Source organism: Buteo buteo, chromosome 20 (genome assembly GCF_964188355.1).
Source record: "Buteo buteo chromosome 20, bButBut1.hap1.1, whole genome shotgun sequence".
NCBI classification, from domain to species: domain Eukaryota; kingdom Metazoa; phylum Chordata; class Aves; order Accipitriformes; family Accipitridae; genus Buteo; species Buteo buteo.
Window position 1 is genome coordinate 28,528,810 of NC_134190.1, and position 142,526 is coordinate 28,671,335.

The 142,526-nt window shown below is 46.2% G+C and overlaps 2 protein-coding genes and 1 long non-coding RNA gene across 10 annotated transcripts; 2 read left to right on the plus strand and 1 right to left on the minus strand.

Moving 5' to 3' along the window:
* Window positions 1–23,459: 23,459 nt before the first annotated feature.
* On the minus strand, window positions 23,460–41,317 carry UBE2QL1 (ubiquitin conjugating enzyme E2 QL1). 2 transcript variants are annotated; one of them, XM_075052281.1, is made up of 2 exons: window positions 39,844–41,291; window positions 23,460–24,788 (listed from the first exon to the last, which is right to left on the minus strand). In XM_075052281.1, the coding sequence occupies exons 1-2, from the start codon at window positions 40,660–40,662 to the stop codon at window positions 24,657–24,659; spliced, it is 951 nt and encodes a 316-aa protein (XP_074908382.1). In that variant the 5' UTR covers window positions 40,663–41,291; the 3' UTR covers window positions 23,460–24,656. The 2 variants fall into 2 exon arrangements, with proteins under 2 accessions (XP_074908382.1, XP_074908383.1); XM_075052282.1 differs by lacking the exon at window positions 23,460–24,788 and adding an exon at window positions 38,820–39,009 and having other exon boundaries at window positions 39,844–41,317.
* An 18,170-nt stretch (window positions 41,318–59,487) lies between these two features.
* On the plus strand, window positions 59,488–86,158 carry MED10 (mediator complex subunit 10). 7 transcript variants are annotated; one of them, XR_012653676.1, is made up of 11 exons: window positions 59,491–59,652; window positions 59,941–60,024; window positions 61,240–61,342; window positions 62,530–62,846; window positions 63,084–63,243; window positions 64,351–64,420; window positions 78,933–79,208; window positions 80,659–80,717; window positions 83,192–83,290; window positions 83,669–83,809; window positions 84,772–86,158. XR_012653676.1 is itself a non-coding variant. In XM_075052023.1 (4 exons), exons 1-4 carry the CDS (start codon window positions 59,525–59,527, stop codon window positions 62,623–62,625), a joined length of 411 nt encoding a protein of 136 aa, XP_074908124.1. In that variant the 5' UTR covers window positions 59,488–59,524; the 3' UTR covers window positions 62,626–63,531. The 7 variants fall into 7 exon arrangements, 1 of the variants encoding a protein (XP_074908124.1); XR_012653677.1 differs by lacking the exon at window positions 63,084–63,243; XR_012653673.1 differs by having other exon boundaries at window positions 62,530–63,243; window positions 84,753–86,156.
* Window positions 86,159–90,407: 4,249 nt separating this feature from the next.
* LOC142042398 (uncharacterized) lies at window positions 90,408–116,171 on the plus strand. The gene is made up of 3 exons (XR_012653746.1): window positions 90,408–90,801; window positions 112,574–112,760; window positions 114,942–116,171. It is a non-coding gene; the product is annotated as an uncharacterized LOC142042398 (long non-coding RNA).
* The last annotated feature ends 26,355 nt before the right edge of the window (window positions 116,172–142,526 follow it).

Sequence of the window (142,526 nt, forward strand, 5' to 3'; positions counted from 1 at the left end):
CTTCAGAGTGATGAATTGCCTGACAGGCACAGCTAGTAAATGTCATTAACTAGATCTTCAGGTATGCTGACCATGCCTCAAACTCGTATCTTGAAATGTGCCTGTGTGAGAGTCTGTGGCTGTCCCTCAGATCTACTGTGGTCATCTGTTTCTCTGTCATTTCTTCAAGTGGGAGTCATCTCTAATTTCTGCAAAATACTTGTTTCTAGCTGAAATAATAGTTTAAAAAAAAGTGGTGATATATATATATATTGTTGTTTAGTAGATGTTTAAAAGAGGTTATTTAGGTCCAAAAGGGTAACTTAATCTGACTTAATTTAAAAAAAAATAAATTAGTTGGCTACCTCAGAAACTTATAAGTTCCATCCTTTGTGGCTTAGTTTCAGCAGTACTCTTTGTACTTGTATCAAGTTGACCTGTAAGGGAAGTGACCAGTGGTACAAGATATTGTAGGACCACGGTGATGCAAATATTTGTGTTGCTTGTCAAACTGAATTTTACCATGTGTATTTTACTGATGAAGTCCTAATGTGGCTTGGATCCGTTTGCTGTACCTTGCTACAACAGACTTTTTGATGCCTGCCCTTGAACTACTTCATCAGAGGGAGTATTCTTGAGGGAGAGACGTAAAAGTGAAATAATGCCATGTCCTCTGTTGAGATATTAGTCTCATGCGGTGAAGAACCATTGACAGGACTCATTTTCCTCTTGAGAGTCCATAAAATAGGTTAATAAAAAATCAGTTCTTGCCCTTGTATTTTGCTAAGGTTTGAGTTTGTTCTTTGAATTAGGAGCTGCAATCGGACAGGTGCTTTTTTGGCAGCTCCTTGGGCTGAAAAGCAGCATAGCAGAATTGTCTTTTGAATGGAGGTGTATGCAAAGTAAAATTTTTAATGATTTAAGTATATGAGGAAAAAAATTTTAGCAACTTGAAACTTCAAGCATGAAACTTAACATTGGTTCTCATATCTTTGCATTTATTCTGATATATTGGGCATTTGAAATGGAAGAAGGGTGGAAGACCAGTGTCATTTTTAAGTCCTCATCACTATCGCAGTCTGTGGGACTCAACCCTGAGGATGACTGATTTTAATCCATCTAATCTTTTTATGCTCTGATCATCTCCATCAGTTATCAGAAGGTCAAGTGTTAAAACTTAGGTGAAGAAACCAGAATTTGTTTTGAGTTATGCCTGCTGTTACTGTATCTACTGATGTCCCCGAGCAACAGTTCAAGCTTCGTTTCAGTCAAAGTCCCAGTTACTCTTGCCTTGATTGCCAGAAGGGAAGATGCCTAAAACTAGGTAGTGGCTGAAAACAGTGTCCTAGCTTCCCAGGCTGGGGACCTGATGAAATTGGGGTGTGTTTTGTTTGTGTGTCTCTGCTGAGCTATGTGCTGCTGCAGCTCTGATGGTCAGGTGGCTGAACCTCTGCTTGGGTGGTTTTGAACGTGGATTGCTGCAAGTAATTTAAAAGAAAGATGAAAGAGAACTGGTATGCAATTGTGTTAAGTTTGAAAATGTGAAAGTCTTAAAAATCACTAGGTTTGAAGTTCATGACTTAGTAAGTCCATCCTTGTAAGCAGTCCCTGTTAAATGTGAGAATTCTCTGGTTAACATTGCTGTGTTTTAGAAACACAGGGCTGTAGATGTTTGCACTGATGGCAGGGGGTTTTATATGTGATAGAGGGGAAACAAGAAAGAATTTCCTGCATCTAAATGAATAGTCTGTTTATGTTCTGCTTAGAGATGCCCTCAGGAGAAGCTGCTGGAGCCTTCAGAAAATAATCTGTTGACTGAGAAACCTAGAAAGAAGAGGAGGGAAAACACCACATGAGATATTCCTTTGTAGCTGCTTCTTCAGTATTTACCTAATATTAGTCATTGCTTTGGAAGCTTGTAAGGATTTTCATACTTTAGTTCACTGCAAAATTAGTATACTGTAATCTAGTGCCACCAGGCTGATTTATTTTTCTTAAATGTCCGAATCCTATTAAAAGTCAATGAGACTTCTCGAAGTATACAGACCCCTTGAAAAATTCCTGCCTATAAACTTCAAATTCAGACTTAGCTGTAAAAGAAAGCAATTTAGCTCCTGTAACAACCCCTATCCGAGGCTGCAGCAAAGGGAAATCAGTGTGTTTCTTTCTTCCAGTGGGAAAGCCACCCTGGAAAACAAGCTCGTGTGCTTGTGCTGTGTTGCTGCCAGAGCCGAGCCAGGCACACCGTCCTGCCCTGCTATCTCTCCGGTTCAAGTCTTGTCAACAACTCCAGGCGAAGCGGCGTGGATACAACAGCAGTTCTGTTATTCCCAACAAACGTCCCGATGAAGTCGGCTGGTGTGCTGGCAGCACTGCGTGTTTTTGCCGCTCAGCCTTGCAGCCAGCGCTGGGGAAGGTCAGTTGGCGATCCTCGTGGGGGGACCCATGGCCTGCAGCGGGGTGCAAGGCACCTCGACGCCTGCGCTGAGCACCGGCAAGGGCCTGCTCCAGGAGAGCCGGGGCAGCACGGGGATGCGCCTACCCTCCAGGTGCAGCCCTGCTCCTCTGTCACTTTGGGTGGGTTTTCCGCACCTACTGCTGATCCAAGGATCAAGCATGCGGTTGTGTTTAATTATTATTTAATTTGTTGCTCTGTGTTTCTTAAAGAAACCTGAGTATTGGGTTTTGACTAAAATTTGGTTTTCTTCTTATGGTGTGGCTGCTTGTGTTAGGAATTTAAGTTTCTTACTTCTGCACTTGATATTCCTATTCAGTGAACTTTAAGCAGGCTGTCGGCTACATAAGTATTTGCCTACAATCCTGCTTTTTGCCGTGAACGAGTTACCCATGCGTGGCTTTGGCAGGATGGGTAACTCCGGGCGCTCTGTCACCAAACCATCCCTCAGGAACATGGTGTACACTCCTGCCTCACCTGTATGCCTCTTTGTATTTCTGATGCTTTGCATCTTCCACTCCCATTTTCCATTTGTCATCCCTTGAAATTATTGAGTCCACCCCAGTTTTCTTTTTGTGTGGCTTAAAGGCTTTCAGGTGTGTTAGCAATGGACTTTTGTCTGTTCCTAAAGGGAAAACCGATATGAACAGTCACCAAAACAATTCTTACAATTTATGTAAGAACAGGGCAAATGTACAATGATGCTTGCCCAGAATATTCTCTTAGACTCCTGGGGTTTCTTGGACCAGATATCTTGTCTTTGGGTTTAATGGTCCTTTGTATGTTTCTCCTCCATTAATTTGCAATCGCTCCCTGAGACCATGTGAAATTTTAGCGCTCATAAACATCCTGGGGCACAGAGCCCCAAGATCCTGCCTGTTGTGTGAAGTATTACCTCCTTTTGGTTATTTTGGCTCTTAATATTTTGTTTGATGATCCCCACTTCTTGCGTTGGAAGAGACAATGAGCAACTGATCACTGACTAGTTTCTTCAGGACACTTGTGATTTTATTGTCTTCTTGTCATATCCCTTACCAGTCATCTTTTTTCCAAGCTGAAGAGTCCTAGCTTACTTGTTTGTTCCCAGCGTGGAGACTACAGCAAACCTTTCATCATCTTTATCAAATGTTTCTGAACTTTTCTCAGTTTTTATGTGCTTCTCCAGGTGGGGGAACCAGAACTGCTCATGATGCTTAGGATGTGGCGTTTGTGCAAGTGTGTGCTCTCTGTTCTGTCCTCCAGTTGTCTGGTTGGCATTTTTTAATGCTACTAAATATCAACCTCATTATCATGTTCTGAGTGGCAGTTGAGAACCTGTTGTTTTACATATGATGTTAGCATTATTTTTCCCCACATAAATCACTTTTATCTATATTAAGTTTCATTTGCTGTTTTATCACCCAGTTGCTCAGTCTTCTGCAATTTTTTGTAGCTGCACCTAAAGCAATAGCTACTGATTGGTTTGTATCCCACCCAGAATAGTCTTCTGGAAATCTGCAGGCCCTTGGCAGCTCTGAAGGGATCCTCAGCTAGTTGACAAGATCATAGGAGAGGAATTTCATATCAAAATGCTGATGAGCAGGATGGCTGAGCACCAAAGAGAATATAGTATTTTCTTTCTAATATTTAAAGAAAATTAAATATCTGTCCACAAGATACACTCATAGAATGCTTTTCGTCTGGAAAATACCAGCTTACTGGAGGAAAAAAGGGTCCTTAGGAACACAGCGGTCAGACTTCTGGCAGCCTCCCCTGAATCTTTTCCGGGGCTCCTCAACCTAGAAATCTATCTGGGAGGCTCTTGAGAACCACCCCCTGTGCTCCCGTTTCCTATGGCTTCTCAGCTTCCAATTCACCAACTAACTTGTTGTGCAACAAGGTGATGCCCTGAAGATTGTGTTATGAGGATTTCTTGTCCCCATAGGTCTGAATGTCTCCCTGGCCAGCTGTCCGTCTGGTACACTGGCCAGCTGTCTGTCCATATCTTCAGCTGACGCTGTAGGGCAGTGAAAAGAGAGTTGGGGAAACAGCCTGAAATACTAAAACTGTGGATTTCCATGCCTTGTAACTTCATTTTCATATTCTAATTTTTCAAATTGTTTTTCTCTTGACGACAGGAAAAATCTGTGCAGCTGTGCAAAATCTGCTGATTTACTGAACAACAAGAAGATATTTGTGCTTTGCACAAAGTTCTCTTGAATACGAAAAGAAAATAAAACGAAATGCAAAGATTTTTCAGTAATCATTGCTTAAGGGCTTTTTATGTGGTGACATTCATGATGATAATGTAAATTATTCTGAATGATGATTTTTTAAAAATATCATATTTAATGTGTGGATCATCTTTAATGCAAAGGTACATACCTTTTCTGACCCAAAATACGTACCTCTCAATGCCTGATCTCCACTCAGTGGACCAATAACTTGTTCTAGAAACACAGGCTATGCAGGCAGAAAACATGTTTCTCTGCTCTGCCTGTGGTACAGAATGGAGCCCAAGGGCATGACTACATAATGGTCAAAAAAGGAACAGCCAGAAGCTCCCAGCTTCATCAATGGCTTATGTACACAATGTCCTGCAGGCAAAGAGTGTGTGAGGGCTTCCAGTCTTGCTGTCTGGGCTGGGATCTGCTCTTGGGGACAGTCCCAAAGTACTAGTGAAAGAGCAATGCAAATTGCTTCTCATCCCCTCATCTGAGGTCCTGTCTGGATTTCTGAGGGAGCCTCTCCACATTAGCTTGAAAACTCTTAAACCTGCAGGTTAGGATTTTAGGTAACAGAGCTCCTGATCCTGAGGAGGGTTGAATCCAACCAACTTCTTCCCCCTCCTAGAAAAAAAAAAAAAAAAAAAAAAAACAAACAAAAAACTGAAAGGATAACTATGATAGAGGGAGGGATGGATGGATGGATGGATGGATGGAAGACAGTGTGTTTTCTTAGGTTTTGTCTGTGGCTAAGAGGCCTCTAGATAGTCAGGATGGCCACAGTAGGTGCACAATTTGGTGTAAGGCCCTCACAATGCTAACGGGTCTCTGCAACAGGTCTCTGTCTGCCGCAGGTTACCCACCACACTGATGAAAAAACTCTCCAAACTGTGGAGAAAGAGGAGACCTTAGTTCTTTGAGCTTTCACCTTCTCCCACAGATAATGGGTGGAGCTGGGTCTTAGTGGCCCATAATCAGATATCCACCTTTTCTGAAGAAGCCTCCCTCTGTCTTCTGTAATGTAATTTCTTAGTGCCTGTAGGATCTTCAGCATGAATCTACAGAAATAATGAGATGACACCGTCTTTCTGAATAGCTGTTTACAAGGACAAAAAGAAAACAACCCCCTACTTTCCAAAATGGTTGAACGTTGCTGCTTCTCTTGTGCCATTTTAATTGTTCCTACAGACATTTTAACACCACCTCAAGTTTTGCAGTCTCAGTCACTATATTCTTAAACCTGTCATTTGCATAGGCACAGACCTTATGGTGTTTACAGTGAACTTATTTTTTATATATGTTTCTGTATCCTATCATTTTCTAGTTTGAATCTGAGGGGTTTTTTAAAGTTATAGAGAGACAAGTGCACTCAGCTGATCTGAGGTGGTCTGCATCTTAGAAATATGTGTTCTTTTCCACAGGGGGGGTGTGGGTGGGGGGGTGTTAAATTGGTTGCTACAAAATCATCTTAGGTTATCTAGATTTAGATTTTTTTATTGTTATGGTAAAAATGATTTAGAGCTTGTGAAAGGTGTCAGATTGACAGCCTTGAAGTTAAACTGATTGTTCCATTATATCCCAGCTCCTCTCTTTCAGCCTTTCAAAGACATCTGCTCTTTTCTAATCTCCCATAACTCAGTTTTTCAGATAACTGCTAAGGCTTCTGAGACAGTGAGAGCCGCTTCTCTAGGTATCCTTAGATGATGCTTATCAGGCTTGTCTAATTTGAAGATGTCTAATTTATTTCATTAGGTCTAACTTATTTCATTACTCTATCTTGTTCTTTCTGTAGTCCTTAAGACCTTTTCATTGATATTGTGTGTATGAACGGCCTCATCTTTTTAAAGGGCTACTTCATCTTTTTAGATACATTAATTATTATTTAGAGAGAAGAGGTTCAAAAGAAGCAATAAGCAATCCAGCTTGAAATCATCTGCTGATTCCTTTCCCTTGAATATACTTATCAGTGTTCTCTTTGGGCTATTCAACAAGGTAAGAACAAACTGCAGAGGATGACTTCTTGATATCCCTTAATTCTGTTGCTAAATTGAATCTCATTTTGCACATATTTCTTCCTTATATGTGTGTATTCCTTTACATTCACTTTAGCAAACAGAAGTTTCTACTCTTTTTATGAGTCCTTTTTCTACTTAAAAGTCCACCAGTGAAGGACCGCCAACGTGGTTAGGAGGCTGGAGCCCATGCCCTGTGAGGAGAGGCTGGGAGAAATGGCCTTGTTCAGCCTGGAGAAGAAATGGTAGGTGAGATCTAATTGCTATCTTCCAGTAAATAACAGGTGGCTGTAGAAAAGACAAAGCCACTTCTCAGGGCAAAGTGACAGGACTCACAGCACAGGATACAAGATGCAGCAAGGGAGACTCCAGTTGGACATGAGGAAAAAATTATTCCCCACAAGAGGAGTTGAGCACCGGGGCAGGTTGTCCAGAGAGGTGGTGGATCTCCATCCTTGGAGATCTTCAGAACTTGGCTGAGTGAGGCCCTGAGCAAGCTGATCTAGCCAGGGAGCTAGCCCTGCTTTGAGCAGGGGGTTGGACCAGCCGACCTCCAGAGCTGATTCAAACCTTAGACTTTTTCTGGTTCTAGGCTCGCTCCCCAGGTGAATGCCTTCAGCGATACACAGACACTCACAGCCCTGCGAGACTCTTCTTCCCAATACACCTTCAGCCACCCTCTAGCTATTCAGACATTGAAGTATTGCATTTGGCCGTCGGGGAAGCACGTGCACATGTTTAACTCAAGTTAAACCAGAGTGCAATGGTATATCAACAGTCACTGGATCCCCTACTGACTATGTACAGTAGTTTAGTATTGCTAGTGCTTTTCATTTACTGTAATTCAAGTTAATTCAGTGGAATCTGCCAAAATGTAGTAGGAATAACTTTATTGTTAATTTAGCTATACCGCAAATCAGAGGATAAAAGAGGACTGAGTCGAAACTGTTGATGAAATTGCGAATGTTAGATTGCTATGGTAGAAACCAGCCTCCGCTGTGGCTTTTTGCATCACCTTGCCACACCGTTACTTCAGTAACACTACTGAAGGTACAAGGCTGATGAATTGTGTCCTGTGTTTCAAAATGCTGCATTCCTGGCTGAAGGAAGCTGCAGTACATGAGTAATGTGAGGCATCTCCAGATCTGAATTGTTCCCGTTTTCATTAAGTCTTATGTTCAGCTGTAAATATTACATTGTCTCTAAAGGCAGAGGATGAGTTGCACGTAACGACTATGAATTTCAGATAGAAAGGACAGATCTGAGCAATTTTAGAACATTTTCATTTCCTGCAAAAAAAACCCAACCCTGAAATGAGGGCAGGATTATCTGGTTACTAGACAGCACAGGGAAGCCCATGTTCCCTTCGACTTTAGCCAAGAGATGGCCTTCCACCCAAACAAGCGTCACCCCAGTACCGTGCCCAGGCCCGAAACTTGATCAGAGGGGATGTACCACATTGCCCGTTGGTGTGTGGTAAAACCGGGGCGCACAGGAGACTCAGTTTCTCAGTTATTTCAGAAAGGAAGTGTCAGTACGAAAGGAATGACAGCCTGTGAGGCACTAATCCTGGTGGGACTACAGTGTGTTTCAGGGAGGTCGGGAAGTTCCTCTCTAGGGAAGAAACACTGGTGGAAAGTGTTGATAGCAAGCAAGTTGTTTGCTTTGTTCTAGCTGGCCCATGAGACCATCTCAAAAACAAATGGTCTGTGGAGAGAATACATGCGTGTGCTGATGGACCTCCAGCAGTCCATGTGATGTCAGCTAGTCCCGTGGAGATGTTTCTAATGCTCTAGAATATCTTAAAGACAGTCAAAGACGATGTTAAGGCAACTGAATCTTATTTCCCTGTGGGTGGGACTTCAGCATCTGGCTAATACCAGAAGCAATTCAGTTAATCTGGGTTTTCTTTCTGAAAGAAAAAGTTGTTTGGTGGCTTTTTTTTAGCAAAGCCTTTTCAAGCAACACTGGTATGCCTTGCACTGGAAAAAAAGGTGAGCTACAGAAAAACCTAGAATAAGTGTGTCAAATAACAAAAGCAGTCATCACAGGTAACAAACAATTTATTTGCTTCCTCTGGAGAATCCAGTTATTTTGCTTTTCACATCCAAATAGGATTTGAATCCACATCCAGTGTTCAGGAAAACTCACATAATACCTCACTCAAACCCCTCAAATAAGAGCTACGTCTATAATGTTTCCTGTGACAAATCGCAACAGGTCATGGAAGCAACATGTTTTGTTAAGAACTGATGTCGTACAAAAGGGTTTGCAGGGTTAAAATAATATGAAATCTCTGATTTCTGTTACGCTATTACAGAGACTGTGCTGTTCCCTGTGAGAAGAAATAGGAGGGATAATGTAATACTAATAGTGAAAAATATTTTTTTTCTGAGGAGCCTAAGCACAGGGCAGAACATTAACATTTTGTACTCCAGTCTGTCTTGGTACAGTGCTGCAATAACAGGGTAATGCTGTTGACCTCTGTGAACTACATTGAAAGGAGAGCCGAACTCAGCCCAATTCTTTCCTGAGGTTCATAGAAAAGCATGTTAAATCAGGTTTAATCTGAAAAGGTAAACATCGTGAAACACGGTATTTTCCCTGATACGTTCTTTGTAGCATGCCAGCAGTCTCCGAAAAGCTGATGTAGTTTTCCATCTCTCTAGATTGATTTACAGGCTATGCTCTGAGGCAAACGAGGCTGTGTTTCAAATTGACTGTCCACTAAACCAAGAATGCAGGACCCTGGAAATGGTAGAACAAGTTGGAAGGGAGTTGGGGAGGTTGTACAGTGTAGCCCCCGCACCGCGAAGGGCCAGCATCAAGGCTGGAGCTGGCTGCTCAGGGTCCAGGTGGGTCTCGGGAATGTCCTGGGGCAGAGGGTCCACTGCCTCTCTGGGCAACTGCTCCAGCGCTTACCCACTCCTGCAGGGAAGGCATTCAGCAAAACATAGCTAAACAAAAGTCAGCTGGCCCCTTCACACAGCTGTAGTGAAATAATGCATTTTCTTGAAATACAATATACGTGTTTAACACACACACACACACATACACAAAAAAAAAAGGACAGTGTATGGGAAAACAGAGAAGTCTCAGTAGGAAATGAGTGATTACCAACAAACTACTGTTGATTTACAGAGAGAATGTACAGAGATTTATAGGAAGGATACCTTTTGTCGGGCTAGCTGCTAAAACTGCCAATGGAAGGGCCTTACTGTGCAAAAATGAACAGCAGATGCTGATCATAAAAGGAAGTTAAACGTGTCAAACAGCTGCTAAGGACAACACTTGAATTTATGGCTGGCAGCACCAAGCAAAGCTGTCAGCTCTTGTTTCCAAGCAAGGTCTGGGGACAGGAGTCTTAAAAATGAATCGTGATGACTAGAAATCCACTGTATTTGCCTCCAGACCCTGACTGAGCTTGAAGGTCACAGATAGATTGGCTCTAGCTCGAGAGCTGCTCAACCCCTTAGGTGTGGAAGACATGTGCTAGCAGCAGCAAATTGCTCTCGCGTATGGCACATATAGAACAGCCTGTCAAAAGAAGCCGAAGCATATGCAGCCCGTGAGAACAGCTCTGCAAACTCTTATTGTATAAACGTTCTTTGGAGGGGAGTGACCTTGTCCCACAAACTGTTTGAAAACACTGTCTCCCTACACCCTGGAGGATGTGGGATGGGTCTGCAGGAGCCCAGGACACTGAAGAAGTGGAGCAGTGTGCGTGAGCGATGCTTCCTCAGAGGTGGGCAAGCAGAACCATTGCAAACACCCCAAAAAAGCCACCACCTCCGCCCCTGCAGCACTTTCCTGGCTTAGGGGAAAAGTGAGTTTGGCTGGACTATGAACATGCTCTTAAATGCTGTGCCTGCTTCTTCTCACACAGATGTGTCCATTCACAAACCGCTCTGTGCTTCCTAGCAGGAAAGTGGAATGAGCCTTGAGCCCCTGGGGAGGCTGCAAGGGAGAGCGAGCTTCATGGAGAAGTGATGAACTGGATGGGAAGTGGGAGGGCAAAGGGTAAGCACCGGGAGAAACTTGGGAAGCTGGGGAAGATTGCTGGAGAAACAGGAATCCTGCAACATTTGCAATAATAAGCAAATGAAGAAATTGCAGCTGGCTGTGGATGAGAGGAATGTGAGAAGGACTTTGAAGATCAAATATGCAATGTTAAAAGGAAAAGCTGACCTGGGGCATCGTGTGTTGTATATGCACAGCACTAAAGCAGCGGCTTTCCAGGAGCGAACACCACATTTAAGCACTGGTGCACTTGCTGGTTCCAGCCCCGAGGGGAATGTGTCCACTCAAGAGCTGATCTCTTGCATGCTTAAAGGGAGCAACGAAGGGCATCGCTAGCAAGGCACATCACTCCTTGTTGGCAACTGCCTCTGCAGGCAGTGTTGAAGACAGTTCTGAGCTTGGGAGTAATGATGAAGTCTTATGAGGACAGGCAGTACCAGAACAAACTGGTGAACAAAATAGTAGGTACCAAACCGAAATGGCACGTAAAGAGTAGCCTGTTCCAACAGGCCCAGTTGGTGTGTGTTCAAGAGCTTGGAAAGGACATAAGCCTGACACTGAAGAGCTGCAAATGAAATTAAGTTATAGTATATATCATAAATATTAATGCATATTCTATATTAAATGTTTATTAAATAGATATACTAAAATTAATTTTGTCAAGTTTATGTTAAATGCTTATGTTTCACTTATACTTTAAATCTATTATTTTTAAAATTTACATATGGTTTATAAATAATAATATAAATATATATTTTAAATTATATTACATGCACTATATACTCTATATGTATATTGTTATATATTTACATAACTCACAGCATATAATATATGCCTATGTTAATATAATTATCTATTCATAGATTATATACTATTACATAATAACAAAATAACATTTAATATTATTATGTTTTATATATTATATAATATAATGTAAACAGTTTTCCCAGACACATTTACATATATTGCAGTATGTATTCTATCTATATAAATATGTATTACACAATGTATAAAATAATATTTATTACATATTTTAAAAAATTAATATATCACCAAAACCTGATTTTGTGCTAGAGGGTTAAAGACACACAAAATGCTGAGTGTCTGTTTCGTTCTGGGTTTTTTTTTCAGATTAAAAAAAAAAAAAGCTTTCTGGGTGATCCAGAGAATCACAAGAAACCTTGTGCCTATAGCTTGCAAATAGGTTCAATTGATCATTTGAAATTAAAAAAAAAATTAACAGATGAAGGACAACATAATGTAACTAATAATTCAAAAACCTCTGAGGAAGTCCTTTCTTAGCAGCTATGCAGAATCTTCTTATGGCTACAAATCTGGCCATGATACAGAAAACAGAGTAGGACTGAGAAATCAATTTTCAGGATGGCAAAAGATTGGGAACATCAAAATGTTTAAAAACATTAGGCTTCAACAGTTGATCTGCATAACATATTAAATACTTGGAAATTTGGAAAGAGGATGTGAACAGTGAATTAGCAAAATCTGCGGAGGCCAAATGGCTATTTATTTTAGTTAAAAACCTGAGAATATTAAAAGGCAAGTTGAATGAAGAAGAACCCAATGAAAGACAAATAAATGGAGGATACCATGACAAACAGCCCTCCACAGTGAATACAAAGGAAAGAGCACTGGAGGGAAAAGATATGTCTTTAGACACTTTTTTGAATTTTAGATGGAGAACACCAACATGGTTGTGAGATCGATCTGGGCGATGCTGTACACAGCTCAGGGGAGACCTCTGCTCGATGGGGGATTCCAGGCCAACAAAACACCAAGATGCCACGTTGAGACACAAACTGGGAAAATGTAACAATTCTTTTCTCTTTCTGAAATGGTTTTATGCGCTTCTCCCAAATGCTTATGAAAGAAGACAAGAGCCAGCAGTCACAAGATGAGTCAGACAGGAGGAGAAGGTGACTCTCCCAGAGGGTGGCCAAGCACTGGCACAGGCTACCCAGGGAGGTGGTGGGATGTCCACCTTGTGAGCTGTCTGGGGGTCAAGCGGACAATGCCCTAAGCGACCTGATCTAACCTTGAAGTTGGCCTTTTTTGGAGCAAGGGGGTTGAATGAGATCATCTCCATTCCAGCCTGAATCATTCTGATCCCCAGGACAAGAGTCTGATGCTCCTCTCTGAGCCATCAGGGTACAGACTTAGACTACTGTCCCATCCAGCTGGACAACTCATTTGTACTGATCTCAACTTTTCTGTATTATTTAAAAAATACAAACCAGATACCTTTTTCAAATCTTGCCTAGCACAAGGTAAACTAGTTGTTTTTATTGCATGTCATGAACACAGAATGGAATTTGCAAGTAATATTGAAAGATTAGGAGATACAATATGCAAATATTGTCAGGCATTCTTTAGGAAAAGCCTGTGTGTTTGTATAGCATGTTCAGAGTCTTTAAATGCTCTGGCAGTAAAGTTACCCACTAGCCAAAGCTGCCCCACATGTAACAATATGAAAACTAAGATTCCTTTTTGATCAGCTTTCAGCATGTTGAAGTTTCCAGTGGGATCAGACAAAATCAGTGCTTACTGCAAACTAGGAAGGTCTGGTGGATGAAAAGCTGGACGTGACCCGGCAATGTGCGCTCGCAGCCCAGAAAGCCAACCCTATCCTGGGCCATATCCCAAGCCGCATGGGCAGCAGGTTGAGGGAGGGGATTCTGCCCCTCTGCTCCACTCTGGTGAGACCCACGTGCAGTTCTGCGTCCAGCTCTGGGGTCCTCAGCACGGGGGAGACATGGACCTATTGGAGCGGGTCCAGAGGAGGGACACAAACATGATCAGGGGGCTGGACCCCCTCTCCTATGAGGAAAGGCTGAGAGAGTTGGGGTTGTTCAGCCTGGAGAAGAGAAGGCTCCGGGGAGACCTTATAGCAGCCTTTTAGTACTTAAAGGGGGCTTGTAAGAAAGACGGGGACAGGCTTTTTAGTAGGGCCTGTAGCGATAGGACAAAGGGCAATGGTTTTAAACTAAAGGAGGGCAGATTTAGGCTAGATATAAGGAATAAATTTTTTACGATGTGGGTGGGGAAACACTGGCACAGGTTGCCCAGAGAGGTGGTAGATGCCCCATCCCTGGAAACTTTCAAGGCCAGGTTGGACAGGGCTCTGAGCAACCTGATCTAGTTGAAGATGTCCCAGGGGGGCTGGACTAGGTGACCTTTAAAGGTCCTTTCCAACCCAAACCATTCTATGATTCTATGATACTATGCTTACTATGATACTATGCCCTTTTCAGTTGCTGCCTGAGGGTATGCACAGCTTTGAGGCAGTGTGAGTGCCTTCTGGCACCCTTCAGTCCAACACCCAGCACTGTGGCATTCAGAGCACTCTGGAGAAGCCATCATATCCTCTGAATGATATACGAGTCCCATTGAAGTCTCCAATTAACTCTTACTGATTTCCACAAGGCCACTTTACACAAAGTAAAAAGTTCTTTTTATTTGAGTAAAAAGCATGCTTCTGAATAGTGCTGATAAAATGGATTTTTCTTTTTAAAATTACTTTTGTTTCTGAAAATGGACGACAAGGTGAAACTTTCTTTCAAGTAATTTTTCAGGTTCAATCCAAAATGTTACATTGCTCAGGAAGGAGACTGGTGTATGAAGGGAGGTATTTCCTCTGAGCTGAGATTTAATTGTGTGATGCTCTTTTATGGATTTTTGCCTTACTGATAGAAGGTGGCAAACAGGGAGAGTAGAGAAGGAGTGACATGAAGGTGGTTGTCTGCCTCAGCTGAGTTCATTTTCTTGTCAGCTGATCTTGTGAATTTGCTCCCTTTGGCTAGATAGGTAACACCCTTGCTGGTTGCTCAGTGTTAACTTTGCTTTCCTTTCCTCTCCCCTTACCCTACCCTGCTCCTCTCCCTTCGTTTCTACCCCATCACAAGGAATCTGGAAGGTTTATCTATTAGGCAGCAGCAGATGATTCAGCTGGAGAAGTCAAGGAAAAAACTGGGAGGAAAAAAATCATTCTTTTCAATATGTAGTCCATAGACAGAGATCTCTCTCTGGTCAAGGAGCTGTGAAATAAAAAATAGTTTCGTATTGCTTATTGCCTCCCAAGGTCAAGAAGGTAAGACTGCATATTTTCTTACAAATGGGTAGATTCCATTGAAGATGACTAAATGCTTCTCTTCCAGATTGAATGAATTTAATTTAATTGAAATAATGCCTACAAAGAATTTTGACTAGTTGCTTGACTCAAAGAGGATAGTCTCTTATGTTACTGATGTTGATTAAACTTTGCCAGTGTTGCCATCCACTGAGCAATGGCATTCCTGGTTTGGCTGAGTCTATCAGGGAACCAGGGGCTGGACAGGTCTGTGGGAGCTGGAAGCAATGCACAGTGGCATTAAAAAAGTGTTTAAAGTGTTTAAAAAAGACTGTTTGCCCTGAGTGTAAACCTAGCCTCCCTAAGAAGATAAGGACATTCCTAAGGATCGTTTGAAGACATTTTTCAACTGGAAACAGGGAGGTCCTATCCTTTTACTAGTTTTTTTCTTATATAGAGAAAAATCTGGTCAAAACTTTAAAAAACATTTGGTGCTTTGCCCTATTCAGTTGAAGCTGGATATGCCAGCTGTTTAACTTCATGAATTAATGAGTATACTTAAGCTTCCATCATTTGTTTTACAGCATCAGTATTAGAGGACGAAGGGATGTAGGCATTGGGAAATAAAATGATGCTTCAGTTTCTCTATTACATTAGAGCTATTGTTACATGTCATATGACAAAATCTCAGATCACTTGAAAAAGTGTCCTGAAGAAAGAATTTATTTCTTGAAATTAATTCCAATGACAAGAGATGGCATGACCATGTTATGAACCAGGGCTGTCTACTCTTGGATTCATACATTAGCTCTAACAGGAGATAGCTGTCACTATTACCCTGAGCCAGCAGATATAACTTTAAACCACACAAAGGCAGCAGCAATATTTATTTGAGGTGATTAAGCTAAGCACACACTTCAATTTACTTGCTACACTGGCAACTTCCCACTTTCTTTCCAGCTGGTGGTATGCTGCACAAAACTTACCTAAAAACATAACAAATCAGGTATAGCTCTGCAAAGCAGATAAGTCATGCAAATTACAGATGCCCATTAGCTGAGGATGGAGGGAATACACAAACGTTTGTGAGTACTTTCCCTCCTACTAGCGCTTGCACCTTTTCATTTAAAAGGAGTCCACGCTGGCTCACGATGGTGTCAGTGACAAGGCCCCTTGGGTATGATCCATATGTACTCCAGATCTCTTGGGGAAAATACTGGGAAGGTGGAAAGGTGTATTTAACTGAATGGCTGCTCCAGGCATGTGAAGTAATGTAGGAGAAAAAGGAATAAAGAATTTTCTGGTAGCCTTTCAAACTTCTGGGCACCCCCTGACTTCTCATCCTTCCCAGTCTGGCTTTCTTTACCAACAGAAATTTATCTGTCAAAAGATGATTTAAAGAGAAATCAACAGCATAAACTGAAGCTTCTTCTTCAGGAGGCTGCAATAACTTCTGTTTCTTTTCCTTCCAAAGAGCTCATAAGTTCTTCCAGGAATATGGTTACCTACAATAATTTATGCTCACCAGGTGTACTGGTGGAGACTGTTTCTGACAACTCCTTTGCCACCTTCACCATGATGGATCCTCACCACTCATACGCCGGTTTGCCCAGTTACATTTATGCTTTTTCCGTAAAGAATTTACGCCAGGTATTGTGGGCAGTGTCCAGCCATCTCTTTCTGAGAGCTGGTGCGTGACTTGTAGATAGCTCCAACTCGCAAGTGGATCGTGTCATCTGTCAGTGAAATTCATGTCAAGAATTACATTTTCTCTTCAGGTCACTTCCAATGGGCAGGAACCTTTGAATTTATTACTGCCAGTACAGAAAGAAGAGTAGAAATGGCCTTCAGATGAAGTTGTCATTTATACCCCCAGTGCTGCAGAAGATGGATATGTAGTATATAGGTAGCTCCAGGTTTGAAATTCTTATGGGTGTTACAGTGGAAAGAACCAGAACAGTCTGTTTCAGCTTTGGTCTTGATTTGGGTCCAAATTTCCCCTGTATATATATTATGTATATATATTATATATCTATATATACACGTGTGTATATGTATACACACACACATATATATGTACACATTAAATAAAATACATGTAAAAATTAAAAATACACCAAGAATAACTGAGTGCCTGTAGAGTAACTGTCCAAAAGATGAGGCGAAGAGTCAGATATTTTCCTGCTTGGTGATAGGCAACTCAACATAGGTACCCCTTCTTCGCCAGAGACCCTGTAAAGGCTGGGAACCACTTGTGCTCATTGAAAGCAGCAAAACTGTTCTTGCAATGCTGAACATCCAAGCCAAGTGCACGTCCAGTATTACTCCCTTTTGCGCCTGCAGAGGATAAAGATGCTGAATCACACCACTATTCACTGTTGCAATGTTAACAGCTGGGCTCTAGAGCTAGTCACTTGGAATAGATTACTCCTTTGTTCCATCCCTTTGTTTTTCCAAGTGCTCTGACTGCACTTGTGTGGGAGGGGTACTTGACAACACAACTCTATCTCAGAAATGGGGGCAAAATAAGCTCAATCAGAGAAGGCTTTCCTATCCAGTAACAGTGATGCAAAGGATACCGGGGAGTAGGGAACGAAAGACAAATCCAGGTCCTTACACTGGCTGTCTTTGACTCTACCAGGTGGACAGGGGAAATTTGTGTATTGACCAGATTGGGATCTGTTGTGCAGCAGAATGGGGACATCAAATGCAAGCAGATGAACTGTACTGTGATATATTCCAGCTGAAAATCCCTGTCAGAAATGCCACCAAAATCCTTTTCGCCTCGGACGATAATTTGCAGAATGTTTAGAGGATGCAGGTAAAAACAGGGTGAGCTTGAGAACAGGGGCTTTGGCCCTAGGAATTCAATAGCTCACCTTAGCAATTATGAAAGCCTTGCAATGTTTGATAACTTCAATTACAGTAACTTGCTTTCCAGAATTCAGAGAATTTTCCTGCAGAAGATCCCATCAGTAAGCTCCAGGCTTGCTTTACATGGTTCCCTTCCTGTTCTCTCTACTGAGAGAAGTATTCTTCAATCTTGCATTGTAGGGAAACAGACAACATGAAAAACCTGTTAAGCTTAAAGTTCTTCAGGGAAACAGAATTAAAAGTTCTCTCAAAATACCTATTTACATGGAAAATATTTATAACAGTGGACTGGTAGCTGGTGTATGTATGCAAAAATTTTAGTGTGGATATGCTAGTTAGTGACACCTTCAGCGGGTGTTTGCACAACTTTATACTACATCCATGCAGTTAAGTTAGAGCATAGGGTGCTTGGAAGGGAGTACTTTAGACTAAGTACAGAGTCATGATCAGCTGGCCCTTCCTGGAGGCTAGCAGCTTTATTAATCAGGTAGAGCTTCACAGGCATATTTTTGGCCATTAAATTTGTTTCACCGGTACCTCTGAATAACGAAATTTATAATATAAATAATAGAATAGAATCACAGAAACTTTTAATTTGGAAGAGACCTATGGAGATCTCTAGTCCAAACTCATGCTTCAAGCAGGGCTAACTTCAAAGCTGGATCAGGTTAGAGCATTACCTGTGTTTGTATTGTTATCATACATTCTCAGAAATAAACGGTGCTGACATAAATGAAGAAATGGTTTGAATTTCTCTTAAGGATGGTCTGCTTTCACTCCCAAGTTGCATGCTAATCCATGTCAGCATGGATTTTGTGCTGAATTTGAAGTCAATTTTGTTGAGGAACTTCAGAAGGGGAATCTTTAGTAAAAGTCTACAGGTCTTGTTCATGCAAATGGCAAGTGAAGAACTCTAAATCACACAAACAATGAGATTTGGTTCAGTTACATTTCACTGATTTTGCCAAGAGGACCTGCAACATACTTCAGATATTTCTGTTAGTAAACCACAAATAATTTAAAACACATGAGGTCACTGAATAAGAAAACACAAGAGTATTTGACAGCAAAAGATAATGAATGCTAAAAGTGTGGTAGCAAACCCTAAGTATAAAATGCAAAGTTTTCAGACTGTGAGGAGTTATCTCTGAAGTCCCATTTGGTGAAACACAACTGCAATGAATATTTATTGCCACCTTATTTAGCAGCATGAACAAAAGGAACTGTTATAAATAAACAACACTATGACAGTTTCACTGCTGTTAGCTTGACGTTCTCAGCTGAAGTCAATCAAACTGAAAGACAAAGCAATCAGGGAAAAGACTAAGTCAAACATCCAAATTACACAGTTTCTATTTTTGTGTTAACTACCGTCATCACTGATTTGTCCAAGACTTACTAGTGTGAGGAAGCTGTTGGTGAAATTTGACAGGTGTCAGCATGGCATTTGCATGCTTCTAGATTGAAATGCAGGCTTTAAATGTAAATTTACATAATTTGTTTTAAGGTTTCCATAGCATATCAGTAAAACTTTGAAATGATATAAAGGGGGGTAAAATTAACAAAGCAGAGCAATGTACATTTAAAAGGATGCAATTAAGTAGTCAATAATATGGGGGGTGGGGAACAGAGAGGCAAGTTCTGTCTTTATAACTTATTGCAATGTCCTACTGGCTGCTCCTGCTGCAGTACCTCATCTCTACCCTCTGATGTACAGATGAAACCACCTCTCCCGTGCAGCTGTGCTGATAATAGCAGGTGACTCGCAACCTATTTGTCCTCAGACCTAGTTTGACAGCCACTTCATTCTTCAGAGCAAGCAAAGCAAAACTTTAAATGTGCCACTAACTTACATGAAAACCTCCAGTGCATGTTTAGTAACCCATCTGCTCTGCAAATCTGAACTCAGGTCAGAGATGTACTGAATGCTTTGACTTAATCCAAGTAACATATACATTTGTAAAGTATTGCAAGATTGGTATGCACATTGCCTAGGTGAGCTCAGAGGCTTGTTGCCCCCAGGTGGCACTTTGCAGGGCAGTGCATGCCCTTAGTCCATGTACACAGCCCTCTCGGTCTCTGGTTCACTTGGATCAGGGCTGCATCCTCCCCCGGGAGTGCACCGACCAGCAAGGCTGGAGGAGATACATACCCAGGAGTTTTTCTTCAACATCTCCACTGACTGTCATCTTCTGAAATGTGATGTCTGTAGCAGACTATTTAATATAGGTTGGTGCTTGTCAGGGAGGGGATACGTAACTAGAAAATTATATTGTACCAGCAGGTTGGCCTGCTTAATTCTGTTCATGTAGTTCATCATAGTTCAGCAGAAGTTACCTATTGCATGGAAGAGACAAACCTTTCACACTGACTCTGTGCAAATGCTTCCCCATGTAATTTCAGCTAAGCTTTCAGATGCCTAAGCATGCATCGCATCTGCCCATCTAATGCTAAAAAGTATGTCCTCAGTACATCAGCCACACTCCACACCCAGGCATTCATCTGGAAGACAGTTATCCTCTAGAAACTTCATCAACAAGAAGTGTGTTCATCATCAACCACCTCACTGGAGTCATGTAAATAACCACGCTGGCCATAACGCTAGTGTAAAATGAAGACACTATGGCTCCATGCCTGTGCCTGAAAATCCTGACAAAATAAAAGAGTAAAATGTGGCAAAGAAAACCCTGAGATTTAAATCCCAAATGCCAGTTAGTCCTACAGTATTTTCTCTGTATAGTCAGCCTATCAGGAAGAGAATTCTCTTTACTCCAAGTTCCTGTGGAATGGCAAGTACACACACCTCAGAGCACTGGCCATCACAGCAATCACTGCTTGTCAGCTGCCACTCTGAATGTCTTTCTAAATGAGTTTTCTAAAAGTATATATATTACAATCACATCATGTGCATTTGTTATACTAGGCAGGCTTTGTCCCAACCTTGCTATTTATGCAAAAAGCTCCATTTTAGGATCTTATGTACTGCTTTGGACAAGGAGAATGAAGTGAGTCTTTTTTTATATAATACAGTGTCACGGCACCAAATAAACAGACCATAACTTTTATCTTTCTTTGGACATGGTACTGAAGTTTAGGCTGGAATGAAGGAGACGCACTGCCTTTGGGAAACAAAAGAAGGCAAGTTCAAGAGGTCTTTGACTGCGGAGTTTTTGATTGTTGAACTTTTAGGACCAATTTCTAATGACACAGAAATACATTCCCATATAAATCATCAGCTCTGTTCTTTGTAGAGACCTTTCAGTGTTTAGGTATTCAGAGACAGCTTTCTTCCTTTATCATAAGCTTTCTTCATTCAAGGCCCACGTTCAGTCAAGTAGCTTTTTCAGTCTTGGAGAAGGACCTCCAAAGGGGCATCTAAAAAAGCCAGGAATTAACTTTCTAATACAACTTCACACCTCCCCAGATGCTAGTTTCAAATTAATCATCTGTTCTGGGGAAAGCAGATGGAAAATAATATCCCTGATAAAAGGGGTCTAATGAGAGCTGGAGGACCTGTGCTGACTGCTAATTTTACAAGAAGTCCTGAGGAGATTTTTGACTGGATAAAGGGGGAATATTGATGTTTACTGTCTGCAAAAAAAAATAATCCTCCCACTTCTTTGATATGGAGGAACTTTGACAAAGAAGACAACTGGCCAATCTATTTTGATTTTGGCCTCCTCAAGTTCAGGATCTGGGAATGACTCTTGGCTTTATTTCTCAGTCAGAGAAGTGAGGGGACGGCCTGATTTGAGTTCCACACCACAGCTCCGAATCTTCACACCCTTCTCAGCTGCCAGGAGGACAGAACAAGGAGGAAGCACATACCACTTTCTAGGATACAAACAAAAAGGACATTATAGGATCTTTTTCACTGAAGCTCCCTCAACAGACAGGCCCCTGGAGCAGCTCTGCAATCAGCTCCTGCAGTAGGTCCTACCAAAACTGCTGTCCCTCAGCCCTCCTTGTTGCTTTTTCTGGTACTGTGCTGTGCTGTTTTCCCTTCAGCCCTCATTTTACACCCTTCCAGCATCAGGCTTTTTTTATCCCGTGTTTTAGCTGCCCAGTTATATCCTCCTCAGCCCATACTTCTCTCTCTCAGGTCTTGCTCTCTTTCTTCCTCTCGCACACCTTTCCTTTCCCAATTTATCTGTTGCAGAGAAAGTGGAACCTGCCTAGCTAGACAAAACCCATGAACTAATTTTCCCTAAAATAGATCAACCCTCTTTCTAAACCTCTTAATTAACTACATTCCTAGCCATCTCCCCTCCTCCCTGGTCAGAAGCATAATGCTTCTGCGTTCCCTGCTGTCCCCTTTTTCCTGCATCTCCCCCAGCACAGGCTGCTCCTGCTATAAGCCATCCTCTCTTCAATAGGAGCAGTCTTATTTTTGGTGCGGCAGGAATGCCATCCTGCCCTAGTTCATGCAGTGTACTTTTCCTTCTTTCTTCCTTGCACAATTTGTTGCTGCAGCTCATCACATGCACTCTGCTTGCCTTCTGCTACAGCTTCAAAGCACTCCACAGTTTTTGATTTGCCTCTCCTACTGCTCCAAGACTCTGAGTGATACAGAGAACCTCCTACAGCCAGAAAGTAACTGTGATTTTTAGCAATGATGTTTGCTCTAACTATTTAAAGCACACTTAAGAAGACACATAATAAGCAGGTTTGAGGGAAGTGGTAACAATCCACCCACTACATTCCTTTTAGCTAACCCTTTAATTAAATATTAAAGATATGGTTCTCGGGAAGATTTAAAATAACCCACTGACAGAAAAAAGAGACAGGTTAAAAAAACAGCAGAAAATGAAATAATCCCCCCAAAAGACTTACCACACCTTCACACTGCTTTTAACGTAATTTTACTGTGCTGATGAGGGAAGAGCTTTTCTGAAGGGAAATAACAAACCTCACGCTTTCCAGTGCTAGATACCTCTATCTGTTCTCAGGGAGTCCCAGTAGGGATTGCAAATTATTTGATGCCTAACTAAACATACTAGTTTCCTCTTTCATAATGGATAGCAAAAAAATGTTTATAAAACTGAGTAAATAAATTACTTGAAATGTTATTCCTCAATCAAAAGACACATTCTGCTGCTGGATGCACAGAACTGATACACAGTTTTAGGGGTAAAGTGTGTATAGATAGATAGATAGATAGATAGATTATAGCACGGTCTCCAAGTATAAAGCAGGGTGAGATAAATCACACCAAGGTCTGTGCAGATTTGTGGTATGAAGCATTGCCCTTTATAACTGAGATAAGGCACACCAGGCATATACCACAAATGGTCAGAGCACAAAGAGAAGAGAAAACTGAGTGGTTCTGGCCTGCATAACCATTTTGGTGAAGGCTTTGATTATTCTTCTCTCTGTCTAACTGGAAAACTGCTGCACTGGCAAAGCATCTGTAGATAAACTGAGCAGTGTTTTTGCATCAGTACTGCAAGAACATTTGATCTGCTGCTTCTTCGCTTGTGTTTGAACTCCATTGTCCTTCGTTACTCTTTTGTTCTTCTCTGCTGTGTGTAGTTTTAAATCAAACTCCAAACCCCCAAACTCTCTGTATAGTTTCCACTGTTGCTGTAATACAAACAGAAACTGGTCAACCATTTCAATTTGGTCTTGTGTTAGCCGTATAATGGAAAGTGTTTTCAAACACACACCATTTTCCCCCTCCAAATTAGTCTTAAAATCAATACTGTCCTGCTTTCAATTAAAATATCACCACAACAGATGTATCTATAAGGTGCCTAGAATTTCACAATAGAAAACCTATTACTTGGAATACAACAGCTGGCCAAAATGATTGAATTCCTGACACAAGAGAAATGATACTGGTGATTTTATTCAGCATGTGTCCAATATGATTTTCTATTCGGAATCCACATTTTTTAATGCTTTTCTTATACCATTCTAAACATTACCTTCAGCTTTTATGGAGTCCCTTAGAAAGTTTTTTTCAATTTTTTTACCAGAAAACTTAAACCTTAATGGTTAAATAATAGGACATTTATATACATCAGCGGGTTTTCTCAGATACTGGGCTCTAAGTACATACAATGTCTATTGAGTGAAAATAAAAAAGAAAATTCCAGTCATGCAAATCATCTTACAAACCAAGTTCCATTTGACTTGAAAATTTTTACTCTGTCACTGGCATATCATTTTAAAATTAAGCAGATAATTTTTAAGGTTGCTTTGTCCATTTCCATTTGTTTGTTTTGCCATGTTGAAGAACTGACAGGCCACATGCTACTGCAGAAGGTACCGGCAGGCTAATAATGGTTCTGCTACCACCAACCAACCACTCCAAGCCCTGGCGTGGATGTGTTTAAAAAAACCACCTAACCTTCAGCTAACTGCACTGGTTTATTTCTGAACAGCACATCACAATATCAGCATAGATAGCACATTGTAACCGGTTGGGTGATTCCACTTAATAATTTTTCAACATTAGGACCTTTCAGCATTTTAATTCTGGTTTCATTTATGAATTAAAGGTCATATATAGAGCACAAATGAGGTCTAAATTTAGTCACAGCAGACCACAGTTCCACATAAAGACAAATCTTCAAGTTATGTTGACCTGCTAGGAGACAAAGATAAACAGCACAGCAAACATGTACCTGCAATGCACTGCTTCCCTATTAAATATTAACTGTTTCATTTACATTTAAATGAACTGAGCAGTAATGGATAGACTTTCCAGTACTGCTGTTTGGTGCTGCTGTCATGGAAAGAAGCTGAAGACAATGTGGGCTGTATGGGGGCAAATGACGCAATCTCAGCATCCGCTCAAGTGACTTCAATGATGACCATTCTCCAGTCTTGAAATATAATCCTACACAGCATTTTGTTTTTTCTCTTCCTCTGTAAACACATCTGTTCATAAATAACTTAGATATCTCCTTGACATTCATGGTATGTAACTGAAGCTGAAGTAGAAAAGGATGGGCGGTGTACAGCACTGAGGAGATGTCACAGTACTTTTGTTCAGCATTTTTGTCAAGTGCAGGTTGGTAACATCAGCCATCAGAGACGGGCGGGGTGACCCACCCATATTTTTCATGGGTCTTCACCAAACTCTTAAACGTTGCTTCAGCTTCCTTTCGACTGAATGACTTTTTTGATTTGCCAGCTTTTCTGCAGATACGGCCCTGCACCAAACAAAAAAGAAAACCTTCATTAATCATGTGAACACGCCGCTGGAAACCACAGCTTAACTTTTCAACGTGTCAGGCCAAAAGGCATCCACTTACAGGTACCAGAAAGCAGAGTTCCCAAACTGGGGCAGACAAAGGCATTATTAGAGAGGGTTAGAAATGCTATGCAGTAAAGAAAAAAAAAAACAAAAAAACCCAGACATCTGCGGGGCTATTACTTCCCAGCGAGCCCCTGCGCTGGCAGGCTGCCCCGCGTGCAGCCGCCGTGCCGCAGGACTCGCCGCCCTCCCTGCTGCGCCAGGACCCCTGCAAACGAGCGAAGGGACCTCCGCCATGGCGCGCCTGGCGTGCAGACACTCATGCCCACCCCGCCAGGTCAGGGGCTCAGCCCGAAGCTGGCCAGGACGGCGAGGACCACGACAACGTGCCCCAGAAACGGCGCCTCGGCACGGCGGGACGCTGCTTCCCACCGGCTCCCGGGGCTCTGTGGGCATCCCCTGCACCCCTTCCAGACCCAGGAAAGGAAGGGGGACCCCAGCATCACCCCCAGCCCCACAGGGCCAGCAGCTGGGGGTGGAGAAGGAGGCAGGCTGCTGCAAGGGGTACCAGCTCAGGGCTGCAGGCAGAAAGAGTTTTCACACCAATTCTGATGCCAGACTTGTACTGTAGTCCCAGGCGTGAGTATCGCGGAGTCAACAACCCTGGAGAACCATTGTAAAAGCAGAGCGTTTCTGCGTGCTACCCATATCCCCCCCCCCACCGCCAACGCAGTACGTCACTAAAAATTACATCCATCCCACAGAACACGCTCCATTCTTCTTTTTCTAATCTGACCTGTGAGAAATGAACAGCTCTGGCATCGCTTAAAGGCAGGAGCACCTTAAAACCAACTTGCTTCCAACCTACATAAAAAATTCTAATTCATTTATTACCCCTTCATGACAAGTTTGATAATCAACGAAAATATACACATTTAAACATACTGCATCTTTATTACTTTGTAATTAAATATTGCTTCTAAATGCACAGCAGTATAGAATTTCAAATCCTCGTTCGGCAACAGAGACATTTACTGAGTTATTAATAGCTCTCCTTATTTTTCACATTGGTCCATGACAACTACCGACTAACAGAGACACAAGAAAGAAATACAGCTGCAGATTTACTCCACTCTACAGCAATAACACCCTTTAAAGTATTTAAGCCTATTGGATTTGTCACAAAATAGATGTTTATTAAAGTCACAAGTCTAAATTTTAATAACTGTTTGATAGACTGCACTGAAAGCCTTTTATTAGAATAAATGGTATTTGATAAGCAGATACCATATTCCAGTGTTACAGTCATTAAGAACCAAGTTAGTGTGCTCTCATTTTTTCTATTCTTTTGCTCAAAATGATGCATCAGGCTGCATCTTTTGCCTCCCATATTTTACTGTCAATGTGTGCAACAAAAAATACTGAGAAAAAAATCACGTATATGGAGGGGAAAAAGAAGAAAAAAAAAAAAGGTGAAAAAAGAAAATAAACTCTGTCCTCAGACCATCAAAGTTATTTTTACAGACTAAAATGAGTAAGATTAGTCTGCAGTGTGGACAAATAATTTCAGTCTAGAAAGCTGTCACAATATTGCACAGATAACACTTCTGTGTTCAGCGCCACTCCTATTATAACAAAACTATGGACACATGAGATAAAAAAGCTGTTTCCTACTCCTGTTTTAGTAAGTGATTTTTCTGTGCAGTTTGACTTCTCTTTCAGAGCCTACCTTAACTAAAGATTAGGAACAGCCTCTAAATCCCACCTCAATTTATTCACAGACAGTTTATACCCACTTGGTTTTCAGAAAAATAGCTATTTTATCTTTCGATGCTTTTCCTCGCCTTTCTCCCTGGTCACCATTTACAGACTAGCAATGTATTTCTTCTTTAAACACCTCTTGATAGACTAAACAGCAAGACACCTTCCCCATCCTGATACTAATTTGGCAATTAATAGTTCCCAAATAAGGATGATCTGAATGGTACTCAATTTAACCCCACCAATAAATTCTCTTAGAAAATGTTCCTTTTTAGTTGTGACAAAAGGAATAATTAAATAAAACTGGGTAATGTATTTTTAAAATCTCATTGACTAATTACCTTACACATCCTGCAGAAGTATTTTTGTTGTTACAAAACATGTTCTGTATTTTCTTCCTAATCTGAGCTTTTGTTGGAAGCATACTTAGAGAAACATAGGAAAGGATAAAGCAAAGTCCAACAGAAGATGAAATCAGCACAGAAAATGCTGTCCTCAAAATCTCACCAATCAAATACTTTTGAAAGTAATATATAAACTTACTCTAGTACTTAATTTCTGGATTAGGTCCATTTGCCATCTCTTGTCTTATACATATTATTTTGTATCATTTAATGCTTCGATACTTTTCTGAATGGTGTGCATAGCACCTAGCACAGTACGATCCATGTCTTTCCCAGCTTCATCAAAGTATTAATACTAATCTGTACCTAGAAATAGGATCTTTGCATTGAGAACAGCTATTGCTCATGTTCAGTGTCAGCTGCATACTGCTTTCAAACAAGGAAAGTAAGAATTCGTTGGTGTTGCAGTAATGCAGCGAATATCATCACATCATCTAAAATGTTACTGGAGCCACAGCAGATGAAATGAGCATCGTTCCATGAGTTTATTCTCATACTTCTTTGTTATTAATGTAACAGATCATTAAATCCACTTCTAAAACACATTCTGGTACCATCTGCAGGTTGTATATAAACTGCATCATCAAAGACCAGCGAATTCTATCCCGCTGTAGTCCGTGCATTTCTATGTTTATACAGAAACTATGGGTGGCATGGTTAGCACTGTCTCTTATTAACCAATATCCTGCCAGGTGTTTATAATTTGGATAAAATTTAACCTTGTGGACTGAAATTTTCCCTTGTTGGTGCCTCAAGTAAACCTGAGGTAAAAAGAAAGAAGGGTGGAATTTCAGTCGACACAGTTCAGATGCTTTGGGGTCTATACTTGGGTGGTATCTACTGTCTTAATGATTTTTAGCCTTTTGCCATTCCCACAAAACTCTTCCCAAGTTTAACTAAAAAAAATGGCATTTTGGAGGCAATTATAAAAGAAAGTGCCAAACATTGTAACAGGCACTGTTACCAGATGTGACTACGGTTTATTTTCAGACTGCGACTTAAACATGCAGTCATTTTAACTCTGGTCAGGAGACTATGAGCTGCTGCGTTCTGTAAATATGATAAATATGGTAAATACAGTACGTAAATACAGTGCTGGCCATAGCTCAATTGTGCACAACTGCATTTTGACCAATCTCTAAACCAGCCACATCACTACTGCCACGTAAGGAATACAGATCATTTGCAACGCCAATGATTTGATGTGTCCAGTACCAAATCAAGAAAAGATATCAAACCGATAGCTGAACAAGATCAAAACATTCCACAGAAGATTAAAACCAACAGAGAAAACCCAAGAAAGCCTTTCATAAAGATACTAATGTCGACTTTCGCTCTGAGAAGTCACACCAGGAGCTTATTTAAATACTTGCAATACTTTCAGACACTCACAGAGTGCTTTTCATAAAGGGATAATTGAAAACCTAATTAAAATAAAGAGTTGGAGAGAACATTTCAGATTTTGCCATCTGCTGTGACTTCATGTACTTATCCAGATACAATTTTAACAAGCTAGAAACATATGAAAGGTGAAAGTAATGCCGCAGCATCCAACTGGTTTACACAGCCGTGCCGAAACACAGGGGAACGTGTGCTGCGCTCAGCCTCCTCTCTTGCTTGTGCTCTCACTGCACCCAGTTTGTGTGGCACAGTGAGCAATTGCATGCCACTCACCTCTTTGCCCAAACTAATAAGTTGGAACAAACAGCTGATAAGGATCCAGTCTATAGCCCTGGGAACTGCGAGGAGGAAGACCTCCTCCAGCAGAGTCTGCTGTGAGTAGCCTTCTCGGGACCCTGGCCATACCTAGGGATGGCTCCCTCCCCCCATATTCAGCAAAAGACCCAACGTAAACCTCGCACGTGATTTGGCACCCACATTTACAGACCACTGTGGGCAAATCTGGGAGCTTTTCTACTTCTCGGTGATGCCACAGTAGCCTCCACGTTTCTTCACAATGATGAATGCATCAGCGCGTGCTCCCCTTGAGAACACTGTGTGACGCTGAAGCACATCCTCAAAAGTATTCAACTCAACATCTAGTAGCTCTTTAAAAGTCCTTCAGTATCATTGTCAGCAATGCGCCATACCTCTTCTTCCCCAACAACACCGCGTCACGAAGTGGTCCGAAGACAGAGCTAAGCCCTGTACAGAGATACCCGAATAGGAAGCCTGAAGCTCTTTAGCCTGCAATCCCACTGCAGCCATGGACCTGTCCTCGTCTGGCCTGTGTGTCATGAAAAACAGACCTGATGCTTCTTCTGGTGTTTCCAGAATCAGGATGGCCTCAAGGGGTTTTCTTTGGCAGTGATGAAGGGATTTCTCTCTCTCGTCAAACCAGCTATAGCAGCTCCCAGACCAAAGCCCAACAGTTTTGGCATAGCACACAGCATCAGGTGTTGTATCACTTTTGGCACTACCTGGAAGGACAGGACTACGTAACGGTGGCTGGCCTTTCAGAGGATCATACAATCCCCGAAGTGCTGGCTGGAAGGGACCTGTGGAGGTCTCTAAGTCCAACTTAGATACCTGGAGCTGAACTGCCAACACAGGTCAGCTGTGGCACTGCCTAACCAGGTCCCGAATCCCTCAAGGTTGTGCTCAGTCCTCTCCTGATGCAAGTCCCTGCATTACTAGATCCCAAATTTACAGAGATTTATTGTGTGCAGACATCAGCCCTTACAGGACTGAGGTTTATTCTGGAAACAGCTTAAGCTCCTGAGCTACGCATCTCTTGAGATGCCACAGCAAACCCTTCAGGCACACCCAGACTTCTTTCCTGGACTGGTTAACAAAAAGTTGTATTCATTGCAAACAGTACACAGCTAATAGACTCAGAAGCAGGCAAGCCTTCACGTTGTTAGCACTGGTCTTAACACAAACTCCGCAGCCCTGCATTCCTTTCATTAATCCTGGATATGCAAATAACTCAAGGTTGGTCCTCCAAGGGCAAATCATATCTGCCTTCCACACATGGGACTAAACGTGGCCCATCATTTAAGCCAGCATAAGGGTGGATGGGTACAATTTAATTTTCTCCCTTCATCTCTCAAGAGATCTCTATAGCAGGCTCTAGCGACCCACTTCTAGGTAAATGTCAAGAGACAGAAAACAATCAAAGGTTTTGAGCAGTACACAAAAGACTGTAAGACATCACTGTGCCACATGCTGCATCTGTGGTGATCCCTCCAAGGACAGGAGGGAGACACACAAAGATATGCCCATTTTCCAAGTCTGGATGTCCCAGGCTTCTCCATGGATGATGCAAAAACTGTGGATTTTTTAAGAGTTGGAGCACACTATGAGTCTCCAGTACATAGCACGTTCCACTAACGTGCCAGCCACTAATGGCTTTGGGCCTCAACTGTTCAAAGCCACATACTATGCAAACATATTCAAATCTTTTCTGATAAGTAACAGAGGAATCCAGTGCTTAAGCCTGAACCAGTCTTATTCTAGAATATTTAAACAAGTTGACAGAGAAAAATATTTCCGCTGGCTTTAGAGAAGCATTCAAAAGTAGAACAATGCTAAAGTGAGCTACCATCATGCTCTCAGTGCAATGATTGCAATGTGTCACAACATCACTGTTAGAGTGCAATACACACAGTCTCTCCTACCAATTACACGGCTTATAATTTTTTTCCTTCATGTACTGATGAGGCACAGTTAATCACGTCTCAAAAACTGCACACAATTTATATTGCACTGTATATAATTATTAGCTATAGCTAAAACAAAGCAGTATAAAAAATGATGCAGACAAATACTGTCAATGTTGCAGCCTAAGTGAATTAAAAATAGGATGTTTTCCTGCAAATGTGTAATTTCTGAAGCAGTATTTCCACGCCTTTTTTGGTCTCCTTTTTAAAAATAATCCATAGAAAGAAGTGAAAACTCAGCAAGTTCCGGCTTTAAAGCATCCTATAAATTGCTCCTTCTGGGACTGTGACTGTTCTTTGTCCAGGAAAAAGAAATCTGTGTTCCAGCTGAGTAATTATTAATGCTCACTTGTCTGTGTGCAGCCTGGTGCAAGTAGTTCTCGACTGAGACAAACGCTTACAGCCCCAATCTCTGTTTGACAGCTACAGAGCACCGTGCTGCTCTTCCTTGCCTCTCCCGAAGTTAGCACAGAGTCAGCAGCGTGATTTCAGTACAGATGAGGGTTAAGAAACTCCCTTCCTGCATTTTTTGGGTGGGACAAACTCTGCATTGGCAAAAGAACAAGAAAATTTTGGCAGCCCATCACATTCTTGGAAGGTGCCTCTAGCATATCCAGGGCCAAAGGTGCTGTCTTACAACATGGTGGGCTTCTGTCAAAAGAGATGGTCCCTGTCCATCTTAGTCTAGACGACAAAGGGACGTTTTCTCTTTCAGCCTCCTGCTGAGCTTCCTGCACTACCTCTCTGTGGCATCAGGTACCAGCAGAGTTCCTGAGGGCAAGTCCAGGCAAAAAGGCTGGGAGCATGACAGCCCCTCTTGGCATCAGCCCACATGTCCTCCATGTCAGGAACCTGAAGTTACCCAAGTTAAACACAGCCACGGGTGTAAACCTCACCAAAGCAAAGCAAACCATCCTTTACGACAGAGTGTAAAGACAAAGGAGCTACAGTCCAGACAACAATGTCTATCTCCACGTTTGCCAAAGTTTCACCATGCTAAAAAAGCAAACAGGAGTAACAAGCAGGCTACATCTGGGAACATTTAATCAAATTAAGAGCAAATTCGGTATGATTAGAGTCACAAGCCAATGCACTTTTCCCCCTGCTATTTACACAAATGTGTCAATCTCTTGACTACAATATGTCTCATACTGATGCACGTGGAAAGCTACTCATAGTCTCCACTTCCAAGTGCTTTAAGTATGTATCCTCAAATGACCTTTGGAAAGAGGATTATCTGTAGTTCACAGGTGGGGAAGAGGAATACAGTGAAGTTATATGACTTGGCCATGACTGTATCTGAAGTCAGTGGCAAAACCTGGAAGCTAACTCGGATCAGCTCTGCTCAGCCTAAGTGCTCTAACTGTGAAATATCCTCCTCCCCTCAATAATTACAGAACATTTCAATACTAGGTATATTTTAATAGAAATAATCTTGTCAAATTTATAGAAAATTTGACATTTATAGAAATTCATAGAAAATTTGAAAAATTAGTAGCATCAATTTCCTCTGCTTTGTGATGCTTTAGGTTTTTTTATGGGCACATGTAATAGAAATAAGCCCTACGTTTCTTACTGCAGCTGGGGTTTTGTTACCATTTGTAACACAAACCTAGAAACAGGAGAAATATCTAGTCATTCCACAGCTCATAAAGCCTGACTATGAGAAGCATCTGAGCTCCAGGACATTTCATAACGCAGGCTTACTCTTTCTTCCTCCGGTTTATTTCCACTCGTCTTTGCATGCAGATTTGGGATTGTGACTGACTTGTAACTCTATCAAGGAGTCACAGCAGAGGTTCCAGGGGTTTTGGAGAGCCTGCACAGAATAGGATTAAATCAATGAGGATCATTGATTTTAACAACACACACAAAATCACAAAGCAGATAAAAAGACATTTTCCAAGACAGACTCTGCACGTGCACAAGGCCGGCATGCATCTGCCACACGTGGTTGAGGACAGGCACACTTGATATACCACTCCTCAGTTTGACTTTTAACTGGAATGGGGCAAATCAGACTGGCACCTTGATCCTCTTTCAGAAGAGGAATCACCTGAATGTCCTAGGTGTGGTGCCCATTTACTTGTTCCGTGCAGACCGGTAGGGACTCCAAATTCATCTTCGTCAAAGCACACCTACACTTCTCCCTAGTTTACGCTCTTTCAATTCCCAGCACAGTGCTGGTTTCACAGCCAGCCAGGTTAGGTGACAGTACCATGTCCTTCCCATGCAGTTTGTCCTGCAACTTCCAGGATCTACTCAATTACCGCTGTGCCCAGCCAAAGTTAAAGACCAACACTGCGGAGTGCCTAGCACCCTCTAGAAATGACTGCGTGGAGTATGATTCAGACCAGCCTGAAGCCACACGCTTTTCAAAAACACAATGATATTCAACAGAAACCTGGTATTCCACTTACAAGCGAAACAACTGGATCCTGTGCACGTTAAATTTAAGACATATTTTGAGCCGTTCAGACAGCATAATCACCACACCCCCTGAAGTTCTCCCTGTTTAATAGCAGAGTAATTGCACCTGGCAATCCTTTCATCCTCCCATGTCCCCTCACGCCTAGTGTCAGCGTTACCTTTTTTGACAGTTACAGGAGAAGATAACTTGTAAACTGGAAATGGCATGTGAAGGACTGAATATGTCAAGGAAAAGATGAGATTTTCACTGACTCTTATCAGCCCAAAGGAGCTTAGATGGAAAAAAGAGACACAGCTAATATTACATTACTTAACCAACATCCCACTTTGTGAGAGCAGATGCCCAGTCGGGGGACATGCCTTGAATCATGCCTGGCAATAAGGCTCCCACGATATGAGAACCAGAATTACAGTGGAGTTACAAATACTCGATCTGGAAGTCTCCGGTCATGCATGGAAATCCCAGTGCATTGTGTAGATGTTAGGAAATCTGCATATTTGCAAGGCTAGCCTGTATGAGGAAGAGTAAATCTTCCTCACAATAGAAAGTGGGTTATTTAGGTTACTCCTCCAAGAGGACACAACGTCACCCCTTGGGACTAGGCTTTCTGCACTTGAAAAAACACAATTCTTCAACAAAGTATCTGACAAAACACCCAAATGCTACACAGTTCTCTATCTGAACACTTCCACTGAAGAAAATAAGGGCTTTGTTTATAATTCAGGAAAGAAGAATCTTGCTCTTTTGAGCAAAGTCAATTTTCTTACGATCCAAAGTGGCAATTCTTTTAAATTCTTATTTAGGAAATCAGCCAAGTATTGCCATAAAGAATTAGTTCTACCTGCCATAAAACCATGTTTTAAAATAAGCGGTTTGTTTCAATTTAGTGATTTAACTTATTTGATGACTATTTTAACACTAAGGTTGATAGTTGAAAGTATTTTAAAATTTTCCTTTTTATGCTTTGAAGAGGTAAAATGGAGATTATGTTCGCCTTGCTTTTTCAAAGCATTAAAACAGTCTCCTACTTCAATGAGTTGGAATCCCTGTGTCTTCATTCCTCTCAGCAGAATACATTTGCATAATAATAGTGGACAGTCAGAACAGCAATATACCAGAGTACATATGAACAATATTTTTTCCAGCCCATTCATCAATCCCAGCATCTCAACATAGCAAATGCATAAGGTGCCACGTAAAACTTCATCTTGAAAATCCTACTTTTCTCAATTGCAATAAAAGAGACATCTTAGAAGGCCAATATATCTGATTTTCCTCTGTAGCTAAACAATATTCTGTTACCTCTTTGGCCCAGCATTTATACCTGTTCATGGGGAACAAGCCCTGTAATACATTCTTTGTCTCCTCTGTTATCTTTGTATGTTAGTCAATGTGTTTTTCAACCATGGACTTAAAGCAACATTTCTTCTCTTGGTGATAACTGGCATCATTTGCCCGAGCTACTAGTAGAAAGCAAAAAGCAAGCCGGTTTTATTTTTTAAGGCCCTAATATGATACAATGGCTCCAAATAATTTAGAGACCACTGTGTTCTCTATACATTTCTGCAGCCTTTGAGATTAGCTGATTTATTCATGGCTACAGTCCTCAAACCCAGCATCTGGAGTATGAAAACCCATGGATTTGCAATTAATTTCTGCTATACATATTTGAAAGACCTGGAGTCTGCTGACCTCCTGGACACCATGCAAGTCCCATCTGCTATCTGCTCACTCATGCTTTTGTTTGAAAGGATGAAGGAGGAGTAATTTAGACTATGATTAACAGCTACCTTCTGTATCTGTTTTTCATAAAATAAGACCATTTCTCCTGCTTCAGTCTGGTAGAAGTCAGCTGGGATACTCATATTTTTAAAATGGAAAGATAAATCAGTCCAACAGTCATTCAAGGTACATACCTCTTGAAGCAAACAAACAGGATTCCACTGAGGTATTTCTAACATTACGAGGGATGCAAGTACTATATACCAACAATTGTTATTTGAATTCAGGAAATTTTCCAATAGAAAATTAAATCTTAATTACAAATTATATTTTGATTTTGATTTAAATCATTATACAGCAGCATTACAGCTGAACATACATTACAGCAAGAACGCCCGTAACTATGGGGTCCCTGTTCCTATTTTAGTATGTCCTGACAAGATGTTTACGCTTTTTCTATTCACTGGAAGAATAAGGGAGTATTTTCCTCAAAACAAAGAACTTCTTCCATGACATCATCTGCAGAGTCGCCAGTTACCTGACAAGCTGCCTTTGGCCAGCAGTCCTGTCCACAGCCTCCAGGGAGAGAACAAGGGACTCATAAAAAGGAGGACAAGGCAGCTACTGGTAAGCACCAGTGCAAGCTTAAGCCCGAAGTCCTCAGGGCATCAGGTGCAGCTGCATTAGTTGTTCTCAAAAAAAAAAACATTCCTGATGCATTATTTGGACATTGGCATACATAGCTTTGTCCTCTTTTCAACCAAACCAGCATCAAATCATTCCTCTCCAGTGAGAAACAACATGTCTATCAGAGGACACAAAGTCCTCTGCCACTTTTGGACAAACTCTGCTCCTTTTTATTTGGGACCATATCATCCACCATCTTTTCAAATGAGAGAGATGACTCCTCCCCAAAACACAGGCGCTGGCCTCAGCTGTGTGCCTTACTCACGGAGAGCCACGATGAACCTCTCACTGCTTCATCACCCTCCTACGACCAGCACTGCTCCCCCTTCCTTCCTTCCATTAATTAATATTATCGCAACAACGGCACCGTTACCAGGAAGCGGAGAGCAAGAGACTCATTTTTACATCTCTCGCTTAAATCATCAATAAACCATTTTAAAGGGTGCTGCTAAGGAGGAGTAACACTCAGCAGGCCACTTCCACAGCCTGGGCAGACAGACAGACATGGGATGCTCTGCCCGGACAGGCAGGTCGAACGGTTGCCCCCAGGACAGCAAACAACCGGTAGCTCTGCAGCGGCTCACGGCTACCATTTCGAGCTTTTGCCCACGATGACGGGAGCCAGCGAGCAGCTGACTCTGCAGGAAGCAAGTACAAAGTCATCCTCTTAAAACCAAGGCTACTGTTGAGTTAAGGACAACACCAAATTTTTTAAAATAGGACTCCGGATCCCAGACAGATAAACAGTCTTAGGCCTTTGATGTACTGAGAATTCCCCTCAAGATACTGACTAGAGCTGTGTGAATAATTGATTTTCTCAGCTGAATAGCTGAAGCAACTGACCAAACAAACCCCAACTTGTTTCTTAATTAACTCTTTTTTTTCCCTTGAAAACTGAAAAAAAAAGAAAAAGAAAAAAAGCATAGTTTGGGACTGTTGAATCATTTCATTCAAACAGAAATTGTCTCTCTTCTATTTTAAACATTTTGTTTTCCAGACAAAAAATATCTAAAAATGCAATACTAGATTCGTGACAGGAAGCAAGGGTATAGGTCCTATAAGGTAGGACTTCCCTCAAGCAAGGTCACCTGAGGCATATGGTTCCTGCTTGGTGAAATCGGGAGAAACAGCCACCCTGCTTTAAAATCCAGCCCCTGGGAGACATGCTCAGGTTTGGGAACCTGGACCCAGGCTTCCCCACATACGAGGGCAATGCTGAAAAGTAACGGAAAAGTCCTACCTCTTAATTTCTGCGTTGCGCACTTACATCTCCTTACAGACATAACTCCTGAGTGAAATGTTTCACCTGTGAGATGTCAGAATGACTTCTCTCAATTTTTCCTTTACTCTGCTAAAATGCCTGTGAAATCCATTAAAAAAAATCTGAATTTGTCAAGAATCATGACTGCCCAAAAATGTATTTTCAGTGTTAGTTCCATCTGCTTTTTGATCGCTTCATCAAAAAAAGAAGGTTACATATGTTCATAGGTCACTATTAGCTCTGACAAAATAACACAACTGAGAAGCGCTGCGTTTCTCTCCGAAGAACCGGCAGAGAACAGCAGCATTACAGTTAGCTCAGCAAAACGGGACTGATGAGCAACGCTGAATGAAATCAGCCACCTTGGTTTTATCACGCAAATCGCCAAGAGGAGGAACGTACGCCAGCGGGAAGTTCGGTCCTGCCTACTCACGCCAGCGCCCGCGCCGCCGAGGCGCGCGTTCGGATGCGTTACCAGCTCCAGTTTTCACAATGACTTCAGGCTAAATCACGGTGCTGCGGACTGGCAACACGTCCCTGGAAGGTCCCATTTACTGACTGGCGCCAGCAGTGCCCCATCTCCCGCTTGGCCTCATGGCTGCCGCCGTTTGCTCGTGCAGGGTCGTTCTGGGGCGGCGGAGAACAGACCTCACCCTTCCAGCCTTTCTGATTAATAGCAAGCGTGCTGACTATTTCGTGCTATTGCAGGGTGCAGGCTGCTTACAGGAATTACACAATTAACCTGGTGTAAGCCATCGCTATTTGTTCAGGCCAGCTCGTTGCAGGCACCGAGATTACCTTCCGCACGGCGAAAGCTGCCCAAAACCAGCCCTGCAGCCCCGGGAAATGCAGCGCCTTGGCTCTCAATGTTTCGGCGGCTCTATTTTCGTTTTCAAAAAAATATGGTCAAAAGTAGATTACCTGTAAACTGAGAAATGAAATGGGGATAGGGGAGCGCCTGTCATATTTTGAGCCCTATTATGCAATGGAGTCGAGATTACATAACAAGGGGAGTGCAATTACAGAAATGTGGCTCCCATGACGCGGAGCCCGGCTATGATGACAGGCTGACAACCTGTCACAGGCTCTGTAACCCAGAAATTACATTTATTGTCAGTATTACCTATCAACCTTCCCACTTGGAATGAACGAGCCAAGAGGTTGAACGGTGCATGTTACACCTATTTAACTACTAAGTTACTGGCAGCAATTTATTCTGCCCCTTTTTTTTTTTAATCCCCCACGCATTCTCTTTTTTCATAATTAACTTCGTAAACTTCTGGAAGAACATTATTGAAACTCTTGCATTTTAAATGTGTTTATTAATAATGCACACAGAAACATCCTCTGCTATCAGAAATTACTACTACTTTCTGGAAACCTCTCCAGTGGTTTAGGGAAGAAAATTGTCAGATTACATAGCTTAATATTTATTACTAATAAAACAATTTAGTGCTTTTCTTCACTGAGCCATTTTAGGATCCCAGTAAATCTTAATTTAACCCTTTTGCATTCAACATTCAACACTGCAGAAAGATGCTGAATTGTTAAAAAAATTGAGAGAATCTAGCATTGTCCTTCTAAATCCTTGTTTAAAATAACAAGAACTATGATCTCTATAAAAAGAGATGGGTTAACAAATAGTGAGATGCAGTAAGAGTAGCTACAGAACTTCAATATACCCCAGGCTCAATGTAAATTAAGGCTCTTTTTTTCTGGTAGATGTTTTTTGTACCCCAAGGTGACCTAGGGAAGTTGACCTCTTCAAATGAAGTGCAGAGGAAAATACTACCTGATTAAAAAAAGGAGCAGTAGGCCCAAATCAAACAGAGAAAAAGGAGGAAAAGCCACTTACAAAAGAGTCCATTAAATAACCAAAACTAATTTTCAGTCTTAAAAGAAACCAAGCCTTTACTTCTGCTCATCCAAGCAGTTCCACAGAGGCAAACAGGAGTAACCTCATTTTTAAGCAAAAGAAAAACATGTTATTATTTACTCCTCCCCCCCCCCCCTTTGCCAAGATATGTATTTAAGAAGTTACTTAGCATCATTTACTGACAGACGCGGAGATGTGCATGTCCCCTGGTTTCAAGGGCATTCACGAAGTGAACAGGAAAATCACCCTGTCACAGCCATGTGTATATTGCCCACTACAATAACCATAAAGAAGGACTGGCTATGAGTTTCACCAGCAATATTTACCCATTTATTAAAAACGGCTCATGAAATACTTCTCTTCTAAGGATATTCTGCAGGAGAGAAAGAAAAAAAGCATAAAACGCATTGATTCAGCTCGGATGAGATCCTCTGCCAGGGAAACCAGGTACCTCCTCCGGAGAGGAGAGCTGGCAGGAACCGTCTCGCTGCTGCAACCGCAGTGCATCCCCGAAATTACTTGTTCCTTTCAGGCAGGGAGATTTTACACCGGTACAACTTTGCTGGCAGCTCGGGCAGCAGTTCCAGGCGCAACGCCGTGCCACAGCTCTGCCCTGCGTGCCAAGGCCCAAATCCAGGAGCCCGGGGGTCACCCCTTCTCCCCTGAGGGATGCTATGCAGGGCAGCACCAGACAAAGACCCGGGGGCAGCAGCTCCAGCGTCGCGCCCTACGCCAGCGGCAGCCCTTCACGCTGGAGAGCAGCAAGCATGGCCGACTAGCTGGTGAAGGGCAGGAGGCGGAGGACTCGGATCCCAATGCCACTGGAGCCCGAAGAGCCCCTTCTGCTTTGGGGTGAGGGAGGTGCCCCTCAGGGCGGGGGGCAACGGGCACCACGTCTCGGTGCCACACGCAGCAGAGCCAAGCATGGGGACAAAAGACAGGCCGGAGGACACGCCTCACCCCTCCAAGCTGCCCCATACCTCTGCTGCACCTGCCTGAGAAGGGACCCCAGAGCAAAACACGTGTGTCCCTGCCTCCTTCCCACCAGTGACACCAGGCCCTCGGGGGGAGACCTGTCACCCAGGCCTGGCCAAGGTCAGCCACAGGCAGGGCTTGACCCACCGCCCTTTGGGGTTCCCATCCGAACACGTGCGCGCGCGCACACCCACCACGCGCACGCAGCGCGGGAGAGACCACGAAGCCCTACCTGCCCCTTGACCAAGCTGGCCGCAAACTGCCTCATGACGGCCTCCACGGTGTAGGCACTGGACCAGCCGCGGGGGGTGAGCAGCTCCATGCAGATGGCTCCGCCGTCCAAGACATAGCCGTTCTCCAGGCGGGGGCTGAGCACCCTCATGAAGGGCGGCGAGAAGGGGAAGTTGTCGGGGAAAGTGAGGTTGAGCAGGATGTACTCCGTGTTGGTCTCCTTCATGTCCTGCCACAGCACCGAGTCCTTGTCCACCTGGTGCAGCTTCACGTTCCAGTCGAAGAGGCTCTCGTCCACCAGCTCCACCGAGATGAAGCGGTCGCTGAGCCGCGCGATGTCCTGCAGCTCCTTCATCAGCCGCCGGGTCCGCACCTGCGTGCAGTGCTGCTGCCGGCCCGCGGGCGCCAGCGGCCCCGACCCCGACGGCAGCGGCACCAGCGGCGCCGGCCCCGACCCGCACCCGGGGCCGGGGCCGGGGCGCTGCGCCGCCTCCTTACCGGCGCCGGGCTCCCGGGCCGCCTCCCGCGGCTTCTCCCTGCCGCCGCCCGAGCGCGGCTGCGGGGGCTGCTTAGCGAGCTCCGGCGCCTTCTTGTTCTTGTGGCCCCCGGGGCTGCTCTCGCTGCTGCTGCAGCCGCCGCCGCCGCCCCCGGGGGGGCCCTGCGGCTGCGGCTTGTTGCTGCTGTTCTTCTGGTTGCCCCTGCCCCTGAGCGAGGAGCCCTGCTGGCTGCTGCTGCTGCGGTGGTGGTGGTGGTGCTTGGGGTCCTCCGTGTCCCGGTTGTGCAGCCGGATCAGCCCGATTTTCCGCAGCAGAGTGGCCATGTTGTGCGCGGCTCCGCTCTCCCTCTCGCCTTTATGGGTCGGTGCGGGTTTACGAGTGTTAATTTAAAGCCCCGCTCGCCGGGTTTACTGTTCGCGGGCGGGGGGGCGGGGGGGGAGACAGCGCCGGGCGGGCGGGCGGCGAGGCCCCTCTCCCGCCGGTCCGGGCGCGGGGGTGCAGGCGGCGCGGGCGGCGGGGAGAGAAAGGCGGCGGCCGCTCGCCGCTCAAACGCCTCCCCTCGCTAGGGCTGCGGCGGGCGGCATTGCAGCAGCGGGGCCGCTCCCGGGGACATCACGGCCTCGCTGCCGCGGCCATGATCCCGTGAAGAGGAGAGGAAAAAAAAGGGGGGGGGGCAGGAAAAAAAAAAACCAACAAACCACCCGCAAGGGAGAGCCCCCCCGCCCCCCCCCCCCCCCCGCCACGCACGGCGGGCGGAATCGCCTGCGCTGCAGATGGCTTCCCCCAGCACCTTCGGCTCGCAGCCGGCCGAGCCAATCACCGCCGGCCCCCCGGCGGGCCGGTCCCCGCGCCGCGCCGCGCCGGGCGCCTCCCCCCGGGGAGGGCGGGAGAGGCCGGCAGCGGAGCGGCAGCCCCAGCCCCTTCCCCAGCCCGTGCCCCTGCCTCTGCCCCTGCCTCCGCGCTTCTCCCGCGGCGGCGGAGCGCGCTCCGGCCCGTTGTTCGGCGCCGCCGGCGGGGGGAGAGTGGCGGCGCGGGGCGCCCCTGCCGCTGCCGCCGCAGCCCCCGCCGCCCGCCCCCCGCGCTGCCTCCGCGCCCCGCGGCACCGCCGCTGCGGGCCTCGGCGGAGCGACGGGCGGCGGGGGCCCGTCCCGCAGCGCCGCCGCCCGGCCGCTCCGCTCCGTTACGCTCCGCTCCGCGCTGCGGCAGCGCGGGGTGCGGGGGCGAGGCGGACCGGGGGCGGCGACCACGGGGAGCGGCGGGTCGGGGCGTGGGCCGCCGCCACCCCAGGAAGGAGGCAGGGGTACGTGGGCAGGTGCGGCAGGCCCACGGGTACGGACGCGTGTGTCCTCGCTCGCGGGGCCAGAAAATGACAGACAGGCCTACTTGGGGCTCCGTGTGAACGGGTGCACGTGTGCGTAGCACATACATAGTGCGGATGTGTGAAAACTGTACGGTCATGTGTAAGGACATAACCGCGTTTAAATGCATCTCTGTGTGTGCATTTACCATGCATACACCTGCCCACCTGAAGACTATCTATAAACGCGGGTTGAAAGCATATGCCTATAAAAATCGTATGGAAACGTGGTTGAAAAGCAGATGCAAATACCTGCGTGTATTCCTGTATTTTTTGCGTTGGGAACGATGTGACGATCTTTGTTTCTCCAGCACGGCAGATACACATATCCCCTCCCTCCGACACCCACTCGCCTCCAGACCAGGTAGAACCTGTAGAGAAAGGTCAGGAGGTACCAGCGGAGCTGACCCACGTGTGATACCTGTCCATCTCTCATTAGCCTGCTTTGAACAGCAAGAAGATGAAGAGCTGTGAGCTAACTGGAGACGATGGCCCAGGAAGCACAGATGCCACGATGACGCTGTCCTTGTTGGCTCCTGCCCTCCACGCTAGTGACATGCCCAGTCCAAAAGCCTGTCAGTGTGATAACCCTTGGGGTTGCATTGATCCTCCCCTGTGTGCAGATACCCGGGGTCTGTTGCAGGAGGTGTTTGCTGAACTTCCTACCCTGAGAAGATCTGCGTGTGACAGGGTGTCTCCCAGGTGGTCAGAAGTCCTGGGGAAGGTGAGGTGGGTGGGCTGAAGCATCTGGGAATGTTCTGTCCGTCTCACATTCCTCTCCTACCTTCCTTCTCCCTATAGCCCACCCTGCCTGAGCGAATGAGGAACCTCCAGTTTACAGGATACTGGGAAGCGTGTCCAAGCCTTCCCCTAGGAACGTTCTGGAGTGCCAGACACGCTGACCCCCACCCCCACCCCCGAGCTATTGACAGCCCATCCATGGAGCTGGGAAATTTCTGGAGTGCAGACAAACTGCATGCAGACCTTCCGTGGTGCTCGATGCTTCCAGGTGACAAGTAATCTGTGCTTTGATGGGTAAATGACTCCAGCAGGACTTGCAGGGAGAGAAGCTAAGGCACAGAAGGAAATTTCTGTTCCTCTTGTTAGCAGATGGAGCAGGGCACAGAGAAACATAACAGGACAGGTCAGGAGGCTCCTCCTGCTCTGGTGCAAAAAGCTTGAAGTCACAGAAACTTCACCTGCAGCTTCAGCCCTGGCAGGTGGTCGTGCAGAACAAGGCATTCAGTGGTTGTCCCTCGTTGGGTATCTAGCGCAAGCCAGGATGGTGGGGCACGTATGCTGAACTGAACCAGAATGCCAATTAGCAACTCGAGCCTTTGTGTGGGCTACATTAATGTTTTAAACTGAAAGGTCTCTGTGTGGTGTTCCTGTGACAGTTGGCAGCAGGAGCCGCTGTCATAAATTTAACATGATGAAAGTTATTTACCTGTCTCATATAACTGCTGAGGTATCTACCCAGCGGTGAAGCCATAAAAAAGAGCAAGGTCTCTGCAAAGGAAGACCAGAGCCAAGCAGGCCGTCTGTGGCCTTGTGCCATTGTTTTGTAAAAAGCTACGAGATTAATGATAGAAGTGTTGAGAAAGCTCTTCCAGTGATGTGGAAGGTATAATAGGTGTGCCCAGCCAAACAGTGTTCTCCTGTGACAGGGGACTCTGATTGTGCTGGAAGTAGTGAAATCTGGCACAATCTGCGTCCGTACTGTCCGCAGGGTAAAAAAGCTGAAGTGGTGTAGTGAACTCCTCTTTTTCATAGGCTTTCTCAGCGAGGGAGTTGGTTAGTCCGGGATGGACTCCGTATGGCTGCAAGTGTAGGGCCTTGAAGCAGAATGGAGTAAAACAGCTTGCAGGGGAGACTCCTCCTGTATCATCTAGACTCTCCTCATTCACATATTCATTGACTGACAAAAAACTCTGAACAAATTTGGGCCATGGTCTCTCTTTGCAGGGATCCTCATCAATTCTTCTTCCATAGTATCTTACATAGTAGAAACATATCTATTAACTCTGTTCATTATTACACACTCTCACTAGTTTGCCAGGTGCAGGAGTCAAACTGAACTAGTCTGCCATCTCCCAGACGCGGCCCTCTTACCCTTGCCTTGGAGCAGGCCTGGTTGATCCACTTACGGTACATAAAGACAACCTAGAGTGATGCAATGACTTCAGAATCAGGGAGGTAAAAGGGCATCTGGGTATGAAAAACAGACTGACCCCTGGCAGATACTTCTACATATTTAGCTGGAGAGCTGCTTTCAGCCTCAGCCGTTGTACACTGATTAGTGAAACAGGACAGCACTCAAAGCTCCGGTCTAGCAGCAGCCTTCAGCTTCACGTAGGGCAGACTGCAGCTGATGAAGGGCATCCCAGACTCTTCCTGCACTAGAAAGGCATCTGTCACTAGCTGGAGATTCAGAGCTCTGAACTCCTATTGCAATGCCAATTTGGTGTTGTTTGGGGCTACCAGGAAGGTGTGGGGGTTTTCTTCTAGCAGGATAATATTGGCCAGTGATTTTCTCATTTTTGCAGGGTTTGCAAAAAAGGAGTTACCTGGGTCTCAGCAAAAAGCTTAGATGTGTGTTGTTTGCTTCCACCTGAATGCAGCAGAATTTTAAGGCCTGAGTGCGTTAGAAAATGTTACTTAAATTGAACAAGTGCAAAGAAGCATTTCTAGGATGGTTAGGGGAACAAAATGCACATCTTCTTAGGAGAATCAGAAGATCTTGTCTTGTTTAGTATAGCCCAGCAAAGAGTGAACGGGGGTGTGGTAACACTTTATAAATATATTTGAGAAGTAAATGTCAGAAGGGGATATTGACTTCGTCACATGATCAAATGGCTGTATAGTGAGTAATCCTGAATACATTTGGACTGGAAATCTAAAGGCTTCCAGCTATCTGATGAATGAAAGGCTCGAATACTCTCCCGAGCACTGGAAGCAGTAGCTTTCAGTCTTGTAGGATGGAGCCTGAGAAGCTTATGGACACAATTGGACAACACAATAGAATAGGAAAATGCCTGAAGATAGAAAATTGAGGCTATATTATGAGTCCCTGGGCATCTGATGTGTCAGTATCCCCAAATGTGTGAGAAAATAGATTAGATCACTGACAATTTGCATTATACTTATAATAATTCCATGCCTCAGGGCTTCCACTGGAGTTGGGAAAGATTTTATTTTATTCCTCTTGATGCATGATTTGTCCTCTACTAGTCTTTCTCGCCTTCCTCTGCAGGTCTGCAGATAGACCGTTATAGGTGGCATTAAAATCTTAGGGTTTGTGTGTCCTTCTCATATACTCAGGATTCAGCCAGCCTTTAGACCTGGAACTCTTTTAGAGTTATTTACCTAGATCAGCTTGGTAGGCACCATTGATTTCCTTTATAGCATGGGACACAGCCTCCTTCCTAGAATCAAATGGAGTTTTATTTAGCAAATTCTTTGTAAACCTGCAAACACACACCTCAACAAGCAAGCTATTTATTCATCTCTCCCTCTTTTGCCTGACTGAGTTGTCCCAACGCTTACTAGTATCTCACTGGGCACCTTTGATTATTCATTATTTGTCTGCCTCCTTTTATCCTCCAAAGTGACAACATCACTTATTTTTAAAAGGAAGTTCAGAGGAAAGGCATTTCCAGCAACAAACATCAAGAATGAAGACAGACACAAAAATCTTCACTCCTGGAATGTAAAAGCCTGTAGAGCTGCATGTGCAGTCCCTATGTTAACTGTTAACACATTCTCCAAAGTTACCTTCCTCTCAGTGTTGGAAGTCCATCTGGCATTTCCAATCTCCTTCACTGAGTTAGATAAACAAAATACTTGAGGTAACCATAACCTCTGCTCCATGGACATGATAAGCCCAGGTAAATGCAAAGGATACCTGGGTAAGTGAATAAATGAGGTAAATGAATAGCCATTATATCACAGCAACAGCTTTTGAGAATGAGCGAGGTAAACAATATCCTTGAAGAATATGATTGTCTGTCTGCTTTTTGAGTCTGCACAGCATTGGAAATGTTCAGGAGAGGTTTTTTATTTTCATGGGGTTCACCTTCATGTGTTGCTACTTACCAACTAAAAGAGATTTGCATCCAGGAATTCTGACTCATGGAACTTTGTGCCAGAGGTGACCATCTCATACACACACAGGTATTTTTAAACTCTTGCACTCATACACAAATGCAAGATGTGGTCAGTAATCCTGAGAAAAGTCTTACTGTAAAGCACAGAAATCACTCATAAATTTCTCCTGAAATAAAGGTACAATGCATCCTTTATCTTGTTCCACCTTCAGCCTGGACATCTTCTGGCCACATTTTCATCTTACAGTATCACCTTTACAGTCATTCTGTAGCTGCTCCGTGAGGAGGCTGTACCTCACGGAGTGGTTGGAGGAATGGCAACTATATGATGGTCGCTCTACTCTGGATGCAAAAATTCTTGTTTGTTATGGCAGGCAGTGCCTGTCTGGATTTTCTGGCTAGAACTTCTAAAGGTCTGAGATCATGAACCTTTCTGGGCTCCTGCATATAGCCAGAGAACCAGGGCCATCATGGAGGGCTTACAGCTCCCCTGCTTTTGACTGGGGGCAAACAATATGCATTTGAGCCCTAGGGAGGCCCTTTTTTGCAGAGTGTCCAGCTAGTGATGGGCAGCTCTGTACTCCAAGAAGAGTCTGACGGCTGTCCTGCATCAGCTGCAGGCTGCTCCACACCAAGTTGCGGGCTGCTGCCAGACCTGTTTCACTAGTCGGTGCACGGTGGCTGTGCCTGAAAGCAGCACTCCATGTGCTCCAGTACTCTGGTGCACAGCACCAAAGGACACACACGCACACACATGTGGCTTACTACCAGCTCAGAGCGCCGGGCTAACCCCCAGCTAGACAAAGGCACTAAGACTGTAGGTCACCTAAGTAACAGGTGGATGTCAGTGTGAACCACACAAAATTAACACAGGGGAGCAGAATGCTGGAATTTCTGTACTTTGGTCTCAAATACTTTATGGTGCCATCAAGTAATTTTTGGCTCCTGAAGTCTTAAAACAACTGCATCACAGACCTCCTGCTTACCTGAAGTGACAGCAACAGGTTAAAGTTCAATAGTACAAAGTCATGTGCTGAGGGGCCAATGATAAGGAATTTTTATGTAAATCTGGAGGAGCACACAAAGAAAGAAGACATAAAGAAAGAAGAGTGCATCAGTAGAGGGGATAAAAAGGATGTGCTGCCAGAGTGAGGCAGCTTTAAAAAAAACAGGCTGATGTGACTGAAGACAGCACTCAGTGAGGTACTTTTAGTAAAGGTGGGGAAGTATTAGCGCCTTTGTATAAGATGATGGTAAGATCATATTTGGATCGCAGAACAACACACTCTCATCTTTGATGCCTGCTAAACACACTTGCTTTGACTCCAGTCAATCCTTTTACCTTTGTGTTCCCCTAAATCTCACTATATACTCTCATTTACCTCTTTACAGCACACAGCCATAAGAAAGGTCAATTGCAACACATTTACGGGTGATGAATTCTTCCTCCTTTTTCCTAAGATCTTAATATCAGCGTTGTCATCACAGTAGTAAGAGACATGCTTTAGCTTCCTGTTTCTCAATGCCAATTATAAATCACAAGCTACTACGGAAAAAGTTCAAAAGGGGTGACAAAAGATTAGAGAAGCAAAATTCTTTAAAAAATAGTTAGATTAGTTGCAAGGTTACTGGCAATGGCTCAGTTCCTTAAAAGTGAGGCGTGTGTATTTACAAACACTGTCATACACTGTCACCAGGAACTGTGACCAAGTCCTTACACGCTGATCCTGGAGAAGCAGCTGCTGCCACCAGCTGTTAGTTCACTGGTCCTCGGCTGGAGAGGTGAATACACAGCTTACTTGAAGTCCCAGGAAGACAGGTAGGCCCTGAAGGAGGTCACACCTACAGAAAGTTACGGAAACATTGCTCCAGCCCAAAGTACGTTTTGGAATTTGAAAAGAGACAGGACTTGTATTACGTTAACAGGACCAACCAGTGATAGCATTCACAGTCAGCAGTTATCCATGGGCATGGCTAGAATGGCAAGCATACTAATTCACAGCATCAGACATGCAACACTGGTCCATTTTACAATTGGATGACATTCATGTGCTTCACCACTTAGGTTCCAGAAATACATTTTGGGGTGGCAGCTCTTTTGTACTCTGGAGCTAGAAATGGCAGTTTCTTGCATGCTTCATTGCTGCTTCCGCAGAGCCAATGTAAGGACAAATCTAGTGAGCACTGTGTTATACACCACGCAAAGAACAAATGGTTCATCACCCTGCGGCTGCAGTTACAGATGTAAGAGAAGGGCTTTTGCCCCACCTGTGGGGTCAGTGGTCCTTTCCTGCCCACTCTGTACACACAAAGATGCACATACAGATCAGGGATTATCAGAAGCTGTATACCTGGTTGTAGATCAGTCGTTGCTGCGTTTGTCCTTAGCAAGCCAAAAGATGGAGGCTTCTCTCTATTAGGTTTAGCAACAACATGCACTTTCTCCTGCAACATCCTTTACAAGAGGACAGTAGGAGCAAAGCTGTGCTTGAGTCCTGGAGGCAGCAGGAGGTACCACAGTCACTGGGCTGCTGTGCTCTTCAGAAGATGTTCGCCAGGACTGGGATGGCTGTACTATAGAGCAAATCTCAGCTGGCTGTTTCATACCTGGTTGTCCCTGTGAAAGCTAATATGTTGCAATTAACCATATTATAAGAAATCAGTAACTTCTCTGGTTTCTAAAGAATACTGCTTTATCTGGACGTCTGAGACAGAATGGATGACCCCAGACATCCTTGTTTCCAGACTAAGATATGGGAAATAGAAAATCTTCTTGGGTTTAAGACATGCCTTCATAGCAGATTAAATTAGGTCTGTTGTAGACCTAAATCACAAATACAACCGTGCTGATGGATAGTGCTTGTTTTAAACACAACCACTGAGTCATAGTGGACTATCACAGCAGAATCACATGCAACACTACTGCCTTCACAGTTTGCCTGACTTATGATGCCTCAGCCTTTCTTTCCCAGTGAGGCCAAGCTCTCTTTCTCACCCACTGACATCAGCCTTCGTGACCTCTGGGTGTATCTGCACTGTACCAGGTGTTGCTTATCTACTCCAGCCACTTTCAGATACACATGTAGACTGATCTCTGAACATCTGCAATCTCTGTGGCATATTCATTTGCCCAGCCATTCGTGAGGTGGCGATGCCCAGCAAGCCCCCAACGTGCACTTTATATTCCCATTGCACCTTACGCGAAAATGCTGGTTGGCCATTTCAGATTTTGTTTTTGTTGCAAGGGGTGCTTCTGACTCTTGTAATACCAAGCCTGGTACTACCATTGCTAGGGTTGCCAGATCCAAAGAGGCCACATGAGCACATCTGATGCCGAACCAATGCTCAGCAGCGTAGCAGCAATAATCCAGCATAAGATTGGCCTCCCTTCCCTTTTCTCTACTCCTAGACTCTGTCTCCATACCTCTATGACACCAATCGCGTACAAGATGCACAATCCTCTATGAACCCTTGTGAAACTGGTATGTTTCCTGTATAAGACAGATAGCTTCTTGAAAACTGCCACTGTAATTTCTGGCTTTTACCTGCTTTCCCTTGGCCCAAACAACATTTTGCCTCAGCTTCCCATGCCAACCTCTGAGAGGCATCCACCCATGACCCACACATCAGGATCTGGGACTTAATGCCTAGCTAGCGTGGGGCTTGGCTCACAAGGACATCCAGGCTGGGAAGGACATGGCAGGCCCAGCACCATTGTGACTGCATGGGTGAGCTGGATGCTCGAATGTTATTCTCACTGTGACCACAGGAGATCAGGGGAAGGAGAAGGCAGGGGCTGCACCCTGAAGATAACTTTTTTCCTTCTCCAAGGCTGGACCACTCTACCAGCTTCCCAGCTTGGTCTCCTCTCACCCACTGCAGGCCATGGACAGATGTTTTCTAGCGGGGAAGAGGGCTGCTAAGTGCAGGGTGTTTACTTCACCTTCATGGCACATAGTCATAGCCACAGAGCTGGATAGTGGTTTAAACTGGATCTTCATCTACCCACACCCATCCTTACAAATCATACATATTCTTGAACTCTGAGTCAGTGGTGGCAATTGTATATGAAATGCAAAAGGAGAAAAATATGTGAAAACCAGAAGGAGAGGATCTATCCGGGCTTCTAGGTAAGGTATGTTTATTTTTCAAAGTGTCTCATGAGGCTTGGCCAAGGCCTCGTCCCTACACCTGTGGTACCCGTCCAAGGAGGCTGTAAGCAAGTCTGCCACTGTGGTTCTGGTGGCAAAGGGAAGACAGAGTGGAAGGCTTGTTGTCAACCCAGTAGCACCACGGTCTTGAACAGGCAGGAGACCAAACAATTCCTGAATCAGTTTATCTTACTTGATTTCCTTCTGTTCTGAGAGCAGACGGTTCTTCCCTCAGCCTTTTTCTGGCACCAGGGCAGGCTGTTCCATACCTGTGCATGGTCAGTCTTCTCTGTCATGGCCCCTAGGACACTCAGTGTCTTCTGTTTCTCCATCCTCTGGCAAACAGTATGTGCCTGCTGAGGTGAGATCAGGCAGAACTTGCAGCTCCCTTTCAGAAGTGTCGGTGGAGGGAAGAGAATCAAGGAAGACACGTTGGTCCCCAGCATTGACACACCACAGTGAACTGTTGCTCATAATTGATCTTCTCTGACGGCACCTCCATCTCTAGGCCACATTGTGTTTCAGAGGCGTTTTGCCTGTACTCACTGAAACTCCATCCCGGAAGAACTGCTGGGGCAGGAGGGTCACCAGGCATTCCCCAGAGGGGTGGTCATGGCAGTGCTCTAAGGTTTTGTCTAAAGACCTGTGCTGGGGAGCAGAAGGGAAGCGGTAGGCATAGGGAAGAGCCAAGCTATATGGTCTGTGAGATGGTAGTGGCAAGAGAGGGCTTTTCCTCCTCCATCTTTTCAGCCTTCATAGTACAGACAGCAGTCTGAAAGCCCATGCTGCTGCTACAGCTGCCCTCTTAGAAAGTGAGTGACACTGAATGACCATGAAGATAGTGCTTTTATAAGATATAAGGTTGTACATGGTATAGCTTGTGGAGACATGCAGGGACACAAGGCCTCTTGGGATAGTGTTGGACTAGTAGGCTTAGCAAAGCAAATTTGACACAGTCTCATCCATGCAGTTTTTAAAAAAAGGATGCTGGAGCAATGCCTTATGCCCGACTTCACCTGGAATTTGTCTCACATCAGGCTGGTCCAATTGCTCTGAAATCACTTTTGGGAGCAATGTGGCAGACCAGGTGATCTGCTCCCTGGACCACTCCCAAGTAGGATTTTATTTGGCAATGTTGCCAGCAGAGTTCCCTGGGGGACTGCTACTGGCATAATTTAATAGTTGTATTGATGATTTAGAGGTAAATATAAAATTGCAAATAAAAGAAAGAGTGCACAGAAAGGCCAGTGAAGTGATAAATACTGTGGAGGCAGACTAAATTTAATAGTTGTGTTTGTAAAATAAATGCGTTTTAATAAAAACAATTGGCAAAATCATCTTACTAGGAGCAAATCGTGCAAGTTCATGTAACTGGAGACTATATTCCCTATAGTGGCAAACTTTAAATGAAATTAGGGGTCATAATGTACCGGATCAGCATGAGCTTCCCGTGGAATCTTGCGGCAAAGAGGAATTTTGCAGCCCTGCAAAAAGGATACGTGAGCAGCGCAAGGCATGGGAGAAGAGGGACCAGTACCTCTGCAGAGACCAATACCAGGTGTTGATATGCAGGTCATCTTCCCTTTTCTGATGATACCGAAAAAATAAAAACACTGAAAAAGCTGAAAGTCATTAAAGAAAACAATGTAAAGAGTTCAGTGTGTTTAATTTATCATATAGAAGTCTGAGAGATGATTCAATTATTTGATTAAAGCACAGAACAGATATCTGAGAACAAAACTAACTGGACAATAAAGCATTGCTTCATCAGGTAGACAGAGTTGTGGAAAGAATCGATAGCTGTAAATTAGAGTCTTCCTCAGGTGACTTCTGTTAAAGACTGGATGCTGGACACAAACAGTAAAGTATTCTTCCCAGCAATGCAGGCACGCTGTAAAGAGGGTGAGATATGAACACACAAGAGTGTGAAGAATGAGTTTAAAATTGAAGAGTTACTTGAACACTCCCCCTCCGCCAAAGAATAGTAGAAAGAGAGTCTTTAGCTCAATGCCTGCCTGCCTTATAGTGCCTTTCAGGAAGGAATGCCTACCTACATGATAAGGTACACCAGAGAGCCAACTGGCTGTAATTGTGTCCAAAGCGTCCACATGACAGGACGGACTAAAGGACCTACATGTTCACGCCCTTTGCTCCGCTGTGTTCTGAAGCCTCCACAGCCTACAGCTGCCTGCGCATTCATATACTGTGATCAGCTTGAACCTGAGCAGTTCAGAAGTAGCTCGGGAGACCTGGTAGTCCCAGTTTGAACTGGAGGCATCTTGCGGGCTGTTCTGGTGAACGCGAGACCCTTCATGTTGATCAGGCTGAGCCCTGTAGTGCTCGCTGTTTCCAGCCTCTCCCGCACGACATCTGTGCAAGCCCCAGGGCTACTGCCAGCCCCAAGGCAACAGTGCCAGTAGCCCCATCCTGGCTGTAACCACGGCGCAACTCGACTGGTTAAACCCTTTTCACCACAGGGTGTAACTGTGAATGCTATGCAGTTTTTCTAATTTTCTGATTTGTTCTGGTTTGAACCCATGTGGGCATTACTTCCTTTTTCTTGTACACCATGAATAATAGATCTACCTTAGAAAAACGAAAAGTGTCAGGGAAGGGCACAAACACAGGAACACAGGCATCCACGCTGTTTAACTGTTACAAAGGTACTCAGCCAGCTTTTTCATCCAGACCACCAATATTCTTCCAGAATTGCTTTCAGATACATAGCAGGAGTTGGAATACAAATAAGGGCTGCTCCATGCCAGTTGGACTCCGTGCTGGAGAACAGTCCCAGGTCCATTTCATTTGGTAAAACAGATGTGGTCTGAGAATCTTAGTAAATCTTACTGCCCGGCATAGTCCTATGCCTTCTTTCCTGCATCGCTGGTAATGAAAAAAGTACCAGTTTTAAATACAGTGCACTAGTTATTTTGAGTTACGGGGCGGGGGAGAAGCAGCAATAGGCAAATTGGCCTTACTTGTTGGTATTATATAATGAAAAGAATATTTTTCTAAGAGTACTATATATATGTGTATTTCACACCTGGGGGGGGGGGGGAATCACATGAAGCTACTTGATAAATATTGAAAGCAACTCTGCATTTCAGGAGAATAGATCTTAATTTTGCTTTAAATGACATAGGGCAGCAATACGGATGCAATATAAACTAAGCCTGATGAATAAGATTAATATTCCAGGGGAAAAACCCCAGATAATTCTATTGATTCTATTTCTCAGCATATTTTTTTAAAAATAAATTAAGAATCAATTCTTTATGGGATATTAAGGATACTATGAAATAAAAGTTTTCAGTATTGCAGATCTAGATGAATTGTCATTGCACTATGGAAATAATATTCCTGTCCTGAAACACAGTTATAAGTCCTTTGCTGTGTCTTGCTGACCTCCTTGGAGCCAGAGTTGTGAGAATAGACTCTGTCATCCAATATCCTTTACCATGAATAGAAGGAGTCTCACAGGGCTCAGTTATCTTTGGACCAGGTGGCAGAACGTCTCAAGATCTACAGGACTTGGAAGAGCAAAAATTATTGTATGAACAAAATCCTGATCCTGCTGCTTCTTAGATAAATAAATGTAGATGATTTCAGTAAGACTGAGATCCAGCCATGATGCATAAATGCATCATCCTGCCAATTTGTGGTAAGACATGTATTATTTCAAGTCATTACAAGCAAGTTGCCAAGTGCCAAATCTGTATGGAAATGATAATTACACCTCTTATTCAGCTAAATAATGGGATTTTTTTAAAAATTGTTTATTTTATTGTATCACATTATTTTTATGCAGTAAAATGTGAAAATACAGCATGCTTCTGCGTGAGTCGAAAAACATCCCAAACATAAATACCATCAGCCTGATACATTAAGAGCAGGTAAATGGTATCCTCTGTGCTGCTCACTTCTATATTCCCTGCTTCTCTTTTGCTTATGACCTGTTGTAATTAAAACAAAGAAGCGTAGCTGGCTCATAAAATGGAATTCTTAGGCTGGTGATGCTCCCAGTTAATGACCTGACATTTCAACCTCCATTTCTGGGTCTGCAGAATGAGGAAGAAGTGATTGATGCATCAGATACAATCATGCAGAAGAAAATAGTAACAAAGTCAAAGACAGCAAGTAAGAAAGACAGAAGGAGAGAAAACATACATCATTGGAACTCCATGTGGTTTATTTTCTTTATTCACTTCTTCCACTTTATTGGCCAGCAGCAGAAAACAGGAGGTGGGAGGAGAATCACAGTTCCAGAGATGGACAAACAGATTAATTATTTGTTGCTTTTTATATTTCTGGGAAGAAAAAGTGACTATACCAGCACTTTCAGTAATTAATCTTAAACACTGCATTGTGCCATGATACTGGAAATGTAATTTATCCAGAGTATATATACTACCAAATAAGAAAACAGTGAGCTGAGCTTTTTCCAGACCTGAAGGCCATATAAACTGTCTCAAATCAACCTTTTCATGCTCTGCTTGTTAAGAAACCACTACACAATCTGTCTACATCCTACACAGCACAGACCATTCTTTGACAATTCAGGCAGGCAGGACCTCGTAATGGGAACCACACAGATTTAGATAAAGGCTCCATCTGGGCCAGCATGCTCTGCTCAGCAGTAACTCAGAAGCAAATGCGAAGGAGCGAGAACAAGAAAAACATCATATGAGACCACTCCTGACTACTCTCCTGGGCTTGGGCTACCTTTGGTTCACGGGATTTCCTGAGTCAGGTCTGGTTTATCTACCTCCCTCTGAATCTCTCTACCAAGCATTTGTCCCATTTCCTCTTCAACCCAGCTGTTGCTGTCCATAGCATCCATTGCCAAATAACTCTACAAGGCCGCTAAACCTTGCATGACAAAAATCACCTCTTTTTGCATGTTTTGAAGCTGTCTCCTGTTGGCTTTAATTTGATGGCCCCTAGTTTTTGTTCTGGAAGATGGTCTAGGCTCCAGACCACTCGTGGCTTTGTAGATACAGCAAAGTATTGGTCATAGCTCTCATCAACGGGCTCTCTCTCAAGCTCAAGAGTCCCTGTCTATTCATGTTTTCCTAGTACAGAAGCCATTTCACATCTACAGTCATCTTGGCATACCTTCTCTGACTCTTTTCCAGGTCTACTCCAGGGAACCAGAACTGCACACAGTATTCAAGGTTGGGGTGAACTGTGGATTTATGCAGTAGCACAATGACATTTTCTACTCTGTTCTCAAATTCCTTTCCTAACAATACCTAACTCTCCATATGATTTCTGACCACTGCTGAGCACTGAGCTGATGTTTTCATGGAACTTTCTATTGCAGTCCTCTAGTCTTGCTCCTGTATGGTAATGATCAATAGGCTATGAATCTTCATGTGATAACGAGGATTTTTTTCTTGCTATGTGCATTGCTTTACATTATCTGTCTGAATTTCCTCTGACACTTTGTTGCCCAGCCACCAAGCCTTTTCAGGTCCTTTACAGTTTCCTGCAACCTGTATTCATCTTTACTCCACCAAATAACTTTCTCATAAGCCAATTTTCTCATTGCACCATCTGGTCTCTTTTCTGGGTCATCTATGAACACATTGAATGGCACAATTTTCAGCCCAGTTCCCTGCAGAACTCCTCTGGGAACGATTCTCCCCTGCAAGACTTAAATGCTTGCCCCTATCCTGCCTTTCCTATCTGGCAATCAGTTCTTTATTCAGTCTAGGATTTCTCCCCTATTCCATTGCTTTAGTTCCTTAAAAGACTTTGGTTAAGGATTTCACCAAAAGCTGATGGGAAATTCAAGAAGACTGCATCAATTATATCACTCTTATCTACATGCTTGCTGTCCCCTTGATAAATTCATTAGATGTTTACCAAACAGGATTTTCTTTTATGTAATCTGTGCTACTCTTCCCAAATAGGTCATATTGATCCACATGGCCTCTCATTCTATCCTTTATTACAAACCCTACTTAACTGCCCATTGCAGATGTCCAGCTTACAAGCCAGTAGCTGCCCGCTCTGCATGAAAATCAGGGTAGGAGTGCAGTCTGTTTACTTACATCACGAAGCATGAAATTTTCTTTCTAAATCTTTCTGTCTCTATGTACCTATTGATCAATTATTTGTCAGACCTTCTTTCTTTCTTTCTTTCTTTCTTTCTTTCTTTCTTTCTTTCTTTCTTTCTTTCCTCTCTTCCTCTCTTTCTCTTTCATTGGAACACAAATTTCTTTGTTTTACCTTTTTTTCCCCTGAACAGGAAAACACTGTCCAAGTTGGTGATCATGAGAAAAATTTAACTGGTAATATATTTACAGCAATTTCTAATCTTAAAAGAACTATGCACGTTTATCTAACAAATTTAAGATGAGCTGGATATCTCTACAGTTGATGTTAAACTTCCATTATTTTTTTCCTGTCAGATACTTTACCTGAGTTAGATGTGGTAATGGGCATCTATCAGATTTCAGTCACCACAAGCAAGCTAGAAGTCATGTTTGTTCAGTTACAACAGCCAAAGGCTTTCCCACAAAGAGGAAGTTTTAACAGTACCTCAAAGCCCATTTTTGTCACTGAATTTAAAGCAAGTTATTCTGCTCCGAACTTCTACTGAATGTGTTTGCCCATAAGCAAAGATGGTTACAAAGCAGCTCTTTTGTTTGAATCCCAAACTCTTGTGCCTGCAGAGCCGTGTCTGACACAATCACATGTATTTAGGCTGTTCTTTCAAAATTTGCTTCCTCCCCCACCCCATTCCTCATATTCAGATCTAATCTGCTAAGTACACCATATTCTACATTCTTCCTTCCCAAATATTAGAAAAAGCTGTTCTGTTCCTCAGACCAAGATCTCTCATGCGATCAGTGCAGAGTTCTTGTATTAAAATCTCACAATCCTGGGACTTCTGCTATCCAGAGAATGTTCTGCCGACTATGGAAACAGGATGGTCAGTAACTGCTGATCAATAGACAATGGATTTATTTCATCGTAGGATGAAATACTTGTCAATGCCTAGGACTGATTAATTGCTTTTTGCAGCCTAGGACTGCTTTTATGATTTCACATTTGCACAGTACTATATTTTCCTTAATATTTAGTGCTCTTTACAGTCAGTTGCTTTTTAGTTTTGGGTTAGCATACTTAATCTTGTGAACTCCTGAATAGTACTTTGTGTTTAGCAAAGACCCAACTTTCTGCTACAGAACTGGCATGGTAACCCAGAACAGAAACTGACCATTAGAGGGTTTTTTTACATTTTTGTTGTTGTCATTGATATCATAAATGGAAAAAAATATAACTAATAAAAAGATACATCCAAGAACTTAAGAATTGCTGATTTTGATGGTTCTCATTGTGGAACAGAAATGGTCGCAAGTTATAGCTACAAATGCATGAAAAACAGTAAACCTGCTGATTGAATAGCATATCAGTTTTAGTTTAGTTCTTATTTCAAACATTTGTTTAAATCCTTCATTGTGAATCAAAGTATCAGATTCTTATCTGCTGACATTATTGGACTGATCTTCTCAGATTCAACTGAAAACAGACATAGTGGAAATAAGCTATTTATGAAACATACAGTTATGGTGATGTGCCATGGGAATTTATTCATGTCAGATAATCTTCCCACAGGGAAAATGATAGACAGATTATTTAGTATAGACTGATATTTTGTCATTCCCCAATAATTACATTGTGGTTTTTATTATCAAGTGAACCTCTGTCTGTTACCACTTCTATTTCTTACACCGTTTAGAAAAACACTCATAATTAGCAGATATAAGACAGGTAGGGAAGACAACGAGCCTTTATCAGATAATCAGTGACTGGTTCCTCCATTTATTTTTGTGTGGTATGCCAAACCCCATCTTCTCATTGCTCAAGCAATACTTAATTTTCCCACGAAGTAGAACAGCCACAGGGACTAAACGGACCCTGCTGCCAAATATATCCTTGTCTTTGAAGTCAAGGCTTTTTGTAGGCTCTGATCCTTGACGATAAAAAAGAGAGATTGCAATGCAGGTATCCTGAAGTCTGGGTGTGCATTTTCATTTCCAGATAAAAGGGAAGGCTGAGGGCTCCCTTTATGAGTGGGATCAGGCATGGGCTGAGCATATCTGCTGAGTAGACACAGGGAGCGGGACAGGCAGAAAAGTATCTGCTCTGTAGATCTAGGCAGTTACCCATATCCCAGTGTATGTATGACCTTCACCCACGAGTTAGGTCCTTTTGTGCTAAGGACTTTGCAGGGATGGTCCCTAACCCAGAGCCTGTACCAGTAGGCAGCAGATTGCTGCTGTGGATAACCAGGCAAGTAATTTAAAGAGGAATTTGATGGGATGCCGTGAAGTGATAGGATAGTCACAGGCAGCCGCACCTGACAGTAAAGGGCAGCATGGGAAAAAGCATGAAGCCACCTTTTTGAAAAGCTTTCAGGAAGGGAGGGGGGTCTGCACTGCAAATGGATCACGACCAGAGTTCAGCCTCTGGGAAGGCGGGGGGAGGTAAGCAAGCTGGAGCCAGATACAAGTTTTGAATGAAAACAAGGAATGATTTTATGGCTGTGCAACACAGGGTGGCGAACCACTCAAAAGCAGAGAGATTCCAAATGACGGTCTAAAAATGTAGGCAGTGTGCTAATATTTGTTGAGAGTAGAGGAAAGGAGAATTGACAGAAAACCAATGAGAGTCAATTATAGCAGTTTTGTAGAAGTGGACTGGCAGGAAAGACTATGACTTTAAGAAGACAAGCAGAGAGACGCTTCAAGGTCTAGATGCAGCAGTCCATGTCTGGCAGGCCAGAACAATTAGTAGTGAGTTTTCAAACCTCACCATTTCAAAAGGGGTGCTGGCAATTTTTTCCAAGCTGTTACTAATCACATTGCATGCTTCCCACCCCACTGGGATCTACTGAAAAATTCCTAGAGACATTACATGGTTACAAAAGAAAGGAAAGCAGTGCTGAGGGCTACTGAATGATCCATATTGTCGAACTCCAATTATGTGGCATTTATAAAAGATGCTAATTATAATTTTGTATCGATTACTGTCAGGGTGAAGAACAGTTCTCATTATTTGCGGTCACGCATTTGATAAATCCGGAATGGCCGAAGCAAACACTGACTTGTGCAACTTAGGGTTTCTAGATCTTATTTTCGTCTCGAATTCATTTTGGGCAACCGCTGAGCTGAGAGCATCCTTCCATAAAGCGAGGCGCAGAATTAAAATAAGCCATCAGGCACGACGTAATCGTGCCGGAGCTCAAGGCGGGTAGGCCAAAACTCTCACATTGCTCCGTGGTTTTCGCATAGCACGCGCAGATGCCGAATTTGCGCTGCTCCTCCTCCTCCTTCCCCCCCCGCCCGCCCGGCACCGGGCGCGGGGTCGGGTCGGGGCGGGCGGGGTCGGCGTGGCTTGCGAGAGCGAGGGGCGTGGTCTGAAGCGGGAGCGCGGCTTGCGAGAGCGAGGGGCATGGTCTGAGGCGGGGGACGTGGCCGGCGACTGTCCCCCGCCTCCCCGCCTCCTTCCTTCTGCGCATGCGCAGGCGGCCGGAAGCGGGGTGGGGACGACGGCGGTGATGGCGATGGCGGAGAAGTTCGATTCTCTGGAGGAGCACCTGGAGAAGTTCGTGGAGAACATCCGGCAGCTCGGCATTATCGTTAGCGACTTCCAGCCCAGCAGCCAGGCTGGGCTCAACCAGAAATTGTGAGGGCCCCGCCGCTCCGCCACCCCTGTTCGTTACCAGGCCGCGGGGCCTTGTCGCTGCCCCCCCGCCACCACACACCCCTCAGCCCCAGCCTGGTGCCTCAGGGTACCGGAGGCCCGGGCTGGCGGATATGTCACCCTTCCGCCGTGGCGAAACGTGGGAGGAGCGGCAGGGGGTTTCGCCGGCATCGTCCTCGCTGGGTTTCGTGCCACTGGCCCCGCAGCCGGGATGAGGGTTAGCGCAGTACGGCCCTTTTTGGCTAAAACCGATCTGTTTTCTTCCTGCAGGAATTTCATGGTGACGGGCTTGCAGGATATCGACAAGTGCCGGCAGCAGCTTCACGATATCAGCGTGCCCTTGGAAGTTTTTGAGTAAGTAACTTTGTACCTGGAAGGGCAGGTGCTGTACTCGGTTTGGTTTGGGGTAGCATGTCTTTGCCGCGTGGATATCTTCTCTGAGGTCTGCTCATTTCTTAAACAACATTTTCTGAATGCCTCATGAAAATGTGAGCAGGCAGAAGAAGGTTAGAAGTGCCTTCAACCTGTGAGAAGGCAGAAGGGTACAAGAAGTGATAAATTATATACCTGCTTTCAGATGTCTCTCTTTGTTTGTTTTTGCTTTTTTAAAATTATATTGACTTTACATATGTAGCCAGTAATACAGATTCTGCCAAACCTTGTGATTTAGTAAGTAAGCTTTCATTTTGTAAATACACTTTTACACTAGGTTAGAATCAGGATTTAAAGTTGCAGGTGAAAATAAATTAGGCTAGTACTTAGGTGTTTAGTTTCAGTAGCGGCAGTCTTCTTGTTGGCAGAGAATTAGAACGTTAAAAGCAAAATCATGAATGTAGAGGGAGAGCTATACAAAATGGCTTTTACAGTATAGCTGACAAGGTAATTTACTATTGTTTCTCGTAAGTCCAAATGTCACTGGTTTGCTATATTCTAGTGCGTTACTGGCTATACAGGACATTTTTCAGTTGGGCATTCACTTTATCTGTAAATCTGTGATGACAATCTTATATGTTGGATTTTCTTTATTCAGTGATGGAATTTCCTTCTGTCAGGCGCTTATATTGCAAAGCAAAAATATGCTTACAGGTTTGCCGATGCAGGTGTGTCAATTTTTACTCTTTGCTGTGGTATGTACACTTGCTCCTCATCTTTGAATTGCTGGGTGCCATATTTCTATGTGCTTATTGCTTACCATGTACTAAGCAAGCTGCTTTATGGTTAGTGCCCTTTCAGTTGCTTTGAAAAGGACCATCTTTTGTCATTCGTGTACCTACTGTCTGCAAGGAGCTGGGTAGTTATAATTTTTGCTTGCTTTTAATACTTTTTTCAAAGCTCCAGGCTTTCTGGAAACAAAGATTTAAAACAGCATAACAAGACAACTGTTTGCTGGCCACTGCCTAGTCCTCCTTGAGCTGTCTTTTTGAAAATGGCTGAGTTAACCTGTGTTTTTTAAAATGGACACTTCAGATAATAGTAGCACCAAAAGGGCAGTGAGGTAAATAATTCAGTACCTTGGAGAACATCCTAGTAGGAATATGATCATTTAGGCAGTATCTTTTCTATTTTCAGATACATAGATCAAGGCCGCAATCCTCAGCTTTACACTAAAGAGTGTCTGGAGCGAGCTTTGGCTAAAAATGAGCAAGTAAAAGGAAAAATAGACACAATGAAGGTAAGACAGAAATAATGAAAGTACTAATGTAATAACGTATTCGATAAGTTTTTACTTTTCTGTAAATATGAGGGGGGGTTCACTTGTGCAGTTGTTAAATTCCCTTATTAGGTGATCTGTATTAGGAATTGCTCTGCATTGCAGTATCTTAATTGATGCTAATATAGCCTGTTCTGGAAAAGAAGCTGATAATTCATCTCACAGTTGGAGATGCAGATGTCACTATGATTTTTATTTTGGTTAAAGTTGTATGTAGCATTACAGATCTTTGTTTTGTTTTGTTTTCATTTTGAATACTAGTGAGTACTTCACATTTACAGGTCTGTAACTGTGATATGTGTAAATTTAGAAATAAGCAAAACAGAAGGGGTGTTTTTCCAGTCTTGAATGGATCTCAGAGTATTAAAATGTCAAACATGCTATATAAGCATGGGTTAATCTTTATAAAATTACTTTAAATGTATGCAGTGTTTAGGGTTTTCTGAACTTTTGTACTTTCATCTAGTATGAACCTAAGCATTCTGCTATAGTGTTTTTAACTGCTGGAATTACTGCTGAAAAACAGAGTCAGAAAAGGAAGTTTAGTGACATTTGAGAAAAGGCTGGCTGTGTTTCAAAATGTTCTTTGGCTGAACTTAATATTAGTGTGGAGGATGGCAACTTGTGCTGCAGAATGTAGACATATCTCCATATGTTCTAAGCTTCTCTTTCTTTTGATATGCTCTGTCCTTGTAAAAGTTGTTGGAAGAATTATGTATTTCTAAGCCAGGTGTGAGTTCCTTTTTGGAGGTGGAGGGGATTCTGTATCAAATCAAGAGGACACGTCTTTATCAGCTTTGCTTAGTAATGTTAGACAGATACTGATGCACCAGAGTTTACCAGAAAGGTCCAACTACTCTGTATTTCTTAGGTGAAAATGCTAGTTAATTTATGGGAAATTAAAAGCATTTTAGTTTGCCTGGTGCTTTCCTAGCAGATTTCACTTGAGCATTTTCTGTGAATTTTGTAAACGTAACTTTCTGTGTTCGTGTGTGTGGTTTTGAGGAGTTTTTTAGGTACCATTCTCTTAGGTCACTGAAATGTAGAACTGTGTTGTATACAGACATTCCTGTTCATCAGATAACATTGCTTGATGAAATCTAAATAAATTGTGCAGTTGATGTATGTACATTTTTTTCTCTTTCCAGAAATTTAAAAGTCTGTTAATTCAAGAACTGACAAAGGTGTTCCCAGAAGACATGGCTAAGTACAAAGCTATTCGAGGAGAAGATCCTCCTCCTTAAGCTGGCCTTTGATAGCTCTAAAAATGTTAATTCCATAAACTGACACCACTCTATAAAAACACTGATTGGAGAGAGGAGGAACCCAAGCCATCATAACAACTGTACTAAAAATGGCAGTGATGGACTGTAAAGGAGCTTGATGATTGCTGATGGTTCTGGTCTGAAGCTACTGAATCTTTCTGAAGACTTTTACTCAAAGATTGCAGTTGAAACTTCCTATGGTAATCTGTTCTTCTTTCCTGAAAGGTTTTGGAGATATAATTGCCTACAGGTCACCAATACATAGCATTTCCCACAAAGTACATTTCCAGAGAAAAAAATTCTTGTTTTTTGTTTTCTGAAAAGTGTACTCCAGGATTGTGGGCTCATCTGTTTTTAAGAGAAATGTATTTATTATACTTGATTATTTTTCAGTTGTAAACTACTTTTTTTTTCTTTTTTTTTTTTTTTTATTACAGTCCAAACAGTTGCCTGCTTTCATCTTGCCAAATTGTACTGAACAGGAGCCTGTCAAGGGCTGCAGTTCGCATGTGTCATGGTGAATTGCAGCCAAGAAAACCTTCAGATATTTTTGTTATGTTCTATGAGCTGCAGTGCGGATGGCTGAGGATTTAGAAAGTGAGCATATTTGGGGACTAGCTCCTCAACAGTGTTAATATTTTATGTAGTAGTTAATGTAAGCTTTTGTTTAATTCTATTCATTTTCTGCAAGCAGGTTGTTGAATAAAAATTTGAAAAAAAAAATCTAACATTTTTCTGTTGTATGCTACTCTCTGCAGAATGAATTGAAAGCTGTGGAAAAATAGCGTATTCCTCAGTCTCACAGTGATAGAAATAAAATGTATATTGGAACCTGGCTATTAAAAGTTTATATCTGAAGATAATGTCAACTTGGTATTTTGGTTTTGTGGGGAAAACCTCCCTCTTTTAGTACCCAAAGCAGGAGCTTTTGGGGCTCAGGGATTGTCACCTGAAGCATTTCTGATCAGCTGTGAACTCATTTGTGAAATCTGTAATTGTTCATGTGTGAGGTAGTCCCAACATAAAACAGCATGTTGGGTTCACTACCCAGGGGCATAGTGCAGAAGACTAGTTTTACAGTGGAAGCAAGAGGACTTCTTTCAATCTTGGGGATTTGTGAAACTTGAACTATTTGTGCTTACATTTGTCCTTCCAGATGTAACTTGACTTTTTTTGCACTAGCAAACAAATTTATTGTTTTGTTGACTTTTAGTGGCTGAACTTTGTGGTTTTGGGCAGGAGCTCCAAAATAGCACTACATGCATGTGCTCTGTAGCAGACCTACCTCGTCCATTAAAGACCTTAATGGGGATTTGGGTATCTTCACGTTGTTGGTGCCATAGTTCCATGCCTGAAAAACTGTCTGTGCTGTTACGTAGCTGAAGCAAAGCCCATCTATAATGCTAACCAACCCTATGCCTGACCAAGCTTTGGAATAACAAAGGGAAAAAGAAAGACAGAAAGCTAGGCATTCTTCCATATTAGTTGTTTAAGACTTGTTACCTGGCAGTCTAAACTAATCTAGTTGGTGCCTGATATTATCCTGCTTTGCCCTAGCATGCACACATGCACTCTGGCTTTTCCTGGTATTTGCTCCACCGCTAATCACTCTCCCCTTCACAATGTTACTGTACTAACTTGGCAGAAAATGGCAATAAAGGAAAAGCATGCCATGTTTGTGTTTTCCTTTGCTTGGATTGCCAGGTCCCTAGGAGCTGTTGAAGCAAGGCTTGTGACTGGCAAGTGGGATGTATACAGGGCATGAGCAAAGAAGGTAAGAGTATTTTTCAGGTATGTATAATGTGGTGGGCAGCAGAGCTTGAGAGCAATAATGTTGGCAGGAGGCAGGTGAAACTGTTTAAACAGTAATTGAGAGAGAACACTTACGTGACAAGAGGCCAGTAGATAACTGGTCTGGATACTGGAGTATTCTGGCTCCTAGTGCTGATACAAGCTTGTGTGTCAGACTTGGTGGGGCAGCACACTTGAAAACTGGTGCTTCCAGGAAGTCTTATTTTTATTCCAAAATACTTTACTCTGTTTGTGCAAATTCTCTTAGAAATTCACATTAAAAAAAGTTTCATATAGATAAGTTGTCCTTGCTATTTGAATTTTTGTATCTGTAAACTTTTCAGGGTGAGTCTCCTAATTCTTTAGAGCATCCTTGGTAGCTTTAATTTTTGTAACGGTAACTTAGGAAAAAAAATGAATGCACTCTAGAAATCAAATGAAAACAAAACATCTAAGATTCCTCTGTAGAGCGAGCTGGCATTTTGTTTGAAAATAGACTCACTGGGGAAGCACTGGAACAGGTTGAACAGATAGGTGGTAGCATCTCCAACCATCTTTGGAGGTTTTGAAGGCTCGCCTGGACTAGGTCCTGAGCAGCCTGATCTAACGTAGCAGTTGGCTCTGCGTGGAGCAGGAGCTGAGCTAGGTGAACTCCAGAGGCTTTTTCCAATCAATATGATTCTGTGACTGTGATTCAAATAACATGGTTCGTAAGTATAAAAAGGATAAAGGGTAGGGGCTAAAATTGCTGAAAAAGAAATCTGGATTAGGCATTAAAAACCAATCTTATCATAAAGCTTGCAAAGCAATGGTATGTTGAGGAAGCATAGTTTCCATCAGAACATCATTCATGAGACATTGATGTAGTTGTTTGTATCTTAAAGCAGGAGGAGAAACAGGATGACTTCTTGAAGTTCATTCCAGCCCATTTTTGACCATAGGATTTTGCCATTTGGGGAAAAAAAAAAAATCCGTATGGATTAGCATAAAGTATTTCTTGAAGGAAAGCAAGGACAAGAGGCAGTGAACCTGAGCTGTAAGGAAGGAAACTTGATGGACAGAAGGAGTAAGTGCTTCCCTCTGAGACTGGTTTAGCACTGGAACAGGTTCTCAGAGTGGCTGCAGAATTGCTGTCCTGACAGATTTTCCTATGTTGTCTGTACAAAGCTCTGAGCAGTCAGACATAGATTAAAAGTTAGCCCTCTTTGGGGAAGACAACTGAACTAGATAACCTGCAGAGGTCCCTTCCAACCAATTTTTTTCTGTTTTCTATGATTCTATTATCTTACCTTGTCACAATGAAAGGTTTTTGACTACTTGGTTTCATCGGTGATTGGTTTTTTGTTTTGTTTTTTTTTTTTGTTGCAGTATGCTGCAGATGATAGTGGGTATTTAACCAGTGCCAGGGACCTTTGCTTTTATGTAGTGCAAATTGTGATTAGTACCTGTGCCTGTAGGTGAAGCACTGAAGAGGTGTTGCAAGAAGCTTTTTCATTTGCTTTTCAATGCATTGGGTTGTGAGCAAAAAATGGTTTTAAAGATGTTTGGGATCAGAAACAGCTTAAAGTATATGCAAAGTCAAGTTTACTTTGAAACAAAGGCCTCTGGAGGAACTGAACACTTGAGGTAATTCTGTCTGTGTAGTGCATCTTCCTACATTTCTAAGCCTGCTGCATTTAGTGGGCATCTCTGTACCTGTTTACAATTCCTCACGCTAACTAGGATTTCCCTGCTGGTAACTTAAGAGTTATTAATGTTGTTATGTAAGAGAAAGGTTTTCAACGAGGAGAGACTTTATCTTTTTAATTCTTTAGTAAAAAATCAAATACATAGTTTTACATTCTTCTTCCTCCTTTGATTCAACTCCTTTGCTGTGATGCCATTCAAAAACTTTTAGTTTATAATTTTTTGTTTAAACACCATATTCTAAAATGTAGTCATTTTTCAAATTAGTTTTTATACATATGGTTACTTTGAATTTTGGGCCTAGTGTATTAATTTATAACCATAGCAACAGCTGGTACTGTGAAAATACTATCACAGGATTTACATTCTAGATGTTCTGTGGAGATTAGCATCACATATGTCTCCATCAGTTGGCCCTCACGAGCTCTGTGTTGATTGGTTCAGAGGTAATGAGCTTAATATGGTAGGGCTTTTTTGTAATATGTTCTTTCCATGTCTATATTCCATGCTGTACATTCCATAGAAACTAATAATGGATTAATAGAGCTTATAATGTATGGATTTACTCCTACTGCTGATAAGAAGAGAAGGCATGAGAAGGAGAGGGGCACTCTTACAGATTTGCTGGAAAGAGGATTTGTTCCTTGAATATAAAAACAGTGAACAGAATTCAAAATTTAACTTTCTGAATATTAAATATTTTTGTGCTGAAAAATTCCTTTCCCTAACAGAAAGAAATCAAGTTCTGTGTGGTGTTTCAATGCATCACAGCTGCCCTCTTCCTGCTATGCAGCTGAACCATTTCTCCACAACTCTGCTGCTTTCCACCTCTTAAGAGCACCAGCAGAGTTGGGCAAGATGAGGTATTTTTGGCAGAGGATGGTGAAAGAGAAACTCTCTTCGTAGAATCTGTGAATTTTCCATGCTCTGGTGGGCTCAGTGTGGGCAGCCCTTGAAATTAGTTGAATTGTCTAGTAAGCATCCTTTTTGTCTATTCTCGGATACGGCCTTCGCCTCACTCTACAGGAGTGCCAATGTGCTTTTGCATTAGGTCTCCTGTACCTTGTGGAAAAGGCTGTTCGCTATGCTACCATTACAACCCCATCATCCTTCTAGCAACGCTGTACCAAGGACTCGGACTAAATCTATGCATTTGATTTGTTTGTGAAGCATCATTCAGTTTTGGCCATGCTCTCCTGATATTGGCACTGCATTATGGATTTGGTTGTGCCTGCCCCAGGCGAGGCCTCGTGTGTTCTCTCTTCTCGATGCTGTTAATGCTGTTACTGCAACATTATTAAAGTAGTTGATTAAGTTGATTTTTGCAGAATGAACAGGAGTGGCAGAGCATTCTGAAAGATAACAACTCTCACACTTCCAAAACCAAAATCACAGTAGTGTCTAAGGCCTATTTTATTAAAATACAATATGATTTTTATTTTGAAATTTTATTCTATTTATCCCAATTAACAAAGTTTCTTCTATTCTGAATTCCAGTGTTTAATAATTAATTTATAGTATAAAGGGTAATATTTTCCTCAGGCTGTGCATTTCTTTCTCCGTCTTGCTTTTCTCCTCCACCCACCCCATAAGAATTGTTACCCAGTCCTACTTAGTGGGCGTTAATGAAGAATATTTTGCCAAAACAATATAAAGTATTATTTTATTTCCAAGTTTTGTGATGAACAAGTGGAACTTTTTAAAAAATTGTTTTGTCCCTTTTGGCCAGTGCGTATTTTTTAACTGCTTTTAGCCGCAGAAGTGTATCTGCTCCTGGCTTCTCCATGGCTTCTCTGGTGAGACCACACCTGCAGTACTGTGTCCAGCTCTGGGGTCCCCAACCTAAGGACACAGACCTGTTGGACCGAGTCCAGAGGAGGGCCACAAAGATGATCAGAGGGGCTGGAGCACCTCTCTCTTGAAGACAGGCTGAGAGAGTTGAGGTTGTTCAGCCTGGAGAAGAGAAGGCTCTAGGGAGACCTCACAGCAGCTGGCCAGTACTTAAAGGGGGCCTACAGGAAAGCTGGAGAGGGACTTTTTACAAGGGCATGTAGTGATAGGACAAAGGGTAATGGCTTTAAATTGAAAGAGGGTAGATTCAGATTAGATGTAAGGAAGAAGTTCTTTACTGTGAGGGTGGTGAGGCACTGGCACAGGTTGCCCAGAGAGGCTGTGGCTGCCCCATCCCTGGCAGTGTTCAAGGCCAGGTTGGATGGGGCTTGGAGCAACCTGGTCTAGTGGAAGGTGTCCCTGCCCATGGCAGGGGGGTTGGAACTAGATGATCTTTAAGGGCCATTCCAACCCAAACCATTCTGTGATTCTATGGGTTATGAGAACTACCTCCACAAGTTCCTCTTCTGTGAGGGAGGGTGAGCAAGGGAGGTGGAGCAAAATGTAGCTGGGCTCCTGCAAGCACATGGGTGTGTTCTCCACAGTGCATAGATGTGGCCTCTCCAGAATGACAGGTCTGACAGGCTGGCTCTGGGGCAGTCCAGCCCTGGCCAGATCCTCTTTGATGGCCTTGGTCAGCCCTAACCTTTGGCGGTAAATAAGGGCTTGTTTTTCCCATGCAGTTTCTGCAGCTACGTTTATGAACTGAGTTATGTCTATCAGCAGCCAGCTGAACCCCCACCGGGGGCTCTGGCAGCAGCCTTGACCACAGCTGAGCAAAACAGCTCTAAAGTGATAAGTCATCAGGATGCCGGAGCAGGGTTCTGGTCATGGTGGTCCGTAAAAGGAGTGACACAGAGGCTGTTGGTGAGAGCTAGGGTATTCTAACTGCTGAACAGCTAATGCCTGCTGGGTAAGTGCCTGAGTGGGCAGTGAAGATTAGCTGCATCTGGCTGATAAATCACCATAGCCCTTTCCCATCCCCTCTGAACGGTTTGGGGAGCTGGCATCACCCTGGGAGATGTTAAGAAGGCTGAAGGTCTGCAGTCTGCCTCTGCATGCCAGCCATAGCTTCCTTCAGGATTTAGAGCTCAGCCTGGAGCGGTGGGGGAGCCACGGTGGGGCAAGCACTCCACAGCCACAGGGCCCTAAAAATGTGTGAAATGTCTGCTCTGTTAGTGTATAATTTGTTATCATTGTTGTTTGTTAGTTAATAAAATAATTACCCTATGCTGGCCACAGTGAAGATAGATACCCCCCTAACACTGAAGTCCATGCTTGCTGAGGCGAGGAAGGTCCCAGACTTCCTGGGCTCAGAGATGTGATTTATAGACACAGGGACCATATACTTCCTCCGCTTATCTAGGTGGTCATGGTAAACATGGTGACTGGGATAGTTAGTGGAGATAGAGGATTGAGGAATGGTACTTTTTATAGGCGACATCATCATGGGATCCCAGCAGCGTGTGTTTCGTTGGGTGTCTGGCTGTGTGAGAAAGTGTGTTTTTGTGGGGTTTTTTTGTTTGTTTTGTTTTTCTTGGGGGAAATATACATCAGTAATAATAATAATAACAAAACTAAACAGAAAAAACCCACTAAACCATCAAGTTACATGTTCTGCTCAGCTCGTTCTACATTTGAAACACTTCTTATTCTGTTATTTTATGCTTGCTTCACTTACTGTTTCTAGGCTAGCCATGCAAAATACTATTATTACTGCTGCTGCCCCAAAGAGTCTATATTTAGCATAATATAGAAGAGAGGTAACTATTGTAATTTATGCATGTGTTAGGGAAGAAAAGGTAGCCACAATAAGTGTATTTGGAATTTTATTTAAAAAAAAAATCAAAATAACATCAATCAGTCAACAAAGCAGCTAAAATAATTAAAGGGCAATGTAGATTTATCTAAAAGGAAGGTATGAAAGCCTGTGAGCATTCAGAATTTCAAGTGTGTCCTTAAATTTTAGTAAGCTTTTGAAAATAAAAGGTAATGTGTAATTACAGGTAAATGCTTATTTTTTTAAGCCACTATCCTTATTATATATACTATGAAATGAGGAGATATTAGATAATGCTGCTGGGCACACACTTCTTTAAGATAAAGTGTGGTCCTGTACTCCATTTAGGATAAACAAGGACAGTATAAAATTCTTTTGTTCAGGCTTGAAAAGAAACCAATCAATTAGGTGCAAGGGATTTTACTGCAACCTATTAAGGTTCAGTATCCTCTCTGTCCCCTTTTCTACTGAAAGTAGAAGCAGTTGGGTACCCAGCCTTCCCTCATCCTTGAAACCTCTTTTTGCTTGAACCTCCCTATGAAGAATGCCTAACATAAAGCTGTGACGTCTAACAGATAAAGAGATACCTGTTATGGGAGATACGGTGCTACAGCTGATCAGCTGTTTTTGTATATCTAACCCATAGCTCTCACTAGGTTTTTTTCATGCAGATCAAGGTACTTCCATTGTTAGCCAGTTCTCAGAATAAGACAAGCACCAGTGCACCTGAAGCAGTCTGTTACTCTCATAGCATTCAGACGAGAGTTTCTTGATGCAAAAAAATCATTCTAGGCAGAGCATTTTGGTTTTCATTGATTGACCTTTCTAATTCAGTGGGTTGATAAAGTACTGCTAAGTGGTGGTAAGGGTTTGATGATTTCCTAAATATTTTATATTATGATGTTTTTATAAATTACTTTCTTTGATGAATGCCATTCCCAAGCGATTGAAAGTGCTCAGCATATGATTCCAGTAAAGTTATCCCACATACTCTGTAAACTCACCTTTGACTCTCCTGTGATCATAGAAACAGAGAAGATAAACCATGCAATCTATTTCTTTTTGCCCTGAGTGATCTTTGAGATTTTAACTGGATCAGTTAAAAACTACTAACTGAACTTGCATTTTTACTGAAACCTCTCTAAATTAATGTATTTAAAAGGTAAATTATATAAACAAAGACTTAAAAAATGTGTAAGAAGTGTCCCAAATACTGAGTTTAACAGCATGTTAATAAAAGAGAAATATCACTGCCAAGAATATTTCTGGAGTCTCATGTTTCAACACAAAGGCATTTCTTTCTTTACTGTGATTAATAGCTGTAGCATTTCTGGCAGTTGCCAGATGTCCTTCCAGCTCTGCACGGCACAGAGTCAAGGTGACATGAGTATCTGCCCTGCTCTGAGAACACTGTGTTTACTGCATGTACTTCAATTACTTCCCTATGCTTAAGATCCTTCTGTATACTTTCTTAATTAAAATAATGGAGGAGCACACATTACAAGATACTTCTGTAACAGCTCTTGCAATACTGTTAATTCAAATCAGGAATCTGTATTTTCTGTATTGTGACGTATTTCATACTGAGAACTACATTGTATTTAGTCTCAACAAGATGTGATGGAGGCAGTAAAAAGGAAACATCTTTCTGCACAGTATGAAAAGTTTCAAAACAATTCCTTCTCTTCTCCTAAAAGAAAACTCCCTTTATGTGCTAAGAAATAGCACATAATATTCCCATTCCTAAAGATCTGATGGGAATCTAATTTGCTTGCTATTTGTAATTTGGTCATTATATTAAACAAACTTCTCCAAATATTCCTCAAAGGAAGAGGAAGCTACTTATATAATCTGGGAAAAGGCAATTCAAAATTATTGTCATATTGCATTATTGTCGTATTGCATTAGTTACTCCGTGGGAATCTGGGCTATACTTACATCACTTCTGCTGCAAAAATAGCATTTACACTTTATGTTAGTTGTTGACATTCATAAACTTTTATTTGGAATGTTGTTAAGGACCCAAAGTTCCTGTGATTATATAGATGTAATGATATATACCAAGCTACTTCTGTACTGTCATGAAAATCTTCAGTCCTCGTCAGTAAAAAAAAAAAAAAAAGCAGTTCATAATTGTCACCGAAATCACTGGTAGGTGCCATTTTTTGTAGGCAAAATGTTTTACCCATAGGTACCTTAGAAACACACTGCTGAAGTAAGAGATGACAATTTAAATATATAAGAAATTCCATCTTCAAGCTTATTATTTGATTCAAAGTATTATTACCTTTTAAATAATAGACTTATCTATTCTTTTATTACATTTTACCAATACTTTTTTGAGAGATTCTCTTATATGGTCAAAGCCCAAGACCCAAGAAGTTTCAGCAGGCAAAAATGGCTTTGAAAAGATCTCTTATCAAACATGAGACATTACTTGGTCTAAGACTATTTAATATAATTTAACACATTACACAACACTTCACAGAAGACACATAGCTTCATAGATGCACTATTTCCTTGGACAGGCTTTCTGCTTTTATGTAAATTAACTTCTTGGGGTTGCTCAGTGTACGTGTAAGCTCTGTCATCTCTAGAGGTTGATATTCATGGTTGCAGAGCATTAAGATTGCAAGAAAAATCTAATTTGCTGCTCAGCAATGATGCTCTATTTTGATCAAGTGGAGGGGAAAGAACCATTATGATTGCATGTTGGAACTCACTGAGATTATGATGAAAGCAAAAGAAAGGAAGTAATTAGTAAAAACACTTCTCTCATTGGGCTTCAAATTTTACAAATCAATTGGTTACAAAGCTTATCATGGAAATGTTGCTGTTACCTTCGTTACTGAGGAACACAAACAGCCTGAAGAAGCACAATAGACGTGTGAAGAGAGGATTCCCAGGAGGAGAAAACTAGGACTCAGAATAATGCAGCAGTACACAGGTGACTGTGTGCTCCCCTAGCCTCCACTGATTTAGGATGTAGGGACATCCTCATCCTGATGTATATTACCTTTGAGCTTTGTAAGTCTCACTGGATTTTTTTTTTCTCCATGAATTTGGTGGGCTGCACTTTGAACCCCCTTAAACTTTAACATCTATAAAATCTCATGGCGAGGAGTTCCAGAGTTCATATTTGCATTCTGTGAAGAAGTGTCTGCTTCCATTTGTTTCAAATCAGCCATCCACTAATTTAATTCTTAGCTCTTGCACTAGAAGAGATAGGGAACAGGCATGTCCTATCTCTCCTCTTCGCATCCCTTGTGGTTACATAGATTACTGTAATATTCCCTTCCCAATCACCTTTTTTCCAGGCTGAAGGCTACTTTGTTTAGCTGCTCCTCATATGGAAGCTGCTTTGTACTTCAGATCATACTTGCCACTCTTCTCTGAACTGTTTCCAATTTTCATTGCTGTCTTTTTAAAACCAGAGATTCTTTAAGATTCTTTAACAAGGGATCTTGCTGAAGGCCATCAGGGAATCCAAACAGAGTTCATCTATGCATCATTGATGTCCAAAAACTCACATACACCTTTGGAGAACTCCAACAGCCTTCCCTGTATGTATGTAAACCCTTCCCTGTACCAAAAGCTGTCTAAGCTTTTCTCTAATATCTACTTTCCCTAATATATAATCTTGCTTTTGCTGTTCCTGGATGATTGAAAAGTTCTTCTTTATCATTTCAGGATTAACAATATAGTTTGGCAAGTCAGATTCCTGTCCTAGAAAGATTTCTGCACACACTTTATTTATCTGGAACCATGCCATTTAAGGAAAAGACAACGTATGCAGCTTTTAAACAAACATTTGCATAAAGTATATGCCAGTTCAGGGTTCATATATAAAATCCTCCAATATTTTTTCAGAGGATGAAATTACCTTTTGTCAACATCGATAGAATGTTTTAAAATCCTCTTTTATATTTGATGGCAAGGGACAACAAGGAGCATTTTCTTCTTCTTTGCTGCATCAGGTACATGTGCTTTTTAGGAGTAAATTTTAAACTGAGAGATACAAAGACATCCTCCTTTGCCTAGGGATCCTCCAGCATAAAATCACATTGCTTTGTCTAAGTCCTCTTGCCACAGATATAAAATTAGGCTTGCCTTGAAAACAGCTTAATAGACCAAGTTTTAATATTATATCATGTTAACTCACCCCTGTAAACCACCTGGGAACTAGATCAAATGCATTTTGAAAAGGACAGAAAAAGGAATGTGTATTTCACAGCTTTGGCATTGCCTTTTCTTATCTACACTTATCTATACTGCACTCTGGGGCTGTTCAAGTAAACACAGACACGTTTAAATGAATATGTAAATTTGCACCATATCATACTGTACATACCATACTGTACTGAAATTTTCTAATGTAAGAACCTGGGAGCCTTTTTTTGAACTATAATTCTATATTTTATAATAATTTATATTTTTATAGGTGAATATATATACTTTGTGCAGTAGTATTGCACATTGATCCAAAAGCTCTGGTCATATTGTAGCTCCATTAGCTGTTAACAGCTGCTTTCTTTACTCAGTGCTTTAGTAATTTCATACAGATTAAAGCTGCAGCACAAGAGAGCTACTAAAAATTGAAGTGAATTATAACAATTTTGCTAGTCTGTCTTCTGCAAGTGGTCTGGTACACTGAACAGCTAGAAAACTGCAGAACAGCTTCCATACAATTTTGTCCAGTTATCAGTAGAATAAGAGGGGGTTGAAGACAGTCCTAATAATCAAATACATGGTTAATTGGATATGTAATTCCCTTCACAGAAGGCATCCTCAAGACTTATCAATAATTATAAATTACTGGAGCTGATTTATCTTCTGGGCATAGCAAAAGAAAAAAGTATTGCACAGGCAGCACTATTTGGGGAGAGGTGATATTAATTTCGAGGACAGGCAAAAAGGTTACTGATCCATTTTTATAGTAGTTGTCTTTGCAGCAGTTCTGAGGCAGCATCAGAAAGGGTAGGATGAAAGATTTAGATTTGCCTGAAGAACTGACAATATTTTCCCATTCTTCCATTGGTCTGAACTGACTCCGTATGGTAGAATAAAAATATTGTTTAATTTTGCAGCTTTTGCAACAACTGTAGAGCCCAGGGACCTGAGTGCATGCATTGGTTTATTGCCTGTTTCTTGTTTAGGCACACTGACCAGCAAATTGCTTGCTAATTTCAAAGGGCCAGTGTGTCTTAATGGAAGATGCTGCCCCATCACTGCAGAAAGAATATGCAAATTGATTGGATTTTTTTTATACAGTTGTAGCTCTTTTACAAGACCACCATTTAGTACTATTGAAAACAAGATAAAAAAATTACAAAACCAGAGTGACTACAAACATTAAACCAAAAGAATTAGAAAGAAGATAAAGAAGCTTTAAAAAAAAAGCTTACATATAAGGCCAGAAGATACTAGATCATCTTACCAGCCTTACTAGATTCCTGCAAAATTCTTAGTGTTGGAGACCATAAAGTTTCACTCAGGCATTCTTAGACTAAGTTATAAAACTTGAGCTAGGTTAAAACATTTCACTAGAAATCAGGCAAAGGCCAAAAGTAGCTGTTAGACACAGTGGTTCTGATGTAACTTGAAAACGAAACCTTACAACCCCCAAATTTATAAGCAAGCTATATCAGTTATGTACCTGATCTCAGCTACCAAAGCAATGATTCACCGTATCCAGTGTTTTCTCTCTGCAAGCGACTGATCCACGTTGCTAAAGGAAGGCAGGAACAAAGGCAAAACTGTAAGAGAATAAGCATATTATTGTTAATGGCATGCTGGGAATAGCCTGTGAGGGACAGAAGTCCATCCCGATGTCCCTGTCAACATCCCGGATAAACACGTTAGCTGCAAAATATTCTACTTGCAGATATGCACATGTAAAGCCCAGGTACTGTGAGCAGGCATGTCAGGCTGCGCATTCACCGAGGGGCCCTGTAGTATTCTCACAGTCTTGTCTGCAGGTGCGTGTTCCCACAGCATCCTACCCTCTATCAGGAAGAGGCCCTGGTGCAGTCTGAGTCTGCCATGTATACACCCAGTACAGTAAAATTCTCCTTGGTGCTCATTTATGTGAAGCAGCATTTCAAAACTGAAATGCTTACTTCAGAGATAAACCACCAACCTACTGTCATCAAGAAAACAACAGGAGTGAGGGTAGAGCATCTCCAAAGAGCAGTGCAAATACTAATTTTCACAATATTCCTGTGGCAAGTGCGTTTCAAATTGCAGAATTATAAAGTGAATCATTGTCGTGGTTTAACTCCAGCCAGCAACTAAGCTCCACGCAGCCGCTCACTCACTTCCCCCCCGCCCACCCAGTGGGATGGGGGAGAGAATTGGAGGGGGGGGGGAATAATTCGTTGGTTGAAATAAGAACAGTTTAATAGGACAGGAAGGAAGAAGATAATAATGATAATAATAATGTAATAAAATTACAATACTAGTAATAAAAGAATTGGAATATACAAAACAAGTGCTGCACAATACAATTGCTCACCACTCACCGACTGATGCCCAGTTAGTTCCTGAGCAGTGATCCCTCCCAGGCCAACTCCCCCCAGTTTATATACTGGGCATGATGTCACACAGTATGGAATATCCCTCTGGCCAGTTTGGGCCAGCGTTTCTGGCTGTGTCCCCTCTCAACTCCTTCTGCCCCTCCAGCCTTCTTGCTGGCTAGGCATGAGAAGCCGAAAAATCCTTGACTTAGTCAAACGCTACTTGGAAACAACTGAAAACAGCAGTGTGTTATCAACATTCTTCTCATACTAAATCCAAACCATAGCGCTATAGCAGCTTCCAGGAAGAAAATTAACTCTATCCCAGCCAAAGCCAGGACAATTAGAAACATAAACATAGGCCACAGGTGGAGGAAATGTAGGAACCAGGCTCCAGCTGCCTCCATACCTGTTCCTCAGGTAGACTAGAAATGCTTTACATATACGGCACAGATAATCAAAAAACATCCCAGCCTTAAACTGAAAGAGCGCTGAGCTGATCACAAAATATTTTGAAGCGGCATTAGCTTGCAGAGCTGCTCAAATCCATTTCATTCAGGCTGTGTTAAAATTAATTTTAATGCATTTTAGCAAGTGTGTCAAAAGAATTCTGAGGGTAGAAGTCCACTGATACAAATTGCTCACCAGACCCAGAGGGAACGGTTTTACAGTTCGGCTCATAAAAACAACTTTTCTCTATTTAGCAAGATGACCCAGCAACAATTTTTCTAGAGCCATTGCAATTGCATACCATGAAAATTACAGGTTATGTTCAAGAAAGGGTAAATACCAGAAGAACCTTTGGGCATTTGCTCCACTTTCTGCTGAGCAGCTTTGGTCGCAGCTTTCTGAGCATTGTATCTCATTTACAAGGTGACCCAGAACACAAAACCTTTTAATTAGCCTGAAAATCCAACCTGCTTTATATACATGCCTGTCAGCCCCCTTGCCTTCTGCTGCCCTTCGTTGCTATGACAGCACTCTCCCAACAAAGAAGGGTATCTTGCAGAAGGAGAAAAGCATAGCCAAGATACTCAGAGCTTTTGCATGCAGTCAAATAAATATTCATGATGCAACTGTGTGCTTAAGAGCTGCTCTTTGAGTAAGTTCTAGGGCTGTTGTTCACCCTCAAATAACACTCAGAAGAAACTTTTCCTTATTAAAAAAAATAAACAAATCCCCAGGTAGACTGCAAATGTTAAATTGCCTTCCTTCCCCAAATAGCAGTTGAGAAGTGCCAAGTGAGGACATTGCTGTACAAAGAAAAATAAACCAGGTGCTTGACAAGGGTAAATCGATCTGTTGAGATCTGTAAAACCTCTCCACTTTTTACTAGTTGACAATTTTCATTTGGCCCATTGTATTGATGGTACAATCAAAAGCAGAATCATTTTAACTGATGAGAAGTTATGTAACGGTCTGAGTATTACTATTAAGTACCTGGTACAGATTTATTATATGATACAGATCACAAAAAGACTTAAATAGATATTTACATCTGCAAGTATCTTAAACTGTTGATCCTCTTTTAAATAATTTCCCCTCTTATCCTGTGTGGCTTTCTCTATGGCATCTTTCTTCATGTCACTGAATTATTTTGTTTATCTTGAGGGGGTAGAACAACCTTCAAAATGTCCGAACACACTTTGTCAACTATCCCAGCACTACAAACTGGGAATTGTAAATTATTTTAATATGTCATCATTTAAAAAAAAAAGTAATCTGGGATGGTTTCAACAGCATTTTTTGAAATAGTTAACATCTATGCTGACCATCATTTTAGCTCATAAATCTCACAAGCATCAAACAAGATGCTGTGCCTTTAGCAGAACACTGATTACTGTAATATGTCTTTCTGTCATATACTGACAGAGATGCAGATACAAAAAAAAGGAGACCTGGAGTGGTAGGGATCAGCTTCAGGTTTGGTGACATTAAAACATCTCAGGGAAAGGGGAAAAACTGAGGAAGAAGGCTGCTTCTCATCTGGGTATCCAAATTTGGATTAAGGATTTTGTATTTCTTAACCATTGTATGAAAATGTTAGTGGCAGGCTACTGTCAAGTCAAAGCGTGAGAAGTACTATATCACTACAAAGTAAATTTTGGTTTCCTCTTAAGTTAATACAGAGTAGACTGTAATTCATTCTTTAAATGACAAAATTTACTTAATCTTGAAATGAATAACTATTACATAGTTGCTTAGCAACTCAGACAATACTAACATCCTTGGCCAGGTGGTATCGAGTTCCTTTTCTGAATTTCTGACAGTATCTTTCCATTCATTTAAAGCTCTGTAATAGCTTCCTAGCCTCTTATGCTTTAAATCCAAGACCGTCCCCTTCTCTTTCTCTGCACAAGAGATAGCCTTGATTTAGGGGAAGTGATTCCGTAGAATTGAAAGCTGTAATATATTTGACAGATCTGTATGTTGCTATAGTCTCTTAGAACCCTTTATGGGGAAATGCAGCTGAATTGTGTTTTCATTAAGTAATTTGGTTAATTTTCATTGACTTTTTCCCCTGGTCTTTGTCCTGAACCAGACCCATTGCTGATGTGAATGGGATAGGGAAAGAGGAGTTCATATGGTACAAGAGTAAACTTCCCTTCCATGCTGTGTTCCAGGAAGACATGAAGGCACTTGGAGTGAGCCTGGTAAAGGGCCACCACCATGGTCATGTGGCTGGGGCTGGCCAGAGGGACGGATCTGGCTTATCTGAGAGAAGAGAAGGCTAAGAAGGAATCTAACTGCTGTCTCAGAGTAACTAAAACTGGGTTATAGAGAACATTGCACCAGACTCTGGTCAGATCTGCACAGTGAAATGACAAGAGGAAACTTTTCCAGCAACAAGGTGCAACAAGAGAAACGCCAGTGACGTGTAAGGAAGCAATTCTGCCATGGTGAGAGCAGTTAACCACTGAAATAGGTTGCCCAAAGTGAATGAACTTCCTTCCTTGGCAATTCTCAAGACTCACCTGGATGACCTTGTCCCTCTCTGTACATATATTCCCCGCTGTCCTGGTCCCCGTCCCTCTCTTTGCCTCTCTCTCCCTGTCCCTGTTCGTTCTTTCTTTCCCTCTCTGTTCCCTTGTTCTGTTCTTCGCTTCCCAGCCCTCTGTCCTGCTCCGCATCGCTGGATTGAACATGGCCGGGGGCGGGGCCGGGGGCGGCCGGGGGCGGGGCCAGGGCGCCTGGGCGGGCCCAGCAGAGTGGCAGCGGCTGCCTCAAAGTCCGCTCCGCTCCGCTCCGCTGCGCTCCGGGCCGTGAGGGAGCGGGAGCCGCCTCGGGGCGGGGGAGGCGCGGCGGGTCGCGGAGGTGGGATTCCCCGGCCGGAGCCTCCGCGGGCGGGGCCGGGCTGGGCTCTGCTCTCCCGGGGCCGGCGGGGGCGGAAGCTGCCCCGGGGTCATTGCGGGGGAAGGGGTTCGGGCCCGGGCCCGGGCCCGTGTCCGTGTCTGGCTGGGGGGGGGAGCAGGGGCGGGGGCGGCTCCATCCCGTCCCCGGCTGCTCCTCGCTGGGGCCGGGCGGCCCCTGCCGCTCCCGGCGCGGGTCGGGCAGCGGCGGCCCGGGGGGAGCTCCTGCGGCGGCGGGCGGGTCCTGGTGCCCACAGGGGCAGGGAAGGGCCCCGGCTGCTGCCGGCGGGGTGTCCTGGAGCGGGGCCGGGCTGGGGGTGGCTCAGCCCGGCTCCCCGCGGGGATACTTCGGTTGGGGTGTTTGGGGTATGCGTCCGGTGCTGGCGGTGCTGGCGGGGAAATAAAGCCTGACACAGCAATAATGAAGTGACGCCCTGCGTGTGCTGGGGCTGCCCCGTGGAGGCGTGGGGCCGGGCCCTCCGCAGTTCCCGAACACTCCCCGAAACTGTGTGTGGGGCCCCGGGGGTGCAGGGCTGTGGGGTGGCTACGCTCCCCCCAGCATCGCCCATGGGGACTGCAAAGGGGGTCAGCTGGTTTGGGAGCCAGAAATGGAGACCCGGGTTTTCTGTTCCTGGGGCTTGAAGACAGGCTTGCGTGGCTGATTCGGGGGCTCGGAAACAGACCGAGCTGCGCGGCTTTGGGCCCAGAAACAGAGGTCCGGCCCTGCGTGTTTGGGCCTTGAGAACAGGCTCAGCAGCCGGGTTTTTTGGCTCCCAAATGGGCCCCGAGTCAGCTGGTGTGGGGGCCAAAAGCGGGAGCCGGCGTGGCTGGTTTTGCAGGCGGGTGGGAGGGTGTTGGGGGCTCTGGGGGAAAGCAGGGGATGGGCAGAGTGCGCAGAGCTCCTGGGGTGCAGAGCCCTTCCAGCAGAATCCTCCCCTGTCTTTTCACCGTTGGCTGGGTGTGACAAGCAGGTTCATTTCTTTGTCTCCTCTTCTCCCAGTATCACCTTCCGCGTCACACGAAGAAAATCCTGCCTGGTTAATTCCGCTTGCTGCTCAGGTAATCGCACGTATCGGGCTGGGGGAGCGGAGAGGAACACTTGCGAGTTTGAGGGCACTACAGATGCTCCACGTTAAACCCACAGAAAAGGCAAATCTGCTGCTAGTGCAGAAAAGCTGATGGAAAAATTGCTGTTAACAGGTCGTGCCCTGTTCCTGAACTGGTCCCTTGATATGTTTTTGTTTCAGGTGAAAGAACGAAATTTCCTGTCTGGTAAATTCAGAGCTGCTTGTTAGCTTCTTTAGGGGGTCGAGTGTTTCTCCTCTCTCTGTTCATACTGATTTTATGGGCAAGTTGGAAATAGCCTTTTACTTTTTTATGTATAACTGAATTTTTAGGAATATGTGGTGTCCCTGTAGTTCATTTTTGAGCACCTAGATGCCAGCAGAAATGTAATGAGTGAAACATGATGGAAACTGGTACTTAAATTTGATTTTTATTTGGCTTTTTTTTTTCCTTCCCCATTAAGACTGTTGATGGCATTTTGTCCCATGGCACAATCCCCATTCCGTTCAGCGGAGTCTTCAGTCTAGGACTTTTAAGTGAAAAAGTTTGTCCTTCCAAAAAAGGACTAGTCATTCATAGGACCGAGGCATAGACTTGGAGAGTCGCTTAAGTATGTGATCGGAATTAAAGCCAACTTTCGCTTAATGTTGCTGCTGTTGGTCTTTGCTTTCATTGATTTCTCCGCCACTCCCTCGTGGTTGGGAGCTCTGAATCGTAATGTTTTTCAGTCTCTAACACATTTCCCCACCCCCCAAAAAGGAGGGGCAGTGTCTAGAAGTTAATTAGTTTCCTCACAAATGCATGAGTAAATAAAATTTGAGTTGTGATGATTAAAACCATAAAATTGACACCAGTCTTGCAGATCTGGACTATTTTGGAACAGGCATTCATCACACGCAAAAGATCGCCTGTGCTTCATGCTCTGACAAGACAAAATGCTGAGGCAGGGATGAGCTCTGAAAGAAAAGAAAAAAAAAAGATACAGAGTCACGGTTTTGTTTTGTTGTTTGTTTTTAAAGAGTGCAGTATTGACTGGTGCCAGCCTGCAGAGCTCTTCTGCTGCCTGACCTCTCCTTCTCTTTCATGGCTGCAATTGTCGTTTGGATAATTGTAGAAGAGCAAGTAAGTTACTTGCCTCTGTGAATGTGCTGGTAATACCAGGAAGGCAAATGCTTGAACCAGTAGTGAATAACTTGGCTACAGGTAGAATTTCTGAAGGAAGAACAGCAGCAGCAACAGGAAGCAAATAGCAAGTGACCAAAAACTTGTGTGTGTCAAACGCATCGAAGCTTTATTGCCGAATGTTGTTTGGCAATGTGTTCCAAATGGCTTTTGTTGGTAAATGTAAATTTTCAGGAAGTTCGGGGTTGCGTGTGGCAAACCGTGTCCCTCTGCGTACGCGTCCTGCTACGTAAATAGCATGGGTCAATGGCAAGTCCGGTGGCAGGGCTGCTGTTCCCTACTCTCGACGTTGCCGTAGTAGTGTTGTGGTATTTAGACCTTCACGGACGGGCTGAGAAATGGAAGGAGAATGCCTGTTTTCTGTAAGGGCTCAGAATGTTGACCCTTTTCTCTGCCTGCCGCTCCCCTGTGCGTGAGATGAAGCTGTTTTATTTTTCTCCCTTGTTCCTGGTCTAAATATTTCTGGAGCTGTTGCTGCTGTGGGTTTGCAACTGGTGTTACTGCGTTTTTGTAGTGTTCTAGCGATGGGTCGTTTCTACTGTGGCAAAGCGTCAAGATACGGTTTTCGGTTTAAAACGTCAGAAACTACGTTCACCGAAGCCGGTAACTCGCGGCGTAGGGGAAACCGATCTGGCGCGTGCAGCTGTGCTCACAGGGATGCTCCGTGGCTCCTCATCAAAATGGCAGGCTGTGTGCGTGGATGTCCGTAGGGTTGCTCTCTGGGTCCGAGAGCGTTAACGTATTTTTGCTGTTGGAAGATGGAATGGAGCATGTGCCTGTTAAATCTCAGGGCGGTCAAAAGCTAGGAGGGACCCTGAGCGGGTTTGGTGGCACAACTGTGGTTTTAAAAGATCTTGCCCATTTGGAGCAATGGCCTGGAAAAAATCATCCCTTTTTTGCAATGGGGCAGTTCACAAGGACAGATGTGTTGCTGTGCTCTTTAGCAAAAATACTCACCTTGGGACGTGTAGGGTGATGAAGCCTCGGCTATACTAAGGCTTGAGAAAATGTATGTAGGTCTCTATGTCTGTCACCTGCGTGTATCTAGGAAAGTGAGTTCTAGTGAAAGTAAAGTTGCCAATGAGTCAAAAAAGAAAGAAAAAAAAAAGGCACAGTTGTGTGAAAAATGCAAAAGCTCTAGTGGCCTGTGTCAACAACTGTACTGAAGATGACGCAAAAATAGTTTTTCCTCCGCTCAGTTGTACTGTCTTCACAAACCTTCACAAAAAAAAGGCAGCTTTGGATTCCTCCCCAGCTTTGTGCTAATGTTTTCTTTCTTCTCTCAGCTGGATGTCAGCTGGCACCGTTTCACCGTGGTTGCCCTTTCTTCTGCCGTGACGGTACGAGACAGATGGAAAGATTCCGTAGTGGCCTGCAAGTACAAGGTACGCCTACGATGTGTGTCTGCATTTTTGCAAAGGTACTTGCGGTATGGACTTTAACGTTGAGAGTGTGCCAACTCTCCTTCTACTTTTTTTTTTACATGAAATATTTTAACAGAAATACTAAAAATAAGTTCTGTTCTGGAGCATGTTACACCTATACAAAGTTTACTTCCCTCAGTTTATTTTCTCTTCCTGAAAGCATAATCTTCTGTTTCTGTGTGCTTGCTAGTAAATGATACTTTGAAAATAATTTTGTACTAAAAGAGGGAAGAAACTGTTCGTAAGAGTTCAGCTGTTCAGAAGAAACAGACTTTGTTTTCATGATAAAAGCTTTATGCTTTTACAGTCAATGATTTTTTTTTTTTAAATATCTTATAGTAGTACTCAAAAACGTTACGGAGATAATTAGCATCTGTACTAAAAGCAGTCAAGGTCGAAGAAGAGACGTGGACGAAACAGGACAAATGGGCGTCGCATCTGTGTGTTTTCCAGGCTTTCCCAGGAAGCATTAGGAGCCTTGTAAGTAATGACAGTGAGTCCTGAGGTGGTTTTGATGAGTTACTGCTTCAGTAATGTATTTTCTCCTTTAACCTACAGTGTGTAATTTTGACTTCAGTTGGAAAGAGATTTTCCAAAATGGAAGTCTTTCTCTCTCAAAGAAATTTTGTTTTATGAACTTCCCGTCAGAGTGGATCTTCAGAGGTGATCGACTTGACAGTAGAAGTCATCAGTAACGAGACTTTCCACTCTCTTTTAAAAAAAAGGAGAAAAAAAAAAAAAGTCAATTTCCTTCCAAAGACCCAAGCACAGCCCATCTTCCTAAAGTTGATGGCATCACTGGTCTTTGGTTTTTCAGTTGTAACAGTTGAGATAACATGAAAACGTGTTGCTCTGCATGCTTCAGTACTGGCAAAAGCATTAGGGAATCTGCCAGTCCTTTTTGGTAGTCTGAGGTATTGCAGCGCTGGGGATTTTACAAATTGACTTGCATTGTTTAAACTGCAACTGCCAAATAGCTGTAGTATATGATTTATTAGGTGTATGTAAGCAGTTTAGGTATTTTTCTAAATGTTTAAAAAGGGAGGCAACTGAATGTTATGGGGTTTTTTTCCTGATGTTTTGACGGAGTGCTCTGAAGTACTTTCTTTCTGTCTGGCTTTCAATGGTGCGTTTCCCTGGCAGTTCAGTAGCACCTCTCTTGAGCAGCTCAGCTAGCCAGGTGTCCCTCCGCGTTCTGTAACACGCACAAAAACCCCTAGTCCCGTTATAACGGTGTACTTTGGAGAGAGATAATTTAATGGTATGAATTCAGAGCTGTGCAAGTTAAGGTAATGGAAAAGGAAAATCAAATACTTTTACAGTATATGTATTTTTATTGGACGTATATAAACATGGGCACACCTTTTTAGTGTAAAGTGAATGATTGAGATTTATTCTTTATTTTTCCTTTTGGTCTTTGGAGTTTTCCACTTCACTTTCAGCTTTATTCACCAAACAAGCAAGATGCAAAGGAGCAGCAGCAGCGCAAGGGCTGTAGCTGTTATGGTGGATCCGCAAGTGTAGATTCTGATTGCGTACGACCTCATCCCGCAGCCTCCCAGGGTTATCTCCCTGCAGCAGTGCTGTAAGGAAGGGAGGAGACATTTTCCAACATCGGCGAGAGTGTTTACTTGTATGCTAAGAAGGTGTTCAAAATGGTATCGATTAGCCTAAATGCTGATTTTAAGTGTTCAAATCACTCTTAACTTTTAAAGGAGGTGGTGTATTTCGAGCTGACCTGTTTACCTGGAATCCTCCTTTAGCTCAGCGACTCTTCTTGTGCACCCCCAGCCTCTGCTGGCAGGGCGGTACGAGAAGCTGGAAGGTCCCTGACTTAGTCTAAACACTGCTTAGCAACAACTACAGCATCGGGGCGTTGTCAACGTTATTCTCACCCTAAATCCAAAATGGCCCTGTACCAGCTACTCAGAAGAAAATGAACTTTATTCCAGCCGAAACCAGGACAACCCCAAACCCCCTGATTCTGGGTCTGCAACGGAAAAAAACAAACGACTTTGGGACTCCTGGGAAAGCCAAATCCGCCTGGATTTGTGCAGCTGGAAAGCAAAAAACCCACCCCATTTTCATGCACAAACCCACAACCGAAAGATCACCCCTTTTTATGTTGTGGAAAAGCACTGAAACACACCCCAAACTGAGTATTTTGAAAAAGCAAGAAACTCCCCAGTTTGGGGAAGATTGGGGGTGAAGCACAAGCAGTTTGAGGGGCGTTGCTGGGGGTCCTCCCAGTGTGGATGATCTGGTGTGGATGCTCTGTTGCGGGTTATCCCAGGCGAGTTACCTGCTGTGGATCATCCTGGGTGGACTCCCTGGGATAGGTCATCCCCACCCGTGTCCCCCCATGCACCTTTGTACCCTCACCTACCCTCTCCCCGGCGTGTGTTTCTCCCCCATATATGCCCCTCGCTGCTCCAGCCCGCCCCCTTCACCCATTCGAGTTTTTAACCCACGCGAGTTGTTTCCCCCCGCATGCCCTGCTCTTCTGTCTCCTGTCCCGTCCCCCCCCGCTTCCTTTCCCTCCTCCATATTCCACACACCCCCCCCCCGATCCCCCATCATCTGTCAGGCTCCAGACCCCTGGTATGCTGCCTGCACCCTGTTTTCTGTCATTTTTTCTTCTTTTCCTTACAAGTTGTTGTTGTTTCTTTTTAATGATTAAACTGTTTTCGTTTCAAGCCATGAGTTTTCTCACTTTCGCCCTTCCGATTGTCTCCCTGTCCCACTGGGGGCGGGGGAGCGAGTGAGCGGTCGCGTGGGGCTTTGTTGCTGGCTGGCGTTAAACCACGACACGAGGTGAGTTGCAAGCCCTGCCTGGCTAATGCTGGAGGCTCTCTATGTTCGTCCTGCCATCTTGACGGGCCGTCCTTGTTCTTCATTGCCGCTTTATAGCGAGCGCCTCTCGCTCTGTAAGCGGCAGTACTGGGGCCGCGCAGGTACTGCCTGTTGCAGGCAGCAAAGGACAATTGTGTCGCTTGCTGGCGGGAGCGGCAAGGAGTGCGGAGCCACGCTCCTGTAGGGAGCAAAGATGGAACCTCGAGGGCTCTATGGCCATCTGCTGAGGACTACTACTATCCTGACAGGCCTCTTTGCTATCCCTGCTTCACGGCTGATTCCTTTGCACGCCGGAGGGCGGGGCGGTAAGTAACACCGTGCAGCGTCTCTTCGATAAGAGACGAGCCCCGCACAAGAAGCCTTGCGTGCGCGCAGGATTGGGAGAGCAGAGTTCTGACGGCACGGAGGTGAGGAAAGGTACGCCCACCCCAACTGAGCCCCAGGGTCGCCAGGGTATCGCTCGCTTGCAGGTGGGCCGCTGGTATCTGGTGCGCTGGGACGCGGCGTTTCCTGCTGAACAGAGCTGCCCCTCTGGCACAGAGCAGCTTTGGGTCTCTTGTGGCCTGCCTTCAGGCTGTCAGCTGCACCAGGCGTTATTTTTTGTTTTTAAAATCTGTCGCCAGCATCTGTTGACTGGCTGCTGTCACTCCCGCAACCCTGATGCCACATGCAGAGGGATACAGCAGTCCCTGGGGCCTTGGTCCAGGGGACCACCCCCCCTCCCCCCTGCCGTTTGCAGGCTCACTGTGCTGCTTCTCCTCTCTAGATAATGGGGTGGGGGGGCAGGGGCAGAAGCGACCACCCGAATGGTCTGTTCTTTGCACTTGACTGCTGTAAACGCTCCAGCCACTCGGGTGCTTTTTGGAACGGAGGCGCTGAAGATGACTGCCCGGGCTGCGAGTGGGGAAAGGGCAGGGCAACGTAAGCCCTGTGCCCCCAGTAAGTAGTTGCCGCCTGTGTCTGGTCTCTCCTGGGCTGAGCTGTCGGTCATCCCTCATCCAGGTGATGCTCCGAAGAGGATCGTTGTGGGGATGCTGCTGCCCGGCGACCAAAATTGGGTCCTACAGCTCGGAGGCTGCAAAGGCGCGGTGGTGCCCCTGTAACGGCACCCGTGGTCCAACGGTAACGGCAGTGCGGCACGGGGGGAAAGTGCCGGCGCGCTCGTTGCTTCCTCCCGGTAAGGAAACGCCGCTGCCGTCCCACGTGCGCGGTGTGGGCGGGCGCTCAGCGCGCAAAGCGCGGAACAGCAGCGCCGGCACCGCACAGGTGCGCAGCAGCGCCGCCGCGTCGGGTGCTGCCGCCTTGTGGGCAAAGTGTGGTACTGCAGCCCGGATGTCGCGCGCCGGCTCTGAGCCCTCCGCTGTTGCCTAGCAACCGGAACGCGTTACGGCCGCTCAGTAACGACGCATGCGCGCTGCGCCTTTTACGGCGCTCGCCGCTGTTGCCTGGCAACCGAAGCGCGACACGGCGCCGCGGCAAACACGCATGCGCGACGGCGCGGTTTCCGGCCTCCAGCTGTTGCCTAGCAACCGGAACGCGTTACGGCCCCTCGGCAACCGCTCATGGACCCTGCGCCTTTTCTGGCCCTCGCAGCTGTGGCCTGGCAACCTAAGTGCGACAAGGCGCCGCGGCAACGGCGCATACGCGGCGGCGCGGTTTACGGCGTTCCCGCTGTTGCCTAGCAACCGGAACGCGTTACGGCCCCTCGGCAACCGCGCATGCGCTGGGCCTTTTGCGGCCCTCGCCGCTGTTGCATGGCAACCGAAGCGCGACACGGCGCCGCGGTTTACGGCGCTCCTGCTGTTGCCTAGCAACCGGAACGCGTTACGGCCCCGCGGCAACCGCGCATGAGCACTGCGCCTTCTGCGGCCCTCGCCGCTGTTGCGTGGCAACCGAAGCGCGACACGGCGCCGCGGCAACCGCGCATGCGCAGCGGCGCGGTTTACGGCGCTCCCGCTGTTGCCTAGCAACCGGAACGCGTTACGGCCCCTCGGCAACAGCGCATGCGCTGGGCCTTTTGCGGCCTTCGCCGCTGTTGCATGGCAACCGAAGCGCGACACGGCGCCGCGTTTTACGGCGCTCCTTCTGTTGCCTAGCAACGGGAAAGCCTTACGGCATCTCGGCAAGGGCGCATGCGCGCTGCGCCTTTTGCGGCGCTCGCCACTGTTGCCTGGCAACCGAAGCGCGACAAGGCGCCGCGGCAAGCGCGCATGCGCAGCGGTTTACGGCGCTCCTGCTGTTGCCTAGCAACCGGAACGCGTTACGGCCCCGCGGCAACCGCGCATGAGCACTGCGCCTTCTGCGGCCCTCGCCGCTGTTGCGTGGCAACCGAAGCGCGACACGGCGCCGCGGCAACCGCGCATGCGCAGCGGCGCGGTTTACGGCGCTTCCGCTGTTGCCTAGCAACCGGAACGCGTTACGGCCCCTCGGCAACAGCGCATGCGCTGGGCCTTTTGCGGCCTTCGCCGCTGTTGCATGGCAACCGAAGCGCGACACGGCGCCGCGGTTTACGGCGCTCCTTCTGTTGCCTAGCAACGGGAAAGCCTTACGGCATCTCGGCAAGGGCGCATGCGCGCTGCGCCTTTTGCGGCGCTCGCCACTGTTGCCTGGCAACCGAAGCGCGACAAGGCGCCGCGGCAAGCGCGCATGCGCAGCGGCGCGGTTTACGGCGCTCCTGCTGTTGCCTAGCAACCGGAACGCGTTACGGCCGCTCGGCAACGCGCATGCGTGCTGCGCCTTTTGCGGCGCTCGCCGCTGTTGCCTGGCAACCGAAGCGCGACACGGCGGCGGTTTACGGCGCTACTGCTGTTGCCTGGCAACCCGAACGCGCCACGGCTGCTCGACAACCGCACATGCGCCGTGGCGGCGCGTTTCGCCAGCGCTCTCTTCCGCCACCTATTGAACAGACTTCGGTACTGCAGCTGGGGTGCCGCCCATGCGCGCTGGCGCGTTGTGCCAAGCGCTCGCCGCTGCCACCCCGCGACCAATGTTCGGTACTGCAGCCCGGAGGCTGCGAGTGCGCGGGGCTGCCCCGGTCCTGCACGGGCCGTCCGACGGTAACGGCAATGCGGCACCGGCGGGAGGTGCCGCCGCGCTCGTTGCTTCCTCCCAGTGAGGAAACGCCGCCGGCAAGGAAAGCTGGCTCTGCCCGGCCTCCCTCTCCTCGCGGCACGGGAGCACGAAGGGACAGGCGGGGCGCTTACTGGCTGCGGGCAGGAGCTGCTGCGGCTGAAGCTGGAGAGGCCACAGAAAGGTAAAGAAGAAGAAATGGAAGGCCGGCCGGCCGGCAGCTGCCTCCCGCTGCAGGCAAAAGAGAGCCTGCCTCTCCGCGTGCAGAAGGATCCCTCTTTGTTGTCCGCAGCAGGTCAGACCGCCGAGGTGCGCCGCAGGGTCCGTACGCAGCACCGACGGTGCAGTACGGCCACGTAGTGTGCGAGCGAGCGAGGCTCCGTGCCTAGGAAGCCTCGTCTTGCAAGACCTATGAGACGCGTGTTCTCCTAGGGGGAGGACGGCCGTGCCGCCGGAGTTACAGAAGAGGAGGGGAGCGGGAGAGGGGCAGAAAGAAGCGTCTGAACTGGCAAATTCTCCTGGCAGCGCCAAGAACAAGAGCTGTGGTGAGCCCCGGGCCCTCGGGGCCCTGACTCCCCTCTTCTGCGTTCTGGTCCCTCCCTGCCCCTCCCCTGGTCCCCTCTCTTTCCCACACCGCTGCCTTTTTTTTTTTCTTTTTTTCTTTTTTTGTTTTTTCTTTCTCTTTCCTCCCTTGTACCCCTGATACTGAAAAGCCGGTCGAAGAAACTCCCTAAGACTCCTTTTGGAGTTTTAGAAAGCAGGCATTCTTCATTGCAGCGCTGGATGCACGGGGGATAGTTCCACCTAGCGTGCATGCCACAGCTTCAGCACAAACAGGTTATATAGAATAAGTAATTGCATGTTAATCAGATTAGTATACATATACATAAAACCGACGGCAACCGATTATCATAGTACTGCCTACGTCCGATCACGCGCAATGAAGGATCCACTTGAGATGAAGGGCTGCTTTTGCAGCCACCCACCCATCTGAAGTTCTTGCTGGCTGTCCTCGAAGTCTTTATTCTTGTCCTTGTTCTTTGATCTTGAAGCTTAACGCAGGTTCAATCACACATGGTCAGTTTCAGCATTGTTCTCATCCAGCGTACAGGAACATCTAGTCATAAGAGCAAAGCACTGCAAAACTTAGGAGTACCTACCTCTGCTAGTCGATTGCTTGGCTATACTTTTGTCTATTGTTTCAGTGGTAGTGTTAGTATAAGATTTCTAATAATTATTTACCAAATCTCACTTTTGCAGTCACCTAGCAGCAAACCAGTTTCCACAGCTGGTACAAAATATTAAAACCATCCCAATATGTAGACGTGCCATACAGAATGTATGGAAATAGGCTATCAGTGGTGTCTGAGGGGCAGAGGGAGTGCCGGGGGGCGCCCCGAGACCCGGAGCAGACTCGCTGGCAGGACTCAATAGGCACGCGACTGACTGAATAAACGCTGGCCGCCCGTCCCCTTTGCCCTCCGGGCTGCGTTTGCGCTCCCTTTGCACGGGGCGAGGGGCTGTGAGGGAGCCCAGGGGAGGAGGAGGAGGTGAGGCACTGGGGGGGTCGGGCTGTGCCCCCCCCGTTCCTGCTGGGCTCCAGCTGTTGCAAATATTCTGGTAAAGAAATCAAAATTTAATCACATAGAAGAGTTAGGTTTGATTAAGAAGTAAAATTGTGAAGCATAACGTATAGGATTGTCAAGTTTGAAACGTAGCCATAGAAACTTTAGGAACTGTGTTATGCGTGACTCTAGGAACCTTAATATTGTTAAAGTTTGAAATAGCTAACCCTAGAAACCTCACCAGGAAGTTACTGGCTTTTCTATGTTCTGTTTCAGGAAACTAAGGAAACCGTCATGGACACAAGTTTGCTGCTTGGAAACCCCCTTACCCTTCCCATCTTGATTTGAGTATCGAAGATTCCAGTCAGCAGAGCTAAGTGTAACTGACCAATGATTGTTTTTAAATAAGAATATTGATAAGGTTATATAATCAAAGGACCGATCATTATAAAGGTTAAATTTAAGAATGAGCATAGTATGCATTTTTACGGAAGGAGCTTAGGTAACAATGACCTGACAGAAAAAGTCTCTGAAAACTGATGGATTTTGATACTAAGCGGGACACGCCTTTGGAGGAGCGATCCCCTGTGTCCCCAGCGCTGCGATAAACAAAGTGCCTGCTTCTTAACTTCACGTTGGTGTTAAGGAGTTTTATTCAGGATTTCGGTAACGGTTTTGGCGACCCAGATGGGACCTTGCGAGTGAGACTGGACGAGATCGAGTGTCGATCAAACTCCGGCAGGCACCGAGGTATTCTCGGGGAGAACCGTCACCCTCGACTCGCAAAGCTCCTCGCAGCGTTCCCTGGAAAAAAGGTAAGGCGCTGCTTCTTTGGAGGGTACCCGTCTGCAGTGGAAGCCTAGGCGTCTGCCCGTAAGTCATAAGCGAAAGCTATTGCTGGGTTGGACTTTGTGTATTACTTGGGACAATTGTCATTTGCATTTGTTTGGTATTTGGTATTTGAATGTATAGAAGTATAAAGGCATTAGCAAAATTGTTTAAGAATAAGAGTGCAGGAAATGGAACTGCTGATGAAAAGTTACCAAAACCATCACCGTTGGGACGTTTATTGGCACATTGGGGTGAATTGCAGGAAAAATGGTAAACAAACAGAACTTTGAGTTACAATACTATATTGCAATTACTGTTGTTTTGTAGGAGAGAGAGTAAATGGAATAAAGTGCCATAGGTAGATTTGTTCTTTTTAAGTGAACGTATCTGACGGGGACCGGAGGGGAGTCTCCCAGCAGAACCTCTGGTTACAGCAAATCCTCCGGTAGTAGCAAATCCTTATACTTTGTTAGCAACCCTAACGGAGAAACAAGAATGATTCACAGTGTTAGACCGAAATGATGCCTTTTTCCGTATTCCCTTGGATCCCAACAGTCAAGAGGTTTTTGCTTTGGAATGGGAAAATCCTGAGACTGGGAGAAAAACACAATATACGTGGACAGTCTTGCCTCAAGGCTTTAAGAATAGTCTTACCATTTTTGGAAATCAATTGGCACGATAATTAGAGATTTGGAAGAAAGAAAATAATCAAGAAATCTTTCTGAAATATATGGATGATCTGTTAATTGTAGCTGAGACGGAAGAACAATGCACAAAGCTAACTATTAACTTGTTGAACTTTTGGGGAATCGGTGGATATCGAGTGTCAAAAGAAAAAAACCCAAATAACCCAGAAAGAAGAAACTTATGTAAATGAGTTTTAAAATCCTAAAAGGACAGAGACAATTGGGAACTGAGTGAAAAGAGGCAATTTGTCTTCTCCCCGAACCTAAGACGAAAAAAATTAATGACGAGCGTTTCCGGGAATGGTTGAGTGCTGTCACCTGTAGATTATAAATTGTGGCTTGCTGGCCCGACCTTTATAGGAGCAGCTCAAAACCTCAAACAACGGATTGGACCGATGCCGAGAAAGCTACTTTCCAAGAATTGAAACAGGCTGTAATAGGGGTGCCAGCCCTAGGCCTGCCAGATCTCACAAAGACACTTGAACTTTTTGCTCGTGAAAGAAGAGGTATAGCTCTGGGTATCCTGGCCCAATATTTAGGGCCAAGTGGGCGAGCTGTGGCCTACTTCTCGAAGCGATCAGGTAATGTGAGTCTGGGATGCTCTGGTCGTCCAAGAGCCATCGCTGCAACTGTGCTACTGATCCAGGAAGCTCGTAAGTTTAACCTGAGGACAAAGGATTACTGTACGTTTCCCATATGATAACTGTTGTGCTAAAACAGAAAGGGGGGCATTGGGTATCCCCTAGCAGGATGCTGAAATACCAAGTGGTGTCGCTGGAACAAGATGATGTTTACCTAAACACTACTACCACCGTTAACCCTGTTGCATTTTCAACAACCGATCAAGTTAAAGGAGAACTGGAACGTGACTGCTTGCAGACAATCGAAAGAGTTTACTTCAGCCGACTGGATCTCTGAGATGTGCTGCTAGAAGAAACGGATTGGGAACTATATGCCGACGGAAGCGGTTCCATCTGTGAAGGAAAACGTTTATCAAGATAGACAATAACTACTGAGGAGGTAATTGTGTTGCCAACTTTGCCTTCGACGATATCTGCCCAAAAGGCTGAATTGATAGCTCTTATTCGAGCTCTGGAACTAAGTCAAGGAAAGCGAGTCAACACTTGGACAGACTCAAAGTATGCTTTTGGAGTAGTACGCGCGCACGGAGCGATACGGAGAGAAAGAGGACTGTTATCTGCGCAAGGAACCACCATTCAGCACGCAGAACAAATACTGGAATTGTTAGAAACCATTCAAAAACCAACAGCAGTCACGATAATGCACTGTAAAGCACATCAGTTAGGTAAGACCGGTCCGAACGCAGGTAACCGACTGGCTGATAAAGCTGCTAAAGAGGCTGCAGAAAAAGGCATCCTAGCACTAGTTCCAGAGAAAAGTATAAAGTTGCCTAAAGAAACTCCAAAGTATAATGAAAAAGATGAAGAATTAATTATTAGATTGCAGGCTAACAAAATGAAACAGGATAGGCTGTAACACCGACAGGTCAAATAATAGTCCCACCCACAATAATAATAAGAGAAGTTGCCCGAGCTGAACATCACAAAGTATACTGGGGAACAGAAAGCGAAATATGACAAAGATTGCTTAAACAATTATAAGCGGATGTGAAATTTATAAATAAAATTATCCCCGAATCAGTAATACGATCATCTTTGGGATTATTAAAGAAGGAAATTTTTTTAGGAGAATATTAGCAAATTGATTTTATAGAATTGCCTTGAAAAGAAGGATCTATCCTAGTTTTAGTTGATATCTTTACTGGGTGGCCCGAGGCTTTCCCTTGTCGCACCAACAAAGCAAGGGAAGTAGTCAAAGTCTTGCTCAAAGAGATAATACCAAAATGTGGGGTGCCTGTAAGAATGTCATCTGACAATGGCCCTCATTTTATAGCAAAGATTAGGAGACAAGTTGAGCAAAGTATTATCTATAGATTGAGACTATCACACCCCACATAGACCACAAGCAAGTGGGGAAATAAAAAAAATAAAAAAAAAAAAAAAGAGAGAGAGAGAATGAACTATACCCTTAAGCAACAGTCGAGTAAAATTTGTCAGGAAACCTCACTCCTCACATGGGTTAAAGCATTACCCATGGCTCTATTAAGAATCAGAGTATAGCCAGAAGAGAAAGAAAATTTAAGTCACTATGAAATATTGTATGAAAGACCATATCAAGAGTCCTGTGTTCTGAGTATCTTGAGTGCCTTTGGAGATAGGTTTTTAAAAGGTGTTATGATTTCTTTAAGCAGTTCTTTTCAGGAACTTTGTCAGTATGTCTCCACAGCTGGACCCTTAGAATTGGACGTAGCAGCGCATCCCTTCCGACCGGGAGATTAGATTGAATATATATAAAATCACAGAGAAGTGGAAAGGACCGTATCGAGTCATTTTAACAACCCTTATAGCAGTAAAGGTCTGGGAGAAGAACCTTGGCTTCATTATTCAAGAATAAAGAAAGCACCAACAAGAAATTGGAAGTCTAAAGAAACTGGCCCTTTAAACCTGAAAATCTATAAGTAAGTTTCACGTTATCGATTTGGGAAAACAGCTGTGTAAAGTTTATACTATTGGGGTTGCTATGAGGAATATTGTCGAGGGCAGTAATCTTTTTGTGTGTTTATAGGGTTTATGTGGGTTTTTCTGAGGGGTTATAAACATGAGATAAACAAAATGAAACAATTATTGTTTGAGCTATTAATCTTGATGTTAACCGTTTTTGTAATTTGGATTAAAAACAAAAATAATCTAGTTTTGTAATTGATGCAAAGTTTGGTAAAGACACAAAATTGAACCTCAGTAACAGCCTGCCTTCCGATTCCAAAGTCAGATGAAAATCTAGTTCCGGGGAGAATCCTGACATTGAATTTAACCAAAACTTGAGAAAAGATGTAGAACAATGAGAATCATTTTAGCAAATTAAATGGGATGGATTTAAGAGGCAATTATTTTTTTTTAAATTTGAAAGAAGGAATTATAGCGTTGTGAATTATAACATTACCAAACCATCCACCTCATGGACAAAAGAATTAATTTAATCGCCCTTCGGGAGAAACTTGTACAGGCACCCCTTGGGGCTGTCAGTTGCCCAAACCGTAGAGACAAGTGCAAAAAGGAACTTGGGATCATATTTGAAATATAAAACGCTGTTTAGAATTTACTGGAGTTCCAGGATCCTTGTTAGAGCCACCCAGAGTCGGGACCATCTACGGAAATTTAGACTGCTTTAGACAACCAGAGAAAAATCACACATCCTAAACAGAGCTGTATGAAAGTTTATACTTGCAGCTCCTCTGACCCCAAACTCCAAAGACTTTCTCTAGTAGCTAAAGCTCTAAGATGGGGATGTATTCGTAGAAAGTATAATAATATTTTAAATGATCTTTGGTCCCCTCTTAATGACGGAAAAAATTTAGCTTGGAGTTGACTGTATTAAAGGACAGGTGAAAAGTTCAGGGTTAACTGTTTGGGTGACTAGTGATGATATATGATCCACTCATCTTTTCATGAAGGAGAAAAGCAAATCGTGGACTTTAGACTTAATAACTCCATCCTCTCTCTGGAAGAAATCTCCCTTGTGGCCTCGCTGGTGGACCCGGGTAAATGGAAAAGATGATACCTGGCAATCGCCAAGTCTTAGAACTAAAATAAGATGGGTATTCAAATCTGTATTTTGACCCCAGTTAACACCTCTTCCAAATGAGATGACTCTTGACATCTTTCATTCAATCAAGGAAGTGCCTGCTGCTTAACTTCCCATGGGTGTTGAGGAGTTTTGTTCCGGATCTCGGTCCCCCAGCTGCGGGCCGGGGCTGGAGGAGCCGCAGGTGCGGGCAGTGAGGCTGCTGGGGCCGGCCCCTCCCTGGAAAGGGGGGGCTGCCGGGCGAGGGGCGGGGCCGGTGGGAGCCCAGGCAGGAGCGGAGCGGAGCAGAGCGGTGGCCGGGCTGCGGCTGCCCCTCGGCGGAAGGTGAGCGGGGCCGGGTGCCCCTCGGACCGCGAACGTCGGAGGCGGGGGTGGCCCGGGGGTAGGTGGGGGCCGCCTGTGCCGAAGGCCGGGGGCGGGGGGGGAGCTGGGGGCTCACAGGGGGGCTGGGAGCACGTGCGCGCGGGGGGGCGGCTCACAGGGCGGCTGGGAGAACGTGCGCGTGGCGGGGCTGCGCAGTCGCCCGGCGGGTCCCGGGGAAAGCCCCGAGGAGGACGGCGGGGTCCGTGTCGCGCGCACGGAGCGGCAGCGGGGCTGCTCCGTGCCGGGGCGGCGGCGGCGGGCGCTGCCCGAAGCTGGAGCCGGGCGTGGGGGGGGCCGCGCCGTGCCGGGGGGGCGGCGGCGGCGGGCGCTGCCCGAAGCTGGAGCCGGGCGTGGGGGGGGCCGCGCCGTGCCGGGGGGGCGGCGGCGGCGGGCGCTGCCCGAAGCTGGAGCCGGGCGTGGGGGGGGCCGCGCCGTGCCGGGGCGGCGGCGGCGGGAGCGCGCTGGAGCCGCCCGGACCGGCCCTGGGGGCTCGGCGGGGACTGCGGCTGCGCCGGCGTGGGGGTGGGCGGAAACGGAAGCGGCGTCCCCTCGGGGTCAGGCAGCAGGGCAGGCTGCCTCCCGGGGCATGCCGGGAGCTGTAGTTTTCGCGGACTCGGCGGCCGGGCAGCAGCGCGGCTCTCGGGCGCGGCGTAGTCCTCGCTGCCGCCGCGGCCCCCGGACTCCGACCAGGTCAGACTCAGGAGCGTTGCCGGTTTCGCGTGGTTTTCCGCGGGCTTCCCGCTGCGCCCGCTCCCCGACCAGCCGTGCGGACGCGCCTCCCAGGCGCATGCGCCGTCCTGCGCGTGGGGCGGCCCGGCGTTCGGTCGCCGGCTCCGGCCCCTCCGGCGCATGCGCGGTGTCCGGGAGCAGCGTGGCGGCGGCGGGCGATCGCCGAGACCGCGGGTGAGGCGAGCGATCCCCTCCGGCGGGGGCCGGGGCGGTGGCGGTGGCGGGGGGGTGCCTCCTGCCCGCCGGCCGCCCGGGGCTGGCGGGACGGGAAGCTGCGAAGTGGCCGCCGCGGCAGGCTCCCGGTCCGCCGGAGGCGAGCCGGGCCAGGGCAGCGCCGGGCGGTTCCCTGAGAGCCGATAGAAGGGAAGAGGGGACGGAGGTGGGCACCCCCGAGGCGCGGCCAGCGGGCGCCTCCCCGAGTTGCCGGAGCTCCCCCGGCACCTTCCCCCGGCCCCGCTCGGCCCGTGCGGCTGCCCCCAGCTCCAGCCCCTCCCCTGAAGCCTGTGCTGTAGCCGCAGGCAGCCCCTGAGCCCTGTCGTGAGGGCAGCAAGCTGGCCCTCCGATGTTCTCGAGTCTCCCTTAACGTGGGCGCCGTTAGCAGCAGCGCGGGGAATGAGCGGCGTCTGCGGAAGCCCCTGCGGAAGGAGGGGCTCCGGCCAGGGTCGAGCTACGGTAATAACGGTTGCTGCTGCCTCTTTCCCTCTCCCAGAGGCCACGCTGTGAGTGCGGTTGTCCATTCGTCCCCGGGGATGCCGTTGACTGCAGCAGCCTCAGGCTCGCGTTGGCTGTCTCTGCCTGGCCTCCCTCTCCTCGCGGCACGGGAGCACAGAGGGACAGGCGGAGCGCTTGCTGGCTGTGGACGGGAGCTGCTGAAGCTGGAGAGGCCACAGAAGGGTAGAGAAGAAGAAACGGAAGGCCGGCCGGCAGCTGCCTCCCACTGCAGGCAAGAGAGAGCCTGCCTCTCTGGGTGTGGGAGGATCCCTCCTCGTAGTCCACAGCAGGTCAGACCGCCAGGGTCTGTATGCATGACCAGCAGCGCGGTACGGCCACGTAGTGAGCGAGCGAGCGAGGCTACGTGTCTAGGGGGCGTCATCTCGTAAGAGCTGCGAGGCGCTTGTGTGTTCCGTTATGTGGAGGACAGCCAAGCGACTGGAGTTACAGAAGAGGAAGGGAGGAGAGAAGGAGAAAGAAGCATCTGAGCTGGCAAGGCCTCCTGGCAGCTCCAAGAGCGAGAGCTGTGGTGAGTCCTGGGCCCTCGGGGCCCTGTCGCTCCTCTTGTGCATCCCGGTCGCTCCCTCCCTCCCCCTCGTTTTCTCATGCTGCTGTGACATTTGTTTGTTTTTTTTTTTTTTTTAATTTTGCTTCCCTGTACCTCTCCCCTTCTGTCTATTCGCTTGTCCTACTCCCTCTTCCTCCCCCCCCCATCTTTGTCCTGCAGCCAGTTGCTGTTTTTTCCTTTTCCATCTCCTTGTCCTGATCTGCATCCGCCTCTTTCCCCACCTCCCAATTTCTCTGGCCTGTTCTCTGGCGTTCTTTTCCTCTCTGCGCCTCTGTGTGCTGCTCTGTGTCCCTGCCTTCCTATCTCTCTTCTTCCTACTTTCTGTTTCTCTCTCTCTCCCTTTGTCTTGCTCGCTGTTGCTGTTTATTTTTGTCATTCTGGATCTCACTGGCCCCATCCTCCTTCCTGTTCATCTCTTACTCTCTGTGACCCTTTGTACTGCTTCCTGCCCCTTTTTTATTCACCCTCCCTCTCTCTGCAGGGCTCCGGATACCTCGCTTTCTAATTCCCCACCGCCCTGTGCTTCTCACGGTCTTTGTCTTTCTCGCTCTCTCTCTCTCGTTGTCATCGTTCTTGTCTGTCGCTCTGTCTTGCTTCCTGTCCCGTCGTTTCTCGCTGTATCCCTTTGTCCCGCTCCCTGCTCGTATTCGTATTCCTCTCTGTCCTGAGGACCGTCCCAGTTTTTGATCTCCGTCCTGCCGCTGTCCTGATTTTTCCTTCTCTGCCATGTTCCCTGTCCCTCTTTCTGTCTCTTTTCCTCTGTCCTTGCTACTTATTTCTCCATCTCTGTCCAGACCCCTGTCCCTTCCCCCCCGCCCCGCCTTGCTGTCCCTCTGCCTTGCTTTCTTTCACTACCTTTTCTGTCTGTCTTTGCCCCATTCCCTCTCCCGCCCTTTCTAACTGTGTCCCCCTGTCCAGCTAGCTGTCGCTGCTTTCTTTTTTCTGTTCCTCAGTATTTTTTTCTTTTTTCCGTATCTCTCTCCCACTGCCCATCGCAGTTGGTTTTTTTCCCCTCCGATGCTGGCCTGCTCTTTGTCCCTTTTGTCTGTCTCCTCTCTGTCCTTCTGTCATGCTCCCTGTGTCTATTTAATCCCTTCATCTCTGTCCTGCAGCCCGTCGCTAATTTTTTTTCCTCTTCCGTCCCTTTGTCCTGCTCCCCGTCCTTGTCTCTTTCCCTTGGTTCTGCCTCCCGTCCTTTTTTCCTTTCTTGCTCCATCTCTCTGTCCTGCTCCCTATCCCTCCCGCGCTCTCTCTGTTTCTGTGTCCTTCTCCTTGCCTTTCCCCACGTTGTCTGTCTTGTTGTTCCCTCTTTGGTTTTCTTGTTTTCCGGGTGGCTGGGCCTGGCTACCCGCGGGGGTGCTTCGGCTGGGAGGTTTGGGGTGGGGGGCCTGGCCGTGCCGGTGATGGCGGGGAAATAAAGCCTGAAACGGCAATCGAGAAGCGACGCCCTGCCTGTGCTGGGGCTGCCCTGCAGAGGCGTGGGGCCGGGCCCTCTGCAGGTCCCGAGCACTCCCCGAAATTGTGCGTGGGGCCCCGGGGGTGCAGGGCTGTGGGGTGGCTACGCTCGGCGTCGCCCGTGGGCACTGCAGGGTCAGAAATGGAGAACAAGTTTTCTGTTCCTGGGGCTTGACAACAGGCTCGCGTGGCTGATTTGGGGGCTCGGAAACAGACCGAGCTGCGCGGCTTTGGGCCCAGAAACAGAGGTCCGGCCCTGCGTGTTTGGGCCTTGAGAACAGGCTCAGCAGCCGGGTTTTTTGGCTCCCAAATGGGCCCTGAGTCAGCTGGGGTGGGGGCCAAAAGCGGGAGCCGGCTTGGCTGGTTTTGCAGGCGGGTGGGAGGGTGTTGGGGGCTGCGGGGGGAAGCGGGGGGCGGGCAGGGTGCGTGGTCCCTCCCCGTAGATGGGGGTCTGGTTGTGTCGGACGCCGAAGTTCGGGAGGCCGGCACGCAGCAGGCCGAGCTCAACATCTGCGATGGTCTGTGGGGGGGAAAGGCGCTTTTCAGACCCCACGTGCCCTCTTTGAGTCCAGCTCTTCTTTCTGCGCTGCTCAGAATAGTTATTAAGTAATTAATCGCCCAAACTTAACGAATATTTACTTGGCGTGTAACTCTGATGTTTAATCTTAATGCTCCAGTTCTGACAGCAGTTGATATGCAACCTTATGGAAAGCCCAGACCGTTGCACGTAGCTGGAGCTTGTAAGGAGAAGCAGCTGAAATCAGCCGGAGCTTCAGTGCGGAGCTGGGGCTTCAACGAGCCAGAACTGTAGCAAGCGGGAGCTGGAACGAGGCGGGGTGTCCGCTGTCTGGAGCGTGCATTAGCCAGAGGCAAAAGTACCTGCGGCCGTAACGAGCAGGGGGCGCGATTAGCTGGAGCGTCTTTTCACTGGAGCGTCCGTCGGCCGGACTGCGCTCCCAGCACGGCGGAAGAGCGGCCGGGCGCAGGCAGGGCTGTCCGCAGCAAGCAGCTCCGAGCAGCAGGGAGGTGAGTTGTCCTTCTGCCAACAGGGAGCCCGGCCTCTTCCCTCGGGCATGCAATCCACGCCACGCTCCTGTCTCTGCGTGGAGGGTCTCTCCTGGTCCATTCCCACGGGCAGAAGCAAGGTGGGGGTCCCCCGGCTCTGCCGGGGCAGCCTCCCCTGCGAGGGGGCGCGGGCGAGGTGTCGTCGTCCCCTCGGTACCGGGCAAAGGGGAGAGAAACCGGCTGGCGGGAGCTCCTGGGGTGCAGAGCCCTTCCGGCAGAATCCTCCCCTGTCTTTTCACCGTTGGCTGGGTGTGACAAGCAGGTTCATTTCTTTGTCTCCTCTTCTCCCAGCGTCACCTTCCGCGTCACACGAAGAAAATCCTGCGTGGTTAATTCCGCTTGCTGCTCAGGTAATCGCACGTATCGGGCTGGGGGAGCGGAGAGAAACAGTTGCGAGTTCGAGGGCACTACAGATGCTCCACGTTAAACCCACAGAGAAGGCAAATTTGCTGCTAGTGCCGAAAAGCTGATGGAAAAATTGCTGTTAACAGATTGTGCCCTGTTCCTGAACTGGTCCCGTGATGTGTTTTTGTTTCAGGTGAAAGAATGAAATTTCCTGTCTGGTAAATTCAGAGCTGCCTGTTAGCTTCTTTAGGGGGTCGAGTGTTTCTCTTCTCTCTGTTCATACTGATTTTATGGGCAAGTTGGAAATAGCCTTTTACTTTTTTATGTATAACTGAATTTTTAGGAATATGTGGTGTCCCTGTAGTTCATTTTTGAGCACCTAGATGCCAGTAGAAATGTAATGAGTGAAACTTGATGGGAACTGGTACTTAATTTTTTTTTTTTTTTTTCCCCTTCCCCATTAAGAGTGTTGATGGCATGTTGTCCCGTGGCACAATCCCCATTCCGTTCAGCGGAGTCTTCAGCCTAGGACTTTTAAGTGAAAAAGTTTGTCCTTCCAAAAAGGGACTAGTCATTCCTAGGACCGAGGCATAGACTTGCAAGGAGAGTCGCTTAAGTACGTGCTGTTGGTCTTTGCTTTCATTGATTTCTCCACCACTCCCTCGTGGTTGGGAGCTCTGAATCGTAATGTTTTTCAGTCTCTAACACATTTCCACCCCCACCCCTCAAAAAAAGGAGAGGCAGTGTCTGAAAGTTAATTAGTTTCCTCACAAATGTGTGAGTAAATAAAATGTGAGTTATGATGATTAAAACCATAGAAATGACACCAGTCTTGCAGATCTGGACTATTTCTGAACAGGCATTCATCACACGCAAAAGTCGTCAGGGTACGGATCACCTGCGCTTCATGCTCTGACAAGACAAAATGCTGAGGCAGGGATGAGCTCTGAAAGAAGAAGGGGGAAAAAAAAAACCAAAAACAGAAGGATACAGGGTCACGGTTTTGTTTTGTTGTTGTTTGTTCTTCGAGAGTGCAATATTGACTGGTGCCAGCCTGCAGAGCTCTTCTGCTGCCTGACCTCTCCTTCTCTTTCATGGCTGTAATTGTCGTTTGGATGATTGTAGAAGAGCAAGTAAGTTATTTGCCTCTGTGAATGTGCTGGTAATACCAGGAAGGCAAATGCTTGAACCAGTAGTGAATAACTGGGCTACGAGTAGAATTTCTGAAGGAAGAACAGCAGCAGCAACAGGAAGCAAATAGCAAGTGACCAAAAACTTGCGTGTGTCAAACGCATCAAAGCTTTCTTGCCGAATGTTGTTTGGCAATATGTTCCAAATGGCTTTTTTTGGTAAACGTAAATTTTCAGGAAGTTCAGGGCTGCGTGTGGCAAAACGCAGATGACGCAAAAAATACTTTTTCCTCTGCTCAGTTGTACTGTCTTCACAAACCTTCACAAAAAAAAAGGGCAGCTTTGGATTCCTACCCAGCTTTGTGCTAATGTTTTTTTTCTTCTCTCAGCTGGATGTCAGCTGGCACCGTTTCGCTGTGGTTGCCATGGAAAGGTTCCGTAGTGGCCTGCATTTGAAGAATATTTTTTATTTGAAGAATAAAATAAAGAGGATCCAGCCAGCAGCTGCATATAGGAGATAGCCTGCCTCTCTAGGTGAGGATGGACCCTTCTTAGTGTAGTCCTCAGCAGATCCGATCACCAGTGTGCACGACAGGGTCTGTATGCGTAACCAAAACCACAGTACAGTCATGTAGTGTGTGTGTGCATGTGAGGCTGTGTTTCTAGGAAGCCTCATATTGTAAGAGCTGTAAGGCACCAGTCTATTCTCTTAGGTGGATGACAGTCAAGTGACTGCAACTACAGAGGAGGAAGGGAGAGGGAGAGAGAGACAGACATGTGTGAACTGTCAGATTCTCTCAGCAGCTCCAAGAGCGGGAGGTACAGTGAGTCCTGGACCCCTGGGGCTGTGTCACCCCTCTTCTGCATCCCAGTCCCTCCCTGCCCTCACCTTCTCTTTCTCTCACTGCTTTAATTTTTTTGTTTTTTCTTCCTGTACCTCTCCCTCTCTTGTTCTCTAAGTCCCCGTCTTTCTCTGTTGTTCTGCCTCTGTTTTCTTTTTCTCTCTGCACTTCTGACCTGTCCCATCCCTCTTTTTTTTATCCTCTGTTTCTGCCCTGCAGCCCATCACTACTTTTTCTTTCTCCATCTATCCATCTGTCTTCTTATGCCAATCTTGTTAATTCCTCCCTGTCTGCCCTTTAGCCCTTCACAATCCCTGCCGCTCTCACCTGTCTGATGCTGTGTCTCTATTTTTAAATTCCTTCCTCTGCCCTGTATTCTGGATACACTTTTACTTTCTTAGATTCTCTTGTTCCAGGTCCCTGTCACTATGTTTTAACTTCTTCCCTCACTGTCCCATAGCCCATTGTTGTCTTTATTATTCTCTCTTTGTCTGGTTCCCTGTCCCTATTCTTTATTATCCCTCTCTCTCCCCTTTAGATCATCAATGTTTTTGATATTTCTCAGTCTCTCTCATCTACCTCACTGTCCCCTTTTTTAATTCTTCCTTCTGCCCTGTGGCTCATCACTAGTATTTTGTTTTTCTCCATCTCTCTGTCTGGTATCCTCTCCCTTTTTATCAGTTCCTCCTCTCTGTCCTGTAGCCCATTGCTACCCCCCCCCCCCCGCCCCATCTCTCTCTCTCTCTCCCTTTTCCTACTTTTCAATCCCCTCTCTCTGCCCTGTAGCCGATCACTGTTGTAGTGAGTTTGTGTGGCAAGCTGGGGCAGGGGGGTGGGCAGGGGCTGCAGGGGTGGGTTCTGTGAGAAGACAGCAGGACTTGTCCCCATGTTGGGCACAGCCAGTTCCAGCTCCAAGATGGAGCTGCTACTGGTCAAAGCTGAGCCAACCAGCAATGCTGGTAGCACCTCTGTGATATTTAAGAAGGGCTAAAAAAATGCTGTGCAGAAGCTGTCAGTCCTGCAGACACCACAGTCAGTGAAGAAGGAAAAGGAGGAGGTGATCCAGGTCCTAAAGCAGATTCCCCTGCAGCCTGCAGTGAAGACCATGGTGACACAGGCTGTCCCCCTGCAGCCCATGGAGGTCCATGGCAGAGCAGATATGCACCCTGCAGCCGATGGGGGACCCCTCGCCAGAGCAGGCGGATGCACCCAAAGGGGAGGCTGTGACGCTGTGGAGAGGAGCCCACACTGGAGCAGGTTTTCTGGCAGGACCTGCGGCCCCATGGGAGTGACACCACACTGGAACAGAAGAACATGAAGAAGGAAGGAGCAGCAGAGGCAACTTGTGAGGAATGACTGCAACCCCCCGCTCCCTCTCCCCCTGTGCTGCTCGGTAGAAGGAGGTAGAGAAGTCAGGAGTGAAGATGAGCCCAGAAAAAAAAGAGAGGGGTGGGGGGAAGGTGTTTTTCAGATTTGTTCATATTTCTCATTATTGTACTCTGATTTTGACTGACAAATTAATTTCCCCATGTTGAGTCTGTTTTGCCTGTGACAGTAATTGGTGAGTGATCTCTTTGTCCTTATCTTGACCCACAAGCTTTTTTGTTGGATTTTCTACCCTCCTGTCTTGTTGAGGAGGAGGAATGATAGAGTGGCTTGGTGGACACTCGTTAGCCAGGCAAGGTCAACCCACCACAGTTTCCTTCTATCAGGCTCCCTGTCCCTATTTTTTAAATCTTGCCTATGTTTCTTGTATGTCATCAGTTTCGAAACTTCCTACCTGTCCATCCCTATTTAAATTCTTGCATGTTTCTTAAACCCAGTTGCTTTTAAAATGTTCTTGCTGCTTTTCCCTCTCTTTGTCTCCCTGACCTTATTTTAATTTCTCGCCTGTGTTTCTTGTACCCTGTTGCTTTTCAAATTTCGTTCTTAAGGTCTCCCTCTATGCAGCTTCATGTACCTACTTTTTGATTCTTGTACTCTGTTGCTTTCAAAATTTTCTTTCTATGTTTCCTTCTATCCACCTCCCTGTCTCTAGTTCTTAACTCTTCCCTCTCTGTCCTGTACCCTGGCACTTCTTACCTTTTCTTTCTACATCTCCCTCTGTCTACATTTCCCTGTGCCTATTTGTTAGTTCTTGCCTATGTTTCTTGTATGCTGTTGCTTTTTGAAAATTTTCTCTCTACCTGGCTCCCTGTTTCTTTTTTCTAGTTCTTGCTGTTTCTTCTCCTGTATCACTTGAGAATGTTTCCCTGTCCCTTGTCCTGTCTTTATCTTCTTGTCCTGCCAGTCCCTTCCCCTTCTCTCCCCAGCTTCCTATTATTTATTCCTCCATCTCCATCGCTGCTGTTCTGCTCAGTCTCTCTGCTCTTCTCTCTCTACACTGTTTTCCTGCTTCTTGTCCCTCTCTTGTTCCCAGCATCCAATTTCCTGGCTCCCTGTCTTGCACACCTGTGTCCCTCTGTCCTTCCTCCTGCTTTTCTCTTCCCTTTTATCCCCCCATCCTGCTGCCTTTGGGCACTGAGCCTTGTAGCCAACTCACTGCCAGGATTTTTTATATGCATTAATGAATAAATTTTTACTGCCTCCTCTGTCTCCCTGGATGTGGCTAGGTGCAGGGGCAGGGATGATGTGCTGTGGGGCTTTGGCAATGGCCCCTATTCCTGATGGGCTCCAGCTGGGTCTGGGATGGCCCCAGGTGTGGCCAGTGAGGCTGAGGATGGGGCTGGCCCTGCTGTGTGAAGGGGCTCCAGCTGTAAAGGGGGCTGCCTGGGCAGGGGAACTGGCTGAGGAGGGAGTGCAGGGGGGTCTGGCTGGCTGGTAGGTGCCTGCAGCAAGGAATGGCCAGTCCCTGTGGCAAGGAAGGATCCCTCTGAGCTGTCCCTGGCCTTTGTTGGCTACATGCGTGAGCCACCATGTATCAAAGCAAGCCTTGTGGATGAGGAGCATCGAGGCATCCGCTGCGTGCTGCCGAGCAGGTGAGGGTCAGGCAGCCGGCACTGGGGAGGAGGAAGGGGCAGAGGCAGAGAGAGAAGCATCGGGGCGGTGAAGGTCTCCTGCCAGCACCAGGAGCTGTGGTGAGTCGCATGTCCTTTCCTCTACATCCTGGCCCACCTCTGCCTCCCTTCTTTAGACATCTGCTTGCCTCCCTTCCTCTGTCTCCCTCTCTGCCTGCCCACCTATGTGTATGGCTTCTCAAAACTTGTTATTCTTCTGTCAACTCTGCCCAGTACCCTGTTGCCTTTCAAATTTTTCATATGCCTCTCTCTAACCAGCTGCTTCTCCCTGTTTTTTATTTTTTCTGCACCGCCTTGTACCCCATTACTTTGAAAATTTAATTTCTATGTCTTCCCCTCTCTGTCTCCCTGACCCTATATTTTAATTCCTCCCTCTCTGTCCTGTACCCAGTTGCTTGAGTCTGGCTGGGCATCAGTCAGTGGGTGGTGAGCAGTTGTTTTCATTTGCTGGTTTTTTTTTTCCTCATACAACTTTTTTAAAAAAAGTCTTTTTAATTATTAAACTTTTTATATCAACCCATGAGTTTCTCACATTTACCCTCCCGATTCTCCCCCTATCCCACTGTGGGGGCGTAAGCGAGCAGCTGTATGGTACTTAGTTGCCAGCCAGGGTTAAACAACAATGCTACATCTACTTTTATGAAGCTGCCTATTGCTATTTTTTTAATTATTTCCTGTCTGTTGTGTACCGTGTTGCTTTGAAAATTTGCTTTCTAGGTCTACTTTTATCCAGTTCACTGTCTTTATTTTTTATTTTTTTTCCTCTCTGTCCTGTGCCCCTGTGTCACTTTTAAATTTCCTTGATATTTCTCAGTTTTAGTTCACTGTGGCTATTTTAATTTTATTTTTTTTGTCCTGTACCCAATCACTTCTTAAATTTTCCTTCTATGTCTACTTGTATCGAGCTGTGTATCACTGTTTTTTAATTCTTTCCTCACTATTGTGTACCCCGTTGCTTTTTACTTTTTCTTTCTATGTCTACTTTAACCTATTCACTGTCTTTAAGTTATTCCTGTTTGTCATGTAGCCCATCACCTTTTAAATTTTCTTCCTATGTCTGTTTGTTTAGTTAGCTGTCCCCATGTTTTAATTCTTTTGTCTCTGTCACATACCCTGTTGTGCTGGTTTTGGGTGGGATTGAGTTATTTTTCTTCCCAGTAGCTAGTATGGGGCCACGTTCTGGATTTGTGCTGAAAACAGCGTTGATAACACAGGGAAGTTTTTGTTATTGCTGAGCAGTGCTTGCACAGAGTAGAGGGCTGTTCTGCTTCTCACCCTGCCCCACCAGCGAGCAGGCTGGGGCTGAACAAGGAGCTGGGAGGGGACACAGCTGGGACAGCTGACCCCAACTGACCCAAGGGCTGTTCCAGACCATATGATGTCATGCTCAGCATATCAAGCTGGGGGAAGGAGAAGGAAGGGGGGACATTCAGAGCGATGGCATTTGTCTTCCCATGTAACCGTTACACAGGATGGAGCCCTCCTTTCCTGGAGATGGCCGAACACCTGCCTGCTGATGGGAAGCAGGGAATGAATTCCTTGTCTTGCTTTGTTTGTGTGCATGGCTTCTGGTTTACCTATTAAACTGTCTTTATCTCAACCTGTGAGTTTTACTTTTTTTTCTGATTTTTCTCTCCCATCCCGCTGCAGGGGGGCAGCGAGCAAGCAGCTGGGTGGTGCCTAGTTGCCAGCTGGGGTTAAACCATGACACCTGTCACTTTTTTCAAATTTGCTTTCTATGCCTACTTTAACCTATTCACTGTCTTTGTTTTTTTAAATTTATCCTCTGTCCTGTACCATCTCACTTTTTCCTGTCTTGCACTCCATCACTTTTAAATTTCCTTTCTATTTCTTGATGTAGTTTGCTGTCACTATTGTTTAATACTTTCTTGTCTGGCCTGTTGCTTTTTAGATTTTGTTTCTACATCTTCATTTCTTTAGTTTGCTGTCCCTATTTTTCATTATTTTCCGTTTTTCCTTATTCTGTCACTTTTTAAAATTTTCTATCTCTGATAACCAGTTCTGTCCCTATTTTTTAATTCTTTCCTGTCCTGTACCCCATCACTTTTGAAATTTTCCTTCTACGTCTGCTTTTATGATGCTGCATATTGCTGGTTTTTAATTCTTTCCTGTCTGTCCTTTACCACATCACTTTTAAAATTTACTTTCTATGTATCTCTTTTTCAGCCTATCAATATTTTTTAATTTTTTCCTTTGTCTTACACTCCATTGCTTTTAAAATTTCCTTTCTATGTCTCTGTTTTAGTTCGCTGTCCCTATTTTTTTCCTTTATTTCCTTAATACTGTGCTTTTAAAATAGTCTTTCTATGTCTTCTTTTATCCAGTAACTGTTTCTAATTTTTAATTCTTTCCTGTCATGAACTGCATTACTTCTAAAATTTTCTGTCTACTTTTATGTAGTTCCCTGTCCCTATTTTTCAATTTTTTATCTCATAATCCTTTTACTTTTCAAATCTTTTTTCTAGGTGTACTTTTATCTTGTTTTCTGTCCCTATTTTTAATTTTTTCCTGTTTACTGTATCTTGTCACTTTTAAAATTTGTTTTATGTCTACTTTTATCAAGATGTCACTCCCTTTTTTTACTTTTTCCTGTCTGTCCTGTACCCCATCTCTTTTAAATTTTCTTTCCTCATCTATTTTTAGCCAGTTTGCTGTCTTTATTTTTTAATCCATTCTAGTATGTCCCGTACCCAGTTGCTTGTAAAATTTTCTTTCTATGTCTTTGTCTGTCATGTCTCAGTTTCTCAGGATGACAACTCAGGTTTGCCGATTCCCAGGTCAGGATTAAAGTGATATGACACCAGGGATCCTTTAACTCACAAAATTCAACTTTATTCGTTCACGACAAAAATTGGCATGAAACTACATCAGTAAACTGTGTAACCTGTGCTAACCCTGCATCACCAAACATATACTACAGGCCTTGCTTATTTTTGGATCAGTTCAGGGAAGAGAGTATGGAGACCCCTTCTGTTGAGTCACGAGGTTCAGAGCAGACCACTTTGCTTTATAGACTCCTTCTCACAGAGGAGCCTAGGGGCAGCTGGATCCACTTCTAGTCCCAGACTTGGTCAATGGTTTATGTCTACAGGGATAAGATGTAGGGATTACAGAAAAGGAAAAAGAAGGAGAGAAACAAGGCAGAGAAGAGAAAGATTTCAGCAGTCCTGGGTCCAGCATTGGTTCAGTCAGCTGAGGGGTCCAGTCCCAGTGGGCTTCCACACCTGGGGCTTCAGGTTGTGTCCTTTTATACTCCTTGCCCCTCATTCGGGCAGGCACTCAAACTTATTAGGCTAATGAGGTGTCATGAGCAGTTTGTGAGCCTTTGGGACTTGGGAGTCGTTTGGGGGGTAACTTCCCCTTCCCTGCAAACATGATCTTTTGTCACTGTATGGTGAGCTGTCCTGCTCAGCATATCAGAACAGCCTGGTGAATTGCCCTGCTGGCATATCAGAACAGCTTTATCAGAACAGGGAGCTGTGCACCCTCTGGCATGCCCTCCCCCTCCTGTTGCTGATGGGTGCTGATCTGCTTCTTTTCACCTGTGGTGCCTTGCTATGCAGAGTTTGTTGTTAAGCAGAACTTGCCCCACCACAATGTTTGAGACATTAACTCTTTCAGCCTCTCACACGGCCTGTTTAGGGGTTTTTGCTATTTTAAAATGTTTTCCTCTCTTAACGCCTTCACTTTTGAATTTTGTTTTTTTGTTCACTTTTATGTATTTTTCTGTCTCTATTGTTTCCTTTTTTCCTATCTGTTCTCTACGTTATGACTCTTAAAATTTTCTATGTCTACTTTTATCAAGATGTCTAACCCTATTTTTTTATTTCTTGTGTCCTGTTGCTTTTATTTTATCTACTTTTATCCACTTCACTGTCTTTATATTTTATTCTAGTCTGTGCTGTGTAATTTAAAAATGCTGTCACTTTTAAAATTTTGTTTATTTAGCTTGATGTTCCTGTTTTTTATTTTTTCCTTTATTTTCTTAATCTTTTTGCTTTTTATTTTTTTTTTCCTACATCTGCTTTTATCTACCTCCTGTCCCTACTTCTTAATTCTTGTCTGTTGATGTCCTGGTTTTGGCTGGGATAGAGTTAATTTTCTTTCTAGTAGCTGGTATAGTGTTATGTTTTGGATTTAGTATGAGAAAAATGTTGATAACACACTGGTGTTTTCAGTTGTTGCTCAGTAGTACTTAAAGCAAGTAAAGTATTTTTCAGCTTCTCATGCCCAGCCAGCAAGAAGGCTGGAGAGGCACAAGAAGTTGGGAGGGGACACAGCCAGGACAGCTGACCTAAACTGGCCAAAGGGATATTCCATACCTTATGATGTCATGCACAGTATATAAACTGGGGGGAGTTGGCTGGGCATGATGGGGAGCCAGGTGCAGGGATCACTGCTTGGGAACTAACGAGTGGCTGCTTAGTTGCTGGCTGGGGTTAAACCACAACACCTGGGTAGGTTGTAAATTTTAGAATTTTCTTTATGTCTCCATTTATTTAGTTTGTTGTCCCTATTTTAAATTTTTTTTCCTCCTTTAATGCCTTCCTTCTTGAATTTCTTTTCTATGTCTACTTTTATCTAGTTTTCTGTCCCTATTTTTAAATTTTTCTCCTGTGCCTTGTACCCTTTTGTTTTTTTAAAATTTTCTTTCTATGTCTACTTTTATTTTTGGGGGGGCTCTTTTCTTGGTTCATCCTCAGGCTTTGGAGGATCTCCTCGGCATGCTTTTATCTCTGGGGTGTAATTTGCACCCCTCTTGGTTTGTCAGAACATCGCCTCTTCCTCAGAGCAGTCTTTTTGTCCTCTCTTCCATCTCGCTTGCCTCCAGTGGGTCAGTCTCCCTCATGATACCTGTACCGTGTTCAAATCTCCTCCAGAGTATTTTTGTGCCCTCGAGCCTTCTTCTGTGTCTCTGTCTACCTCAGTACCCCACTATTTCTGTCACAATGCTTCCTGGGAGCATCCTTCTGTTCCATCACTATCCTGGAGTTCTGTAGCAGGCTTTGTTTCTTTCTTATTCAGAGACAACTCTTCCTGAGGCTTTCATTGTGCCCCAGAGCACTCTTACCTTATTCACTGCTATCTTGGATGTCTCCATTCAGTTGCTCATCCCCTGAGGACATCTGTATGTTGCTGGGACACCTTGAGTTTTGCATTGTGTACCAGAGCTGCCTTCTGTCTTTCACTCTCAGCACCCTTCTCCCATCATCATGCCTCCTGAGGCCATCCTTGTGCCCCACACAGAGCCTCTTTTGGCTCTGTTGTGCACTTTGCACCCTTCTCCCTCCCTGAGAACCTTTCCTGATGCCATCTTTCATCTCCAGAATGCTCATGTTGTCCTCTATGCTAGCTAGGATACCTCTGTTCAGTCCCTAGTCCCCTGAGGACATCTGTAGTCTGTTCAAATCCCTTCTGGACTACTTCATCATGGCCTCGAGCCTTCTTTTGCCTGTCCCTCTCAGAAGCCCTTTGCTACTGTCACAATGTCTCCCGAGGTCTTAAATTTTCCCTGCAGCACACTTTTAGCTCTGTAAGGCCCCTTTGGACTCATTTTGTTGCAATTACACCTCTCTGATACTGAAAAGCCAGTCGAAGAAACTCTCCAAGACTTGTTTTGGAATTTTAGAAAGCAGGCATTCTTTATTGAAGCGCTGGATGCACGTGGGATATTTCCACCTAGCGTGCATACCACAGCTTTAGCACAAACAGGTTATAGAGAATAACTAATGGCATATTAATCAGATTAGTATACGTATACATAAAAATGATTATAACTGATTATCGTAGTACTGCCTACATCCGATCATGCGCAATGAAGGATCCCTTTGAGGCAAAGGGCTGCTTTTACCACCACGGACCCATTTGAAGTTCTTGTTGGCTGTCCTCGAAGTCTTTATTCTTGTCCTTGTTCTTTAATCTTGAAGCTTAATGCAGTTTCCATCACATGTGGTCAGTTTCAACATTGTTCTCGTCTAGCTTACAGGAACATCTAGTCATAAGAGCAAAGAACAGCAAAACTTATGAATAATTACTAGTTAATCACTTGACTACACTTTTGTAATTATGTCCCCAGCTACCCTTTGTCTACTGTTTCAACCATAATGTTAATATATGATCATTTATCAAATCTCACTTATACAGTTATCTAGCAGCAAACCAGTTTTCATCAGTCTACCTTCTAAAGGATGTGTTGTATTGTGAGCTGACCTGTTTAGCTCAAGTCCTAATTAGGGCACCTGCTAGCCTCTCCCTTTGCTGGAATTCCTCTACTCATCTGGTGTTATTTTTTTAATATGCTGAAATACAATTTGTGATTTTAATTTTCCAGATGTGTTGTCCTAAGGGTGTGGTGATGCTCAGCAGATGCCCCATCCTGTGGGAAGCACCCCCTCCCATGGGGCAGGCAGTGTGGATTATCTGGTGTTGGGTCAAGAACCCAGAGTGGAATTGCTGTTGCAGATTATCCCAGATGAGTTTACCTACTGTGGATTACCTGGGTGGAGCCCCTGGTGAAGGTAAACCTCATGCATGCCCCCGCCCCCCCCAACTGTGTATGTTCTTGCGCACGTATCTTACCACCGCAAACTATCCATCTAACCCACCTTTCCTGTGAGTTTTTTCCCATGCCGATTGGTGGGGGTGTCACCCTCTTCCCCCCACCAGCCGTGTATCCCTGAAGTTCCATGTTTTCTTGGTGTCATTTGTGGCTGCTGCCCGCCCTAAACCGCGGGGGTGTGGCTTCTGCTGACCCTTTCCTGCATGACTGCAGGGGGTGTCGTTGCCCCCTTGCCCTGGCCTGTCCTTGTGGGGCATGGCTGCTGCCTGGTCCCCCCCATGTATTTCCATGGCTTTTTGGTGTTTTTTTTGCGCTTTGGGACTCTTGTACCTCTGTTAAGGCAGTCAGCTGGAGACACGCTCAGGGGGACTCTGTATCATTGGCTATTCACAGTAAATAATTTATTTTGCAACCAGAGATATTTTGGAGATGGAATTCTTAAGGGATCTAATTCTGCTTTTTGATTCCTATCCAGAAGGTAGTTCTGGTAGAAGTAAGGTGGTATGCACAGTCTTGCTAGAAATGAAGCAAAACCCCAGAGCATTTTGGCTTTTTTATAGGAAACTAAAGCACATCAATTTTGATAACAACATTGTCATTGCATTTAATGAGCTAGTTTCTTACCTAGTTTAGAAGGGCATCTATTGTTTTCTAGCTACAGCCCAGAAAAACTAAGTTTAATTCCCTACCTGGTCATGTTGCTGATGCAATAGCTGTAGTACAGGAGCAAGTAGTGTCATTTCCTGGAGGGGTTACTTTGTCTGTTCAGGGTCTCATTTGCTGTAAATTTAAGGCAGGTGAGAACAGTGCTGCTGCTCCTCCAGCTGACTCTTATAACTTCTGGTGGTTTGCCCTTCCCCTTTCCCAGGTGATTGTGCTAAGGCTGGTGGGCGGAGGCTCAGGGTATTTGAGCCACAGCCTCTGCTGAGGGAGCTTATTGTGCTCCTGGGTTTCTCTGGTGTTGGTGCTCAGCTCTTCCTTGAGTCCTTTGCAGCTTTTGAGCTGGCTCAGCCCTTTGGGAAGAGGAGTCTGCCTGAGGTAGGAGCTTCAGCACCAGTCAAGGTTCAGCAGCATGTATAGTAGAAAGTAACACTTGTATGCAGCTTTTTATTTTTCCTTTCCTTTCTTTTTTTCAGGTCAGTAATTTTGTTTTGAGTGTTGGGGGTAGAAAGATGGTTTAATAGTGTGTATTGTTTGGTTTTTTTTAATTCTTCATGCATTATGTTTTCCTGGAATTCCCAGCTTTATTGAAAAAGGAACCTTGTTTTTTTCACCAGTTCTGCTGTATGCTGTGTAAGTTGCTGATATCTCTCTTAACAGGACCGATGGTGATATTGTTTAGCAGGGATTAGGGTGAGTGTCTTGTATGCATCTGTATATGGAGTTTTAGTATTTCTGAAGCAAGCAGAAGGGCCGTGAGGCACAGTGCCCTTCAGAGTTTGGGATGCCTTTCCTCATTGCCCACGGAATGCCACGTTGTCCCTAGAACCTTTGCAGCTTGTGGCAGGCCCCTTGTAGATTACAAGCCTTGGGACATGACTTTATTTTGTGGGCATGTAGCAGAGCTCAGAGTCTCTGGGAAGCTGTAGGTTAGGAGGTGCCCCCAGAATTTGGGATGTGGCTCAGAAGAGCAGCTCCTGAGGAGTAGCCACTGAAGGGGGTTCAGGGGTGTGAATCGAGGGCAGGAGGTGTCAGGAAGCAGTGGGGTTCCTTTCCTGACAGTTGAGGAGAAGAAAAGGGGTTTCTAAAGTTTTGGGACTGCTGGGGAAAGGGAGGAGGGTTCACCAGCCCTTCTCAGAGGAGTTTTGCAGTTGGATTTGAATGTCATAGAATCGTAGAATGGTTTGGGTTGGAAGGGACCATACAGATCCTCTAGTTCCACCCCCCACCCCCCACCCCCCCGGCAATGGGTAGGGACACCTTCCGCGAGACCAGGTTGCTCAAAGCCCCATCTGACCTGGCCTTGAATGCTTCCAGGGAGGGAGCATCCGCAGGTTCTCTGGGCAACGCGTTCCAGTGCCTCGCCACCCCTAGTGAGAAACGTCTTCCTAATGCCTAAACTAAATGTACCCTCCTTAGGGCTGAAGTCATTGCCGCCTTGTCTTATTGCTGTACACCCTTGTAAAAAGTCCCTCTGCAGGTTTCTTATAGGCACCCTTTATGTACCGTGAAGTCTGCTATAAGGTCTCCTGCAAAGCTGCATGCCGGTGAGTGGTCCTAGAAGGTGAGGCGGTCGTCGGCCAGGTTGGTGTTGAATAGCAAAGTATTATGGGGCTCCTTGGTTAAGCATTTACCTTCCGTTCTGGAGGTGTTGTGTGGGCTATCTTTGAATTGGATGAGCGTTTGAGGAGAGCTGTGGATTAGCGAGGAGGAGCGTGGGGCTGGTGACTCTTTACGTTTGTGTGTCTCTATCTTCGGTACCACGAGTGACGACGGCCGCAGGGTCTGACTCCGCAATGAGTGTGTAAGCGTAATGCGGTGGGACTTGTGAGGAGTGGGGGAGTTGGGGAAGTAGTTGGTGTTGGCTGATGGGAGGCTTACTCCCTTTTCTGGTTTGGTTTGGTTTTTTTGCTTGGTTTTTTTTCCCCTGCAGATGACAAAGAGGAGCCTGGTGAGTGCAGGAATATCCCAGTTAGCCCGTGTGGTTTTTCTGGATGATGGATTCAGCCCCTCGGCCCTCTGAAAGCTAAGTTGAGGGATCTGGGCTGGGGAGAGGCTGGGAGGAAGGGACGAAGCTGGGAATTGCCAGGAGGGGTTTTAAAGTGAGAGTAGGAAGGCAGGGCTGTCCAGGAGCAGTCCTGTTTGGGCAGATGAAGGGAGCGGGTTGCTTTTCAGCACGAGACCAGTGCGTGCCAGGCAGGGCAGTTCCAGCCTGTGTCCGTGGTGGCGTGTAGTTTGTGTAGTCTGTCTTCTGTGCTTAGACCTTCCTCGAGTCTCAATGCCTTCATCAGTCTTTGCGCTGGAGTGTGGGATATTTGGAAAACAATGGACATATAGTGAACAATCCAGGCACAATGGACCTGATTATTCCGTGAGCCAGAGGCCTCTGCAGGCAGCAGCCCTCAAGGACCTAGCGAAGATTAACTGTTGCTACAAGTTTGATGAAGGGAGCACGAAAAGTAGAACAAGGCTAACTGTTGCTACAAAGTTTGCTGAAATAAGCACAAAAAGCTGAACAAAGTTGGGCCTACGTGACTGAAAGCAGGACACAAGACAAGATGCAGGCGGGGGGAACCATTCGCGTGATCAGAAGGCCTTATCCTGTCAAATTATTGTTTTAGGCGCATGGACAGCACATGTTAACCAATCAACAGATGGCTTACGCATGAGCAGGAACTAAAATACTTATATAAACCAAACTATTTGGGCAATAAAGTGGCATCTGCTTTGATCATATTGATTGTGTGCAGTGTCCGTGACTTCCACGTCGACACCGGAGGAGCGTGGCATGCGCTTCGGGCACCGTCCCTAGGGTCTTGAATGCTCTTCCTCATCGGCACTGTGCCAATGGGGTGCTTCTTTTCTTTTGCTCGGAGCTCTAAAGCGTGGATCGGTCTCGGTGGCTTCTGGTCGGTCCTCTTTTGTGGTGTTCTTCCGGGCTGCTTTGGCAGCTCTGCTCTCTAGCCATCCGTTTTCTCAGACAGGGACTTCTTCCCCGCATCCTGACATCCTTAGGTCTTGATGCCAGGCTTCTGGCGCATCCATCATCTTGGTTTTGACAGTACCATCTTGTAATGGGCTGTTACTTTTGCCTCCTCTTCTTTGGGGCTGTCATAGAGCCTCCTTACTTCATGGTTTTGGGCGCTGTAGGTCAATTTGCTGGATGGCATCTCCCGTCTGGGGGTCATCATTCTTGCTGAGAGTTTTCTCTTTGAATCGCCTTGTTGGTAGTGTTCTGTGTTGTGTGTGTTTGTGCATGGGTGTGTTTGGCTTGGAGCTGCTTTGCCCGGGGATGTAGAGTCGGGGGTAGGTGGAACAGCGATAAGAATCTATGGGTGAAACGTTGATGTGCCTAGACTGTTTAGGCGAGGGTTGTACAGTAATCTCAGCTCGAGTAGCCATTGGCAGGCTGTGTGGACAGCCATGCCGATAGTGTTTTACGGAGACGATTGGAGCCGTGTGGCAGGGGCTGTTGAGGGGTAGTGAAGCGGATTTGACTCTCTAAGGTGTTAAGTCTTGCATGTGATGGGCTTAAAGTTTGGGCCCTTTTTTTTTTTTTTATTTCCCCTAAGATCCAGGCTCTAGTTGGACTCCAGATAGTCTTCGTAGATGGAATCAAGACCTCTGGAATTGGTAAGCTCTTGCTCTGCATCTTGGTGACTCATTCAATATGTCTTTTTTTCAGATGCGGAGGGACAAGCTGCATGCCACAGAGCGACGGAGGAGGGGAGCAGAGCAGCATAAGAAGGTGGTTTCGTGAGTGGAATCAGAGGGAAGATGCGGCCGGTGGCTCTGTGACTAGGTGATGGAGTTCTATTTTTCTTTTATTTTGAAGGTATGAAGGAAGGAGCGAAGCGGGCTATCAGCACCGGAGGTGTCTCGGCAAGGTGAGCCATGATTACTGGGTTAAAGGAACTGTTCCTTTGGAGGCGTTGTATTGTTGGCAAAGTTGGAAGCATCCCTTGTTGTTTGTTTTTTGCAGGTGGTACGTGTGCCTTGACGTGGCAAGCTCTTGATGACAGAGTGGGGTGGTTGAGCGGCCAAGGTAAAGGAGAGAGAGTTGGGAATCGGTCTGGGCAGGCTGAGGTTTCAGGCCGCCTCTCAGCATGCATCTTCTGCTTTGTTTTTTTGCAGGTGGTGCACGCAGCCTCGGAGGGGCGAAGTCGCAGGCCGATGAGCAGTCTGAGAAGGTGAGGTGGTTGTGGGCTGAGCCAGTGTTGAATATCGAAGCATTAGGTGGTTGCTCGGTTAAGCGTTTACCTTCTGTTTTGCAGGCGCTGTGCGGGCCACCTTTGGAATGGGATGAGCATTCAAGGTGAGCTGTGGATTAGGGAGGAGGAGAATGGGCCTGGTGAGTCTCACGACTGCTATGTTAATTTTGTGTGTCTTGCTACCTTAGGTACCATGAGTGATGATGGCCGCAGGTTCTGACTCTGGAATGAGCAGGTAAGCGTAACGCTGTGGTGTGTGTGATTAAGTGGGGGGTTGGGAAAGTAGTTGGTGTTGGCTGATGGGTTACTTACTGCCTCTTCTGATTTTGTTGCCTTTTCTTTTTGTCTTCACTGCAGATGATGAAGAGGAACCTGGCGACTGCTGGATCGTCCCAGTTGGCCCATGTGATTTTTGTGGAGGATGGAGTCGTACCCCTGGGCCTCTGAAAGTTAAGTTGAGGGATCCGGGCTGGGGAGAGGTTGGGAGGAAGGGACGAAGCTGGGAATTGCCAGGAGTGGTTTTAAAGTGAGAGTAGGAGGGCAGGGCTGTCCAGGAGCAGTCCTGTGTGGGCAGATGAAGGGAGCGGGTTGCTTTTCAGCATGAGACCAGCGTGTGCCGGGCAGGTCAGTTCCAGCCTGTGTCTGTGGTGGTGTGTAGTTTGTGTAGTCTGTCTTCTGTGCTTAGACCTTCCTCGGATCTCAATGCCATTATCAGTCTTTGCGCTCAGGGAGCGTGGCATGCGCTTTGGGCACCGTCCCTAGGGTCTTGAATGCCCTTACTCATCGGCACTGTGCTAGTCGGGTGCTTCTTTTCTTGCGTTTGGAGCTCTAAAGCGTGGATTGGTGTCGGAAGGTTCCTGCTGGTTCTCTTTTGCAGCACTCTTGTGGGCTGCTTTGGCAGCTCTGCTCTCTAGCCGTGTCTTGTCTTGGACTGGAGTTCTTCCCTGCACCTTGATGTTCCTAGGTCTTGATGACAGGCTTCTTACGCATCCATCATCTTGGTTTTGACAGTACCATCTTGTAACGGGCCGTTACTTTTGCCTCTTCTTCTTTGGGGCTGTCGTAGAGCCTCCTTGCTTTGTGGTTTTGGGCACTGTAGGTCAATTTGCTGGATGGCACCTCCTGTCCGGGGGTCATTCTTCTTGCTGAGAGTTTTCTCTCTCTTTGAATTGCCTTGTTGGTAGTGTTCTGTGTTGTGTGTGTGTGTGTTTGTGCACGGGTGTGTTTGGCTTGGAGCTGCTCTGCCCGGGGATGTAGAGTCAGGGGTAGGTGGAACAGCGGTAAGAGTCTATGGGTGAAATGTTGATTTGCCTTAATTGCTAGCATTGAGGGTTAAAAGATTTTTGAGTCATTGCACGTCAGTAGGGGAGTGGATTGCAAGTAGATTGTGAGGTAGAATATAGTAAGGCAGTAATTGGGCGTGGGTGTTAATATTGTTTATGTGGACACTTTGTGGTAAGCTTCTAGAAATGGTTAAGGCATTGAGATTTTTGTTTTTGGAATCGGTGGGAAGCAGGTGTTTGGAGCTGTGGAGGACTTTTTTTATGCCGAGGCTGAAGTGCGTGTTCAAGAGTTTTGTGTGTTGGTTTGGCAGGTGATCATGGGGCACGAGGCATTTGAAGGAACCTCGCCTTTAGGCGATGTGGCTGCTACGGAGGTTGGACTGTGACAAGTGCCACTATGAAAGCTAAGTATCTGGTTGAAAATCTGTATAGGGTGCAGATGGTGTGTGTTGAAGCGTTGCTGTAATGGAAGGGTAGTTTGTGGGGAGCTTGGAAGGAGGTTGGGCTGGGGCCGGAGGTTTTGCAGGCAGGGTGATTTTTGAAGTCCTCGGTGCTGCGAGTATGGGGCGATGGCCCCTTGACACCCTTTGGCTGCGCGATGGGTTAGTTGAGAGTGAGGGCTCGTGTGCGTGTAATCTGAAGGAGTGATGTGTTGTGAATGTGTGTAACATTGTGGGGTTATGTGGTTTAGCTTTTTTAGTGGTTTCTTGCAGGGTGGATGTAGAGATGTTTGTTAGGCAATTAGAAAATAAAATACAATTAGAATAAAAAATCCCCAGCCAGGGGATTTCCCCCCCCCCCCCCCCCCCCCAGCTGCGTGGTTTTTTTTTTTTTTCCCCCCTGGTCCTGGCCGCTCTGTGAGGTGATGTTCATGGCCAGTGTTTGGATGGGGGTCAGGCTTGGGCCAGGGTTCTGGCAGGCAGGGCGATTTTTGAGACCCCTGGTGCCGCAGGCACGGGGCCATGGTCCCTTGAGAATGGCAGGCAGTTGGATGGATGAGTTGAGAGCGAGGGCCGGTGTGCATGCGATGTCAATGCGTAGTGTGTTGTGAATGTGTGTAATCTTGTAGGGTTATGTGTTTTGACTTTTTAATGGTTTTTTTTTCCTTTTAGGTTGTACAGGTGAGATGTTTTCCAGGGAATTAGAATTGAAAAAAAAAATACAATTAGAATAAAAAAAACCCTAGCTGGGGAATTCCGCCCCCCCCCCCAGCCAGGTTTTTTTTTTTTTTTTTCTTTCTTCCCCCAGTCCCAGCTGCTCTGTGAGGCGATGTACATTGCCAATGTTCGAATGGGGGTCAGGCTTGGGCCGGGGTTTCACAGGCAGGGCGATTTTTTTCAAGGCTCCCGGGAACAGCATTCCCATGGAGCGCTGCCCTGGAAGGTGGTAATTGCCGGTCAGCACAGGGAAATATGTTGTTTGGTGGATGGTCTTTGGAAGACAGTTGAGGACTTTGCGGGTGAAGGGTGGGGGGAGTTGGACTAGATGGCCAGCATGGAGTAGGCCAGGGTTGTGAAGTGCATGAGTGTAACTGTATTTTTCTGTGGTGTGTTTGTAAAATATTTGGGTGCTCTTTGTGGTTTGTGATGTAATGCTACTTTTTGATTTCTGTTTTTGTGCCGAGGTGTGGAAGTGGCCAGTCTGTCAAGATGAGCGGAGCTCACTCGTTTTCTGCCCGGGAACGGGGATCGTGCAGGTAATGTCGCCTCAGGGAGTAAAACTTCTGGACGTGCAGCGACGGATGTAACGGGAGCGAGGAATGTGGAAAAGAGCACGCCGTAGAGAATTGCAGGTCCTAAATAGTGGCATCTCTTCTGAAGGTAATGCTAAATGTTTGGAGTTTAAATGTATTTGTAAAAATAATGCTTAAAAGAGGAATAAAACTAATAGTGTCAAATATTTGAGCAGTGAGGCCATAAGTGTGTTCTATATATTGTAGAAAAAGTACATTGTAGAATTGGACTGTAACTACTGACATAGCTGAATGTATGTGGAATCAGTAATGGACCAAATGAAGCAAAAAAAAAAAAAAAAAAAAAAAAAGAAAAAAAGACAGGTACTGAGGTCTCCTTGTGAGAATCACAGTACTAATGGCAATCACAAAGGCAAGTGTAGAGCGAAGCATGCGCGTTTAGTGCCCGTAGGTAAACTTAGGTGTTGAAGTAAGTGAAAGTGTCTGTTAGAATGAGGCATCAAAGGGAGAGTTGTAGATAATTCGAGGTAAATGTAGCTGCTGCTGGGTTAATAGAAAGGGGGTGTGTTACTGGCTCTAGTAATTGCACGAGTTTGAAATGGGCTCTGTAGCTCCATCACTCCGCCCAAAGGGGCTCGGCTAGCGGTGCGCCGCCCAAAGGGGCTCGGCTAGCGGTGCGCCGCCCAAAGGGGCTCGGCTAGCGGTGCGCCGCCCAAAGGGGCTCGGCTAGCGGTGCGCCGCCCAAAGGGGCTCGGTCAATGTGTTACTTTTCTTAAAGGGGCTGAGGTAGTGTGTAACTCTGAAATGGGCTTGATTACTGGATAATATGTGCATAATATGTGGGGTTTTTTTTATTCTGTATCTCACTGTCCCTGTTGTTCTTCCTGTTCTTCTCTTTCTCTGACCCTTTGTGGTGCTCCCTACTCTTTTTATTCATGTTTTCTCTCTCCCCCCCCCCCGCCGTGTGTTTCTCACAGTCTCTCTCTGTCTCTTGTTATTATTCTCATCTGTCGCTCTCTCTTACTTCGTGTCGCATCGTATCATGTTGTATCTGTTCCTCCTGCTTTTTTCTCTATCTGTCCAGATCCCTGTCCCTTTTTTCTTTGATTGCTGGCCCTCTGCCCTGCTTCCTCTTGCTCTCTTTTCTGTATTTCTCTCTGCTCCATTCCGTCTTCCATCCTTTCTAACTGTATCCCCCTCTCCAGCTAGCTGTTCCTTCTCTCTTCTCTCTTCCTCCATTTCTCTCTCACAGCCTGTCACAGTTGTCTGTTACTCCAGTGCTGTCCTGCTCCGTCCCTTTTTTCCTCACTCTCATTCTGTCATGCTCCCTGTGTCTTTTTTGAACTCCTCCATCTCTGTCCTGCAGTCTATCACTATTTTTTCCCTCTTCCATTCCTTTGTTCTTCTTCCAGTCTTTGTGTCTCTCTCCCTTTGTTCTTCCTCCCTTCCTTTTTTCTTTTCTTCCTACATCTCTGTTCTGCTCCCTAGAATAGAATCAAATCGCATTGAATCAAATAATGAAATTTAGAAAGGACCTCTAAGATCATTAAGTCCAACCATCAACCCAACACCACTGTGCCCACTAAATCATGTCCCAAAGTGCCACATCTATGTGTGTTTTGAACACCTCCAGGGATGGTGACTCCATCACTACCCGGGGCAACATGTTCCAATGCCTGACAACCCTCTCAGTAAAGAAATCTTTTCTGAGATCCAATCTGAACCTCCCCTGGTGCAACTTCAGGCCATTTTCTCTCCTCCTATCTCTAGTTACTTGATAGAAGAGACCAGTACCCACCTCGTTACAATCTCCTTTCAGGTAGTTGTAGAGAGCGATAAGGTCTCCCCCTCAGCCTCCTTTTCTCCAGACTAAACCACCCCAATTCCCTCAGCCGTTCCTTATCAGACTTATGCTCCAGGCCCCTCACCAACTCGGTTGCCCTTCTCCGGACACATTCCAGCAACTCAATGTCTTTCCCGTAGCGAGGGGCCCAAAACTGAACGCAGTACTCGAGGTGTGGCCTCACCAGTGCTGAATACAGGGGAACAATTACCTCCCTGCTCCTGCAGGCCAGGATGCCATTGGCCTTCCTGGCACACTGCTGGCTCATATTCAGCCGGCTGCCAACCAGCACCCCCAGGTCTTTCTCTGCTGGGCAGCTTTCCAGCCACTCTTCCCCAAGCCCACAGCGCTGCACGGGGTCGCCGCGACCGAAGCGCAGGACCTGGCACTTGGCCTCCTTGAACTTCACACAGTTGGCCTCGGCCCATCGATCCAGCCTGTCCGGATATCTCTGTAGAGCCTCCCTACCCTCAGGGAGATCGACCCTGCGTCCCAACTTGGTGTCGTCTGCAAACTCGCCGAGGGGGCACTCGATCTCCTCGTCCCAATCGTCGATAAAGATGTTAAGCAGAACCGAGCCCAACACCGAGCCCTGGGGAACACCACTAGCGACCTGCCGCCAACCGGATTTAACCCCATTCACCACAACCTTCTGGGCTCATCCATCCAGCCAGTTTTTCACCCAGCAAAGAGTACACTTGTCTAAGCCAGGAGATGACAGCTTCTCAAGGAGTATGCCATGAGAGACACTATCAAAGGCCTTGCTTAAGTCAAGGTAGGTAACATCCACAGCCTTTCCCTCATCCACCACACGGGTCACCTGGTCATAGAAGGAGATCAGGCTGGTCAAGCAGAACTTGCCTTTCGTAAACCCGCGCTGACCGGGCCCAATCCCCTGCTTGTCCCGGACTTGCCACGTGAGCGGTCTCAAGACAAACCGTTCCATAATCTTCCCCGGTACCAAGGTCAGGCTGACAGGCCCGTAGTTCCCCGGATCCTCCCTCCGAACCCTTCTCGTAAATCGGCATCACACTGGCAAGCCTCCAGTCCTCTGGGACCTCTCCTGTTGACCAGGATCTCAGATAGATGATGGAGAGCAGCTTGGGAAGTACCTCTGCCAGTTCCCTCAGTACTCTTAGATGGATTCTATCTGGGCCCATAGATTTGTGAGCATCCAGATGGCATAGCAGGTCACTATTTCCTCCTGGATTAAGGGCAGGGGAGGGGTATATTCTACTCTTCATCCTCACCTTCCAGCCCAGGAGGCAGAGTACCCTGAGGATAACTGGTCTCCCTATTAAAGACTGAGGCAAAGAAGGCATTAAGTACCTCAGCCTTTTCCTCATCTCTGGTGGCAACGTTCCCTTCCGCATCCATTAAAGGGTACATATTCTCCTTGGGATTCTTTTTACCGTTAACGTATTTGTAAAAACTTTTTTTGTAGTCTCTTACGACAGTGGACAGATTTAGTTCTAGCTGAGCTTTTGTCTTTCTAATTTCCTTTCTCTATGACCTAACAAGATCCCTGTACTCCTCCCAGGTGGCTCGCCCCTTCTTCCACAGATGATAAACTCTCCTTTTTTTCCTGACTCCTAGCAAAAGCTCCTCGTTCAGCCAGGCCGGTCGTTTGCCTCGGCGATTCGACTTGCGGCACGGGGGAATAGCCTGGTCCTGAGCTGTTAAGATTTCCTTCTTAAAGAACGTCCGTCCCTCCTGGACCCCTTTGCCCTTCAGGACCGTCTCCCAAGGGACTCTCTCAACCAGTGCCTCAAAGAGGCCAAAGTTTGCCCTCCGGAAGTCCAGAGCGGTGGTTTTGCTAAGCCCCTTCCTTGCCTCACCAAGAATTGACAATTCTATCATTTCACGGTCGCTAAGCCCAAGACGGCCTCCAACCATCACACCTCCCACCAGTCCTTTCCTGTTTGTAAACAATAGATCTAGCAAGGCTCCTCCCCTGGCCGGCTCACCTACCGCCTGTGTCGGGAAGTTATCTTCCACACACTCCAGGAACCTCCTAGACTGTTTACTCTCTGCTGTGGCATATTTCCCGCAGGCGTCTGGAAAGTTGAAGTCCCCCATGAGAACAAGGGCACACGCTGCTAAGACTACTGCCAGCCGCTTGTAGAACGATTCATCGGTCTCTTCAACCCGTTCGGGCGGTCTATAACAGACTCCCAGTACAATATCTGCCTTATCGGCCTTCCCTCTCATCCTCACCCATAAGCACTCCACGTTGTCGTCACACTCGGGTAGCTCTGTACAGTCCAAACCCTGCCTAACATAGAGAGCCACCCCACCCCCTCTTCTACCTTGCCTATCCCTTCTGAAGAGCTTTTAGCACTCCGGTCACAGGAGTCATCCCACCGTGTTTCCATGATGGCGACTAAGTCATATCTATCCTGCTGCACGATGGCTTCCAGCTCCTCCTGTTTTTTTAGTGGTCTCTTGCAGGGTGGATGTAGAGATGTTTGTTAGGCAATTAAGAAAAAATAAAATACAATTAGAATAAAAAAACCCCAGCTGGGTGTTTTGTTTTTGTTTTTTTTTTTTTTTTTTCCCTGGTCCCGGCTGCTCTGCGAGGCGGTGGTCATGGCCAGTGTTCAGACGGGGGTCAGGCTCGGGCCGGGGTTTTGGCAGGTGGGGGGGGGTTTCAAGGCTCCTGGGAACGGTGGTCCAGTGGAGCGCTCCCCTGGAACATGGTACTTGCCACTCAGCGCAGGGAATTATGTTGGTCAGCGGATGGTCTTTGGAAGACAGTTGAGGATTTTGCGGGCGAAGGGTGGGGCGAGTTGGACTAGATGGCCAGCATTGAGTAGGCCAGGGTTGTAAAGTGGGTGAGTATAACTTTATTATTCTATGGTGTGTTTGTAAAATATTGAGGTGATCTAATGATATTTATAATTGTTATGTCTAAGTGTGGAAACGGACAGTGTGTGAACAGGAGTGGAGCTCACTTGTTTTCTGCTTGAGAACAGGGATCGTGGAGGTAACGTCACCTCGGGCAGTAAAACTTCTGAACGGGCAGTGACGGACATAATGGTAGTGAGGAATGTGGACAAGACTGTTATGGTGGAAAATGCTCTATAAAACGTTGAAATTAAATAAAATAAAAAGTAATAGAATATGGCATTGCTGCTGAGTGTACGTAAAGAAGATTTTACGTAAAAAAAATAAAAAATTACTATCACAGCAGACGTCATTTCAAAGTGTATCTTTTGAAGTTGCAATTGTAAAAAGGTATTGCAAAACTTTGAAGTTGGTATTGTAAAACTTAAATTAAAAAAAACCCGCACTAGCCGCTGGCTCATACCTCTTTACTCCCAGAGACTAAGGTAAAGTTAAAAAATTTACTCCCAGGGCAGAAACCATTTTCAACTGCAACATTGCAGTAGAGCAGTGCTTTAACTTTAAAATGTGCAGTACTGCTGTGCTTAACTCAGTCAAAGGCAAGGGCTCGGAGGTCAAAGGTCATGGGGCTCAGAGGCCATAGGCCACCAGGCCCAGGGGTCAAAGCTCACCACAGCCAGGGGCTCAAAGATCATGGGCTCAGGGGTCTAAAGTCGCTAGGGTTAAAGGTCACCGGGTGAAAGCTCATGGGGTCAGGGGTCAAAAGTCACTGGGGTCAAGGTCACCGGGATCAGGGAGTCAAAAGCTCAAAGGTCATGGGTTGGGGTCAAAGGTCACCGAGTCAGGGGTCACGGGGGTCTGGGGTGAAATGTCGCCAGGGGTCAAATGTCAAAGGTCACTGGGTCAGGGTAAAAGCTCATGGGGTCAAAGATCAAAGACCACGGGGTTACAGTCAAAGGTCACTGGGGTCAGGGGTCAAAAGCTCAAAGGTTCAAGGGTCAAGCTTAAAGGTCACAGGTCACCAAGTCAGGGTCAAAGCGCATGGGGGTCGGGGTCTGGGGTCAAAGGTGGCTGGGTAAGGGGTCACGGTGTGAAGGAGTCAGGGGTCAAAGGTCATGGGGTTAAAAGGTCAAAGGTCACAGGCATCAGAGGGCAAGGGTCACGGGTTAAAAGGTCAAAGGTCACGGTGTCAGGGATCAACAGTCGACAGGTCAGGGGTCACCAGATCAGGAGTCAAAGGTCACCGGGTCAGGGGTTAAAGGTCACAGGGTCAGGGGTCAAAGGTTGCCATGCTGGGACCAAAGGCCATGTGGTCAAAAGGTCAAAGATCACCGGGTAGGTGTCAAAGGGCACCAGGATAGGGGTCAAAGGCCTTTGGGGTCAAAAGCTCAAAGGTTACCGCATCAGAAGGTCAAAAGGTTAAGTGCCAGGGTCAAAGGCCACCGACAAGAAGTCAAAGGTCACCCACCAGGGGTCAGAGAGTCACCGGGCCAGTGGTCACAGGGTGAAAAGGGCCATTGGGTCAAAGGTCACAGCATGGGTTTGCAGCCTCAAAGGTCACGGTGTCAGGGATCACAGTGTCATGGCTCAGGGCCAGGGGTCAGGGGTCAACTTCCCCAGCTGATATACTGGCTGGGACATCATATGGTATGGAATACCCCTTTGGCTCGTTTGGCTCAGCTGTCTGCACTCCCAGCCTCTACTGCCAGGGCACTATGAGAAGCTGAAACATCCTTGACTTAGTATGAACACTGCCTAGCAACAACTAAATCATCAGTCTTTTATCAACATTATGGTCATGTTAAATGCAAACTACAGCACTATACCAGCTACTAGGAAGAAAATTATCTCTATTCCAGCCAAAACCAGGAAATTCCCTCTGCTCTTTACCTCATTTCTTGCCAAAATTTCTACCTATGCCTCCCTCTATCTGGCTCCCTCTTCCTCTTCTTTCTTTCTTCTCACTCTTTCCTTTACTCTGTAGGTTTTAAAATTTTCTTTATACGTACATCTCTCTCCAGCTGCCCAGCCTTATTTTTTAATTTGCGTCCATGTGAATCGTACCCCGTCACTTTTTGAAATTTTTTTTCTATTTCTCCCTCTGTCTTCCTCCCTGTCCCTGCTTTTAAATTGTTTCCTGTTTCCTGTACCCCGCTGCTTTCTCGTTTGTTTCTATGTATCCCCCAGTCCATCTGCCTGCCTTTATTTCTTCATGTTTTCCTATCTGTCTTGTACCCTATTGCTTTTTAAGTTTTATTTCTATGGCCCCCTCCATCCAGCTCACTGGTCCTATTTTGGAATCCCTCCCTTGAGCTGGGGAAGGGTCTGCCCAGGCACGCCCACCCGAGGGAGCTGATGAAGGTGAACCGTCCGAGGAGGGAATCCAAGGGGGTCCCGCAGGCAGCCACGTCCAGCAAGGAACAGCCAGCCCCCGTGGCAAGGAAGTATCCCTCTGAGCCATCCCCGACAGAGCGCGCCAGTAGCGCACAGCGCCGGGAGCTCGGTGCCTCTGTCAGCCACGCGCACGAGCCACCGGGAAGCCTCACGGGAGAGGAGCGTTGAAGTGCCTGCCGCCAAGGCAGAGAGAAAAGCATCGGGGCGGTGAAGGTCTCCTGCCGGCACCGGGAGCTGCGGAGAGTCACGCATTCTGTCGCGTGCATCCCGCTCCATCTCTGCCACCCTTCCCCAGATCTCTGTTCGCCTCCCTGCCTGTCCCTCCTTCTGTCTCTCCTTCCACCGGCCCACCTGCCCGCCTGGCTCCTGAAAACTTGTTACTCTTCTACCAACTCTGCCCTGTACCACTTCATCTATAATTTTTTTTTTTTCCCTACATTTCCCTCTGTGGCTCCCTATTTTTTACTGCTTTCCCATGTTTCCTGTACCCAGTTGCATTTTAATTTCTCTTTCTACATTTTTCTTAGCAATGGCTTTCAGCTGAGTGGCAGCCATATCGGGGTCTCCTTCTGAGGCCAATGCCCACCACTTCAGTAGCCTTCTCGAGCTGGGAAGGGGGGGCGGGGGCTGCGCCCTACCTGCACGAACTGCCATGCCATGCCCTTTCCGACACACCACGCCCTGCTTGCCACGCTCCCGGTTGCTGGTGCTCCTCAGGGCCATTTAAATCTTCTGCGCTTGCCCCTGGCAATGCCCACGCCGCGTCAGCCTCTCTCGCGAGAGCTGCTGGCTCTGCGCTGTCCCTCTGCTCTTCCCCGGGGCTCCTGGGCCTCGGGAACCTCCCAGTCCGCCTCAATCTAGCGCTTAGCCGCCAACTTACCGTTGCGTCTGCTGGCCTCACCGGCAGGATTTTGCAGGCAAAGGGTGGGGGGAGTTGGACTAGATGGCCAGCATGGAGTAGGCCAGGGTTGTGAAGTGCATGAGTGTAACTGTATTTTTCTGTGGTGGGTTTGTAAAATATTTGGGTGCTCTTTGTAGTTTGTGATGTAATGATACTTTTCGATTTCTGTTTTTGTGCCAAGGCGTGGAAGCGGACAGTCTGTCAAGATGAGCGGAGCTCACTCGTTTTCTGCCCGGGAACGGGGATCGTGCAGGTAATGTCGCCTCAGGGAGTAAAACTTCTGGACGTGCAGCGATGGATGTAACGGGAGCGAGGAATGTGGAAAAGACCGCTCCGTAGAGAATTGCAGGTACTAAATAGTGGCATCTCTTCTGTTGTGATTTTAATAACTACATTGTTATTGCATTTAACGAGCTAATTTCCTACCTTGTTTAGAGACACACGTATCTTTTTCTGTCTACGCCTCAGAAAAATTAAGTTGAACTCCTTACCTGGTCACGTGTAGTACAGGAGCAGGTATTGTCGTTGCTAGTAAGTGTTGTTTTCTCTGTCCAGGGTCTCATTTGCTGTAAATTTAAGGCAGGTGAGAACAGTGCTGCTGCTCCTCCAGCTGACTTTATAACTTCTGGTGGTTTGCCCGTCCCCTTTCCCAGGTGATTGCACTAAGGCTGGTGGGCGGAGGCTCGGGGTATTTGAGCCACAGCCTCTGCTGAGGGATCTCATTGTGCTCCTGGGTTTCTCTGGTGTTGGTGCTCAGCTCTTCCTTGAGTCCTTTGCAGCTTTGGAGCTGGCTCAACCCTTTGGGAAGAGGTGTCTGCCTGAGGTAAAAGCTTCAGGACCAGTCAAGGTTCAGCAGCATGTATAGTAGAAAGTAACACTTTGTCTTGGGTTCAGCTGGGATAGAGTTAATTTTTACAGGAACCTGGGCGGTTGGGAGTGTAGCTGGGGCAGCTGACCTGAACTAGCCAAGGAGCTATTCCATTCCATGAGACATCACGCTCAGTATATAAATGGGGAGCGGGCCGGGGGGAGCGCTCAACTTTCGGTGGGGGAAGTGGCGGAGCGTCGGGTTCCGGGTGGTGAGCAGTTGCACTGTGCATTGCTCTTTTTGTATACTCTTTCATTAGTACTGTTGTTGTTGTTGTGATTTTTTTTTTTGTGTGTGTGTTGTCCCAGTAAACTGCCTTTATCTCAACCCTCGAGGTTCCAGGTTTTTTTCCTTTTCTCTCCTCTGTCTCCTCCCTATCTCACTGGAGGGGGGCAGGAGGAGTGAGCGAGCAGCTGCATGGCCCTTTGTTACCGGCTGGGCTGAAACCACGACACACTTGTATGCAGCTTTTTTTTTTTTCTTTCTTCTTTTCAGGTCAGTAATTTTGTTTTGAGTGTTCAGGGGTAGAAAGATGGTTTAATAGTATGCATTGTTTGGTGGGGTTTTTTTTGTTTGTTTTGTTTAAAATTCTTCATGCGTTGTGTTTTCCTGGAATTCCCAGCTTTATTGAAAAAGGAACCTTGGTTTTTTCACCAGTTCTGCTGTATGCTGTGTAAGCTGCTGATCTCTCTCTTAACGAGACCGATGGTGACATTGTTTAGCAGGGGTTAGGCTGAGTGTCTTGTATGCATCTGTATATGGAGTTTTAGTATTTCTGAAGCAAGCAGAAGGGCTGTGAGGCATAGTGCCCTTCAGGGTTTGGGATGCCTTTCCTCATTGCCCGCAGAATGCCACATTGTTCCTAGAACCTTTGCAGCTTGTGGCAGGCCCCTTGTAGATTACAGGCCTTGGGACTTGACTTTATTTTGCGGGCATGTAGCAGAGGGACAAAGCTGGGAATTGCAGGGAGGGGTTTTAAAGTTAGCGCAGGAGAGAGGGCTGTCCCAAAGCAGTCGCCTTTGCACAGCCAAAGGGAGCAGGTTGCTTTTCAGCACGAGACCTGTGTGTGCCGGGCAGGGCAGTTCCAGCCCATGTCCGTGGTGGCGTGTAGTTTGTGTAGTCTGTCTTGTGTGCTTAGACCTTCCTCGGGTCTCGATGTCCTCGTTGCGCTTTGTGCCGGAAGAGCATGGCATGCGCTTCGGGTGCTGTCCCTAGCATCTCGAATGCCCTTACTCATCAGCACTGTGCCAGTCGGGTGCTTCTTTTCTTGCACTTGGAGCTCTAAAGCATGGATCGGTCTCGAGGGGTTCCAGTCGGTCCTCTTTGGCAGCGTTCTTCCGGGCTGCATCGGCAGCTCTGCTCTCTAGCTGTCCGTTTTCTTGGACTGGGACTTCTTCCCCACATCCTGACACCCTTAGGTCTCGACGCCAGGCTTCTGGAGCATCTGTCGTCTGGGTTTTGACAGTGCCGTCTCGTAACGGGCCGTTCTGTTTGACTCCTCTTCTCTGGGTCTGCCGTAGAACCTCCGGGCCTCGCGGTTGCGGCCCTGTAGGTCATCTTGCCCGACGGCGCCTCCAGTCTGGGGGTCATTCTTCTTGTGGAGAGTTTTCTCTCTCTTTGAATCACCTCATTGGTAGCGTTCCACGTGGCGACGTTCTGCGCACGGGTGTGTTTGGCTTGGAGCTGCTCTGCCCGGGGATGTAGAGTCAGGGGTAGGTGGAGCAGCGATAAGAGTCTACGGGTGAAACGTTGATGTGCCTAGATCATTTAGGCAAGGGTTGTACAGTCATCTTGGCTCAAGTAGCCATCGGCGGGCTGCGTGGACAGCCATGCCGATAGTGTTTCATGGAGACGATTGGAGCTGTGTGGCAGGGGCTGTTGAGGGGTAGTGAAGCGGATTTGACTCTCTAAGGTATTAAGTTTTGCACGTGATGAGCTTAAAGTTTGGCCCTGGTTTGGTTTTTTTTTGGTTGGTGGGGTGTTTTTTTGGTGGTGTTTTTTTGTTGTTGTTGTTTGTGTGTTTTTGTTTTTTTTAAATGGCAGGCTGTAGCTGGACTCCAGATGGTCTTTGTAGATGGAATCAAGACCTCTGGAGTTGTGAAGCTCTTGCTCTGCATCCAGGTGACTCGTTCAATATGTTTGTTTTTTTTTTTTTTTTTTCAGATGCGGAGGGACGAGATGCGTGCCACAGAGCGGCGGGGGAAGGCAGCCGAGCGCTGTAAGGAGGTGGGTCCGTGAGTGGAGTCGGAAGGAAGATGCGGCCAGTGGCTCTTTGAGACTGCTTTACTTTGCTGTGTTTTGCAGTTTTCTTGCATTGTATTGGTCTGTATTTGCCTTTGTCTTGTGTTGTTTTGTTCTGTATTTGTATTGACTGTCACGTGAGATTGTCTCGCATTGCATGGCCCTTGTCGTGGTTTAACCCCAGCCAGCAACTAAGCACCACGCAGCCGCTCACTCACTCCCCCCCCATCCAGTGGGATGGGGGAGAAAATCAGGAAAAGAAGTAAAACTCCTGGGTTGAGATAAGAACGGTTTAATAGAACAGAAAAGAAGAAACTAATAATGATAATGATAACACTAATAAAATGACAACAGTAAGTAATAAAAGGATTGAAATGTACAAATGATGCACAGGGCAATTGCTCACCACCTGCCGACCGACACCCAGCCAGTCCCCGAGCGGCCAAAAAAAACTGCCCCCCCCCCCCCCCCCCCTTCCCAGTTCCTAAACTAGATGGGACGTCACATGGTATGGAATACACCGTTGGCCCGTTTGGGTCAGGTGCCCTGGCTGGGCATGAGAAGCTGAAAAATCCCCGACCATAGTCTAAACACTACTGAGCAACAACTGAAAACATCAGTGTTATCAACATTCTTCACATACTGAACTCAAAACATAGCACTGTATCAGCTACTAGGAAGACGGTTAACTCCATCCCGGCTGAAACCAGGACAGCCCTGTATTGTGTTTTGTATTGCAGTGCTCTGCACTTGTATCAACTGCCATCTGAGACTGCCTTGCCTTCTATGGTTCTGTATTGGTTTTGTATTGTTTTGGTCTGTACTTGTATTGACTGTCATCTGAGAGTCTCTTGCATTGGCCCTGTTCTGTTTTGTCTGGTAAGGCAGTGCTGTGAGTTGTTTTGTCTTGACCAAGATAAGAGTACTGCCTTGTATGGCATTATATTTGCATGTGAATTACGTGGCTCTGTGTTTGTGTGTGTATTGTATGGCATTGTAGAGACAGCATAGAAGGTTTAATGACTTTGGGTTCTTTGCATGCAAGGAGTAGAGGGGATCGCAACTGGACTGTGAGCTAGCATAGACTAAGGCAGTAACTGGGCAATGGTGTTCATATTGTTTATGTGGATGCTTTGTGGCAAGTCTCTAGAAATGGTCAAGGCCTTGAGGTCTGAGTAGCAGCGTGATGGGTCGTGGAGCGATCAGTAACTTTGGGACAGCTCTGTGTTTGTGATGCTCTGTTTTTTCAAGTGTCATGGAGGACACTGACTGTGAGGATGTGTTATTTTTGGAATAGGTGGGAAGCGGTGGAGGACTTCTCTGTCAAGGATGAAGTGTCTATTGAAAAGCTTTGTATGTTGCTTTTGCAGGTGATGACAGGGCACGAGGTGCTTGAAGGAACCTTATGTTTAGGTGACATGGCTGCTACGGAGGTTGGACTGTGACATGTGGCACTGTGAAAGCTAAGTATCGGGTTGAAAATGCACGGATGGTGGAGATGATGGTGCATGTTGAAACATTGGTGTAACGGAAGGGCAGTTTATGGGGAGGTTGGAAGGAGGTTGGGCTGTGGCCAGGGTTTTTGCAGGCAGGGCAATTTTTGAGGCCCCCAGTGCCGCAGGCACGGGGTGACGGCCTCTCAAGGCCTGTGGGTGGTAGGATGGATGAGTTGAGAGTGAGGGCTGGCATGCATATGATCTGAATGAGTGGTGTGTTGTGAATGTGTCTAATGTTGTAGGGTTATGTGGTTTAGCCTTTTGTTTTTTTTCCTTTCAGATTGGATGTAGAGCTGAGATGTTTCTCAGGGAATTAGGAAAAAACCCCACAACAACTTAGAATAAAAAAAAAACCCAGCTGGGATATGGGTTGTTTTTTGGTGTGTCCTCCACCCCCCCACCCCCCCCCCCCAGTCCCAGCTGCTCCATGAGGCAATGTTGATCACCAATGTTTGGACTGGGGTCTGGCTTGGGCCTGGGTTTTCACAGGCAGGGCGATTTTTTTTCAAGGCTCCTGGGAACGACATTCCCGTGGAGCGTTGCCCTGGAACATGGTAATTGCCAGTCAGCACAGGAAAATATGTTGTTTGGTGGATGGTCTTTGGAAGACAGTTGAGGATTTTGCAGGCGAAGGGTGGGGGGAGTTGGACTAGATGGCCAGCATGGAGTGGGCCAGGGTTGTGAAGTGCATAAGTGTAACTGTATTTTTCCTTGGTGTGTTTGTAAAATATTTGGGTGCTCTTTGTAGTTTGTGATGTAATGCTACTTTTTGATTTCTGTTTTTGTGCCGAGGTGTGGAAGTGGCCAGTCTGTCAAGATGAGCGGAGCTCACTCGTTTTCTGCCCGGGAACGGGGATCGTGCAGGTAATGTCGCCTCAGGGAGTAAAACTTCTGGACGTGCAGCGACGGATGTAATGGGAGCGAGGAATGTGGAAAAGAGCACGCCGTAGAGAATTGCAGGTCCTAAATAGTGGCATCTCTTCTGAAGGTAATGCTAAATGTTTGGAGTTTAAATGTATTTGTAAAAATAATGCTTAAAAGAGGAATAAAACTAATAGTGTCAAATATTTGAGCAGTGAGGCCATAAGTGTGTTCTATATATTGTAGAAAAAGTACATTGTAGAATTGGACTGTAACTACTGACATAGCTGAATGTATGTGGAATCAGTAATGGACCAAATGAAGCAAAAAAAAAAAAAAAAAAGAAAAAAAGACAGGTACTGAGGTCTCCTTGTGAGAATCACAGTACTAATGGCAATCACAAAGGCAAGTGTAGAGCGAAGCATGCGCGTTTAGTGCCCGTAGGTAAACTTAGGTGTTGAAGTAAGTGAAAGTGTCTGTTAGAATGAGGCATCAAAGGGAGAGTTGTAGATAATTCGAGGTAAATGTAGCTGCTGCTGGGTTAATAGAAAGGGGGTGTGTTACTGGCTCTAGTAATTGCACGAGTTTGAAATGGGCTCTGTAGCTCCATCACGCCGCCCAAATGGGCTCGGCTAGCGGTGCGCCGCCCAAATGGGCTCGGCTAGCGGTGCGCCGCCCAAATGGGCTCGGCTAGCGGTGCGCCGCCCAAATGGGCTCGGCTAGCGGTGCGCCGCCCAAATGGGCTCGGCTAGCGGTGCGCCGCCCAAATGGGCTCGGCTAGCGGTGCGCCGCCCAAATGGGCTCGGCTAGCGGTGCGCCGCCCAAATGGGCTCGGCTAGCGGTGCGCCGCCCAAATGGGCTCGGCTAGCGGTGCGCCGCCCAAATGGGCTCGGCTAGCGGTGCGCCGCCCAAATGGGCTCGGCTAGCGGTGCGCCGCCCAAATGGGCTCGGCTAGCGGTGCGCCGCCCAAATGGGCTCGGCTAGCGGTGCGCCGCCCAAATGGGCTCGGCTAGCGGTGCGCCGCCCAAATGGGCTCGGCTAGCGGTGCGCCGCCCAAATGGGCTCGGCTAGCGGTGCGCCGCCCAAATGGGCTCGGCTAGCGGTGCGCCGCCCAAATGGGCTCGGCTAGCGGTGCGCCGCCCAAATGGGCTCGGCTAGCGGTGCGCCGCCCAAATGGGCTCGGCTAGCGGTGCGCCGCCCAAATGGGCTCGGCTAGCGGTGCGCCGCCCAAATGGGCTCGGCTAGCGGTGCGCCGCCCAAATGGGCTCGGCTAGCGGTGCGCCGCCCAAATGGGCTCGGCTAGCGGTGCGCCGCCCAAATGGGCTCGGCTAGCGGTGCGCCGCCCAAATGGGCTCGGCTAGCGGTGCGCCGCCCAAATGGGCTCGGCTAGCGGTGCGCCGCCCAAATGGGCTCGGCTAGCGGTGCGCCGCCCAAATGGGCTCGGCTAGCGGTGCGCCGCCCAAATGGGCTCGGCTAGCGGTGCGCCGCCCAAATGGGCTCGGCTAGCGGTGCGCCGCCCAAATGGGCTCGGCTAGCGGTGCGCCGCCCAAATGGGCTCGGCTAGCGGTGCGCCGCCCAAATGGGCTCGGCTAGCGGTGCGCCGCCCAAATGGGCTCGGCTAGCGGTGCGCCGCCCAAATGGGCTCGGCTAGCGGTGCGCCGCCCAAATGGGCTCGGCTAGCGGTGCGCCGCCCAAATGGGCTCGGCTAGCGGTGCGCCGACTATTGAAATTTGCTCGGGTGCGGTGAGCCACTGAATTGGGCTCGGTCGTTGTGTTACTTTTCTCAAAGGGGCTGAGGTACTGTGTAACTCTGAAATGGGCTTGATTACTGGATAATATGTGCATAATATGTGGGGGTTTGTTATTCTGTATCTCACTGTCCCCGTTGTCCTTCCTGTTCTTCTCTTTCTCTGACGCTTTGTGGTGCTCCCTACTCTTTTTATTCATGTCTTCTATCTCTCTGCAGAGGTCCTAATCTCTCTCTCTCGCTCCCCAGTCTCCTGTGTTTCTCTCAGTCTCTTGTCATTATTCTCACTTGTCGCTCTCTCTTACTTCCTGTCCCATCGTATCGTGTTGTATCTGTTCCTCCTGCTTTTTTCTCCATCTGTCCAGATCCCTGTCCCTTTTTCCTTCGATTGCTGGCCCTCTGCCCTGCTTCCTCTTGCTCTCTTTTCTGTATTTCTCTCTGCTCCATTCCCTCTTCCATCCTTTCTAACTGTATCCCCCTCTCCAGCTAGCTGTTCCTTCTCTTTTCTCTCTTCCTCCATATCTCTCTCATAGCCTATTAATCACAGTTGTCTGTTACTCCAGTGCTGTCCTGCTCTGTCCCTTTTTTCTCACTCTCATTCTGTCATGCTCCCTGTGTCTTTTTTGGACTCCTCCATCTCTGTCCTGCAGCCTATCACTATTTTTTTTCCTCTTCCATTCCTTTGTCGTTCTTCCAGTCTTTGTGTCTCTCTCCCTTTGTTCTCCCTCCCTTCCTTTTTTTCCTTTCTTGCTACATCTCTGTTCTGCTCCCTAGAATAGAATCAAATCACATTGAATCAAATCATGAAATTTGGAAAGGACCTCTAAGATCATTAAGTCCAACCATCAACCCACCACCACCGTGCCCACTAAATCACATGCCAAAGTGCCACATCTACGTGTGTTTTAAACACCTCCAGGGATGGTGACTCCATCACTACCCTGGGCAGCCTGTTCCAATGCCTGACAACCCTCTCAGTAAAGAAATCTTTTCTGATATCCCATCTGAACCTCCCCTGGTGCAACTTTAGGCCATTTTCTCTCCTCCTATCTCTAGTTACTTGATAGAAGAGACCAGTACCCACCTCGCTACAATGTCCTTTCAGGTAGTTGTAGAGAGCGATAAGGTCTCCCCCTCAGCCTCCTTTTCTCCAGACTAAACCACCCCAATTCCCTCAGCCGTTCCTTATCAGACTTACGCTCCAGGCCCCTCACCAACTCGGTTGCCCTTCTCCAGACACGTTCCAGCAACTCAATGTCTTTCCCGTAGCGAGGGGCCCAAAACTGAACGCAGTACTCGAGGTGTGGCCTCACCAGTGCCGAATACAGGGGAACAATTACCTCCCTGCTCCTGCCGGCCACACTATTTCTGATACAGGCCAGGATGCCATTGGCCTTCCTGGCACACTGCTGGCTCATATTCAGCCGGCTGCCAACCAGCACCCCCAGGTCTTTCTCTGCCGGGCAGCTTTCCAGCCACTCTTCCCCAAGCCCACAGCGCTGCACGGGGTCGCCGCGACCAAAGCGCAGGACCCGGCACTCGGCCTCGTTGAACTTCATACAGTTGGCCTCGGCCCATCGATCCAGCCTGTCCAGATATCTCTGTAGAGCCTTCCTACCCTCAGGGAGATCGACCCTGCGTCCCAACTTGGTGTCGTCTGCAAACTCGCCGAGGCGGCACTCGATCTCCTCGTCCCAATCGTCAATAAAGACGTTAAGCAGAACCGGGCCCAACACCGAGCCCTGGGGAACACCGCTAGCGAGCAGCCGCCAACCGGATTTAACCCCATTCACCACAACCCTCTGGGCTTGTCCATCCAGCCAGTTTTTCACCCAGCAAAGAGTACACTTGTCTAAGCCAGGAGACAACAGCTTCTCAAGAAGTATGCCATGAGAGACACTACCAAAGGCCTTGCTTAAGTCAAGGTAGGTAACAGCCACAGCCTTTCCCTCATCCACCACACGGGTCACCTGGTCATAGAAGGAGATCAGGTTGGTCAAGCAGAACCTGCCTTTCGTAAACCCACGCTGACCAGGCCCAAGCCCCTGCTTGTCCCGGACTTGCCACGTGAGCGCTCTCAAGACAAACCGTTCCATAATCTTCCCCGGTACCGAGGTCAGGCTGACAGGCCCGTAGTTCCCTGGATCCTCCCTCCAACCCTTCTCGTAAATGGGCATCACGTTGGCAAGCCTCCAGTCCTCTGGGACCTCCCCTGTTGACCAGGATCTCAGATAGATGATGGAGAGCAGCTTGGGAAGCACCTCTGCCAGTTCCCTCAGTACTCTTAGATGGATTCCATCTGGGCCCATAGATTTGTGAGCATCCAGATGGCGTAGTAGGTCACTAACTATTTCCTCCTGGATTAAGGGCGGGGGAGGGGTATATTCTGCTCTTCATCCTCACCTTCCAGCCCAGGAGGCAGAGTACCCTGAGGATAACTGGTCTCCCTATTAAAGGCTGAGGCAAAGAAGGCATTAAGTACCTCAGCCTTTTCCTCATCTCTGGTGGCAATGTTCCCTTCCGCATCCATGAAAGGGTACATATTCTCCTTGGGATTCTTTTTACTGTTAACGTATTTGTAAAAACTTTTTTTGTAGTCTCTTATGACAGCGGACAGATTTAGTTCTAGCTGAGCTTTTGTCTTTCTAATTTCCTTTCTCTATGACCTAACAAGATCCCTGTACTCCTCCCAGGTGGCTCGCCCTTTCTTCCAGAGATGATAAACTCTCCTTTTTTTCCTGACTCCTAGCAAAAGCTCCCCATTCAGCCAGGCCGGTCATTTGCCTCGGCGATTCGACTTGCGGCACGGGGGAATAGCCTGGTCCTGAGCTGTTAAGATTTCCTTCTTAAAGAACGTCCGTCCCTCCTGGACCCCTTTGCCCTTCAGGACCGTCTCCCAAGGGACTCTCTCAACCAGTGCCTCAAAAAGGCCAAAGTTTGCCCTCCAGAAGTCCAGAGCGGTGGTTTTGCTAAGCCCCTTCCTTGCCTCACCAAGAATTGACAATTCTATCATTTCACGGTCGCTAAGCCCAAGATGGCCTCCAACCATCACACCTCCCACCAGTCCTTTCCTGTTCGTAAACAATAGATCTAGCAAGGCTCCTCCCCTGGTGGGCTCACCTACCGCCTGTGTCGGGAACTTATCTTCCACACACTCCAGGAACCTCCTAGACTGTTTACTCTCTGCTGTGGCATATTTCCAGCAGGCGTCTGGAAAGTTGAAGTCCCCCACGAGAACAAGGGCACACGCTTCTAAGACTACTGCCAGCCGCTTGTAGAACGATTCATCCGTCTCTTCAACCCGTTCAGGCGGTCTATAACAGACTCCCAGCACAATATCTGCCTTATCGGCCTTCCCTCTCATCCTCACCCATAAGCACTCCACCTTGTCGTCACACTCGTGTAGCTCTGTACAGTCCAAACCCTGCCTAACATAGAGAGCCACCCCACCCCCTCTTCTACCTTGCCTATCCCTTCTGAAGAGCTTTTAGCCATCCGTCGCAGCACTCCGGTCCCGGGAGTAATCCCACCGTGTTTCCATGATGGCGACTAAGTCATATCTATCCTGCTGCACGATAGCTTCCAGCTCCTCCTGTTTATCGCCCACGCTGTGTGCGTTGGCATAGACGCATTCGAGCTGGCCTATCGAATCCACCGCTAACATCGTCATGCTGCCCCCAGGCTCATCTCTGGTGCACCTAGTCTTATCCCTTACCCCCTTCAAACCTCGTTTAAAGCCCTCTCCATGAGCCCCGCCATCTCACGAGGGAGGATTCTTTTACCCCTTTGAGATAGCTGGATACCATCTGTCGCTAGCAAGCCCGGTGCCGTGTAAACCTCCCCATGACCAAAAAACCCCAAACGCCACCGATGGCACCAGCCTCTGAGCCACATAATCACCAGGTGTGGTTTCCCGTTCCTTTCAGTATATTTCCCTGCCACTAAGGGATTGAGCAAAACACTACCTGTGCTCCTTCCACTAATCGCCCCAGTGCCCTGAAGTCCCTTTTGATTGCCTTTGGATTTCTCCCTGCAATCTCATCGCTGCCAACCTGCACAACCAGCAATGGGTAATAATCAGAGGTCCGAACCAGACCCGGGAGTTCCCTGGTAATGTCTTTCAACCGTGCCCCAGGGAGGCAGCAGACTTCCCTGTGGGATGGGTCAGGACTGCATATTGGGCCCTCTGCCCCCCTCAGAAGGGAGTCGCCTACAACAATTACCCTCCTTTTTCTTTTTTCAGAGGCTGTGAGAATGCATGGGGCTGCCTGATTGAGCCTAGGCGCCTCCCTGGATAGGGCTTCACCTACACCCTGATCTACATTGACTCAGTGATAGACTCAGGCACTCCCTGCAGCCAGAGACCTGGACAGCTACACGTTTACGTGGGAGCTCTGTCCGCGTCGCCACATTTTTCCTAGCAACAGCTTTCACCCGAGTGGCAGCCATATCGGGGTCTCCTTCTGAGGCCGATGCCCACCACTTCAGTAAGCCTTCTTGAGCTGGGAAGGGGGGGTGCTGCGCCCTACCTGCACAAACTGCCACGCAAACTGCCACACCACGGCACACCTTTCTGACGCACCACGCCCTGTTTGCCATGCTCCCGGTTGCTGGAGCTCCTCAGGGCCATTTAAATCTTCCGCGCTTGCCCCTAGCAATGCCCATGCCGCGTCAGCCTCTCTCGCGAGAGCTGCTGGCTCTGCGCTGTCCCTCTGCTCTTCCCCGGGGCTCCTGGGCCTCGGGAACCTCCCAGTCCGCCTCAATCTAGTGCTTAGCTGCCAACTTACCATTGCGTCTGCTGGTCTCGCCGGAGACTGTTGTGATTTTAATAACTACATTGTTTTTGCATTTAACGAGCTAATTTCCTACCTTGTTTAGAGACACACGTATCTTTTTCTGTCTACGCCTCAGAAAAATTAAGTTGAACTCCTTACCTGGTCACGTTGCCGATGCAATAGTTGTAGCTGTAGTACAGGAGCAGGTATTGTCGTTGCCAGTAAGTGTTGCTTTCTCTGTTCAGGGTCTCATTTGCTGTAAATTTAAGGCAGGTGAGAACAGTGCTGCTGCTCTTCCAGCTGACTTTATAACTTCTGGTGGTTTGCCCGTCCCCTTTCCCAGGTGATTGCGCTAAGGGTGGTGGGCGGAGGCTCGGGGTATTTGAGCCACAGCCTCTGCTGAGGGATCTCATTGTGCTCCTGGGTTTCTCTGGTGTTGGTGCTCAGCTCTTCCTTGAGTCCTTCGCAGCTTTAGAGCTGGCTCAGCCCTTTGGGAAGAGGAGTCTGCCTGAGGTAAGAGCTTCAGGACCAGTCAAGGTTCAGCAGCATGTGTGGTAGCAAGTAACACTTGTATGCAGCTTTTTATTTTTCCTTTCCTTTCTTTTTTTCAGGTCAGTAATTTTGTTTTGAGTGTTCAGGGGTAGAAAGATGGTTTAATAGTATGCATTGTTTGTTGTTGGTGTTTTTTTTTTTAATCATGCATTGTGTTTTCCTGGAATTCCCAGCTTTATTGAAAAAGGAACCTTGTTTTTTTACCAGTTCTGCTGTATGCTGTGTAAGTTGATGATATCTCTCTTAACGAGACCGATGGTGACATTGTTTAGCAGGGGTTAGGGTGAGTGTCTTGTATGCACCTGTATATGGAGTTTTAGTATTTCTGAAGCAAGCAGAAGGGCTGTGAGGCACAATGGCCTTCAGGGTTTGGGATGCCTTTCCTCATTGCCCGCAGAATGCCACGTTGTTCCTAGAACCTTTGCAGCTTGTGGCAGGCCCCTTGTAGATTACAGGCCTTGGGACTTGACTTTATTTTGTGGGCATGTAGCAGAGCTCAGAGTCTCTGGGAAGCTGTAGGGTAGGAGGTGCCCCCAGAATTTGGGATGTGGCTCAGAAGAGCAGCTCCTGAGGAGTAGCCACTGAAGGGGGTTCAGGGGTGCGAATCGAGGGCAGGAGGTGTCAGGAAGCAGTGGGGTTCCTTTCCTGAGAGTTGAGGAGAAGAAAAGGGGTTTCTAAAGTTTTGGGACTGCTGGGGAAAGGGAGGAGGGTTCACCAGCCCTTCTCAGAGGAGTTTTGCAGTTGGATTTGAATGTGATAGAATTGTAGAATGGTTTGGGTTGGAAGGGACCATACAGATCCTCTAGTTCCACCCCCCTCCCCCTCCCGCCCCGCAATGGGTAGGGACACCTTCCGTGAGACCAGGTTGCTCAAAGCCCCATCTGACCTGGCCTTGAATGCTTCCAGGGAGGGAGCATCCGCAGGTTCTCTGGGCAACGCGTTCCAGTGCCTCGCCACCCCTAGTGAGAAACGTCTTCCTAACGCCTAAACTAAATGTACCCTCTTTAGGACTGAAGTTGTTACCGCCTTGTCCTATTGCTGTACACGGTTGTAAAAAGTCCCTCTGCAGGTTTCTTATAGGCACCCTTTACGTACCGGGAAGTCTGCTATAAGGTCTCCTGCAAAGCTGCATGCCAGTGAGGGGTCCGAGAAGGTGAGGCGGTTGTCGGCCGGGTCGGTGTTGAATAGCTAAGTACTAGGGGGGTGCTCGGTTAAGCATTTACCTTCCGTTCTGGAGGCGTTGTGTGGGCTATCTTTGAATTGGATGAGCGTTTGACGTGAGCTGTGGATTAGTGAGAAGGAGCGTGGGGCTGATGACTTCTCATGAGTGCCGCACTAAGTTGGTGTCTCTTG

Bases quoted from the DNA above. Each gene is read 5' to 3' on its own strand.
- UBE2QL1 (XM_075052281.1), bottom strand. From the start codon at position 40,662: ATGGCCACTCTGCTGCGGAAAATCGGGCTGATCCGGCTGCACAACCGG. The intron at 24,789-39,843 runs GTAGGGCTTCGT...TGTTTGGTGCAG, and splicing joins CCAGCTTGGTCAAGGGGCAG to GGCCGTATCTGCAGAAAAGC.
- MED10 (XM_075052023.1), top strand. From the start codon at position 59,525: ATGGCGATGGCGGAGAAGTTCGATTCTCTGGAGGAGCACCTGGAGAAG. The intron at 59,653-59,940 runs GTGAGGGCCCCG...TTCTTCCTGCAG, and splicing joins GCTGGGCTCAACCAGAAATT to GAATTTCATGGTGACGGGCT. The intron at 61,343-62,529 runs GTAAGACAGAAA...TTCTCTTTCCAG, and splicing joins GAAAAATAGACACAATGAAG to AAATTTAAAAGTCTGTTAAT.